We start from the raw sequence: 144,179 nt of genomic DNA, 5'->3' as shown, positions 1-144,179 counted from the left end.
CACACAAACGCTCTGGCTAAGTTCTTCATTTTTACCCCACCCAGGTGACCCTCATGAAGCTCATTGAGCACTCTATCCGTCAACTTAGGTGGAATTACTACTCTGGATCCACACATCAAGGTTCCTCTGCACACTGACAGCTGTTCTCTTCTCGGCGAAAATGCTGGGAGCAGTGGTTCGCCATGTGCTGGCCATCCCTTCACCGTTAAATCATAGACCCGTGATAGTGTCGGTCATTCCGTGTTTCCTTTTCTATGTTTGCATTCGTCACAAGGAGACATTCGACTATGGTCGAGTGGAATAACTCCATTGGATCCACTGCAAGGTCTTCTTCTTCCACCGTCGGCAACGGTAGGCGTGACAATCCATCAGCATTTCCATGCTGTTTAGTTCCTTTGTACTCGATGTCATATTGGTGTGCCCCTAGGAAAAGGGACCACCTCTGCAGCCGTTGTGCTGTCATTATCGGTACGCCCTTCTGAGGGTTGAAAATGGAGACAAGAGGTTGATGATCGGTTAGTAGAGTAAACTTTTGACCGTGCAGGTAGTGATTGAACTTCTTCACCCCCCACACTAGGCTGAGGGCCTCTCTGTTAATCTGGGCGTAGTTACGCTCGGCAGAAGTTAACGAGCGTGACGCAAAAGCTATCGGCCTCTCTAAACCATCAAGGAATTTATGTGACAGTACCGCCCCAATGCCGTAGGGAGATGCATCACACGCCAGTCTGATCGGCAGTGCTGGGTTGTAGTGAGCCAATACTTCCCTTGAAGTGATTAAGTCCTTACTCTTCTGAAAGGCCCGCTTACAATCATCGCTCCATTTCCATGCTACACCCGTTCGTAGCAGGGCGTTCAGTGGGTGCAGAATTGTTGACAAATTCGGTAAAAACTTATGGTAGTAATTCACCAATCCGAGGAATGACCTCAGTTGCGACACATTTTCAGGCGCTGGGGCCTTAACAACCGCTTCAATTTTGTCAGGGGACTTATGTAACCCCTCTTCATCAATCACGTGGCCACAATACGATATCTGTTTCTTAAAAAATTCGCACTTGGGGCGGTTGGCTCGCAGCCCATGTTCCTGTAGTCTAGTGAGCACCTGTTCTAGGTTGTTAAGGTGTTCACTGTCATCTTCACCTGTCACAAGGATGTCGTCCAAGTAACACTGAGTCCCCGGAATCCCTTGCAGGACTTGTTCCATCGCTCTTTGCCATATCGCCGGAGCCGATGCTACTCCGAATACCAATCGATGATACTGGTAAAGACCTTTGTGAGTGTTTATCGTGAGATACTTCCTAGAGGACTCTTCAACCTCCATCTGCAAATATGCTTGTGTTAGGTCAATTTTTGTAAAACGCTTCCCTCCAGACAGTGAGGCGAAGATGTCTTCTATCCTTGGAAGAGGATATTGTACTGTGTGAAGGACTGGGTTCACCGTCACCTTGAAATCCCCACAGATGCGAATCTTCCTTGGCTCCCCGGACTTATTGCTTAACGTTTTCTTCATGACAGGAACGATGGGTGTCGCCCACTCGCTCCAGTCGACCTTAGACAACACGCCTGCCTTCTCCAGATTCTCCAGCTCTGCCTCGACGGCTGGGCGAATTGCATATGGTACCGGTCTTGCTTTGAAAAACTTGGGAACTGCATTCTCTTCTATTTTTATCGAGGCGGTTACGCCTTTAAGCGTGCCCAGTTCTTGTTGAAATACCTCTTTGGCGTTAGCTAAGATTGTTGACAATCGTCCAGGAGTGACGTCTTCATCTTTTTTACCGTCATTGCATGAATGGAGTGCCAATCTAAGTTTATCTTCCTGATCCATTCCCATCCCAATAATGGTGGTCCACCATTTGGCAGTATGTAGAGATACAATTTCCGTATTTTCTTGCCGTTGTATTCGACAGGCACCCTTATTTTCCCTCTGGGGTATACTTTTTGCCCCGTATACGTCGTCAAGATGATGGATGTCTCTCTCAAGGGTATGTGTGAAAATAGCCGCTCGTAGTCTCGTCGATTCATGATGGTTAGCGCTGATCCTGTATCCAATTCCATTTTAACTTGGGACCCTGCTATCGTGAGGGTGACCCAAATGGTTCGGTGATCCTCTTTTGCGATTACATTGTGAAGTTTGAGACAGCTTAGTCTCCTGTTCCCGGATTCACTATCGCTTATCTGGTCTTCGGAACTACTGTCCGTCATCTTTTGTACTTTCTTGTACGGTTCCTTAGTAGCCTTTTTGTTGTCGCTGGCCTTCTTCCCAGACCTGCAAACTCGTGCAATGTGTCCCATCTTCCCGCATTGCCTGCATATTTTGTCTTTGGACCAGCAGTCCTTCTGGTCATGGTTAGTTCTGCCGCAGTGATAACATTTTGCAAATCCCCGTGTCATTTCGTGGGTGCCGTATTCCTGTGGTTTTTGTTGAATTTCTGCAGCTCCCCTGGCTGCTGCTTCATACGATACTGCCACGCTGAAAGCCTTATCTAGCGTCAGCTCTTTCTCTGAGAGTAACTTCTTCTGTGTTCCTTCACTCAGGAGTCCACAGACAAATTTGTCCCGTAGGGTATCTGCCAGTCCTGCTCTGAACTGGCAGTGCTTTGATAGCTTGCGTAGTTCCGTAAGGTACTCAGCATTGCTCTCATCTTCATGCTGAGTTCTCCTGTGGAATTTAAACCTTCCTGCTATCAACAGCGGTGCAGGGTTTAGGTGTTCCTGTAGGACAGCAACAATTTCGTTAAAACTCTTCGCCTTCGGTTTGGCTGGAGTAATCAGGTCCCGCAATAGGCCGTACGTTCTAGTGCCCATTAAGTTTAGCAATATCGATGCCTTTTTCTCCTCCGCTGTTTTGTTTGCCTCGAAATATACCTCGACTCTTTCCACATACGTGGTCCAGTCCTCTATTGTATTATCAAAAGCAGTGATACAGCCAGTCTTCGGCATCTTGCAAATCTAAAATGGCGCCTCCCGCACTTTGCCTTCTTCCCCGCTGATTAAGATGGCGCCTCCCGTGCTTTGCCTTCTTCCCCGCTGTTGTTAGCGCTGCTTTCCGCGGTTCCCATTGCAACCTGCAGCTCCTCGCGGTTTCTTGCGCGTTTAATATTTCTTTTTTTATTATTTTCCCGTCGTGGAACAACCCTGTGGGACTCTTGCCTCCCTCTTCGCGGGTCTATACGCAGCCCGGCTTCGTAGCACCGGCCGCGCCCTGTGTGCTCCACCCTCTCTTCTTCCCAACAACGCTGCTCGGCCCCGTTGCAAACCACCCGCTCGAGTTCGCGACTGCCGCAGCCCAGGAAGGATCAGTGCACTACCTGCCACCAGCCCGATTAGCTGAAGCACCGTCGACAGGAACCAGGCCCCGCTTCCGACAGCTTCTCCAGCAATCTTCAACTCCGCAAACACAGGGGCGGATGCCCACGGTCGACGCCCGTTTCTACTGCCTCTTACTTTTCTTTCTGGCCTCGACCTCTGCTCACTTCGCTGTAGGAATGGATCCCAGGAGGTGGTGCAGACTGTAGGTAGGTTCGTATCTGCTCGTCGCCAGTATTACGTCCGTGAATGATTGAGACATGGACAGCAGGAGTTGAACAAAACAAGTCTTTACTGATGGAAGTCAATAGTGAAACTGAAAACAACAGAGGCTCACTAGCGCCTTTTATACAGGGGTGGTCACTGCCGGTACTGCAGTCTGAGACCAGTTATTCTTAAAGGTACTCTTAAAGGTACATACACAACAGTTGGCACATGATACGATGCTATATAATGCAGGTATCCTGGTGACATGATACGATGTTATATAATGCAAGTATCCTGGGGACATGATACGATGTTATATAATGCAGGTATCCTGGGGACATGATACGATGCTATATAATGTAGGTATGCTGGGGACATGATATGATGTTATATAATGCAGGTATCCTGGGGACATGATACGATGTTATATAATGCATGTGTCCTGGGGACATGATACGATGTTATATAATGCAGGTATCCTGGGGACATGATACGATGCTATATAATGCAAGTATCCTGGGGACATGATACGATGCTATATAATGCAGGTATCCTGGGGACATGATACGATGTTATATAATGCAGGTATCCTGGGGACATGATATGATGCTATATAATGCAGGTATCCTGGGGACATGATAAGATGCTATAAATAATGCAGGTTATCCTATTCTCTCACAACCTATCATTGTGAAGACAGATAATAGGAAATCCTACCCCGCCCAGGGAGCGACAACCAAACCTTTTCTGCATTTATTTAGAGGACCAGGGTGGGTGTGTTTGTATTGTTGCAGAGAGCGACTGTGTTGAAGACGTGCTTGCTGTTGTTGACCCAAAATGTGCCTGCGGATGCCAATTAGTCACCTAATAGTCAAGATATTTCAAACTATTGCACACTAAGAGGTTCACAGGAGCAGCTTATAACATGGTCTGTTCGACCTTCATGAAAAATTAACATCTGAATACAGTGGAATAAATATTAACAAATATTTCTGTTGGAATTGTTGCAATTCTTTCTGTGATTTATGGTAGTAGTTTGTGCTGTTGAAAACAAAGTAGTCGAGGTTCCTGCTCCTTTACAAATGATAAGGAGACTTGTTGAAAAAATTAAGGCACATGATTTTGAAAGGAATGTGGCAGCATGGTTAGGAAGTTGCTTGAAAGACAGAACACAGAGTACTAGTTATTGGTTTTTTTCCAGACTGAAGGAACAATACAAAAATAGGGAGCAAAGTTAACTGTGAAGAGGACGGTAAGTAACTTCATACCCTCCTATTTCTCATCTACATAGAATCATAGAATGATACAACACAGAAGGAGGCCATTTGGACCATCATGCCTGCTCTTTGAAAGAGCTATACATTTAGCCCCACTCCCCTGCTCTCTTCCCATAGTCCTGCAAATTTTTCTCCATCAATTATTTGTCCAATTCCCTTTTGAAAGTTATTATTGAATCTGCTTCCACCACCCTTTCAGGCAGGGCATTCCGCATCATAACAACTTGCTGCATAAAAAATGTTTTCCTCATGTCGTCTCTGGTTCTTTTGCCAATTACCTTAAATCTGTGTCCTCTGGTTACTGGCCCTTCAGCCACTGGAAACAGTTTCTCCTTATTTACATTATCAAAACCCTTCATGATTTTGAACACCTCTAACAAATCTCTCCTTAACCTTCTCTGCTAAGGAGAACAACCCCAGTTTCTCCAGTCTCTCCACGTAACTGAAGTCTTTCATCCCTGGTACCATTCTAGTAAATCTCATCTGCACCCTCTCTAAGGCCTTGACATCCTTCCTAAAATGTGGTGCCCAGAATTGGCCACAATATCCAGCTGGGGCCTAACCAGTGTTTTGTAGAAGTTTAGCATAACTTCCTTGCTTTTGTACTCGATGCCTCTATTTATAATGCTTTTTAACGGCCTTCTCAACTTGTCCTCCCACCTTCAAAGACTTGTATGCGTTCACCCCCAGGAATCTCTGTTCCTGCACTCCCTTTAAAATTGTACCATTTAGTTCATATTGTCTCTCCTCATTCTTCCTACCAAAATGTATCACTTCACGTTTCTCTGCATTAAATTTCATCTGCCATATGTCTGCCCTTTTCACCTATCTGTCTATGTCCTCCTGAAGTCTGTTACTATCCTCCTCACTGTTTTCTACATTTCCTGCAAACTTTGAAATTATGCCCTGTATACCTAAGTCCAGGTCATTAATATATATCAAAAAGAGCAGTGATTCCAACACCGACCCCCTGGGTGACGCCACTTCACACTTCGCTCCAACCTGAAAAACAACCGTTCACCATTACTACGATAGCAAAATACTGCAGATGCTGGAAATCCGAAATAACAACAGAAAATGCTGGAAAAACTCAGCAAGCCAGGCAACATCCGTGGAGAGAAATTAGAGTTGACATTTCGGGTCTAACCCTTTTTCAAAACTGGAAAGGAAATAAAATAGATCGAAGGCAGGGCTGCGATAGAACAATAGAAGTAAAAGAGACATTAAGAAGTATTCAAAACCAGACGAGATGGTAATAGGACAGTGGAGACAAAAGATGCCTCAGATTAGGTGTGAAGTGTACTGGCAGGATGAGAGACAGCTGCCATGTGGGAGAGAGAAAAAAAAGGAAAGGGGGGGGAAGGGAGGACCCAAAACAAAGGGGTGGAAAAAAAATATAAGTAAAAATGTAATAGGGGCCGAGGTTATGATCTGAAATTGTTGAACTCGATATTGAGTCCGGAAGGCTGCAAAGTGCCTAATCGGAAGATGAGGTGCTGTTCCTTGAGTTTACGTTGAGCTTCTGTGGAACAATGCAAGAGGCCAAGGACGGTAAGGTCCGAGTGGGAATGGAGCGGTGAATTAAAATGACAGGCGACCAGAAACTCGGGGTCACCCTTACGGACTGAACGGAGGTGTCCCGCAAAGCGGTCACCCAATCTGCGTTTGGCCTCCCCAATGTAGAGGAGACCGCATCATGAGCAGCGAATACAGTATACTAGTTTGCAAGAAGTACAAGTAAATCGCTGTTTCGTATTGGAACCACGATAGGGTTCCCCTTGTCCTCACCTTTCACCCCACCAGCCTCCACATTCAACGGATCATCCTCCACCATTTCCGCTACCTCCAAAGTGATCCCACCACCAAACGCATCTTCCCCTCCCCTCCCCTTTCAGCATTCCGTAGGGACCGCTCCCTCCAAGACACCCTAGTCCACTCCTCTATCACCCCAACAGCCCTTCCCCTTCACCTGGCACCTTCCTGTGCAAGCGCAGGAGATGTAACACCTGCCCCTATACCTCCCCCCTTCCCACTGTCCAGGGCCCCAAACACCCCTTCCAGGTGAAACAGCGATTTAGTTGTACTTCTTGCAATCTAGTATACTGTATTCGCTGCTCACGATGCGGTCTCCTCTACACTGGGGAGACCAAACGCAGATTGGGTGACCGCTTTGTGGAACACCTCCGTTCAGTCCGTAAGGGTGACCCCGAATTTCCGGTTGCCTGTCATTTTAATTCACCGCTCCATTCCCACTCGGACATGCTGCCCAATCTATCCGTCCCGCGATCTATCCACAGTCCCCCTACCTGACCCACAATCTCTCCCTCCTCTCTGTTCCCTGGATATGGCCTGGTGCCACAGGCCTTCCCGCCTGATGGCCAGCCAGCTGCTCAATCTAGCTGGCTGCTGGCCAAGAAACGGATTCCAAAAATTTAAATCAGTACCTCGTGGTTTCCTGGCTGCTACACCTCCACGCACCCCTACCCACAATGCCACCCCCCCACCCCACCCCACCTTCCCGTAAACATTGGGCCCAATGTAAGGATGTGTTTTGTTTATTGATAAATTTTAAGCTTTGTTGAAGCCTGGCTGGCCTCCCACATTCTACCCTACGTAAACTTGAGGTCATCCAAAACTCAGCTGCCCGTGTCCTAACTCGCACCAAGTCCCGTTCGCCCATCACCCAGTTAAGCAACGCCACTATTTCAAAATTATCATCCTTGTTTTCAAATCCCTCCATGGCTTTGCCCCTTCCTATCTCTGTAATCTCCTTCAGCCCCACAACACCACCCCCCCCCCCAAGATATCTGCGCTCCTCTAATTCTGCCCTCTTGAGCAGCCCTGATTATAATCGTTCAACCATTGGTGGCCGTGCCTTCTGTTGCCTAGGCCCTAAGCTCTGGAATTCCCTGTCTAAACCTCTCCACCTCGCTACCTCTCTTTCCTCCTTTAAGACGCTCCTTAAAACCTACCTCTGACCAAGCTTTTGGTCACCTGCCCTAATTTATCCTTATGTGGCTCGGTGTCAAATTTTTTGTCTTATAATACTCCTGTGAAGCACCTTGGGACATTTTACTACGTTAAAGGCACTATAGAAATACAAGTTGTTGTTGTTGTTACCTTTGTTACTTACCAATAGATGTATCTGTTGAAAATAATGAACTGTGTCTTATTCTTGAGATATAGCCGTGAGTTAGTAGCATATGAATGTTATAATGTGTTCATCTGAAATTCCCTTCTCCGCTATTTTAGTAGAGGCATTAACTCATTTACTTGAACCAGCTTAATGCCTCCATTAAAATTTCAGACTAAAACTTGAAGAAGATGAAATTGGTCTTCGGCGGTAGTACAAATCAGGCGATAGCGAATCGGCAGCCCATTTTACATCCCACTTGATTATCTTTTGTGCTATTGCCAAGACCAATTCCACCTTCTAAGTGTCCGTACACTTGCATTCTGTGGTGACATTTCGAGGCCACAATTTTCTTAAAGAAATTGAAAGAATAGTTTGCTAACTTGCAAAGGATGTAGGAAAATGCGGGTGTTTTACACGCTCCGTATAGAAAACCACAGCAAGCTGCTTAAATATTGTAAAGAAATGTACAATTGAAGTAGGAAAATCATTTAAATAAAGAGGCAGTGTATTAAAAACAGAAAATGCTGGAAATACTCAGCAGGTCAGGCAGCATCTGTGGAGAGAGAAACAGAGTTAACGTTTCAGGCCGATGACTTCCATCCTATCACAGACCTTCCCTTTTGTTCTTTCCTCTTCTCCTCCCCCCTTTCCCTGCCCCTGCACTTGCTTAAAAACTTGTTCGATCTCCAGCTTTTTCCAGTTCTGACGAAGGGTCATCGACCTGAAACATTAACTCTGTTTCTCTCTCCACAGATGCTGCCTGACCTGCTGAGTTTCTCCAGCATTTTCTGTTTTTATTTCAGATTTCCAGCATCTGCAATATTTTGCTTTTGTAAGAGGCAGTGTATGTCCACTACCAGTAGAGGCCCTCAGTTAGTCCCAGTCCCCTGCAAGTACTGCAACTAGAAAATGTGCAGTAGATTATCTAGTTTCAATAATGTCTGATTTTCAGCAGTTACAGATTTTAAAATTAACTTTATATATTGTATTTAACATCACATTGTGTAAAACATAATAGCACCAGAATTCCAATAAGCCATGGAAGCCACTGTTGCGACCCTCAGCCAGATCTTGCACTCGCCCTGCCTTGCCGATGCTGTGTAATACCGACCCCACTCTAATTTGCCTCACAGGTTTTTCAGGATCTGATAGCTGCCATTAGGCCAGTGGGAACACAGATGCAGGGCCCAGTGGAATGGCGATGCAGGGGCCAACCTGCTTGAGGCTGCTGTTTCTCAGGACAGCAGCACATGCTAGAACATAAGAACATAAGAAATAGGAGCAGGAGTAGGCCAATCGGCCCCTCGAGCCTGCTCCACCATTCAATAAGATCATGGCTGATCTGATCCTAACCTCAAATCTTCTATCACTCTGCATCCACCCGAACCCATGTGATCTCCCGGGAGAGGCGAAAAACCAGATAAAGACCCAATGGCCAATTTGGGAGAAAAAAATCTGGGAAATTCCTCTCCAACCCATCTAGGCGATCGAAATTCTTCCAGGAGATCACTCTGTCCCTATATTTTCTACAGTACTTACCTTCTGTAAAGACGATCTCCACCCCAGCCAGGAACAGGAATAAAACCATCTCCTGAAATCTAACACAGAATTAGAACACAGTAGGAGCAGAACAAGGCTACACGGCCCCTGGGCCCACTCCACTACCCACAGGGCCATGACCATTCCGAACCTAGACTCATGTCCAATTTCCTGCCCGCTCCCCGTAACCCTTAATTCCCTTTACTTCTAGGAAACTATCTATTTCTGTTTTAAATTTATTTAATGATGTAGCTTCCACAGCTTTCTGGGGCAGCAAATTCCACAAACCTACCACCCTCTGAGTGAAGAAGTTTCTCCTCATCTCAGTTTTGAATGAGCAGCCCCTTATTTTAAGATTATGCCCCCTAGTTCTAGTTTCACCCATCATTGGGAACATCCTCACCGCATCCACCCGATCAAGCCCCTTCACAATCTTATATGTTTCAATAAGATCGCCTCTCATTCTTCTGAACTCCAATGAGTAGAGTCCCAATCTACTCAACCTCTCCTCATATGACCACCCCCTCATCCCCGGGATTAACCGAGTGAACCTTCTTTGTACTGACTCGAGAGCAAGTATGTCTTTTCTTAAGTATGGACACCAAAACTGTACGCAGTATTCCAGGTGCGGTCTCACCAATACCTTGTACAATTGCAGCAATACCTCCCTGTTTTTATATTCCATCCCCCTAGCAATAAAAGCCAACATTCCATTGGCCTTCTTAATCACTTGCTGCACCTGCATACTAACTTTTTGAGTTTCGTGCACCAGGACCCCCAGATCCCTTTGTACTGCAGTACTTTCCAGTTTCTTGCCATTAAGATAATAACTTGCTCTATGATTTTTCCTGCCAAAGTGCATAACCTCACACTTTCCAGTATTGTATTCCATCTGCCAAATCTCTGCCCACTTACTTAGCCTGTCTATGCCCCTTTGCAGGTTTTTTATGTCCTCCTCACTCACTACTTTCCGTCCCATCTTTGTATCATTTGCAAACTTTGATATGTTACACTCGGTCCCCTCCTCCAAATCATTAATATAGATTGTAAAGAGTTGGGGACCCAGCACTGACCCCTGCGGAACACCACTAGTTACTGGTTGCCAATCTGAGAATGAACCATTTATCCCAACTCTCTGCTTTCTGTTAGAGAGCCAATCCTCCACCCACGCCAGAATATTACCCCCAATCCCATGATTTTTTATCTTGAGCAATAATCTTTTGTGTGGCACCTTGTCAAATGCCTTTTGGAAGTCTAAATACACTACGTCCACTGGTTCCCCTTTATCCACCCTGTATGTTACTTCCTCAAAAAACTCAAGCAAATTTGTCAAACATGACTTCCCCTTCATGAAACCATGCTGAGTTTGTCCTATTAAATTATGTTTATCCAAATGTCCCGTTACTGTCTCCTTAATAATGGACTCTAACATTTTACCAACCACAGATGTTAGGCTAACAGGTCTATAGTTTCCAGCCTTCTGCCTACTACCCTTTTTAAATAAGGGTGTTACATTAGCAGTTTTCCAATCTGCCGGGACCTTTGCTGAGTCCAGTGAGTTTTGGAAAATTATTACCAATGCATCCACAATCCCTACCGCTACTTCCCTCAAGACCCTAGGATGCAAGCCATCAGGTCCAGGGGATTTATCCGCCTTGAGTCCCATTATTTTACCAAGTACCACTTCCTTAGTGATTTTAATCGTATTTAGTTCCTCCCCCCCTAGAGCCCCCTGTTTGTCCAGTGTTGGGATATTCTTAGTGTCCTCTACTGTAAAGACTGATACAAAATAATTGTTCAGTGTTTTTGCCATCTCCATGTTTCCCACCATTAATTTCCCGGTCTCATCCTCTAAGGGACCAACATTTACTTTAGCCACCCTTTTTCTTTTTATATAACTATAGAAACTTTTACTGTCTGTTTTTATATTTTTTGCTAATTTACTTTCATAATCTATCTTCCCTTTCTTAATCAATCTTTTAGTTATTTTTTGCTGTCTTTTAAAGACTTCCCAATCTTCCATCCTCCCACTAGATTTGGCTACCTTATATGCCCTTGTTTTTAGTCGGATACTATCCTTAATTACTTTACTTAGCCATGGATGGCTATCTTTTCTTTTACACCCTTTTTTCCTCAGTGGAATATATATTTTTTGGAAGTTGTAAAATAACTCCTTAAATGTACACCACTGATCATGTACCGTCTTACCCTTTAATCTATTTTCCCAGTCCACTCTAATTAATTCCACTCTCATACCTTCATAGTCTCCTTTATTCAAGCTCAGCACGCTTGTTTGAGATCCAACCTTCTCACCCTCTAATTGAATATGGAACTCAACCATGTTATGGTCACTCATTCCAAGGGGATCCTTTACTAGGACATTTTTAATTAATCCTGTCTCATTACACAGGACCAAATCTAAGGTTGCTTGCCCCCTGGTCGGTTCAGTTACATACTGCTCAAGAAACCCATCCCTAATACACTCAATGAACTCATCCTCAAGGCTGCTCTGCCCAATTTGATTTGTCCAGTTAATATGATAATTAAAATCCCCCATAATTATAGCTGTTCCCTTATTACAAGCCTCAACTATTTCCTGATTAATACTCCGTCCAACAGAGTTGCAACTGTTCGGAGGCCTATAGACTACACCCACTAGTGTTTTTTTCCCCTTATTATTCCTTATCTCCACCCAAACTGTTTCACTATCCTGCTCCTTTGACCCAATATCATTTCTCTGTATTATAGTGATTCCTTCCTTTATTAACATAGCCACCCCACCTCCTCTCCCTTCCTGCCTGTCCTTCCTGATTATTAAATAACCTGGTATGTTTAATTCCCAGTCATGGTCACCCTGCAGCCATGTTTCTGTAATGGGCACAAGATCATACCCATATGTCATTATTTGTGCCGTTAACTCATTCATTTTGTTACGAATGCTACGTGCATTCAGATAAAGAACTTTCAAATATGTTTTGTAACACTTAGTTCCTGTTTTTTCCCTTTTTAGTACTTTACTTTTTACTCCATACCTTCTGTCCCTTCCTGACACATTCTGTTTTTTAATTCCCCCACTGCTACCTAAGTCTATGACCTTCTCTGTTGTCATTTCTATTATTTGCTCTCTAGAAACCTCCGGCCTTCTCCCTCAGAGCAGCCGCCAGTGACACGCAGGAAGCAACACCAGGCTGCCCAGGCAGAAAGAAGCTCAAGAGATCCAACCAGCAGCAGCTCCCTCCCAGGATCAAGCTGCCGCAAGAGAAAGGTCGCCTCAGTCTCCTGGGCCTTTTGTACCACAGGAATAGCCAATCACCTCTCGCAATACTGCCCAGAGGTTGCACCAAGGAGGAGCAATAGAATAAGAGAAAGAAGGACACATTTAGAAGCCATAGGGAGGCATGGTATGAGAAAAGAGTAGGGTGACATCTGTTCACTTATGAGTTAATTGTAATAAAGGAGAATAATTAAGACTTGGTTGTTCATGTAGGGGCAAAGAAATTTGTGGTAATATGTACTGGGTTGAAGGATTTGTCATTTATTTGAAGGTGGGAGAGAAGAGGTTATGTGAGTTCTGGGGAAGTTACTATGTTAAACAAATAGAACACTTCATGGTAAGTTGTGCTTTGATGTCCCTTGCAGCCGTTACAGGAGTAACAGAAACTGCAAGTACTTATAATGAGTCTTCAATAAAAGGTACACCCTCCCTACCAAATCTATATATATAAAGCGGTCGATCTGTCTGTCTTTCCGTCTGTCTGTCTGTCTGTCTGTCCGGCTATACACTCTAAAGTTATAGAGCGTGCCTAAACGTGCATTACATCAAAAGAAAGCTTACGATTCCAGAATAAGCGTATTTACATTTCGGCGAGACAAAAATTGCACCCGCGGTATCCAAAAAACATTCAAAATTCCGCTCATTAGCATAGAGTAACTTTAAGGTCGACCAATCGTACGGTCGAGCGACCCGACAGTCGACCAATCGCTGCATGGCGGGGGCGGGTTCGTCGCGCGTGCGGGCCCTCCTAGAGTTGAGTGACAGGACGATTGACCAATCCTACGCTTCAGTGACATGACGGTCGCCCAATCGGTGCATGTGTGGGCGGGCCTTATCGTTCTGAACCGAGGTGAGTGGCCACCATCTTGATTCCATTCTTTTTCCCGCTTTCTGCGTGTTTCTTTTCAAATCTACATTTCCAACAAAAAAAAATTGCTTTTATTAAATTGTTTTTTTAAAAAGTTCATTAATTTGTAAATATTTTCTCTAACCTGATGATTCTTTTTCCTACCTTTCCCAGTTTTTGTAAGGCCTCAAAGCCTAGGCCTCAAAGCCTGGGCCTCTCCTGCCCTACCACGCCCGAGCTAGGTAATTGTCCCACGGCTTCTGGTAAGCTCCTCGCCCCCCCCCCCAGTCCCCCCCGTCATGTTACCCGGGGCAACAGCGTCGGCCGTGAGGGTCACAGGACATGCACAGGGTGCGCGCGCAGCAGGTGACGCACAGAGCGTGGGAAGCCAGCAGCTCAGATGCGGCGTCTCTCTTCCCCGTTCGGTGGTCTTGGAGCCGGCTCGGGCGGGGGGGCGGGGCTCGGAGAGTGGGGCTCTCGGGAGTGCGGGGCGGGGCGGCCGGGGCTCGGAGAGCGGGGCTCTCGGGAGTGCGGGGCGGGGCGTCTGGGGCTCGGAGAGCGGGGCTCTCGGGAGTGCGGGGCGGGGCGGCCGGGGCTCGGAGAGCGGGGCTCTCGGGAGTGTGGGGCGGGGCGGCCGGGGCTCTCGGGAGTGTGGGGCGGGGCGGCCGGGGCTCGGAGAGCGGGGCTCTCCGGAGTGCGGGGCGGGGCGGCGCGGCCGGTGTTCGGGAGGACGGGGGCTCGGAAGAGGGGAAAGGGTTACCCCGGCAACCGGGCATGGCCATTTCTCACAGCCTCAAGCCGGCTCACGCCTGTTCCCGGGGCTTGGCTCCATTTCTGGCCGCGGGCCACTCGCCCTCTCTCCTTCCCTCTGTCTCTCTCTCTCTCCTTCCTTCCCTCCCTCCCCCTTCTCTCCCCCTCTCTCCCCTCCCTCCTCCCCCTCCCTCCCTCCCTCCTCCCTCCTCCCCCCTCCCCCAGTCGCTCTCTCTCTTCCCCCCAGTCGCTCTCTCTCTTCCCCCCAGTCGCTCTCTCTCTCTCTTCCAACAACAACATGCCCTCGAAAAAGCCTCGGCACCGCCGGGCACTCCAGCTAGTTTAATATATAATAGACTACTAGCAGATCTCCTATGGCTTTTCTCACAGTGAAGGTCATTTTGATTGTGCGATAGTGTAAAACGCAGCCCGTTTTACGTCTCTTCACGTTTTTATTTCCACAAATACAATATTGTGTCACATGCATGTTTAATAATGATAATGTACTTGGCTGATCCTAGCTCTTTATTAATTCATTAACATTTGCTAACAGTGTTGAAATAACATTAATGCATTCCATAGCATTTACCTCTGCCCCTGTGACAAAAATAGAGGTCAATGGGTGAAAGAGATTGATCTTAAACTGCTTGAGTTGTTATTTGAGTCCCCAGATGAGATTACTTTTATTGTAATCACCCTCACTTACCCATTTGCTGCCTATAATTTTCCTCACTTTTTTTTCATTGCCCTCCTCTTTGAGTGTCAGCTTGTTTCAGTTGGTACCACTCTTGCCAGTGAGACAGAAGGATGTCACATAATGTTACAGCACAGAAAGAAGTCATTTGCCCATCAAGTCTGTGCCAGAGGGGAGAAGGGTAACATGTTGATGTGAAGAGGGCTCTGGCTCCCACCCACCCCAAACATGGCCCTCAAAGGAACCCAACGTAATGTTTGTAAAACCATGCATATCAGTCAAGCCAGTGGTGGCTGTGGGGGTCCAAGCTGGGATTGAGTCCTGGGTCCCAAAGAGGAGGCAAGTTATTTTTAAAAATCATTAAGGGACCTCTCCCTGACCCAACAAATGCAATTCAGCATAAGGGCCAGCATCGCTGGCTTGAGGATTTACAGTGTAACGCTTGGTAGCTACCTGTTTGAGAGATAACATACATTTTCCTCCTGCCAACACTTTTAGTTACTATTCCTCATTTAAGTGACTGTGCCATTTTATTATTAGTATAACTAATCTTAAATACATATTAGGAGACTCCTACCACGGCACAGAGGACATCAGTGCCCAGTCACAGTGGAAGACCTTCAAAGACTTAATGAATCCTTACTCACGCACATTGCTTCTTTGTGGGCACTGGTGCATTTTCGCAATCATTTTTAACCATTTTACATTGAAAAAATATCACACTGTTAGAATTTATGTCTACTGTAAAGGTAATACAGTGCAATGTTTTAATATTAGAAAATGTTATCAAAACCTAATATAAAATAAACATTGGAAAAGTTAACCCTACAGTGGAAAAAATATCAGAAGACTTGTGCAGGTTGCGTTATGGTAACTGAATATGATTAATGGATTAAGTGTAAGCAAAGCAGATATGCATTCACTGCAGCATTCATTGCTACAATCCAATGGGAATCTTTTGTGTAAACATGGTAATTATACATAACTTGCTACACTCGGCCCAGAGTGTTCTGTACTGTACACCGTAAACACCTAAAGTACCAACGTAAATGTCCACTGAACTCGAGTCCATTCGGTATTTGCTGCAGTTTGATAGTTATTAATTATTTGATGAAATGAATGTTTTCCGATGCTTCTCAGTTACTTCAGGAAATGTTAATAGTTTCAGTAAATGCAGAGCATAAGGTGAGGTTTCAATTATTCATCTTCTTTTCCATTCATTTTATATTCCACTGATACCCGCCAAACACACATGCTCTTCAGCAAAGGTTTGTCTTTGTGCTATGTCTGTTCTCTTCAGCAATCTTGTAATTTATGGCAAATATGCAATAAAAAAATAACCAAAGATGCGCAACTCAGGATCATTTTAATATTAATATTTGCATCATTGCAATTATATCTGAATAAATAAATGAGCTCCCAGAATTGAAACATCCATTCTAAAATTAAGTTAAATGCCCAAGTGGAAAACGACCCCAGCTGCTCTTGGGTTTAAACTATTTTTGGAAGCTGAAGAATGGCTTTCGTTACTTGCGTACCCTAAATCTTGTTTTGAAAATCATTAGATAAAAAGCTCTTTAAAAATGTTGTAAAAGCAAAAATTACACAAGCAACTTGGATTGTCTTTTAAGTTTCAAGGGATATACAACCAGATTTTGTGAGACGCTTTCGCGAACTATAAAAGTTTGCTTAGAAATTCATTTCTCCTTCTTGTATTTGCTTTCTAAAACTTATTTTCATTCGCCCGCCGTCTTTCTGTTATCTTAAACTAAAAGCAGCCCTGCCTTGAAATTAAACTGAATAAAATATATATTTTTTAATTACCATTCGTCAAATTGATTGATAGACTTTTGTTAGGCAAAGGATATGACGGGTTCCGGAACCAAGGCAGGTAGATGGAGTTGAGATACAGATCAGCCATGATTATATAGGATTACATAGGATATATGGCACAGAAACAGGCCATTCGGCCCAACCAGTCCATGCCAGCATTTATGCTCCATTCGAGCTTCCTCTCGTCTTTCCTCATTGAACCCTATAATCATAACCCTTTATTCCCTTCTCCCTCATGTGCTTAGCTAGCCTCCCCTTAAATGCATCTATACTACTCGAGTTCCACATTCTCACCATTCTCTGGGTAAAGAAGTTTCTTCTGAATTCTCTATTTGATTTCTTGGTGACTATCTTATATTGATGGCCTCTAGTTATGCTCATCCCCACATATGGAAACACTCTCTCTGTATGTACTCTATCAAAACCTTTCATAATTTTAAAGACCTCTATTAGGTCACCCCTCAGCCTTCTCTTTTCAAGAGAAAAGAAACCCAGCCTGTTCATCTTTTCCTGATAGGTATACCCTCGCATTTCTGGTATTATCCTTGTAAATCTTTTTTGCACCCTCTCCAGTGCCTCTATATCCTTTTTATAATATGGCGACCAGAATTGTACGTAGTACTCCAAGTGTGGTCTAACCAAAGTTAGATACAAGTTTAACATCACTTCTCTACTTTTCAATTCTATATCTCTAGAAATATACCCTAGTGCTTGGTTTGCTTTTTTTAATGGCCTTATTAACCTGCATCGCTACTTTTAGTGATTTGGGTATTTGTAATCTGAGATCCCGTTGCTCTTCTATCCCATTTAGATTCTTATTTTCCAAGTAATATGTGACCTCCTTATTTTTCTTACCAAATGTAATACCTCACATTTATCTGTGTTGAAATTCATTTGGCAATCATATGCCCATTCTGCAACTTTATTTAGGTCCTCCTGTAATTTGTTGCAGTCCTCCTCAGTATTGACTATCCCCCCCAATTTGGTGTCATCCACAAATTTAGAAATTGTGTTTTTGATTCCAAAGTCTAAATCGTTAATATAAATTGTGAACAACAGTGGTCCCAGCACTGATCCTTGTGGGACCCCACTTTCCACCTTCTGCCACTCTGAATAGCTACCTTTAACCCCTACTCTCTGCTTTCTGTCCTGAAGCCAGCTAGCTATCCATTCTGCTACTTGTCCCCTGACTCTGCATTCTCTGACCTTATTCATTAGTCTATTAAGTGGTACCTTCTCAAAGGCCTTTTGGAAATCTAGATAAATTACTTCTACTACATTGCCCTTATCTACTCTCTCTGTACCTCTTCAAAGAATTCAATGAGGTTGGTCAAGCAAGACTTTCCTTTTTGAAATCCATGCTGACTATTCATTATTATATTTTTGGTTTCTAGATGTTCTTCTATTTTCTCCTTTAGTAGGGATTCCATCATTTTTTCTTCCGATGTTAAGCTGACTGGTCTATAGTTCCCTGGACATGTTATATCCCCCTTCTTAAATTTAGGTATTACATTAGCTATCTGCCAGTCCTCTGGTACTACACCTTTTTCTAATAAATTATTAAATATGTGTAATAGTGCCTCTGCTGTCTCTTCCCTAGATTATTTTAAATTGCACTGATGTAATCCATCTGGACCAAGGGTTTTATCCTCTTTGAGTTCAATTCATTTATTTAATATTTTCCTCTTTCATTTAAATGCGGTTATATCATTTCTAATCTCAACTTCCGATGTCATGTCCACCTGATCTGTCTCCCTGGTAAATACTGAAGCAAAGTAATTATTTAATATTTCTGCCATTTTGCTATCACTGCCTGTGATTTTATCCCTTAGTGGCCCTATTCCCATCCCGACTTTCCTTTTTTTATTGATGTGCCTGTAGAATATTTTACTATTTTGTTTTATGTTCCTTGATAATTTAATTTCATAGTTCCTCCTTGCCTTCCCAATTTTTTTTGACTTCTCTCCTCATCTCTTCGTATTGTCCCTTGTCATGCTCTCTCCTGCTGTATGTTTCCCATTGCTATTCTACATCACTGTTTGCCAACATGGTTGTCCATTTTACTTTCCCAAGCTCTATTCTCAGCCCCTCAAGATTGGCTTTCCTCCAATCTATTACCCTGATCTTCATCATACTTATGTCCTTCCCAATTATTATCTGAAAGCATATATTATGGTCACTATTGCCTAGATGTTCCCCTACTTTTAGTTCTCTTATCTCATTCCCCATTACTAGATTCAGTAGCGGATCTTCCCTCGTCAGGCTCCTTACATATTGGGTCAGAAAGGAGTCCTGTACACATTGTAGGAACTCCATTCCCTTATCCCCTTTACCTACCTCTTCCAGCCAATTAATTTTGGAGTAGTTGAAATACCCCATAATTATTGTTCTATGTTTTTTACTCATTTGCCTAATTTGTTTGCATATTTCTTCCTCCACCTCCCACTATTAGGTGGTCTGTAGGCTTGTGATGAAATAACTCTGTGTTCTGGATTGTCTGTTGTTGTACTTGTTAATGTCTGTAAATGTTTTACAGGTGTAACCACTAATGTTCCTCCCTAGCTCCGCCTTTATGGATCCTCCTGATTGGTGTGAGTCTTATTTATAAGAGCTGGGTTTTACTCATAAGGGCTGGGTCGGTGATGAATGATGGTTGCCCTGTGTTAACTTGATGCCAAGATTCTTACTTAATAAAAGCCCTGAGTTTGAAGCCTTGACCTGGACAGAGAGTCAAGGCAGGGACTGGACCTGCTCAGCTCATTCTCAGCCTTGCTGTCTAAGGAGAAACAGAGTGGAAAGTGGTGGTCTCCTTCTACCATCAACTTCAACTACTGAGGTGCCTGGAGAGAGAGGACAGAGGAGGAGAGGAGGAAGGGGAAGGCCAACTTCATCATCAACCAGGGGAGAGGCCCTTCCCATCACTGCCTCCCCAAATTGGCCTCCTTTTCAGGAGAGGGAGAGAGGGGAGAAACAACCACCGACCAACCTTTTGGAAGGAGGGAAGAATAGGAACATCTACAGGTGGGTGTTATTAGGTGCACTCTCCTAAAGCCTTTGTTTTGTGGGGGGGGGGGGGGGGGAGGAAAGAAGACAGAAGGCAGAAGGCCGGAACACCAATGTGTGTGTGTGTGATGAAATATATGCCTTCATCAGCCCCTGTGTTTTACCTGCATTGTATTGTGTGTACCACCCCCTTTTTCCTATTGTGTGTATTGGCTCCGCCCCTGTCTTTTGTCATATAAAAGGTCTCAAGAGCTGTATGAGTCATTTCTGCCAGACGAATCCGATGTGGAAAGACATGCAATGTTCTTAGTGATTAAAAGCCTTCAGTTGAATCCTTTAATTCCTTGTCTTTGAGTTATTGATGGTGTTTTAGTGATTAAAATTGATGTGCCAAGATGGATCGACTCCTGAAACCAGAGCGCTTGGATCTGGACCCCCATGCCTCAGACGCAGCCACACAGTTCGGACACTGGTTCCAATGCTTCAAATTTTTCATCGAAAGCTCAGCCACCGCCATCGCAGACGCGACCGCCACCGGAAACGTGAAACTGGGAATCCTGCGAAACTGGGTGAGTCATCGGGTCTCCCCTCTCATCCGAGATGCCACCAGCTACGGGGATGCCTGCACCATTCTGAAGACCCACTACGTTCGGCCAATAAACGAGGTGTATGCCAGGCATCTTCTGACTACTAGCACGCAGCGGCATGGTGAGTCACTAGAGGACTTCATGCTAAGCCTAAAAGTACTGGGCAGAGACTGTAACTGTAAGGCCGTGTCTGCCATTGTGTACACGGAGAAACTGATCCGAGACTCCTTTATTGCGGGCCTCAGTTCAAATTACATTCGGCAGAAACTGTTTGAAAAGGAGGGACTGGACTTAAAACAGGCTATGGGCATAGCGCGATCGCTGGATATGGCCCAGAGGAACTCTGAATCCTGTTCCTCAGGCCACGCGGCCCACTCCGCCTCGTGGGGGCCGCCATCTTCACCTCCCAGGTCTCAGGCCAGCCCAGCACCATCGGAGCCCCAGCCTCCACCCAGGAGCCCCACTACTGCCGCGATGCATCGGGGCCCGAAATGCTACTTCTGCGGCCAGGACAAACACTCCAGGCATCTGTGCCCAGCGAAGGGCACCACCTGTTTTAAATGCGGGAAGAAAGGACATTTCAGCAAAGTCTGCAGAGGGAACCCCGCCTCCAACTCCGCCACCGCCGCGTGCGCGCTGTGGGGGCGGCCATCTTGGACGCCATCTTGTCCACCCTCATGTGGAGTCCACCATCTTGTCCCGACTACATGGACCTCCAGGACCCACTGGTGGCCTCGATCATGGTGGATCAATCCAGGCCGCATCCGTTGTCTAGATCGATGATGGACATAGAGGTAAACGGGAACAAGGTTAAATGCTTGATTGACTGCGGGAGCACCGAAAGCTTTATTCATCCTAGCCTGGTAAAACGACTTTCACTAACGATAGTCCCTACACAGGGCAAAATCGCCACGGCTGATAAGACCCATACCTCAAAAATTACAGGTTTCTGCGCGGTTATGTTGTCGGTAAAAGGCACTGATTACAGAGATTTTAAACTATTGATAAGGCCAGATCTCTGTGTGATCTTGGGTCTGGACTTCCAGTGCCACCACCAAAGTATCACGCTCACCTACGGTGGGTCCCAGCCACTACCCTGAAGGTCAAGCCGCCCTCTCTGTTCGCCAACCTCGCACCCAACTGTCGACCCATAGCGACCAAGAGTAGGCGGTACAGCTGGGAGGACAGACGGTTCATTGCGTCGGAAGTAGAAAGACTCAAGCGGGAGGGTATCATTGAATGCAGTACCAGCCAGTGGCGCGCCCAGGTAGTAGTAGTTAAGGGTAGCGAAAAGAAGCGGATGGTGATAGATTATAGCCAGACAGTTAATCTCTACACCCAGCTAGACGCCTCCCTTCTGCCCCGCATAGCGGATATGGTTAACCAAATCGCGCAATACCGGGTGTTTTCCACCATCGACCTAAAATCGGCATACCACCAGCTCCCCATTAGGCCGGAGGACCGTCCATACACCGCCTTCGAGGCGAACGGACGCCTCTACCACTTCCTCAGAGTCCCCTTTGGGCTAACGAATGGGGTCTCGGTCTTCCAGTGGGAGATGGACCGCATGGTTGATGAGAACCAGTTAACAGCCACCTATCCATACCTAGACAACGTCACCATCTGCGGCCATGACCAGCAAAACCACGACTCGAACCTCGCGAGATTTCTGAAAACCGCCCTCAGACTCAATCTCACCTACAACGAGGATAAGTGTGTCTTTAGCACCACGCGCCTCTGTATCCTGGGCTGCGTGGTGGAAAACAGGGAAATCGGTCTGGACCCCGACCGTTTGCGCCCCCTACGGGAGCTACCCCTACCAAACACTCCCAAGGTGCCTGGGGTTTTTCTCCTATTACGCCCAATGGGTCCCCAATTATTCCGACCAGGCCCGTCCCCTCCCGAAATCAACGTCCTTCCCGCTCACGGCCGAGGCCCACGCCACCTTCAACAGCATTAAACACGACATTGAGAAGGCCGCGCTGCAGGCAGTGGACGAAAACATCCCTTTCCAGGTTGAAAGCGATACGTCCGACTTCGCTTTAGCAGCCACCCTCAACTAGGATGGGCGGCCCGTAGCCTTTTTCTCAAGAACCCTCCAAAGGCCCGAGATCAGGCACTCCTCGGTAGAGGAGGCGGCCCAGGCCATAGTGGAGGCAGTGCGGCACTGGAGGCACTACCTAGCCGGCAAACACTTCACCCTGCTTACCGACCAGCGGTTGGTAGCCTTCATGTTTAACAACAAACAAACAGAGGGGGAAGATCAAGAATGACAAAATTCTCCACGTTGGAGTACGACATAATATATAGGCCGGGGGCCCTCAACGAATCCCCCGATGCCCTATCACGAGGGATGTGTGCCAGCATCCAGGGGGACAGGCTACAGGGCCTCCACAATGGCCTCTGCCACTCGGGGGTCACCCGGCTATTCCACTTTATAAAATCCCGTAACCTGCCCTATTCCATCGGAAGAGGTCCAGTCTATGACCAGGGACTGCCGCACCTGTGCGGAATGCAAGCCCCGTTTTTTCAGGCCCGACCGAGCCCACCTGATCAAAGCTACACGGCCATTCGAGCGCCTGAGCTTAGATTTCAAGGGACCACTCCCCTCCACCGACCACAATGTGTACTTTCTCAACATTGTGGACGAGTACTCCCGCTTCCCATTCGCCTACCCCTGCCCAGACATGACTAGTGCCATGGTCATCAAGTGCCTCGGCAGCCTGTTTTGCAAGTTCGGCATGCCTAACTACATCCACACTGACAGAGGGGCGTCGTTCATGAGCGACAAACTGCGCCAATACCTGCTGTCGAAGGGGATAGCCACGAGTCGGACCACTAGTTATAACCCCCGGGGTAATGGGCAAGTGGAGAGGGAGAACGCGACGGTCACCTTAGCACTAAGGTCTAAAGGCCTCCCTACCTCCCGCTGGCAAGAGGTTCTCCCAGACGTACTCCACTCGATAAGGTCGCTACTGTGTACTGCTACTAACGCCACTCCTCACGAGAAGATGTTTGTTTATCCAAGCGCTCTGGTTTCAGGAGTCTATCCATCTTGGTGTTTTAGTGATTAAAATTGATGTGCCATCAATAACTCAAAGACAAGGAATTAAAGGATTCAACTGAAGGCTTTTAATTCCTTGTCTTTGAGTTATTGATGGCACATCAGTGTGGCTCTTGTAAAACACTAGGCCACACACACCACTATTAAAACACCCCTTCCACTGCCTGACCTGGGACAGCTGGAGCTGCCTAGGCAAAGTCAATCAACCCATTTAAGACCTGGTGTAAAGGACTGAGCCTGGGCATTCTCCAGCTTTCCCGGGTGAAGACATCTTCTCCCCCCACCGGAAGACCAACAACAGACTTTATTTTTCCATCGGAGAGTGCACCCCTGCCGACACCCACCCATCATCCTGAGTGGTGACCCTGCCCTTGCGGCCTCCCTCCTTCCCAACCCCCTCCCCCTCTCTCTCTCTCTCTCTCTCCATCTCTCTCTGAGGCACCTCTATTTTATATACATTAATTGCCACTTGAGCAGAGGGGAGAAGGCCCCTCTCCCAATTTTAGTTCATAAGGGGAGAGGTGTGCCTTCAATTTAACAGCTCCCTCTGCTCAAGAGAAGACACTAATTAACCTGAGGCCATTAACACTTTCAGGCCTGTGACTTGGGGTGAGTGTGGCTCTTTTTAAAAAATAAAAAAAAAACACCCATAATGGCGACTACTTCATCGCCGGTGACGGGGTCAGCAAGGTCATATGCGGCGGTGGCAGCCACAGCCACGGCTGCTCCCGCTGCTTCTGCTGCCCTGTCACCTTTCACTTTAATAACTAAAAAGCTTGGGGAAGAGCTACACTCACCCCCACATGACTATTGAGGCCTACGTAAAAGCCATGGCTGGGGTTGTCGGCCCCTCAGCCATCGTCGCGGCCTCAAAAATGTACGGGAAGGCTGTGTTCTTCCTGGGGTCGGAGCGGGCGGTGTCCCTGGCCATCGCCAAGGGGCTCACCATGGGCGGGACCTTCCTGCGAGTGGATCCTCTCGAGGCCACCGCGCGGAGGATCATTATTTCCAACGTCCCGCCCTATATTCCTGGTGAGCTCCTCCTCCCCCACTTACGCCATCTTGGGGAGGTGAGGTCGGGGATCACGCCTATCCCGCTCAGCTGCCGGGAAGCCAGCCTTCGGCACGTCTTCTTCTGGCACCAGCTCTTTATTCAGCTGGCGCGGGAGGAGGACACTGACGGGGCTTTTGTCGTCCTCCACGAGGGGACCGCCTATCGCGCCTTTTGGACGGCGGACGGTGTGCGGTGCCACACCTGCAAGGAGGTGGGGCACATCAGGAAAAACTGCCCCGCCTCCAAGGCTGCCGGATCGTCTGGTGCGGCCAAGGCGGGCGCCGCTGCTGCTCCTCTCCCTGGGTCTGGCCACGCCCCCCAAACAACCGATGCGCGGTCGTCGTCGGAGGCCGATGCCATCAAGGCCTCGGGGGGGGGGGGGGGAGGTGCGTCCAGGCGGAAGGAAGGTGCAGAGAAAAACCAAACACCTTAGGGTGGGTCCCCCCGGGGAGGGCGAGCTCTTGAACCTGGAGCCCCTGACACCCGCGCTCCTCGCGGAGTTGGTCGGGGCAGACAAGGGTGGGAGGGACCTCGTGCCCGAGCCTGTGGTCGCGACCGCCGCGGCAGAAACGTCAATACCTGCAGCCGGGCTCGGGCCCGAGGAACCCGACAAACATGCTCCACCGGAGGGAGCTGAGGAGGAGGCCTCTGGAGACATGGAGGTCTCCCTCGCTCCCTCCATGCTAAAAAGGCGGCGCGACCCCCTAGAGGAGGAGGAAGGTCCCTCCGACCTGGGGGAGTCGTTCGCCCGCCGCAGGTACTGAGATGGTGTGCGCTGGCGACGTATTTTTTCCGCCAGCTGCACGGCCTCAATTACGACATGCAGCTCCTGTTTGTGAAAGTGGGCGGCACGCGTGCCAGCCTGCGGGAGCTGCCTGTCTTCTACCAGGAACTGCTATGGGTTTGGAACTACGTCGCTTCCAGGCGCAGCTCTCCCCTGTCAGGAATGGCGGCTATCCTTCGGGAGCTGCTGCTCAGGACTCCGCACATCCACGGGTTCGGGTGGCTGGCGGAGCGCAGGGCTGTGCCTGGCAAGGTGACGAGAGTCGGGGACCTGCCGATGGTGGAGGAGCGGGCTGGATGGCGCCGGAGGAGTTGGCGCGGCGCATGTCTTGGGCCAACGTCCAGCTCGCGGTCAATGCCATCGAGTCGATGAAAGCGACACTGCGCCCCGGCGCCACAAGGTGTATCGAGGCGGCTCAAGCGCGTGGGGCGATCCCGCCCGAGCTTTTCCCCCGTTCGGACGGAATTCCTCATTGGCGCCCGGCCCCAAAACTCCCCTCGGAAGCCGGCGCCTCACAACTTGAGCCGTCTCAAGGAAATACCCTCCGTGCCTTTTCATTCCGCATGGAGGTATTTCCTGTACGGGCTGCTCCTGCACACTCTCCACTTTGCCATCTTCGCCTGCCGTCCGGACATGCCTTGGCGTGCCGTCTTGCCTTCCGGCGGAGGCGGCGGTCCCCAATGGCGGGCTCTCTATGCGGGAGTCTTCCCTTGTTCTATTGGGGGCTTGGCCTGGAGGGTGTTGCACGGAGCAGTCCCGTGCAATATATTTTTAAGTAGTTTCACGGACTCCCAGGCCGCCTGTCTTTTCTGCGGCCTGGAGGAGTCCGTGTTTCATAGATACACGGAGTGTGAGAGGTTGCAGCCCCTCTTCCATTATTTGAAGGGGCTGCTCCTCGATATTTGGTTGCACTTCAGTCCTATGCTCTTGATCTACGGTCACCCGGTGCGGAAGGGAGCGGGCAGGTTGGAGGACCTCCTTGTGGGTCTGCTCCTGGGCCTGGCTAAAAAAGCCATCAATTGGTCCAGGCAGCGGGCGGTTGAGGGGGTCGTCCAGCCAGATTGCCTCCCTCTCTTCTGCGGCCATGTTCGCGCACGGGTGGCCCTAGAGATGGAGCACGCGTGTCCGTCGGCTCGCTCGAGTACTTCAGCGACCGGTGGGACTGGAGTGCATAATTGATTTGGACAACCAAATTTTAAATTTGATTTGTTAAGGTTTATTTAAAGTTTAATTAGTTAGTCTATTTGTTTATGTTTGGATCAACCAAAAGAGCGCCTTTATGGATTCTCCTGATTGGTGTGACTCTTATTTATAAGAGCTGGGTTTTACTCATAAGGACTGGGTCGGTGATGAATGATGGTTGCCCTGTGTTAACTTGATGCCAAGATTCTTACTTAATGAAAGCATTTAGTTTTAAGTTGTAACCTCATGGATTCAGGCTGTTATTTGGCACATCAAGGCTACCCCGATAAATGTGATTGATCCTTTATTATCTTATCTCTATCCACATGGATTCTATTTCTGTCTTGCTGATGGCTGTGTCACTTTTTTTTCTACTGCCATTGTTATCTCCAAGTACAGCTACTCCACCTCTCCTTTTTCCCCCCCTCTCTATCTTTTCTAAATATGTTGTACCCTGCAATGTTTAATTCCCAGTCCTGATTTTTCTGTAGCCATGTCTCAGTAATCCCTATTATATCTGGTTCCTCAACCTATTATTGGCTCCAGTTCTCTCTCTCTCACACTCACACACACACACACACACACACACACACACACACACACACACACACACACACACACACACACACACACACACACACACACACACACACACACACACACACACACACACACACACACACACACACACACACACACACACACACCCCCCCCCCCCCCCCCCAATATTTATACCAGTCCAACAGGAAGTGACATATGACAGGAAGGGAGGTATGTACAGTTTATCGTTCACAGGAAGTGATAATAATAACTTCCGGGAAGTTATATCATCACATTCTTCCTTCCTGCAGGATTAGGAGGCTGTGGTCTACCTTTTGGTCCAGCCGCCGAACAAGGAAGAGTCGCACCCGTTTGGATTCCCGTCGTAGAGGGTCGCTGGTCCGCTTACATGCGGTTGGCCATTGGTCAGAGTCTGTGTGGCCTGGATTGCCCTGTGAAGGGTCGGAGATCATGGCTTCAAGTACAAGCCCCAATAGGTTCAAAGTCAGACTGCCTCTGTTCAGAGGGAGGTGCAGAGCTGGTCTGTGGCGGATCAGTACTTTCATGCACGGTACTGGGAGGGTCGCAACCTTGAGCACAGGGTTCTACCAGCACCAAGCTAGTTGGTGTCCGATCAGGATCCTGGAGAGGGGTACCCGATAGGTCCCAAGAGTTTCCTGGTGAAATGCCATCACCCGATGTCCTACTAGGTCCTGGTGGGCAGGGAGCCAGATCCCGTAATGATACGGTAGATTCTCGGCCGTCAGAATAGCGTATGTTTGCATAGGTGGGGTTGGCATCGGTTAGTTCGACCTCGTCTACGAGGGTCATTTTTAGACATCCGAACCTATCTTCGGAGTAATACAGGTCCAGGAGTAGTTAGCCATGACGGGAGTGATGTCCCATGAGATGAGACGCTGGAATCCAAAGAACCGCTCATGAGGTGTAGTATTTGTGGCTGTAGAAAGCAGGGACCGGATAGAGTGCAATGCATCCGGAAGCACTGTTTCCCATTGCTGGTCTGGTAGGCCCCGAGATCTTAAAGCGAGACGTATGGAATTCCAGATGATACCGTTATACCTCTCTACCTGCCCATTTCCGATGGGATGGTATGGTGTTGTTTTGCTTGTAGCAATTCCCCATTCTGAGAGGTAGTCCTTGAGTTCCCTTGACATAAAGGATGGACCCTGATCTGAGTGAATATAAGCCGGCACGCCAGAGAAAATACCTGCTCAAGGCAGCAGATTACTGTGGACGCCAGCATATTGGAGCAGGGGAAGGCAAACGGAAAACGTGAATATTCGTCGATCATGGTGAGCAAATATGTGTTCCGAGTTGAAGAGGGCACTGGGCCCTTAAAATCGATGCTAAGTCGTTGCATCGGTTGGGTTGCATGTATGAGTATACCATCTGAGGGGCGGAAGAACTGAGGTTTTAATTCCGCACAAAGCCGGCATTCTGAGCATATTTTCTTTACATCTCCAGTGGAAAAAGGGAGATTCCGTGATCGTACGAAATGTAGCATGCGCGTAACGCCAGGATGATGACAATCCATTGTGGACATCCATGAGAGTAGAGGATGACATAGTGGAGCAGAATGCCAGTGTGAGGGTGTCCGGGGCCACATTCTCCTTGCCAGGCCGATAGAGAATGGTATAACCAAAAGAGGCCAGTTCCATCCTCCAAAGTTGTTTCTTAATTTTGGTTCGTTTTCGATTATCGAGCATGAAGGCGACTGATCGTTGGTCCGTGATCAATGTAAAGTGCTGGCGAGCTAGAAAATGGTTCCACTTCCGTACTGCCTCCATGATGGCTGTGGCTTCTTTCTCAACCGGAGGATAATGTAGCTCGGCACCTTGTAAGGTCCTGGACATAAATGCTACAGGACGACCTTCCTGATTCAGAGTAGCCGAGATCACCACCTCCGAGGCATCACATTCAACCACGAAAGGGAGATTCTCATCGATGGAGTGAAGAGCCGCTTTCTCCAACTGTTTTTTGAGAAGGTTAAAGGCTGCAACAGCCGCTGTTCCCAGTGGAAATGATCCAGCATGCAGCAAGGGTTGGATTTTGTCCGAAAAATGAGGAATCCATTTAGCGTAGTATGCAAACAGACCGAGAGCCAGACGTAAAGAAGCCGGATTCTTAGGTGACGGGAGCTCTTGGAGCGGGCGAAGTCTTTCTGGGTCTGGCTTAATGATACCATTGCCTACGCAGTAGCCAAGGATGTTGATGGTCGGTTGCGACTCAACAGATTTGGATTCATTCAGGGTCAAATTACGGCGATGGAGGGCATCCCGAAATTTTTGGAGGTTGGCGTCGTGGTCCTGTTGATCGTGACCTGCAATGGTAATGTTATCAAGATAGGGAAAAGTGTCCCTTAGGTTTTCCTGCTGAACCAGGCCATCCATTGCCCGTTGGAAGACAGCCACTCCATTAGTAACCCCGAATGGGAGGCGACGAAATTGGTATAGCCGTCCATTAGCCTCAAAGGCCGTGTACTGCTTATCTGAGACCTTCAAGGGTACCTGATGATAGGCACTTTTTAAATCGTAAGTTGAGAACACTTTGTATTCGGCCAGTTTATTAACCATATCAATGCATGGCAATGGGTAGGCGTCCAAGTCGGTATATTGATTGATGGTTTGCGAATAATCGATGCATAGTCGCTGTTTGTGAGGTTTTAGAGGGTTCTTGACAATGACGACTTGAGCCCGCCAGGGCGACGAACATGGTTCGATGATATCTCTCGACTTCTAGCAGAGGATTTCAGCCGCAATAAAAGATTGGTCTTCCTGATTAAAGCGCCGCGATTTCGTTATTATTGGTTTGCATTGAAGCGGAATACTGGCAAATAATGAGGGTTCATCAAGTGAAGCTGCTGACAATGCACAAAACAGTAATTTAGACGGTATATTAGAAATAGTAAGTCCAGGTTTGGATCCACCAAACTCAATGGCGAGTTTCTTATGCTGTTTTTGGAAGTCCAGCCCTAAGAGGAGATCACTACATAAGTCCTTGAGCACCGAAAGTCGGGTGGAGGGATACATACGACCATGAAGTGTCATATCAACAACACAAAAGCCGGAGATCCTGGTATTAAGTGATGACTGAGCCATCGCAATTGCCTGGTCCGATGGGAAGACATGTAGTTTCAATTTCGCAACAATCTGTTCCTTAATGAAACTATCAGTACTTCCTGAGTCAATTAAGGCATCTAAGGTATGCCCTTTAATTAACATTTTTGTGGCTGCATGAGACAGGTTCTGTGGGCAAGCAGCTGTAATTGGTGTCGTTGCACAGAGAGTGGCTAAAACTCTCGGTGTGCTTCTTCGGGAGAGAGCTCGAGAGGAAGCTTGATAGGTCCTAGCTGGAGCATCTTGATCGGCCCTAATTGGGGCAGTTCGGTAGGCCTTAGCTGGATTGGCCCTCGTAGAGGCCCTTGATAGGCAAACTTTAGCAAAGTGTCCTTTTATTTTTGCAATAACTGCAGATTGCATTGCGAGCAGGGCAGGTTTTCCTAGGGTGAAAAGCATCTCCACAAAAGAAGCACTCCTTCCTAGATTGCCAAGAGGCTGCTAAAGTGGGGTCATCCTCCTCTTCATCAGAATTAGATTCCCCCATGATAGGGTTCACCTGAGACCGCTTGAATTGTCTGGTTGCAGCTACAGCAACAGATCGAGATCTGGGCAGCTGATAGAGGTCTGCATTTCTCTTTGCCAAATCCAGAGAACAAGCTAGGTCAAAAGCGTTCTGTAGCTCAAGTGTTTTACTTTCTAGTAGGCGCTGGCGTATAAATGGAGAGGCAATCCCGCAGATGAAAGCATCACGAATCATTTCTTTGCGGTACAGCTCAGCTGAGACTGCCTGAAAGTTACAATCTATGCTGAGCCTGCGAAGTTCTTGCAGGAATTCGTCAATTGATTCCCCTGGCCCTTGTTGGGCTGTGGCCAGTAGATGTCTAGCATAGACCTCATTTGGGGTCTTGGCATACAGTTTCTTAAGTGCCCGAATCACCTCATCGTAATTATCCCATTCATCAACATATTCGAACACTTTTGGGGTCACATAATTGATAAGTATCCTCAATCTAGCAGGAGCATCCGCTTTACATTCATCCAGAAAATTCTCAAAAGTACGGTACCAATGCTTCCATACCCTGCCAGCTGCTGGTGTATTCGGGTCCAAGTCCAGACGAATAGGTCTAAGGATTCTCTCCATGATGGGTGGTTCCCTGGATCCTTAACTCCGAGTTTGTCCGAAGGTCTAGTATTTGTGAGTGTAAATACTAAGTTACTTAAATTGATGTAAGAAAAAGGAGTCTTACCATCAAGTAACTTTAAAGTAAGCTTTAAGTAACTTATAAACACACTATATACAAGAGAGGTCTTTACCATGGCTCTGGTAGAAGCCTCTTACAATACTGAACAGACCAGTATTTATACCAGTCCAACAGGAAGTGACATATGACAGGAAGTGAGGTATGTACACAGTTCATAGTTCACAGGAAGTGATGACATAACTTCCCGGAAGTTATTATTATTATCACATTCACTGTGTGCATTGCTGTACAGACAGATTAACTAATAGCAGTTCCTCTCACTTTATTTTTAACCATCTTTTTACACTCCTGTTCTATAACTCTGTTCCCTTGCCATCTATGTCCTCCATTAGTTTAGTCTGTCCTAGGCTCGCCTTTCCTGTTTTGTTTATATTTAGGCTGGTTTCATTTCTAGTAGATGCCTTGTTTCGAATGCTTCATGCATTCAGATGAAGAGCCTTTAATTTTAACTTTTTACCGTTATTCCCTGCTTTCATATTATTCGCTGATGCACTATTACCATTAAACTCTCGATCCCTTTCTGTCGCACTCTGCTTATCTTTACCCAAATTGCTACACCACTTCGTTGCCTTGAGTTTTCTCTTTGGATTTCTAAATTTCCTGTCACCTGACCCCTCCTCCCAACCCCCAGTCCCATTTTTTATTTAAAGCCCTATCTGCAGCCCTAATTGAATGCCAGAACAAGATCGAGGAGTTGAATGGGCTCCTCCTGTTTCTATGTCAATGTTTGCTTGGGTTCCAAGTATTACACGACCTCCACCAAGCGGAGGCGGCGCTGTTGTGTCGGTTGAGTGCGAGTCCTCCGACCGGAGGCGGCGCTGTTGTGTCGGTTGAGTGCAAGTCCAACGGTGCTGAAGCGCTAGCGGAGCGGAGCTTGTTGTGAGGCTCCAGCGGAGCGGGCGGCTGAGGTGGAAACAAAGCGACGGGGGAAATCGGACACGTCCCTCGTAGAGGGAGGCTGATGGAGCCCATAGAGCGAGGTAAGGTCCGGGGCCCTCCCCGGGGTATAACCGCGGCTCCCCTCAGTGCGCAGTAAAGTTCCCTGAGCATTCATAACAAACAGTTAAAATGTCCGGGGCTCCGGGCCGGGCTGGGCTGCCCACTGTGGTTCCTGCTCCCAGTGTAGGAGGCGGGTGTGCCGGCGGTACCCGAGCCTCGCTCGCTGAACCCTGATCACTGGCCAGCTCCCAAACCCCTGTAGGTATCGAGTGAGGGGGGAATCCAGGTTACAACAGACATCATTGGGAAATAATCCGTTAATTTCTTTCAACTGTTTTTTTCCCTTCTCAAATTTTGTTGCGCCCTGAATGATTTCACCTTTTCTGGCGAGCTCTCCATCCCCTGCTCCGATGGTGCGCTCTGCTAGTTGGTAATGTCATCCCACCGTCTTGAAAACAAAAGTTGCTCTGTCCCTGAAGGTGGTGTTTAAGCAGTGATGCTGAACATCTTATAATGCCATTTGAACTGGCGCTACTACCCAGTTTTAAAGTCGAAGTGTTTTAATTTGGAATTGTGTTCATTGGAAAGACTGAATATCCTGCAGAACATTAACATAAATTAAAATGAAATTGAGTCGTGCTCTTGCTATTGTACCAGGGCTGTCTGTTGTTCTGGAGATGCAGTTCTCCTGTAGTTCCCTTCCCGCCCCCAGTATTATGTGGTAGGACAGAGGTGACTACTGAATCTGCTGCTTCACCACCAGGGGTAACGGTTGGAAGAATGGAAAAAGTGTACGAACACAAAAGGTTTAAACAGATTAATTTTGGGGGAGATAGATCATTAGACTTCAATTGAAAATAAGCACCTCTTCCTCCACTCCAAAGGCACCTAAAGAGAAAGAGTTAAACTTGATGTTCAAAAGAAAGAACTTACATTTATATAGTGTCTTTCACATCCTCAGAACTCCCCAAAGCATTTCACAGCCGATTAATTACTTTTGAAGTTAATCACTGTTTTGTAAGGAAAAATAATATAAATATGCCAGGTATAAATCATGGCGTTCTTGAGGTTTGATTCTCTCCAATTTCTTAAGACTCACTAGGCAAGATGCCTAGGAATATATACTTTTAATGGAGTGTGCAACTTGGCACTTTGAGAAAAATAAATTCTGTTCTTAAGATGAGGGATGTCAATGCTGGGCAATAGAACACTTTTTCCACTTTATATAACCCAGTGTCAGAACTGAGCATGCCCCAAAGTGGCTGGAAATCAGGGTAGTTCAGATCAGACACGAGGTAAAACTCTTTTGCTCTGCCTCAACTATGTACCTTAACTCCAACCTCAGAAGAAAAAACTCAGAAATTTCACAAGCAGCTGCTGCTGTATGTTATAGTGAGATTGTTTACTTAAATCTAGCAGGAAGATTATGTGGCAAAATAATAACCCAGATGTTTATGGCTCAAACACAAGTTTCTGGCTCCTGGTTGTCTACTAGTATGTTTAAAAACATGTTTTATCACTGGTCTAAATATAGTAATCACAAGAAAAGGACTGGTTCTTGTATTTTTTCTTGAGACTGTCTGGAGTATGCTTCTAAAAATTTTTAAACAGGTTCTTTTTGGATGTTTTAATGTTTACATTAATTTCTATTTCCTTTGCTACTTTTCTGTTCTTTCTGTTTCAGTTCTCTGAGCTTGGCAGGGCCAGTATTTTACAAGGCTCTTGTATGCAGTTAAAACACAACACAGTATACAGTAAATATATGCTTTCCTGTGCCTCTCAAACACATGGAGACGCCTTATAAAAGTGCACAAGAAGCTCCTGGCATGAGTATATTTGCTCAGTGGACCATTTAACCTCCCACTTTTGTTGATGTAGGTGGTTCAGCTGCTCAGTTTTAATTTTGAATCAATATTGATGTTTCTTGCATTTGGTCATAAATAATTTAAAATGTCTGAGCAGGAATGAATGGCTGGCAGATTGTTAACTTCAGTTTGCTTTGACTTCAACAGCTGAGGCGAGGAAATGATTAGAATATTATATTATAGTATTTACAGCATAGAAACAGGCCGTTCGGCCCAACAGGTCTATGCCAGTGTTTATACTCCACGTGAGCCTCCTCTCACCCATCTTCATCTAACCCTATCAACATATCCTTCTATTCCTTTCTCCCTCGTGTTTATCTAGCTTCCCCTTAAATGCATCTATGCTCGTTGCCTCAACCACTCCTTGTGGTAGCGAGTTCCACATTCTAACCACTCTCTGGGTGAAGAGGTTTCTCCTGAATTCCCTATTGGATTTATTAGTGACTATTTTATATTTGTGGCCCCTAGTTCTGGTTGTCCATGCAAGTGGAAACATTTTCTCTACATCTACCCTATCAAACTCTTTCATTATCTTAAAGACCTCTGTCAGGTCACCCCTCCAGCTTCTCTTTTCTAGAGAAAAAGCCCTAGCCTGTTCAATCTTTCCTGATGGGTATAACCTCTCAGATCTGGTATCATTCTAGTAAATATTTTTTGCACCCTCTCCAGTGCCTTTATATCCTTTACATAATATGGCGACCATTCTGGAAGTCTATTAGTGTCTCCGTGTATTTTGTCGCAGCCCTCCTCTATTAACTACACCCCCCAATTTGGTGTCATCCGCAAATTTTGAAATTGTACTTCCGATTCGCGATTTATGTAAATGGTGAACAACAGTGGTCCCAGCAATGATCCTTGTGGAATGTCACTTCCCACCTTTTGCCAGTCTGGGTAACGACCTTTAGCCCCTACTCTCTTTCTGTTTTGTGGTCGCCATATTATATAAAGGATATAGAAGCACTGGAGAGGGTGCAAAAAATATTTACTAGAATTGCTATCCATTCTGCTACTTGTCCCCTGACTCCACATGTTCTGACTTTAGTCATGAGTCTACTCTGCGGTACCTTAACGAAGGCCTTTTGAAAATCCAAATATATTATGTCTACTGAATTACCCTTGTCTACCCTTTCTGTTACTTCAAAGAAATCAATAAGGTTGGTCAAGCTTGACCTTCCCTTTTGAAATCTGTGCTGACTACTCTTATATTTTCCATTTCTAGATTTTTTAAATTACATCTTTGAATAAGTATTCCATTATCTTTCCTACCGCCAAGGTTAAGCTAATTGACCTATCGACCCCTGGACTTGTTCTAACTCCCTTTTTAAAATATAGGAATCAGATTAGCTGCCCGCCAGTCCTCTGGCACTATTCCCTTTTCTAATGAATTTTTATATATACATGTAATAGTGCCTCTGCTAGCTCTTCAATAACTTCTTTTAATATGCATGGAGGTTTTATCTTCACTAAGTTTGATTAGTTTATCAGTTATCTCCCCCGCTTTATTATTCAATATTGAAGTAGCATGAGTTGTAAAGAACCTTGAAATGAGTTGTATTTGTTAAAAAATACATTGAATGTATTTTTTCCATTTTATATATTTGTATTTTCAGTGAATTGACTTCTGAATTCTTCTAGTTCTGTCTCCTCCAGATAGGTGAAGTGGCATGGATGCTGAACTTATTATGCTGAATTTCCTGTGGGAGTCCCTGCTGGAAGTGTAGTGGGGTTGTACATCTACTCACCTGATAGCACTGGGGTCCACTTAATTTGAATATTTTGCATTGCAAGCACTTCTGATTGGAGGTGGGAAATAATGTACTGCTGCAAAACTTTAAGACAAACAGTAGCTTAAAAGGGCTACCACTCAAAACTTTGTTTTCCAGGCAACGAAGAAAGTTCTTCACCTAAAAGTATCAGAAAGGACGACTGCAGGGCACAGCCCCTTCCCACTCCCTCCTCCCCTCCCCGCAATGTTATTACTGATGTTGAAGCTCTACTAGGAGGTCAGTGCAGGAGATACTATGAGCTTTTGAGCTGACAAAAAGAGTGACCTAAGGAGAGCTGCGGTATCATGGAAGGTGTTACTGCCACAAAAAGTTGAATGAACCTACTAGGCCAGGCAGTGTAACAGAAGACAACTACTATTTCAAGATTGCATTGTAGTAAGAATTACAACCACATTTGGGATTTTTGATCATATTTCTTCTTAGTGGAAAGCATTTGAGCTAAATGTTTTGAAGAGTTGGGTTTGTAAAGCCATTGTGTTAGGAGGTCCCTAGTCCCAGCACGCGGCAGGGATTGTCTAGCATAGGCTCTCCCCTCTGTGAAGATAGGGAGAGAAAATAAGGACAGGAGCACACATTGACATGATTTAAAACAAAAAGCTGCTAGGGTAAGCCTTCACCCAGACTGCAACAGTTATGACGCGTGAGGGTAGTTAAGTCATTTTGTTTAAATTAGTCAAGTTGATCTGTTGATGTGGGGAAGCATGGTACATTCATTGTTTTGTATTATGCAATGACAAGTTGTACAGATTGAATTAAATGAGTCTGATCATAACTGTTGTTTTGTTTATTCATTTACTATCTGAGAAATAAAACTGCTTAAAGCTTCATTCTGGCCTTGTCTCACGTGTAAACAGTCTGTCTCCTGAACGAGTGGAGAAGCACACAAGGGTAACTGCAAAAGAAATGATATCCAGTTCATATGTCAAGGAGCGCACATTGTTTTATCTCCTGGGTTATTCGATCATGCAGATATTAGGCAGTGTGAGTCAACTCCAAAACATAAGGGTTGTAGGATTAAATTATGGGAGCGATTGATGCCACTGAAACAGAGAAGGTATATCCAGCAGATCTTAATTTGTTACAGCCACCTCTTCCTCCCTTTGTGCTTGAAAACTTGCACCCTATTAAGCATCCTATTAAAAGCCTCACATGTTTTGTTACTGCTTGTCAAATGCATCTGTCAGTGCATCTGTTACAATTTGCATGCTGATACCTGCATTTTCTGCATATCTTGGGAACAAAAGGTCTCACTTTTTGCTTTCGTTCTTCAGGGAGAAGGCACCACAAAACAGCTGGGAGAGATTGGCGGCAGGCGGGCTCCCAAAGCTGCAACCTCTTGCTATTTAGGGGAAAGAAGCCATACAGGTCCTGGGGAGGGAAGCAATAGAGGGTGTGGAAGATGGTGAAGTAGGATGTGCTAACTGAGTGTTCATCGCAGCATCGTGCCTCATTTCAGATTCCACCCTGCATTAACTTTTGTTTCTAATTGGTTAGTTTCTACTTTGTTATAGTTCTGTCCACCCAGTCATATTCTAGCATTTTACAGTTGCCAGGATGGTTCTCCACCACCAATCATATTCCTAAAGATAAAACATGTGTAACAATAACATTCAAAAATGCAACAATTCAATTAAAATAAATCAAATTTTTACCCAATACATCTTTCAGTTGTTCCAACAACTCTACCCACTCTCCATGCATGGTCCAGTACATCCCATTGAGTCTCAAAGACTCTGAACTTGTATGAATCTTCCTCTGATACTTTATAGCCCAAAATTCTGAGCCAAACAATTGCATGATAAGTCCTATGAGCCTCCATCACAGTTAATGTGCAAAGAGTGTACTTGTACAATTTTCTATAGGATACTGAATTTGGATGATCAGCCATGATCTCATTAAATGGCGGAGCAGGCTCGAGGGGCCGAATGGCTTACTCCTGCTCCTATCTTCTATGTTTCTATATACATTGGAGCTGAGCAATATAATCAAGCATAGACTACAACTCCAAAAAGCTGTTGTGTTTTTGTCCCTCTCTTTCAAGCCCACTCTGCCAATTTTTAGGCCTCACTCAATCTACTCTTGGTCTTTACATAAGCCAATCTAATTTCCAGTGTAAACCCCCTCTCGCCTTCCAGGCCTCCGTACAGTGCCCTGCATTACACTTGGAACCTGCTCCACTCCTGGACTACACCACTTACTCTCTTTCCTCCCTTTGCACACCATATTCACGCAGTACTTTGCTTGATCCCTTTTTTAAAAAAATATAGTGAATACTCACATTTGATCCCAATTTATGCTGCTAATGGGGAAATGAATGCTTGAAAAGCATGCCCACAGGTTGTTAAATGCAATTATCAATTTTAATATATTAAGTTTTACATCTGTGCACACTTCAAGGCAACTTTTTACTTTGTAAATATGTGTCTGTATTTAAACTTGAAAGGCTGTAATTGCACCCTCCCCACAGTAGAGATACTGCTTCAGCACCACAGCTGATGGGGTGTAATTACAATGTGACGAGTTTAGATAAGCAGTTTCCATTGGGAGCTGCTGCAGAAGACACATTGGGGAGTTGTGGCAATGCAACTTGTAGATGGTACACACTGCAGCCACGGTGCGCCGGTGGTGGAGGGAGTGAATGTTTAAGGTGGTGGATGCGGTGCCAATCAAGCGGACTGCTTTGTCCTGGATGGTGACGAGCTTTGAGTGTTGTTGGAGCTGCACTCATCCAGGCAAGTGGAGAGTATTCTATCACACTCCTGACTTGTGCCTTGTATATGGTGGAAAGGCTTTGGGGAGTCAGGAGGTGAGTCACTTGCTGCAGAATACCCAGCCTCTGACCTGCTCTTGCAGCCATAGTATTTATGCGGCTAGTCCAGTTAAGTTTCTGTTCAATGGTAACCCCCCAGAATGTTGATTGTGAGGGATTCGGCGATGGTAATGCCATTGATTGTCAAATGGCGGTGGTTAGACTCTCATTGGAGATGATCATTGCCTGGCAGTTAAGTGGCAAGTAACATTCACGCTACACATCAGCCCAAGCCTGAATGTCTTCCAGGTCTTGTTGCATATGGGCACGGACTGCTTCATTATCTGAGGCCTCGTGAATGGAACTGAACACTGTGCAATCATCAGCGAACATCCCCACTTCAGACCTTATGATGGAGGGAAGGTCATTGATGAAGCAGCTGAAGATGGTTGGGCCCAGGACACTGCCCTGAGGAACTCCTGCAGCGATGTCCTGGGGCTGAGATGATTGGCCTCCAACAACCACAACCATCTTCCTTTGGCTAGGTATGACTCCAGCCAGTGGAGCGTTTTCCCCTTGATTCCCATTGAGTTCAATTTTACTCAGGCTCCTTGATGCCACACTCAGTCAAATGCTGCCTTGATGTCAAGAGCCGTCACCTCACCTCTAGAATTCAGCTCTTTTGTCCATATTCGGACCAAGACTGTAATGAGGTCTGGAGCCGAGTGGTCCTGGCGGGACCCAAACTGAGCATCGGTGAGCAGGTTATTAGTGAGTAAGTGCCGCTTGATAGCACTGTCGACGACACCTTCCATCAATTTGCTGATTGAGTGTAGACTGATGGGGCTGTAATTGGCTGGATTGGATTTGTGCTGACACGACATACCTGGACAATTTTCCACATTGTTGGGTAGATCCCAGTGTCGTAGCTGTACCGGAACAGCTTGGCTAGAGGCACAGGTAGTTCTGGAGCACAAGTCTTCAGTACGATAGCCAGGATGTCGGCGCCCATAGCTTTTGCTGTATCCAGTGCGCTCAGCCATTTTTTTATCACATGGAGTGAATCGAATTGGCTGAAGACTGGCTTCTGTGATGGCTGGGACCTCAGAAGGAGGCCGAGATGGATCATCCACTCAGCACTTCTGGCTGAAGATGGTTGCTTACGCTTCAGCCTTGTCTTTTGCACTTGTATGCTGGGCTCCGCCATCATTGAGGATGGGGATGTTTGTGGAGTTTCTTCCTCCCGTTAGTTGTTTAATTGTCCATCACCATTCACGGCTGGATGTGACAGGACTGCAGAGCTTTGATCTGATCCGTTGGCTGTGTGATCACTTAGCTCTGTCTATAGCTGCTGCTTCTGCTGTTTAACATGTATGTAGTCCTGTGTTGTAGCTTCACCAGGTTGGCATCTCATTTTTAGGTATGCCTGGTGACATGCTGTGCTGCACTCCTCATTGAACCAGGGTTGGTCCCCTGGCTTGATGGTAATGGTAGAGTGAGGGATCTGCCGGGCCATGAAGTTACAGATTGTGGTGGAATACAATTCTGCTACTGTTGATGGCCCACGGTGCCTCATGGATGCCCAGCTTTGAGCTGTTAGATCTGTTCTGAATCTATCCCATTTAGCATGGTGGTAGTGCCACACAACACGATGAAGGGTGTCCTCGGTGTGAAGACAGGTCTTCATCTCCACAAGTACTCAGCAGTGGTCACTCGTACCAATACTGTCATGGACAGATGCATCTGTGACCGGTAGATTGATGAGGACAAGGCCAAGTAGGTTTTTCCCTCATGTTGGTTCTCTCATCATCTGCCGCAGGCCCAGTCCGGCAGCAATGTCCTTCAGGACTTGGCCAGCTCGGTCAGTAGTGCTGCTACCGAGCCACTCTTGGTGATGGACATTTAAATCCTCCACCCAGAGTACATTCTGTGCCCTTGCTTCCCTCAGTGCTTCTTCCAAGTGGTGTTCAACATGATGGAGCACTGATTCACCAACTAAGGGAGGGCGTAGGTGGTAATCAGCAGGTTTCCTTGCCCATGTTTGACCTGATGCCATGAGACTTCATGGGGCCCTGAGTCAATGTTGAGGACTCCCAGGGCCACTCGCTCCCGACTGTATACCACTGTGTCGCCACCTCTGGTGGCTCTGCCCTGCCGGTGGGACTGGACATACCTAGGGATGGTGATGGAGGAGTTTGGGACATTAGCTGAAAGGTATGATTCTGTGAGTATGACTATGTCAGGCTGTTGTTTGACTAGTCTGTGGGACAGCTCTCCAAATTTTGGCACAAGTCTGGATGTTAGTGTGGAGTACTTTGCAGGGTCGACTGGGCTGGGTGCGCCTTTGTCGTGTCCAGTTCCTAGGTCGAATCCAGGTAGTCAGTCTGGTTCTTGTACTTCTTTGTAGCGGTTTGGTATAATTGAGTGGCTTGCTAGGCCATTTCAGAGCGCAGTTGAGAGTCAACCACATTGCTGTGGGTCTGGAGTCACATGTAGGTCAGACCAGGTAAGGACGGCAGATTTCCTTCCCTAAATGCCATTAGTGAACCAGATGGGTTTTTGCAACAATTGGACAAGAGGAACAGAATGACTGACTTTAAAATGGGGACTGAATTATATATGGAAGGCCTGCTGCAGTTATCCTGTACCCTCTAATTCTACTTCTCCTGAAACCCACTTGGTGTTGACTTCCTCTGTATAACATCAGGAGATAGTGACTAATGCATGAAATGTAATGCAGCCATCAATCTGGGTATATTACTGATGATTTTGAGCTGCTAGGGGTTTTTCAAAACTTGAAACTTTATTTAAAAATAAGTAAAACATCTGGTATAAGCAACGGTTAGCAGCAATAAAAGCAGTTAGTGTTTACTCAAATTAGTTAATTTGACATAAGTCTAACAGTAACACACAGGATATTATTAGATATACACAGGATGTTCTTTACTACAAGAGTGGTGAGAATGTGGAACTCGCTACCACATGCAGTGGTTGAGCCGAATAGCATAGATACATTTTAAGGGGAAGCTAGATAAGTAGCTGGTTAACAGAATTGAGGCTCATGGAATAGGTGGGTCAGTGGCAGCTTGGATAAGGAATTGGCTTAAAGACAGAAAACAGCGAGTTGTGGTAAATGGCTGTTTTTCAGAGTGGAGGATGGTAGACAGTGGTGTTCCCCAAGGGTCAGTGCTGGGGCCACTGCTTTTTTTGATGTATATACATGATCTGGATATTGGAATACAGAGTAGAATTTCTAAATTTGCCGATGACACCAAACTTGGGGGTGTGGCAAACAGTGAGGATGATACCAATCGACTGCAACAGGACATAGAAAGACTAGCAGAATGGGCAGACAAGTGGCAGATGGAATTTAATACAGAGAAGTGTGAGGTGATGCATTTTGGCAGAAGGAACAGGGAGAGGCAATATACACTTAATGGCACAGTTTTAAAGAGTGCAGGGACAGAGGAACCTGGGAGTTAATGTGCATAGGTCCCTGAAGGTGGCGGGACATATTGAGAGAGTGGTTAGCAAAGCATATGGGATCTTGGGCTTCATAAATAGAGGTATTGAGTACAAAAGTAGAGAAGTTATGCTGAACCTTTTATAAAGCGCTGGTTAAGCCACAACTGGAGTATTGCGTCCAGTTTTGGTCACCGCACTTTAGGAAGGATGTGAAGGCCCTTGAGAGGGTGCAGAGGAGATTTACCAGAATGGGTCCCGGGATGGGGGATCTTAGCTACAAGGACAGGTTAGAGAAGCTGGATTTGTTTTCATTAGAGCAAAGGAGGTTGAGGAGTAATTTGATAGAGGTGTACAAGATTATGACGGGTTTGAATAGGCTAGACAGGGAAAGGATGTTCCCACAAGGACCAGGGGACACAGATTTAAGGCTTTGGGCAAGAGGTGAGGAGATGTGAGAAACTTTTTTACGCAGTGAGTGGTGAGGACCTGGAACTCGCTGCTGATGGAAGTGGAGACGGTCAATGTTTTCAAGGGGAGACTGGATAGGCACTTGAGGGAAATAAACTTGCTGGCTACGGGGATAGAGCGGGGGAATGGGACTGCCTGGATTGCTCTACAGAGAACCGGCAAGGACTCGATGGGCCGAATGGCCTCCTTCTGTGCTCTATGACTCGAAGTACATGAGGGAGAAAGGAATGGAAGGAAATGTTGCTAGGGTGAGTTGAAGTAAGATGGGAGGAGGCTCGTGTGGAGCATAAACCAGCATGGACCTGTTGGATCAAATTGCCTGTTTCTGTGCTGTAAAATTCTGTGTAACAAACCAGATGATCTAGTTTTAGAATTGCCACCAATCATTAAATATTTAAGATTTTCTCTGGGCAATGAAATCCACCGATGCAGGATCCAGTACAAATGAAACATGTGGAATTGGCTATAATCTTTAATTACATATTTTTTTTAAAGATCAAACTCTACATTTTAAGTTAATGTGCAGTTTACACTGCACCTTCATTTGCTGGAGCTATTCTGAATCCAGTATCAAAGATTACAGAAATGGTGGCTGCTGCATAATGCAAATTAGCTGCCAAATTTTCATTTTTTAATCACTTGACGTAGATATTAAAAATCCTATCTTCAATTTCAAATGGAATTAACCTGTTATGCACTTGTTACAGAGCCTGTTATTTCTCTAAATATTAAATTAATGAAAGTTCTCTTTAACAGAGTTGAGTATTTATTTTAATAATGTACAGTATATACTCTTGGTGGCAACACGGTATCTGGATTTTAATGAAAAATGATATGTTAAGGTGCACAGGTTTCAACAAAACTGCAGTTTCCCCCCTCAGGCTCTAATAATAAACAATGTAAATTTTTTTTAAATCAGTAATTCAAGGAATTGGAGTAATTGGTTTCTGGTAATGGTTTCAGTCTACTGTATTATGTCATTTAACCTAATAGAATACACATTAGATGAGCTGCAGGTGAGTTGGCAGTCTTGTAACTTTACTCTCTACTACCCCCGAGGACCACTCCGTTATTTGCTTTCAAAATGAAATGCTGTTTCAGCTACAAGTGCCACCGCGTTTTTAATTTTATAGTTTAAATCTTTTGAGAGCTGCAGTATCATTCTTGCACTAAAATGAAGAAACTACTTTTTGTTTATTTAAGGTACTTGTGATTGATGGAATGCTCTTGATTCCAAAGAAGTCTGAAGTGTAGAATATTATGTTCAGCACTGGTTGTTTTACAGAACCTAATTTTTCACATACAACACTGCAGAAAAAATGAAAAATAGGTTCTGTTTAAACTGTATTTGGTACTTAAAGGTTAATGTACATATTTTCTGATAAACTTGTTCCACGTAGAAGTGTTGCTTTTTCTTTTGATCTAATTAACACAATAGTGCAGTGATTATTTGGAACTCTGAGATAATGATTTTCCCTTCACACGTCCTTGATTTATAGACTGAACATTGCCACTATTATTTCAAGCATAATTATAGTTTCAAAGTAGGGTTGTCAAGCGAGTAAAAAAGAAAAATAATCATGATTAAGCTTGTCATTAAAAGTTTTAATCTCAGATAATCTGGGTTTTAATCGCATTTAATTGGTACAATTACTGCATCCATCTCTTCCATTTTGTTTTATTACTGATCCAGTTATCCAAAAAACAACCCAGCATAAAACCCTGTTTTCCTATTTCTGGTTTCTTACAAATCTTCTGTACTGCTAACATGACTAACTGTATTGTACCTGTATACTGGGTGCCCCATATATGCTCACAAGTTAGAGCCACCTGGTCACGTGGCTGCGATTGCACAGAAGATCAGCATATGGACAGAATATCTTTGATCTGCAACGTTCCAGGGGACCTCAGAATAGCATAGAAAGTTAAAATCCTGCGCTGATTATTGTCAGTAAACACTGACCCCAGGTGAAAAATGCGAACTGTCAACAAGTAATACTGATGGTTGGTACGTACCAATTGATGCACCTCTTGAAAGCACAGTGAAACCTGGGAATTCACCACTTCTGCTAACAGGCATTTAATCCACATCCTACCATTCGCTAGTGAAGAATATCAGTTCACAGCAGCATAATGAGTTAGAAGTTTGTTTTTTTGCTAATGAGTTAGAAATTAATTTCACTGAGGCCTTGAAGCTACCCTATGCAAATATTAGTGTGCTATTGCTTAATACAACATCATGATCTGATGACACAATGCAACAATCAAGAAATGAAAATATCCACTTTGAAACTGAGGGGAGCTAGGTGTGAAGGATGCAGTCGCTGTTCTGCATCATGTTCTAAAATATGTCTCTATAAAATTTATGCAGTGCTGGAATTCCCAACAGGTGCTCTCATCATGCAAGGTTTCCTGCCAGGAACAAAAACATTGAATATCCCTCCCAGCTTAATTGCACAGAAATTCTCTCCAGTCTGTATAACATTTGATGGTATATGATGGCTTGTTGATGCATTTCACAAGGTGGGAGTGGCATACCGAATATAAGTAATTCCCCAGATAGTGAAGTCAGTTGCTTTTTTTCACCTATTATACACCCAGGCTATTGAAATAATGAATATTGATTACTGGGCTGTTGAGACTTGCCTATTGTGAAAGGTCTGCTTTTGACCTGAGCTGTTAAAAACTGTCTGGATTAGACATATCTACTGCAGTCTTTTGCCATATCTTCAGTTCACTTATTTCAATTTTACCTTTGGGGGTGGGGGGGGTGGTGGTGGAATGCATGCTTCACATAGAATCATCAAGAGAGTCACTTTAAGGACTCTTAAAATTTTTTAATGCTTTTGTTATTTTGGTCTCAGAAAATGGTTTGAAGTACCTGTGAAAGTTGAGTATTGTATTGTTTTTTATCTGCCAGTTTACTTTGCTTCTATATAAATTTGCATAACACATCAGAAACAATCGATCGTTTAGCCTGAAATGCACAGTATGTTTGAATAGTGTTTTTCTATCGGTTCGGTGGGTATTCAGTACATCTTTCCAATGTACAACTTGAGCAAAATAGAATTGTTAATCCTACATCATAGCTTGCATGAGATGTATAAATTACAGTTGATTATCTTTTGGAGCTGTCTTGTTGCTGTGAACATGAATAAAGAGTGTTGGGAGAAGCCCAAATTGTGATATCTGGCGTTGGAGGGGTATTTTACATATTAAATAGGATTAGAGCCTAAAAGTCTCATTTTGCTTGTATTTTTTAAATAATTCATTATTTTGACATTATTTCTCTAGTGTTTACAATCCATTCACATCTATACAAGTACAATAGAGTCATAGAGTTTTACAGCACAGAAAGAGGCCCTTCGGCCCATCGTGTCTGCGCCGCCCATCCATCCCTGTCCAGTGTAATCCCATTTTCCAGCATTTGGTCCATAGCCTTGTATGCAATGGCATTTCAAGTGCTCATCCAAATGCTTCTTGAATGTTGTGAGGGTTCCTGCCTCTACCACCCTTTCAGGCATTGAGTTCCACATTCCAACCACCCTCTGGGTGAAAAAGTTCCTCCTCAAATCCCCTCTAAATCTCCTGCCCCTTACCCTGAATCTATGCCCCCTTATTATTGACCCCCCTACTAAGGGGAAAAGTTCCTCTTTGTCTACCCTATCTATGCCCCTCATCATTTTGTACACCTCAATCAGGTCCCCCCTCAGCCTTCTTTGCTCCAAGGAAAACAACCCCAGCCTGTTTAGTCTTTCTTCATAGCTGAGGCGCTCCATCCCAGGTAACATCCTGGTGAATCTTCTCTGCACCCTCTCCAAGGCAATCACATCCTTCCTATAGTGAGGCGACCAGAACTGCACACAGTACTCCAGCTGTGGCCTCACCAGCGTTTTGTACAGCTCCATCATAACCTCCCTGCTCTTATATTCTATGCCTCGGCTAATGAAGGCAAGTATCCCATATGCCTTTTTAACCACCTTATCTACCTGTTCCGCTGCCTTCAGGGATCTATGTACATGTACACCAAGGTCCCTCTGACCCTCTGTACTTCCTAGGGTCCTAACACTCATTGTGTATTCCCTTGCCTTATTTGTCCGTCCAAAATGCATCACCTCGCACTTTTCAGGGTTAAATTCCATTTGCCACTTTTCCGCCCATCTGACCAACCCGTTTATATCGTCCTGTAGCCTGAGGCTTTCCTCCTCGCAATTTACCACCCCACCAATTTTCGTGTCATCTGCGAACTTACTGATCATACCTTTCACATTCTCATCCAAATCATTTATGTAGATCACAAACAACAAGGGACCCAGCACCGATCCCTGAGGTACCCCACTGGACACAGGCTTCCAGTCACAAAAGCAACCTTCGACCATCACCCTCTGCCTCCTGCCACTCAGCCAGTTTAGGATCCAACGCGCCAAGGCACCCTGGATCCCATGGGCTCTTACCTTCTTGACCAGTCTCCTATGCGGGACTTTGTCAAAAGCTTTACTGAAGTCCATGTAAACCACATCCACAGCATTTCCCTCATCCACCCCCCCTAGTCACCCCCTTGAAAAATTCAATCAGATTTGTCAGACATGATTTACCCTTGACAAAGCCATGCTGACTATCCCCGATTAATCCTTGCCTCTCCAAGTGTAGACTAATTTTGTCCCTCAGAATTTTTTCCAATAATTTCCCTACCACAGATGTTAGGCTCACTGGCCTGTAATTCCCTGGTTTATCCCTGCTACCCTTCTTGTATAATGGTACTACATTAGCTGTTCTCCAGTCCTCTGGTACATCCCCTGTGGCCAGAGAGGTTCTGAAAATTTGTGTCAGAGCCCCTGCAATCTCCTCCTTTGCCTCCCACAGCAGCCTGGGATACATCTCGTCCGGGCCTGGGGATTTATCCACTTTTTGGCCTGCTAAAACCGCTAGCACCTCCTCCCTCTCGATGCTAATATGTTCAAGTATGTCACAGTCCCCTTGCCCGATTTCTATGTCTGCATCGTCTTTCTCCATAGTGATACTCATTTTGATCTCAGAAAATTCCTGGCATTTTTTCTAATCGGCCCTTTTTTCGAAAACCTACTGCACGTGTCCTATCTAAAGAACTCTTCTGCTCCATTCACACTATTGCCCCTCCGTCAGGAAAGTGAGTTGGTTCAGTCTGTGGACATTGTCCTAGAATGCTTCCAGTCAGGAGTATATTTGAATAATGTTGAAAACACTCCCTTACACAGCCCATGTGAGTTAGAAACCCCAAGGGGACTCCACTGGAAAATATTCACAATTTCAACTTGAATCTTAAGGGGCCAAAAATCCTCGGTCCACCAGCAGATCCAGAGCACCAGTTAGATGCAGGAGGCCTGACAGAGATTGGAGTTCCAGCTAGACCCAGAAACAGGTCTTCATTCAGAATCCAGCTGGCAACCAGTTCCTGATGGGAACTAGCAGGGAGGATTTCCATCTGCCCCCAACATAGCCCATGACATCTGAGCTGGTGAGGCAAGGATATGGATTTCCCACACTCTACTGCCCAGCAATCTGAATTCTGGGATGAATCTGTTAACGGTGCCCTGGTAATCATCTGGGTATAAGTGTAACATTTATTAATTTCTTGATTTTTTTATGATTATTCGAAATGTATTGATCAATACTTTTAGTTTGAACGCAAGATGTCTGCTTGATGATTTGATGATCTTCTGTCATATTGTCAGAAGTGATGATTACAGTGTTCAGCTCCAATCACAACTCTTCTGATAATGAAGCAGCCCATGCCAACCTACAGCAGGACCTGTTAAGTGGCAGTTAACATTTGGATAGCTGCTGACCTCGGTACTGAGTGATTCTGCAGCCCAAGTATGACCATGTAACTCAAATCCTGATCTGATTCAGAAGACAAACTGACTGGAAGCAGGGGCTGTAACAATATTCTTATATTCCCACAGCCATTCTCGAAACCAGATGTTTTAGTGATATTGGTGCTGATATTGACCTCTGCACACTCCCTGAAGAAGAAAAAGAAGAACTTGGTGTGGAATTGGCTAAGGTAAGCTGTGATACATATATATTTATCTTTATTACATTAAATATTTGCTTTGAGTAAACTATTCATATAAATCAACCTTTGGTGTATTCCAACAAAACTGCAAGTAACACTTATAAAGTAATCACTTAGTTATGGAGAGTAACCCACCATGAAACAAAGTGAAGAAAATATCCAAAAGCTTTTGTATGACCACACCTTTTCTTCCTGCTTTCTCCAGCTTCACAGGAATCTTTGATTGTTAGGCTACATTGTGAAAAACAACAGAATACTAAAAGTAATCACCTTACATTCAATTGAAAATCATTCACTTGAATAGCTAAAGTATGTATCATGCCAACCCAAGCTCCTTGACACTTTTGACTTATTGTGGCCTCCTGCAACATTTGCCCATAATTTTCTGTCGGGGACATGGAATGATTCTCGCCAGAGATTAGAGGGCATGCCCAAAGAGGTCATTCTGCAGCAGGATCAGCACATTTCATAGTGGCCAAGTCTTTAGACCTTGATCACTCGAGTTATCCCGGTGTCCTGGCCAATATTTATCCCTCAACCAACATAACAAAAACAGACTGGTTATTATCACATTGCTGTTTGTGCTAAATTATTAGCATATACTGGCACTTTTGTGTGTTTCCAATTTCTTCTACCTCACAAATTTATAATCTCAACCAAGCTGCAATGAAGAGGCATTGAGCAGAGGCCCATACCTCCTGTGAAAAATGTTGTGAGCATGACCTAACTTATGAAAATTTGTTGCTAATTAGATGAGGAGGGAAACTAGGAGGACAGTTGTTACTGGATCTCGGTTGCATGTGTGCTGACAGTGGCCGGCTGATGAGAAGCATGGAAGCGGGTTGCCTTCCCAGCCCCAGGAATTGCATAGCCTGGCAAGACTTCCAGGAGAAAAAAGTGATTTTTGAAACAATATTTTTTTATAAAGTAAAAATTGCAAATTAAACTTTCTCTAGGGTCTGCAATTATGTTTGTGCAGTTAGAATTTATGGATTTGCAATCTGAGTGCACTCAGTACTGTTATAATTTTATGTAGTGGTTTACCTGGGAATAAAATGCAACAAAATGTCCATTGGGCTAGAGGACAGCTACTATTTTTGATTGTAATATAAACTACTGAGATGTCTATTTAGAATGTGTACATCAAGAATTAAATGCTTTTTTAATGTCAGCTGGAAGATGAAATCGCTACATTGCGACAAGTTCTGATTGCCAAGGAGAAGCATCTAGTTGAAATAAAGCAGAAGATGGGCATCACCCCTCTGAATGAAATAAAACACAACTTAAGCAAAAGCTGGCACGATATGCAGACTTCTGTGATGTAAGTTTTTGAGTGAAGGAGTTTGCTGCAACTTGATTGAACCTAGTGTACTTTTTTTCTGCTGCTGTATGCAGAAGTGCTTTGCTGTGATTCATCCAAATGTTTATTTGCTTAATACAAAATTTACTGTTGGATGTTGGTTAATTTTTAACTGGTCCAATAGAAGTACCTCTTAAAAATGAAAATAGACAGTTCCCCATTGTCATTAATGGGGTAAAAGCACTGCATTTGGTTTTGAGCGATACAGACTAAAAGTTGGCGACTGCACATGGAGACATCGGGTGAGGATAGAATTGGGCTGAGCCGCAGTTGACTTTTTTGCAGACGCTCATTACCTATTCTCAACCTTGGGCAAAGTACCAGTGAGGGGTTGGCCAGCACCCACTGAGCTTTATACCAGAATCAGAGTTGGGAAACCTATATATTAAATAGTTTATTTAAAAGGCAATAGCTTGTTGAGCGGTATAGCCGCGTTTGGGGCGCTAGGCCTGGCGATGCGCAAAGTTTAGCACCAGGCGCAATTTAGCGCGATGTTGGGTTGCAGCGCCCCTAAAGGTGATTGCGCGCTAAATCAGGCGCTGCACGCTACTCTTAAGGCGCTAACCCGGCAGCGCAACCCAATTTCGCGGCGGCGGGGCGCAGCGAAGGTGCTGTCAATAATCACTTTCCCTGAGACACACTGGCGCCAGCCAGCTCTTAAAGGGGCAGGTCAATTGGCATCACCAGACACACTCACTGCCTTGTAGGCCTTCAAAGCGGTGGGAGCCTACCTGTGGCGCACCAGCCTAGCAAGACATGGAAAGGGTGAGGCAGAGGACGGAACGCCTCACTGATGGGGCATTGGATGCTTTGGTTGGCGCAGTGGAATCAAGGCCAAGGAAGATGGTCGGAATGTGATTTATGTTTTGGACAGTCTCCCGGGTGTGAGAGGCAGTTATGTGCCAGTGTATTAGTTTTGCTTTCTGTTGCCATAGCTTTCTCATGTTTAAGGGAACCACATTTTGTGTAATGAAACACTTTCTTCATTTACAATGGCCATGCCTTCTATTTACATGCATTTTGCCCTTCACAGGCTTGGGGGTATCAGACCGGTTCCATTCCTGTTCTTGGAATGGTAGCAAGCATTCCGTGAGAGGGGCCTAGAAGCTACTTCTGATCAGCCTCTGACGCGCAGCCTGAGAAGAGCCGCTCGCGTAGAAGTTCAGGCCAGCAGGCATCTTCTCAGCCACCGACAGAGATGTCCTGCACCTTATCTGAGGCTGCAGATCTGGCTGAAGCAGCTGGCACAGCTCAGTCACCACCTCCTTTTTTAAATCGCAGCCTTCTGACACACTGCTCCTCCGGCATGTTCATGTCGGAAAACTGCTGTCGGAAAACCCTGTCAGCGTAAGGTCTGCTGTGGCGACGTCTGTTGGCCCTCCTCCGTCTGGCCATGTCCACCCCCCTCTCCCAGCGTCTCAGTGCCGTTTCCAGATGATTCAGCAGCAGGACGTTCCCCTCCAATGCAGCCCCCATAATAAGTGCCCACAGGAAGGTTCCCCGTTGTCAAGGCTCACCAACAGCAAGGTGATGGTCAGAAGGCTGAAGATCGTCTGCCTGCGCTGGCTCAGTGGTGAAATGGCTCTCAGTGTGCAGCTCAGCAACTCTTTGTAGCTCTCGAGGAAGTTGTGCTCCAAAAATGGCTGCCGCTTTTAAACCACACCAGTCCCCTTTAAATAACGCTCCTCCAGCCCGAGAGCGACTTGGTAAGGCCCAGGTAAGCTGTCACTATTAGCGCCAGGCGCTACGGAGGGGAGCGCCACTGAATTTCTGGTCCGGGGTGCCCAAAAGGCGTTGCACACTCAAATGACATCATAATCAGCCTGCGCCCATGAGCGGGCACTAAGATTTAGCGCCGGCTCTAAATGCATGCTCAATATGGGGCTAGGCGCCTTGCGCCCGCCCGGAAATTGGCTAACGCCCCACTTCTCGGCCTCTTTAGGCGTTAATCGGTGGTGCTAACAACCGAATTTCTCCCCCGAAGTGTGAAATATGACCAGTCCATAATACATGCATTACCCAGAATTTCAATTTCAAAACTTTAAAAAATTGAATGGTCACAGTTTTAAGTTGCATGAAATTAAATGATAAGATGACAGCAATGTTTAAAACTAGAGCGTTTTGTGTTTTTGAATGTAATCACAACTTGATTAGTTACCTTGATTGCAAGTTATGTTGAGGTACTGTGATGAAATGCTAGTCTTTGGGTACAAGTTGAGAGCTCACTATACTGTTATCAAGCCACCGCTCCATAGCAATAGGTCCAGTGTGAACAGTCAATCTTCATCCTTGTTTAATACTCAAGTTTTGTTTGCATCCCAATATTAAATTACATTTTCAAGTATTATACTATTAAAAAAAATGAATAATTTGGAGAATACTTCCAAATTGATTTTAACAAATGGTGACTGGTGGTGCAGTAGGTCAGTGGACAAAGTTTGTTGTACTGTGAAGGAGTAGGACAGGGATCTACATGGATGATTTTTCTCTTCCCTTTCTCTCATCCTGGCACTGTGATCTTAACCAGGAGGAGTGGTGCAGAGGTGAGACACTTTGGTACAGGAATGAAGGCTTGACCACCTCCTAATGACCTGTCACAGAGCACCACTGACATTGCCTGGAAGCAGGCTGACTGTCCCCCCAATAAATGTGTCTGGCCTGGTAGACCCTAAATAAGGTTCTGATAGGAGCTTTTGTCTTGAAAGGGGAAATACTGTTTTGCAATTTTGTTGGAAGCCTGGTAATAGAATTGGCTGCAAACATTCCAGTGTTGAAATGTTCATCCGAAAATACTACTTCTGTTGATTTATTGAATTATTAAACATTAAGATGAAAAACAGATCAGTTTTGGATACAACGGCCAGGTAAAACTAACTAAAATGCAGCATGTGACCAGTTATTTTATTACAGTAGAATGCACTCTGCAAAATGGTTATGTAGCTTTCTTGCAACAACAAAAAGTTTAAGTAGAAGTGCACCAGGCGCAATGCCTGATGTGGACTGTTACCCATAAGATAATGGCTCAGAATTTACGGTCCTGATGAAGGCAAACTGGCAGCATTCGCCATCATTTTGCCTTTGAAACTGACCATAATTTCAGATTTTAGTGCATACGCAGCCTAACGCGATATCCTGAATTTGCAGTCTGTCATTCTCTGCTCCTCCCCAGGCTGCGCTGTGGACCACCCCCCCAACCCAGGCTGCGCTGTGGGCCGCCCCCCCCAACCCAACCCAGGCTGCGCTGTGGGCCGCCCCCCCAACCCAGGCTGCGCTGTGGACCGCCCCCCCAACCCAGGCTCCGCTGTGGACCACCCCCCCAACCCAGGCTGCGCTGTGGACCACCCCCCCCCAACCCAGGCTGCGCTGTGGACCACCCCCCCCACCCCAGGCTGCGCTGTGGACCACCCCCCCCCAACCCAGGCTGCGCTGTGGACCACCCCCCCCCCCCCACCCCAGGCTGCGCTGTGGACCACCCCCCCACCCCAGGCTGCGCTGTGGACCCCCCCCCCCCCCCCCCAGGCTGCGCTGTGGACCACCCCCCCCAACCCCAGGCTGCGCTGTGGACCACCCCCCCCCCCACCCCAGGCTGCACTTTGGACCACCCCCCCCCCCCACCCCAGGCTGGGCTGTGGACCACCCCCCCCCCCCCCCCCCACCCCAGGCTGGGCTGTGGACCACCCCCCCCCCCCCAACCCCAGGCTGGGCTGTGGACCACCCCCCCCCCCCCCCCCCCACCCCAGGCTGCGCTGTGGGCCACCCCCCCACCCCCACCCCAGGCTGCGCTGTGGGCCACCCCCCCACCCCACCCCAGGCTGCGCTGTGGGCCACCCCCCCACCCCACCCCACCCCAGGCTGCGCTGTGGGCCACCCCCCCACCCCAACACCAGAGCCGGCAGCCAGTGTAATCTGTCAAATCACAGAAACTGACATAAACTTCAGCTATTCCACGGAAATACCCCATTATAAGTTAGACGCTTTTGGATTAGGTGTAACTGGGGTTTTAAACAAAGGCTATGACTCTGATTTAATTTTGTGCAGTGTCAAATTTATTAAAGAATTTTTACATTTTTAAAGAATTTTTTTTTAAGCTTGTTCATCTTTATCAAATAGCCCCAAGCTTTGTTTTTCTCTCTCTAACATTTAAAAAAGTTAGAATCAAAGGAGTTTACTCACTTCCTGGTTCGCTGTCTGTGAGGATTCAGCATTTTGATTGGCTGCTTAGACAGCTTGTTGACGTCACAGCGGCTCTTCACTGGGAATCCCCATTAACTTGCGTTGATTTCAATTACATGCGGAAAAGCTGAACTTCTTGCCACAGTGATCGCAAGATCTTTGTGGGAAGCTTACTTCAGGGCCAGCGGCAAATACCTTTGCTTCGCCGCTGACCACAAATTACGGGCCAATGAGATTGCTGCATATCCTTAGAAGAAAATTTGCTGATCCTGTTATTGCACTGTGTAACTCTATTGTTAGATACCTGGTATCTGCTTTTGAATCATTAATGATTGTTACATATTTCGGGATATTCTCCCAGGTTCAGCGGTGCTGGTTGTTCCCATAAGCAGACCCTGTATTCCTTGTATTCAGGTGTTTGCCCATAATGCCCAATATCTAGTCATATAATAGTGTAACCTGGGGGTATTTCAATAACCCTTGTTCTATGAACTGGATAATGTGAACTTTGCATGTGCTTCTCCAATCTTCTGGAAAGCAGAGAGCGTAACATTTTAGTGAGATGAGGTCAGATTCAAATTGTTAAACTGCTTTATTTTAGTCAGTAAGTGAACATACAGAGCAACAGTTCTAGCAGTGCCCACCTTGCTTCAAATTAACCTCAGTCCCCGCCCCCCCCCGTAAATGATAAAAATGCACCATTCTGTCCCATTAGTGGGCTAAGTAGCATTTGCTTTTGGGCAACCTTATTGCTGATTCAGACCAAGGCTTGCTGTTAAGGTAGACTGCCCTGGGCCTTGCCTGCCTTTCTCTGCAGACTTGGAAGGATGAGACATTCCAATTCCTAGAATGCAATTTTTTCTGGATGTTTTGTAACCTCCATTGTCTGAGGCCATCTGGATAGATGCTTCATCTGACTTCTGACCTGTATCTTCAGCTGTCAGAGTTATACAGCACAGAAAGAGGCCCTTCGGCCCATCGTGTCCGCGCCGGCCATCAAGCCCTGTCTATTCTAATCCCATTTTCCAGCACTTGGTCTGTAGCCTTGTATGCTATGGCGTTTCAAGTGCTCATCTAAATGCTTCTCGAATGTGGTGAGGATTCCTGCCTCTACCACCCCTTCAGGCAGTGAGTTCCAGATTCCAACCACCCTCTGGGTGAAAAAGTTTTTCCTCAAAACCCCTCTAAACCTCCTGCCCCTTACCTTGAAACTATACCCCCTGGTTATTGACCCCGCTACTAAGGAGAAAAGTTCCTTTCTATCTACCCTATCTATGCCCCTCATAATTTTGTACACCTCAACCAGGTGTCCCCTCAGCCTTCTCTGCTCTAAGGAAAACAACCCCAGCCTGTCCAGTCTCTCTTCATAGCTGAAGCGCTCCAGCCCAGGTAACATCCTGGTGAATCTCCTCTGCACCCTCTCCAATGCAATCACATCCTTCCTATAGTGTGGTGACCAGAACTGCACACAGCATTCCAGCTGTGGCCTAATTAGCGTTTTGTACAGCTCCATCATAATCTCACTGCTCTTGCCTTCATTTGCCGAGGCATAGAATATAAGTATCCCATATGCCTACCTGTCCTGCTGCCTTCAGAGATCTATGTACATGCACACCAAGGTCCCTCTAATCCTCTGTCCTTCCTAGGGTCCTACCATTCATTGTGTATTCCCTTGCCTTGTTAGTCCTCCCAAATGCATCACCTCACTTTTCAGGGTTAAATTCCATTTGCCACTGTTCTGTCCATCTAACCAACTCGTCCTGTAGTCTGAGGCTTCCCTCCTTGCTATTTACCACTCCACCAATTTTCGTGTCATCTGCGAACTTACTGATCATACCTCCTACATTCATATCTAAATCATTAATGTACACTACAAACAGCAAAGGACCTAGCACCGATCCCTGCGGTACACCACGGGACACAGGCTTCCAGTCACAAAAACAACCTTCGACCATCACCCTCTGCCTCCTGCCACTAAGCCAGTTTTGGATCCAATGTGCCAAATTGCCCTGGATCCCATGGGCTCTTACCTTCTTGACCAGTCTCCCATGCGGGACTTTGTCAAAAGCCTTACTGAAGTCCATGTAGGCTACATCAACTGCACTACCCTCATCCACGCACCTAGTCACCCTCTCAAAAAATTCAATCAAATTGGTTAGGCATGATCTCCCCCTGACAAAGCCATGCTGACTATCCTTGATTAATCCTTGCCTCTCCAAGTGGAGACTAATTCTGTCCCTCAGAATTTTTTCCAATAATTTCCCTACCACTGATGTTAGGCTCACTGGTCTGTAATTCCCTGGTTTATCCCTACTACCCTTCTTGAATAATGGTACTACGCTAGCTGTCCTCCAGTCCTCTGGCACCTCCTCTGTGGCCAGAGAGGTTCTGAAAATTTGTCAGAGCCCCTGCAATCTCCTCCCTTGCTTCACACAACAGCCTGGGATACATCTCGTCTGGGCCTGGAGATTTATCCACTTCTAAGCCCGCTAAAACCGCTAGTGCCTCCTCCCTCTCAATGCTAATTTGTTCAAGTACAGGTAGACTATCCTTTATCCGCACTTCTGAAAACTGAAAACCGAAAGTTTTTTTGTGGAGCGTAAGTCATGCGCACGACATAACCCGAGTGGCACCAAACATGACCCGACGCGGCCGATGCTTTTCTGACGTGATTTGCAGGCCAGCTTAGCGTAGGAGTCAGCCGATATCCGGCTTTCCCACAACTGGTGGTGGCAGTCGAGCCCCAGACCCCCGCTAAGTCAAGGAATTCAGATACGGAGCAGGGGGAGCTGTAAACAGACTGAGCGGCAGCACAGAGAAGCAGGAAGGGGAATGAAACATGGAGCCAGGGGGAGCTGTAAACAGACTGGGAGCGGCAGCACAGAGAAGCAGGAAGGGGAATGAAACACAGAGCAGGGGGAGCTGTAAACAGACTGGGAGCGGCAGCACAGAGAAGCAGGAAGGGGAATGAGACACGGAACAGTCGCAAGAGGTAGCCTGAACTTTTAAAATTTATATTAAATACAAATACTAATTACCAAATTAATTTAATGTTCAGAGTTTCCCAGTCTGAAATAATACCTTCTGAAATCCGAAAATTTCCGAAAATCGAAACACAGCTGGTCCCAAGGTTTTCGGATAAGGGATAGTCAATCTGTATATCACAATCCCCCTGCCTGATTTCTATGCCTACATCGTCCTTCCCCCATAGTGAACAGAGATGCAAAATATTCATTTAAAACCTCACCTACATCTTCCGGCTCGACACGCAGATTGCCACTTTGGTCCCTAATGGGTCCTACTCTTTCCCTGGTTATCCTCTTGCCCTTATAATCTATATATATAAAAGGATACTTCTGTCTGTCATTCGTCTGTCTGTCTGTCTGTCTTGAATAAACTCGAAAGTTATAGAGCGTACCTACACGTGCGTTACGTCGAAAGAAAGCTGACGATTCCAGAACAGTCATAAGCGTATTTACTTTTCGGTCGGACTAAAATTGTTCGCGCGTTATGCAAAAAACCTTCAAAATTAAACTCATTATCTGCTAATAGCATTGATTGACTGACGTCAAGGTCGACCAATCCTGTGCCGTCATGATTGACCAATCCTACAGTTCAGTCGCCTGATGGTTGGCCAATCACTGCGTCTGTGGGTGGGACTAATGCTTTTCAACTCGGGCATCGGGCAGCCATTGCTTCACTACTTCCAGCTCAAAATCTGCTAATGCAGCTTCTAAAAAGTTAGTATCTCTTTTAAAAATAACATCACATTTACCAAAAATGTTTTATAAGTACTTTCACTTTCATCTTTGAAGCTATTCAAAGGTAGAAATGTTGCCCGGCAGCAGATTCACAAAGGGACAGACAGACAGGCCCCAAAGCCTGGGACTCGATTTAAACCGCCCGGCCCAAAATAGCCCTGGCAAAGCCGGGCTCCACCAGCTAGTATACTTATAAAACACTTTGGGATTTTCCTTTATTTTGCCCACCAGTGTTTTTTCATGCCCCCTCTTCACTCTCCTAATTTCTTTTTTAAGTACCCCCCTGCACTTTCTATACTCCTCTAGGGCTTCCACTGTTTTTAGTCCTTTGTATCTACCAAAAGCCTCCCTTTTTTTCCTAATCCATTCTTGTATATCCCTTGACATCCAGGGTTCCCTGGGCTTGTTGTTCCCACCCTTGACCTTTACGGGAACATGTTGGCGTTGTACTCTCTCTCCTTTCTGAAAGACTCCCACTGCTCTGATGTGGATTTTCCTACAAGTAGCTGATCCCAGTCCACTTTGGCCAGATCCTGCCTTATATTAAAATCGGCCTTCCCCCAATTTAGAACTTTTATTTCCGGTCCATCTTTTGTCCTTTTCCATGACTACCTTAAATCTCACCGAATTATGGTCGCTGTCACCAAAATGTTCTTCTACTGACACTTCTACCACTTGCCCGGCTACATTCCCTAGAATTAGGTCCAGTACCGCCCCATCTCTTGTAGGACTTTCTACATGCTGGCTCAAAAAGTTCTCCTGGATGCACTTTAAGAATTCTGCACCCTCTTAAGCCTTTCACGCTCTGACTATCCCACTTAATATTGGGGAAGTTGAAATCCCCTACTATTATTACCCTATTATTTCTACACTTCTGAGATTTGCCTACATATCTGTTCTTCTATCTCCCCCTGACTGTTTGGGGGCCTATAGTACACTTCCAGCAAAGTGCTTGCCCCCTTTTTGGTTTTTAGTTCTACCCATATGGCCTCATTAGAGGAACCTGCTAAGATATCATCCCTCCTTACTGCAGTAATTCACTCCTTGATTAATATTGCAACACCCCCTTCTCTTTTACACCCCCCTTCTATCTTGCCTGAAGATTCTATATCCCGGAATATTGAGCTGCCAGTCCTGCCCCTCCCTCAACCATGTCTCTGTGATAGCAACAATATCATACTCCCATGTGTTCGTCAACACCTTCAATTCATCTGCCTTACTCGCAAGACTCCTTGCATTAAAATAAATGCCATCCAGCCTTGCCATACTCCCTTGTGCCGTTACATATTTGCTCTGCCTTCCAGGCTGACTTGTTTTTTCCTCTATATTTGGCTGTGCATCACCCCCTACTATAGCTCCACTCCATATCCCACCCCCCTGCCAAGTTAGTTTAAACCCCTGCCCAACAGTACTAGCAAACCTCCCCGCAAGGATGTTGGTCCCATTCCGGTGCAACCCGTCCGACTTGTACAGGCCCCACCTTCCCCAGAAGCAGATCCAGGAAACTAAAGCCCTCCTTCCTGCACCAACTCTTTAGCCACGCATTCATCTGCTCCATCCTCCTATTCCTATTCCTATTGCTGCAAATTCCGGTCCAATGTCAGATACAGAAAGGAAAACGGTGCGGTCATTGCACAACTTGCTTTTCATTAGCGTACAGCAACAAAAACAACACGCAAATGAATGTTTAAGACAAAATGCTCATGGCCAGCCCCAGTCAGACAAAAATCTGATAACCGCATGAAATCGTGGGATCTGTTGGCCGAGCCTAGTCCTGTGAATCAAACCCCTTGAAAGAAAGCTTTAACTTAAAAGCACATTTTAATATCAATTATGCCAAGCCCCTCTTCAATGGTAAAATGTTGAATATCCCAAAACATGACAATGATAAAATGGAATACCAAATATCGGTTTACATTTGTTTCAATTCTGAAACTCTGAACCTTTTGGCTTATCAATCCTATTTATAAATTGAACGTAACATTTTTGTGGGTGCTCACACAATGGATGGGTAACTGTCATTCTTTTTTTTAACTAGTAAGTTAGCTGATCCAGACTTCATGTGATGCAATATTCAGTCAGACCTTGTGTTCACCCACAACACAGTATGACCGGCTTCTCCCTGTGCAGATCATTGTTGCCATGGAGAGAAATCTACATGTGACTGTGAGCGAGCTTATTGAAGTCAGTAAACTTGAGCTGTAAGTGCACTGACCCAGAGAAGGCCAGGTAGATCAAGTTTAATAACTGTCAGACTGCTGATCCATAAATAAGTTTGTGATTAGCTTACTGCTGAGCTCTGGGTGCTTGTTTGATCTCATTAAAAGGTTTACATTGGTGAGGGTTTTTTTTCCTCTACATATTTACTGCGCAGTTGTTTGTTTTTTTAAATACGTTTTTGTAAGACATAATTACCCACAAAATAGGCTTATAAATAATGAAACTCGGTGTGAACTATAACGGTGCATGACTGTAACCTAATCGTTGGACGTGGAATAAGTTTCTGACTTATGCAGAGAGTGCAGTTTCACTGCAAACATTCAGAAGGGAGCTGGACGAGTTCCTGGAGGGGTCTGGTGCTGTTGCGTACAAAAGCTAGGTTGGGATGTTGGGTGACACATTTCGTGGTCACGGTTATCACAGAATCACAGAAACCCCACAGTGCAGATAGAGGCCATTTCGGCCCATCGAGCCTGCACCGACACATATCCCACCCGATCCCCGTAACCCCACGTATTTAATCCCCCTAACACTAAGGGTCAATTTATCATAGCCAATCAACCTAACCCGCACATCTTTGGACTGTGGGAGGAAACCGGAGCACCCGGAGGAAACCCACGCAAACACGGGGAGAATGTGCAAACTCCACAGGTTATGTCCTGGAACTTGTTTTGGATAGCCTTTGGGGGACGGAGAGGAATTTCCCAGAACTCTTTTTGCCCCCTGAATTGGCCATGGCTTTTTAAAACTTTTTTTGCCTCTCTCAGGAGAGCTGCTGGTGGGTGGGGAACATTGAGGGCCATGTTAGGTGCAACATGACTGAATGGGATAGACCAGCTGGCTGCCTTCTGGCCTTTTTCATATGTTCTTATGTAACATTCAAAGCTATACCCTTCATTAAAATATAATTCTACAGAAGACTAAGCTCTCCTCTCCTTTAGTAGCTACTCTTTCATGTCTAAATTGTTTGTTTCTTTCCACAGCTACAAAAAAACACAGGAGTCCCTTAATAACACTGGACAGAAGGCATCAGCAGCTTTAAATAATGTAAGCTCTACGCTTAGCAAGAAACTAGGAGAGATGAAGTAAGTAAAAGTAATTGCAATTCTGACTCAATTCCTGAATACAGTACTTTTATGTAGCACATACACTAGACCCTTCATTCTATATTCCACAACCTTCAATATTAAGTGATTAGTGCAGAACCCATGTAAAGAAAATCTCCTTTACAATATGCTTTTTGTGTATAACTTCCAAAAATAGCTCTATAATGAAGTCTGTGGTATCTACAAATATATCGACCTCTTCATGTTTACAAATGTATTATTCCAATGATTGCATTCTTTTACTGTACTATCTGTGCTGTTTGAGATCTACAACTGATTAACTATTTTGCTGTAGCGCTTATTACTTCAGTCTTCTGCTCCCAAACAGGTGAGATTAAAATAGTTTTTATATTTTGATTTGATTTGTCTTTAAGATATCAATGTGGAAAGGCATGTTTGACACAAAATTCCACATTCTCATTCTGGTTAATGAGCTGGTGCATATACAAAGGGTTGACTACAAGAAGTGGACGTGATATATGGGGAATGTTGACCAGGATAACAATGTTTTCTAATACAAAAAGAAAATACTGCAGATGCTGGAAATCTAAAATAAAAAGAGAAAATGCTGGAGAAACTCGGCAGATCAGGCAGCATCTGTGAAGAGAGAAACCGAGTTAACGTTTCAGGTTGATGACCTTTCGTCAGAACTGCAAAAAAGCAGGAAATGGAACAGATTTTTAAGAAAGTGAAGAAGCTGGGAAAGGGGGGAGGGGATGAAAGAACAAAAGGGAAGGTCTGTGATAGGATGGAACGTGGAAGAGGTTAAGAGACATTGAGATATTCAAGGCAAAAGGAGATGGTAATGGGCCTTGAATATCCTTTTGCCTTGAATATGAGTTTCTCCAGCATTTTCACTTTTTATAACAATGTTTTCTTTTTGCCAGTTTACTCCACCAGTTTTCTTCCCTCCCTCCTCCTGAGGTACAATTGCACAGATGCCAGACGCCTTTGAGTAACTCATCCTTGTCTCCATGATTCACATGTGAGCTTTGATAGTGAAGGTGGGGGAAGGGGCAGCATCACAACTGAACCTAATTTTGGACTTCCCCTAGAACTCCCACAAGGGCAAGGATATTTCCAGCAGGGCTACTGGTTATTGATCAGGTGTAGGAATTTGCACTGATTTTCCTCTGCTTAACCTTGGGTACAGAGGCCAATAGTAGCATCACAACTGCTGCACCTGGCTGAGATCAGCCAACTCATCATAAACCGGAGATCAAACCTGGAACCTCACTAGTCTGTGTGGCTCAGTTACTCACTGGATACGTTTACAAAGCCTTCAGGGGAGTTATGTTACCTGACATAAGCTCCTTTTTCCTTCCCCGATGAATTTTTCATCTATCAGGACTGGCAAACTAGACTGTTTAAAATAGAAATAACTCGTTTAAAAATAGAGTCCCATTGCACACTTAGGTGGCAGGGTGTGCATTTAATTATTGGAATATTCCAAAAACATTAATATGTGGACCCCTTCCACATTATTGTACCTGTGGAGATTCCTGGAGTCACAAAGTGAAAACAGTTTTTGGGTGAAGCAGCTCAAATCATAATAGTTGGAGGAACGGATTTGTTTTTAGGAAGTATTGACCTTTGGCATACAGTGTACAAAGTGTAATTAGATCACCAGTGAAAGTATAACATTGCTGTGATTGGCTCTCGTGGCATTGTAAAACCCCTGGTATATGCACTTTCACTACATAGCAATAGTGACTGCACTTGAAAAAATAATTTGTGATGTGCTGTGATATTTCTCAGACATATGTTAATGCAAGTCTTTTAAAGTGTCTATTTTGAACATCCAACTATTTCATGTGCTTTTCCTTGCAGCTGTTTACTACTTTCAGCTCTTAACTTTTTTTAACATAAGACCATATAATATATCTTCAAGTACAAAACAAAACATGGAGCTAATGGTAAAAATACAAGGTTTAGAAATAACTTTTTTTTAAACTATGACAACAATTATCTTAACAATTGGTTTCATCTCATGGAGAACAGTTCCTGGCATGGTAAAAATTCCTCATTCACGCATGTCTTTTCAAGCATTATTGTGCATTCAAAAAAGATGCAGTGCAGCGATGCTCTGTATTTGAACCATGATGAATGGTTCCTTCCATCATAATAGTATCAATAAAATAGAAAAAAGAAACAGTGCAGTAAAGTAAGAGAGATTGAAGCTAGAGGTAAGGATCAGATGATAAACTTTTCCTTGTATCCTGTTCAGGAGTGCGAGAGAAATACCAGCAGAGCCTTTCCAGATATGGGAGGAATAGTCAAGTCTTAGATGGGCTTGGACTTGATGGAGAGTTGACCGTTGTTGAGTGGAAAAGTGTTTAGCATGAACTTCTTGGAGGCAGCTTTAGCAATGGAGAAGATGTGAAAGTGCCAATCAAGGTCAGAGAAGATAGTGAGGCCAAGAATGTCAACTAATGAAGGACTAAGGCTGAACCATCAAAGTTAAGAGATGATAATTGTTGGTTAAATGTGTGAGAAATATGAAGAAACTGTGTCTTTGAAGCATCACAGTTGTTGCTCAGGATGCTTGCACATTTAGATGACTGCCTTGTCTTTGTCCTCGTCAAAAGATCACTTGGGTAGCAGCCCAGCAGGTACTCACTGCATTCCAGAAACTTGGCTTCATTGTCAAGTTTGAGAAATCTCAACTAGCTCCCAAATAGGACAAGTTACTGATAAATTTACTGATCCCACGCTCCCCATGAGGGCAACAACACTGTAGCCCCAACCCTCTAAAACACATTTATGAACATAGCTCATCACTGGGAGCGTGGAATTAATGAATTAACTCTTGATAGCTGCCTTGTTTCGACCATCTCGGCAAAAGTTTTCTTTCTCCCAGACTAGTTTGTAGTCCTCCAGAGACTGCTGTCTACTTTTGAAAAGAGGTTTAGGATCACAGCAGATTGCTACAAAGGTTAATGCACTGCTGGCAGAGAGCTTCACCTGTCTTGCGTGCACATCGGAAATTCGGGCAAGTGCTTTGCACAATTTTCTGACCATTAAGTTCTGGAAATCCAGAGCCAAATCAGTCTGTCGCCACTGGCTGGATCAGTAGTGCCCTGCAGTGAGACCACTGGTTGAGTGGTTGAGCATTTGGGATGGCAAAGATAGCCAAAATTTCTGATCTGTGCTCCTGGTGGGTGAGGCTCCCTACCAGCAGTGCAGAGTCAGATTGATCTGAAATTAGATAGCTATGAATGTAGCTTTGCTAAGAGGCCATATAATGGTGATATTTAGAAGGGCATAGTGTCAGATCCCATCAAAGGCTTTAGAGATGTTTAAAGCAATGATATGTGTCAAAAACTATACTTACAATAGTGGATTAGGCCAGAATTTTTAAAGTGTTAACCACAGCTTTCATACCTTAAGCAGGCATTGATGTATGAGCAGTGGGGCACTGGATTTTTTTTCCATCTTTCCAGTTTTCTCAACATCTTTCCTGAAGATGTTGACTCCCATTCCACATGTGGCTGATGTCCCCTGATATCTCACCCAACTGCTTGTTATTCATGTGTGAGCCTTGACAGGAAATACAATGTTTGATTGTGGAATACAAAACCCCTGAGCCCAATTCTGCCCTCACTCAAAGGCACTTCCGTCAAGGATCACTTAATAACAATCGGGCATGGGGACCCAGGCCCATTTCTCCCTTAGATTTCCTAGGAGTGCAGCCAATTGTAGTCCCCTCCCTCTGCCCCAACTGAGATCAGCTAACTCAACACAGTACAGGGATCAAACTTGGGGCCGCCTTGGTTTGTATGGCAGTGTCTTTACCACTAATTCATCTGTGGAGCTGAAGTGTTTCTTAAACAATATTGAAGCAGTTAATTATCTGAAGATAATTTTCCCCTCAGAATTGAGAGTTGTATTTTACATTAATAGCAAGGTTCTTTGTTATCAGTTGAGAAACTCATATTATTTGTATAATCCTGATTTTAAAAGGTCTTATTCTGTCATATATTGTTTAAGAGAATAAACATTTTATGAATGATTTCAGTGCTCTTAATGCATGTGATTGTTATAAATTTACTGATTAATTTGACCAATCGATTGCCAGTTCTGATGACATTCATATAGGATGAGATGATACCAGTGAAGGAGCAAGCAGTATGTTGGCAGCACTAATCACTACAAAAATTCTTGCATTGTGTTTGTGCAGCCCGTCTGTCTGTTGAGCTCAGGTAATTGTCTGAAAAAGACTGGAGGTAAATTTGATTCCTTTCATTAAAAGGACTGAAAAATAAACTCTGCAACAAAAGTGTACCATTAATGGAGAACTTAGTCTTTACAAAGTTAAGCTATCATAAAGTAGTTTTGCAAGTTTGTTAGAACCTGATAAGTATTGTTTACTGTGTTACTGTAAGTGCTAAATAGGCCATCTGAAGCCTGATATAGGAGTTGCTACAACAGGGGAGAAGCCACATGGTAGGCAAGAATAAAGATCTAAAAAATCATTAATATGTACCTTGAATTTGGAACTGTTTTCAATGCAAAAGAATGCACATTTTGTACAAGAAGTTACAACAGTAACTATGGGGCCCTTAATGCTATGTTTGATATCAGTAGTGCTGATGAGCATCGGTTCCGACAACCCATATTATTGGGCACTGTGGACCTATGTGTGCTATTGTATGCAATGTGATCAGGAGCAATGTTTGGCGTTGAGGACCTGCCGGACAGGTATGTGCTGCTATTTAAGGTCTCAAAAATAACGTTCAAGATCTTCACCCCATAATGTGGTCTTTGCATCTAAACAGCAGTGCTGGAGCTTAGTGTCAATATTAAATGGCTGCTGGATGGTTGGTCTATTCAACCATGTTAGTTACATTTCCTTAAAAGGGAGTTTTCTTGCTTCAAATATCTGCATGTTGATCCAGCAATTTACTTCATGGTGCCCTTGGTTGCACGCCTTCTAAAATTTGCATCTCAGCTGCCATCTATGGGTGTGAGCTGAAGGAAGTAATCGAGCTCCAAGTATGATTTATGGATCTCTCAAACGTCTTCCCTCTTGGCTGGTTCTGAAGGAGGAAATGGCAGGATCCACAAAAGCATGGAGTACACCCTAGCCAAGATGTCCAAAATGATTCTTGCTTGCTGCATTTTGCACAGCTTTACCCTGAAAAGGGGCATTTCCATGGAGTAGGCAGGAGAAGGAAGGCGACAACCACTAGTAGAGGCAAGTTCAACCAGGAGATACAATAGTTGAAAGCACAAGGACTCAGTCACTCCACAATAGACAATACATTTAATTGAGACTCTGAAACCTCCATGGCATACCAATTCCACGAGAAACTGGATTGACGCTATATCATCTACATGGTTGCCCATTACCAATATTCCCCCTATTTTTTTGGGGGGGGTGCGGCCCCTTCACAGTATTGCGCATGCGCAAAACTTAACATTGAAAAAGCCGGTCCCGGGCTGCACAGGACCGGCAGAGAGCGGTGCAGCTTAGAGGGAACATTGCCCAATACTCTTGTCAAATAAAGGAGCACCTCCATTGGACCCAACCATACATCGAAACCCATAAATACTATAGCATTTCACCCCAATTTTCTTAATGCTCCAAATACTTCCTGTCAGCCGAGGATACACCTGACCCTGATTACTTACTTTATGAACGTGATCTTAGTGTACAGCCTTTTCCCTGTGAGAAAACCAGGGGATCATGCTGTGCTCATTTCCATATCATTAACATTAATATTCATCATAATATAAGCCTCTTGCATGTGTTGTGTAAGAGCACTATAGGTCAGCCTAGCTTCTGTTCAGTAGGAGGTGGAGGAGGGAAAGGAAGAGCGAGAGGAAACTGGATATTGTTGCCAGGTTTCTGTCGGGCATTTCCAAATTGCCAGCTGAGGAGCAACACAAGTGCAACCTTGGAAGAGGGTTGTCCCCTGCTCTATTGGCTTCAGGAAGTGCATAGCCCGGCAAGAACTGTATGAAAGAGAAAGGGGAGAAGTGGTACTACTAATGCATTCCTGGTCATGACAGCTGACATAACTGTTGCTGGTCATGTGGAGTTTTACAGGGTACTGATTAAATTAAGTGTGCTAACCACTTTCACATTATCACCTTTTGTAATAGGGAGATTAATATTATTCCAATGGTATGTGCTTGTTTGTCTAATAACCATTTCCTTGTTCTGCCATCCTCACTTCGGCATCAATATCACACTCTTTTAGGTAGGAAAATTGATGGTATTTTTACTTGTACAGTATACAGTATGAGAAGGGAAAAATCCTGGCATTAACCATACATTGTTGGTGTATTAATGTGTTCTGTCAGGAAGAAGCTCGTATTAATCATCATTCATATGGGTACGGTAGTGTAGTTATTATGTTACTGGACTAGTAATCCAGAGAACTTGACTTCAAATCCTACTGTGGGGTAGTTTAAAAATTTGAATGCAATTTTTAAAAAGCTGGAAATAAAAAGCTGGTATCAGTGAAGGTAGGTTATCGTAAAAAACCCATCTCGTTCACTAATGTCCATTTAAGGAACAAAACCTGCCATTGTTATTCGGTCTGGTCTATATGTGACTCCAGTCCCACACCAACGTGATTGACTCTTAACTGCCTAGGAAATTAAATCGTTATGCAGTTCAAGAAGGTGGCCCAGCACTGCCTTTACAGGGCAACAAATGCTTGCTTTACTAGTGACGTCCACATCCTGAGAGTGAATTAAAAAAAGAATTAATTTCACGTCGGACCCTTACAGCCAGAACACAAGAAACTTTCTCCCCAATAGCCGAGCCTGGATTTCAACCCGGGTCCCTGAGGTATACATGCCAACAATTAGCATTCTTGGGGGATCTGCTCAGCGCATTGCTGATAACAATAGTGCAGCGCTCTTTCTCCCCCACCTTGTCCTTCTCCTTCTGGGTCCAATGACCAATGTGCCAGAGCTGGTCTTGATTTGGGGGATTTTATCCCATCGCCCGACCTTTTCCTGCCCATCGAGGGTGGGGGGTTAAAATCGGGGCCTGAGTGTCTGAAGTAGAAAGTGTTCCATTCACCAGCATTTTCCCCTTGCCTTGAGCACAAACAAATCACATGTACTGTTTGAGTTTTGTTTTCAACTTTCTATCAGGAAAAAACTTGTATTTACGTCTTTATTTTATCCCTTTACAAAACATTAAAGGATTCTGTAAAATTATCGTTTTCAGATTTTTGCAAACTTTGGTTACGATTTAATAATCTGGAGATTTCATGAAGTTCATTATCATGTGTCATGGGGCTGCTAGATTGCGGTCGTACCTTACTCCATATTGCCACTGAGTAGAATAAAAATATAAACAACAACAACTTCCCTTTAACGTAGTAAAACGTCCCCTGGGCATTTCACAGGAGTGTTATCAAGCAACATTTGAGACCGAGCCACTTGAGATATTAGGGCAGATGACAAAAAGATTGGTCAAAGAGATAGGTTTTAAGCAGCATCTTAAAGGTGGATAGAGGGGCGGAGAGGTTTAGGGAGGGAATTCCAGAGCTTAGGGCCTCGGTAGCTGAAGACACAGTCGCCAATGCTGGAGCAATTAAAATCGGGGATGCACAAGAGGCCAGAATTGGAGGAATGCAAATATCTGAGTTGTAGGGCTGGAGGAGGTGACTGAGATAGGGAGGGGTGAGGCTGTGGAGGGATTTGAAAACAAGGATGAGAATTTTAAAATCAAGGTGTTGCTCAACCGGGAGCCAGTGTAGGTCAGCGAGCACAGGGGTGATGGGTGGACGGGACTTAGTGCGAGTTAGGATACGGGCAGCAGAGTTTTGGATGACCTTAAGTTTATGGAGGGTGGAAGATGGGAGGTCGGCCAGCAGTGCGTTGAAATAGTCAAGTCTAGAGGTGACAAAGCGTCGATGAGGGTTTCAGCATCAGACGAGCTGAGGCAGGAGCGGAGTCGGGCAATGTTACGGAGGTGGAAGCAGGTGGTCTTAGTGATGGCACAGATATGTGGTCAGAAGCTCATCTTGGGGTCAAATACCATTATTATTGGGTGCACCATTATTAAAAGGACATTAAAGCCATAGATTCATCAGGATAATACCAGGAATGGGAAACAATAGTTATGAGGAGACTATTTCCACGGGAGCAGAGTAGGCTAAAAAGAGATTTAATAGAGCTTTAAAATTGTGAAGTGTTTTAATAGTGAATAGGGAAAGACTATTACCTTTGTCTGGAAATTTGGTGACAAGTGGTCATCTTACTACAGGGCTATAGGGAGAGAGTGGGGCAGTGGGATTAGTTTTGGATTGCTCCAGCAAAGAGCCGGCACAGACACAATGGCCTCCTCCTGAGATCTATGGTACCAGCTTAAAATGTTTTCTTGTATATTAACGTGGTCACTGCCTGTATTCTAAATGTTAAGTAGCTTTGATTAATGAATGTTTTAATGGTGGCCTATTTTCTTCGCTTACTGCTTGACTTAAGCACATTCAATGTTTTTTCTTAATGCTTCCATGTGCCAGTTACCCTGTCCAGCATTCAATTAGCATGCCAGCTATGAGGTAATGTGACGTGTGTTGACAGAACTGAGACATAGTTACGTGTTAGCTTTAAGATTTGTTTGAACTGCATTAACTAATTGTTAAATACATAAGCATTTTATGATTTGGGGGATAAACTAAATGTTTTCGAAACCTTCTCCAAGGCGTGGCAACATTTTTTGTTTTAAATTTGAGAAAGCAGTGAATTGGTAAAGATGGTATTGATTTCTGGTAAATCCTGTGCAGGTTCTGTGGAGATGTGTGCTTATCAATCAAGGTAGATAAAACCAGATCAGCACTAGAGTTGCAAGTTAATTTGCTTACATTGGACTTTGTAAAGTTTTAAGGTTTATTCCCCCTAAACTTAAATGTTGACATCAGTACCTCTTAAAAAATCAAAACAGAGTTGTGATTGCCTCCAACATCTTTTTCACAATCATTGTGTAATTTTATCAAAATAAAATTATTCCAATCGGGCACCTGGCTTGGAGGAATTACATGGTCCAATGATGTCAGAGAGCTGAATTAATATTTGTAGACAGTAAACATATATTTTAACTTATACCTCATTGATACTAACAAACAGGAGCATAATAAATACATAGTTCCCAGTGCTTCCCATTTGCCATTATGAGCATCACAAATCCAAGAAGCCAACTTAAACCAAACCCAGCTTTTTAGTTGGTTTGAAAAGGCACTTTTCCAATTAGGATGGATGCAAAAACAGTCAACAGCAACCAGAAAATATGGCTTTGATTAGTCCGACTGCCTTTCTCCTGGTCCTCCACTGAAGTAGTTTTGAAACCACCTACTACTACCATGGATTCTGCAATTAAGTGCTTAAGCTGGGAGAGGGAATAAGGAGTATTTTTTTAAGAAGTATTAGCTTAGAAATTCTGTTGGCGATACTAGCAGACAACTCTAACACATTCATAGGACATTCCTCTGCTATTTTAATGTAGACATTAATTAGTTTATTTTAAATGAGTTAACAGTTCCACTAAAATAGTGGACAGAGGAACTTCATACAAACATGTTAAGCATTCGTCTACTAATATTGGCAACAGTAATTTTTGAACTATATCATCTCCTGGATTTATCAGTTCAGTACAGCAGCCAATGTACTTTGCAAATGATCCTAAAACTGCTTAATTTACAGTATGAAGAGTGATCAGCATTTGGGTTGACAACAGCCTTGATTTTTGGCTGCTGTTACTTCCTTCCTGTTGGTGAAAGCACACTACAAACAGGGCAACTTATGGTTGCTATCCTGTATGTTAACATAGTCAGGGTTCCTATTGCATGTGTGTTGCGAAATTTGTGTTCTGTTCTTATTAACTATGTCTGTAAATTCTATTGTTTGTGCCTATAATTTGAGAACGTAATGTGCACCCCTTCAATAAGCAGTAAATTATTTTGAGCCATTGGAATGTCATAGTCAGAGTCATAACGGCACAGAAGGAGGCCATTCGGCCCATCGCTTCCATGCCAGCTCTCTGTAGAGCAATCCAGTAAGTCCCATTCCCCCGCTCTATCCCCGTAGCCCTGTAAGTTTATTTCCCTCAAGTGCCTATCCCCTTGAAAACATTGAGTGTCTCCGCTTCCACCACTTCCGTCTGCAGCGAGTTCCAGGTCCTCACCGCTCGCTGCATAAAAAAAGTTTTTCCTCACATCCCCCCTGTATCTCTTGCCCAAAACCTTAAAGCTGTGCCCATTAGTCCTTGTACCATCAATTAGTGGGAACAATCTTTCCCCGTCTAGCCCATCCAGACCCATCATAATCTTGTACACCTCTATCAAATCACTCCTCAACCTCCTTTGCTCTAATGAAAACAAATCCAGCTTCTCCAACCTGTCCTTGTAGCTAAGATCCCCCATCCCCGGAACCATTCTGGTAAATCTCTGCACCTTCTCAAGTGCCTTCACATCCTTCCTAAAGTGTGGTGACCAGAACTGGACGCAATACTCCAGTTGTGGTCTAACCAGCGCTTTATAAAGGTTCAGCATAACTACTCTACTTTTGTACTCAATACCTCTATTTATGAAGCCCAAGATCCCATATGCTTTGCTAACCACTCTCTCAATATGTCCTGCCACCTTCAGGGACCTATGCACATTAACTCCCACGTCCCACGCCCCTCTGTCCCTGCGCACTCTTTAAAACTGTGCCATTAAGTATATATTGCCTCTCCCTGCTCCTTCTACCAAAATGCATCACCTCACACTTCTCTGTATTAAATTCAATCTGCCCATTCTGCTAGCCCTTTCTATGTCCTGTTGCAGTCGATTGGTAGCATCGTAACTATTTACCACACCCCCAAGTTTAGTGTCATCGGCAAATTTAGAAATTCTACTCTGTATTCCAATATCCAGGTCATTTATATACATCAAAAAAAAAAGTGGCCCCAGCACTGACCCTTGGGGAACAGCACTGTCTTATCATCCTCCAGTCTGAAAACCAGCCATTTACCACAACTCACTGTTTTCTGTTCTTAAGCTAATTCCTTATCCAAGCTGCCACTGACCCACCTATTCCATGAGCCTTCTATGTGGTACTTTGTCAAACGCCTTCCTAAAATCCATGTAGACAACATCCATTGCATTCCTTTGTCAATTCTCCGTTACTTCATCAAAAAATTCAATTAAATTAGTCAAACTCAATCTGCCTTTTACAAATCCGTGTTGGCTCTCCTGAATTAGCTTAAACCTCTCCAAGTGCCTGTTAATTTTTTCTTTGATTATTGTTTCTACTGATGTTAAACTGACCGGCCTGTAGTTACTAGGATTGTCCTTGCACCCTTTCTTGAATAATGGTGTCACATTTGCCATTTTCCAATCCTCAGGCACCTCCCCTGCATCTAGGGAAGATTGGAAAATTATGGCAAGCCCTTCTGCTAGCTCCTCCCCCAATTCCCTTAGCAACATGGGATGCAAGCCATCTGGACCAAGCGACTTATCCACTCTGTGGTTTGACTTACTATTACATCAATAGTTTGGAAATTCAATATCAGTGAATTCAACTTTTTTATTAATGAATACATAATCAGTGCTGCTTTTTCTGTCAATATAAATTGGAAGTGCTTGCATCAGGCTAGTTTGCATAAGAGATTCTTAGTAAACCTATTAACTTTTTCAAAGTCTGTACTGAAATGTGTGAGCCATTTACTCTAACTGTATATACATATGAAATTAATAAAACTGTAAGAACACAAATTATTCAATGTTTCCTGTTACCACAGAAATTCTCCTACATTCAAATCCTTTGAAGAGCGGATGGAAACTACAGTCAGTACTCTGAAGGTAAAGATTTTGCTGTCATAGTTGATGGTGGAATGTGTTGGCACTGTCATACCTCACAAACCTATCCAATTACTTTGGTTTGACCTGGTTATATTGCATTTAGAATTACTGTAGCTGTGATAATTTCAATTTCACCTTTTATCTTCCTTAGTACATTTGAAATTTCATAATGTCAGATCTGTGCGGTAGCATTTAAAGCAATGAAGCCCCACATTACAGGATGTATTATACATGTAGTTTATCTTGGATCTCTGAATTTATTTTACACACTAGTCACTTGTCTCAAGGGAAATGAAAATTGGGAGAGATATATAACTGGCAGCTGATCCAATATTCCCGTTTTACATTATCATCCAAAGTCAAAATTACCCCCCCCCCCCCCCCAAAGGAGTCGAGACCAAGTGCAATATTGAGGTCAGGCCGGACTAGAGAGCAGGGGACGAATGGGACCCAGGCAGGGGGAAGGAGAAGGCAAAGGGGAGGCATGTCACGTATCCGGATTTCAGACTTTGCTGTGCTGCCATGGAGGGTCTTTGGTGTATTAATGTTTAAAATATTACTATTGAACTAAATGTAGTTTAGTAGGGGGTAAATTCACAGGACACCAGGGCTAGTGGGTATAGTTTAGATTTCTGATGGGGCATTTAAACTAGCATCCTGCAGATAAGGAAAATTAATTTGATAGTCCAGTGATCAGGAATCGAAAGTACAATTTCAAAATTTGAGGATGATACCAAATTGGGGGTACAGTTAATACTGTGGAAGACTGTGACAAAATACAAGATATTAATACACTTTCAGAGAATGTGTAAAATACTAGTAGATAACATAATAGGAAAGAGTAAGTGCTTTTATAAGCATATAAAAAGCAGGAGAATAGTTTGTGGGTTGAAAAGCTGAGGGTTGAAGGAGGCAGTCTAATTGTGCAGGATGAAGCTATGGCAGCGATATTAATATTTTACATTGGTTTTTACAAATGATGGTTTGTAAGTGTACTCGAGAAGGATAGGGAACAATTGTTAGAGATAACTGTTATGGCACCATTTACAGCCTGGACGCTCTAACTTCATCCTATATGTCTGGGCTACTTTTGAACTCTGGTCCCAGAGTTGAAGGCCTCTTTGGGAACGTTTCATCGCCGTTAGATATAGTGAATCTACTTTTTCTGGCTCTTATGTTTGGATTATGCCTCCTTGAGGAAAAAAACATTTCCCAGGTTATTCCTTCAGAGGTGGAGGAGGATGTGGTCTGTAAGAGGAGATAGAAAACCAAAGGAGAAAACACTCAGCAGGTGGCAAAAATGTGACATAGAAATATGTAGAAGTTACAACACAGAAAAGGGACATTCACCCCAACCAGTCCATGTTGGTGTTTATATTTCATTTGAGCAAATAGTCCTAATCAGTTTATCTTCCCTATCCACATATCATTCTATCCCCTTTTCCGTCATCCACTTGTCCAATCTAATCTTGAATGTTGACTTAGTTTCTGCCTCAACCACTAACCCTGGAAGTGAACTCCACAGCCTCACAACTCACTGTGTAAAGTGGTTTACATCAGTATTGTTTATTGCCCTTGAAGCATGTAATCTTTACATACAGAGAATATAAACTCATTCATTGTGGAGAGCATTTGCATGTAGCCAGCCTGTAATTATTAAAATAATGTTGAGAAGGTCAGGACATGGAAATATTGAGGGTAGCTTAAAATGTTTATAAAATAATCTTACAAAATAATTTTTGGCAATTTTCTACTCTTCGATTCTTGCTGGTTGTCCTTCCACAGCCACTACATGCTCTCTCAATATATTGCCTAAGTGGCCATTCTTAATTTGTAAGCATATCCACTGTGTTGATAGGCAATTTACCTTGATGACATAAAAGTCCAGTCTGATGCTATCCTTACTGAAAGTGCACTTGTGAACATTTGTTAAGAATCATTGAATAATAATTGAGAATGGGAATTCTGACTGATTTTGTTTTTGCCCTCCTGATGGTATATATAGTGGCCCTATACTCAGCTTGCTGAGCAAGGATCGCGAATCGAACCTGGAATCTTTTGGTTTTTATTAAGTGCAGAATTGTGCTTCCAAGACTAGATTGATTTCAGAGACTAGCTACAGCTCCAGCCTTCTCATTCATAGTTTTTTCTGTATATCCTGTTTAAATTCCTTGCCTTTGACAATAGATAATCCACTGACAGGTGGTGCATTTACAGAAAACAAAGGTCCATCTCTCGCAATGTGACCTGCAGCAAGTCGTTTTGGTCTAATAAATACCAAAAGATATTGATCTGCCTATTTAAAAAATTTGGTTAATCAGCAAAATCTGCCCACAGGAGATGGAATGGCTGAGTGATGATATTAATTCCATATTAGTTTCTTTGCATGAACAGGGTCAGAGTCATTGTTAAAGGACTGTTAAATACTTACAGTATCTACACATTGCCAAAGTATAAACAATTTCAGGAGAGGTGCTTTTTAAAAAAAAAAAAAAAAAAAAAAAAAAAAAATTGTGTAAGACTTGTCATTTACACAAGCTTTTTATTTCAAACTCATTGTGGAATAGAGACAAACAATAATGCTAGAGGGAAACTTTATACTCAAGATAATCGGCAGTTTAAATAATAAATTGCTACATCAGAATTCTTGAGGCTGTTCTGAATTCTCGGTGTTCCCCTCATGTCTAAAGTTTCATAGTCAGTCATGTGAAAGATCCTGCACCAGTGTTGTGCATCAGGTGCTGCTGTTACTGCCAGTATGATTAGCATTCCTGTCTGCTTCAAATTGTCAAACATCTTTTCATTAGTCTTTGGCCTTTCATTACTCCCAGTATAATTATCACCCCAAGGTGGTCTTTCTTTTTAGCTACTTATCCAAACTATTGGAGTTACCTTCTCTTTATCTGAATGATATAGTTATTTATTCTTGAATTGTTTCTCTAGAATTGGTAAAAATGTTCCTGATCCAGTAAGTTGAGTGATGAAATGCAATGATAATATTCAGACTGATGAAAATTGTGTTGCTGCTTATATGGTGGTTATTGAGCAGACTAATGAGTTTTGAAGTAACCCGTATGATACAGTGGATGTTTCTTAATGCTTTCAATAAATGTTGTATCTGTTTAGTGTAAAGTTGGTGTGCCTGCCCACAGCAGTGGAAGTTTTGAAGATGTGCTGAATTCTACTGCCAATGCCAGTGTTCAGGAATCAACTTCAGGAAATCGGCCAGCTGAAGACTTTGGAGCTTTTTAAATCTTTCCTATAATTTGGAGAAGTTTAAAAGTATAAACCTTGGTGTTACTAGATTTTGTTTAAAATTCACTAGATCTGTCTATCCTGCACAGATTGGAGAAGACAACCTGGAATTATTCAAAACAAAATAGTGGGAAGAAACTTTCTACATTTTAACAATAGAAAGTTGTTTTATGTACTTTATTCTATGGTGACTATTTCTCTACTGTATTTATAAATGCTTATTCTAAACTTTTATTCTAAGCTCCATCTGTACTTGCATTACAACAGTTTGTTCACGTGCTTCTTCGACCAAAACCTGTTTTAAGAAATGTTTTATAAACCACTGTTCGGGAGACTTAATATATTGTACTGCTGTTTGAGGTCTTGCAGAAAAAGAAGAAATAGATTATTTCTTGGTACTAGCTCTATTTACAACTTATTGACTGTGGTTATGAAGTCAAATGCTATAAAACTAAGTATTTAGAAGTAGAATTTGCTAATTTCAATATTTGTTAAATGGAACCTACAAAAATGATCAACCAGTAACCTGTTCTGTTAAAATAATTTGGCATTACATTACTGCTATAAATTGGATGCACTTTTAAGATATACATAACATCCAGAATATACAATATTTCTAATAGAATATTAGCTTTACCTATTAATGTTAAAGCTTTACGTGGAGTTGTTTTTATGGGGCGACCCAAGGTGGGCACTAGTTTATGCAGAAGTACAGATTAATTATTCAGCACTTGGTCACACTATTTACTCTGTGGTCCAGCTTCCTAGTTGGAATCTCGCCAAGTAAAATTAAAAGGAAGGGAAGTGATCAAGAGATGATTGATGCCTTAAAAAAATCAAGACCAAAATGGAAGTCATTCCAAAGATGCTATGAATTGAGAAATACTCTTTTTATTTATTCAACTATTGTACTGTATAATAAACATTGAAAACATCTTGATCTAAAATCTCTATTTCTGCAGCTAGTGTCACTATTCCAAAATGAATGTCACTAGCATTGTCAAAGTAGATTCCTCTCCCCACCCCCTAAAAGAAGTAAAGAACTTTAATTTATAAATTTAGGTCAGTGTGTTAACTAACTGATAGTTAACCCTTTCAGTACTGTGGGGCGGGGGAAGGGAAGAAGTTAACTCTTTCAGTACTTTGGGAGGAGGAGGAAGGGAAGATGACTTGAAGCTTTCAAACATACTTTTGTCCAATAACCTTTCAAAAAAAATTGTGATTTTCCCCCCCCCCCCCCTCCCCCTCTCTTATTTGCTGTCATAAAAGTCAGTGCTAGGTTAAGATTCCATGAGCACCAGTTACTATCCAGTACTTCACCCAAGTGACCATAATTTACATGTGAGTGTTGGCAATCCTGTCTTTACCTGACATTCATTCATGGACACTTCCAACTGCATAGCAATCCAGAACACTAGCCACAGTTCCTCTCCAAAAGTATTGAGGCTAATTGTAGTGCCTCTGCTATTATCCTAGCAAATGTTAGCTAGCTCTGTGCAAACCTGGGACCTTCTTGGTCTGTATGCCTCACCAGTTACTGGATAAACTCAGAGCTATCAGCGGAGACTTGTGCAAAGTTCTAACACAGATTTGTTAATGGTGGAGGAGAAACCAACCATGCTTATTAATAGTGTAATTTGAATAAACATTTTGAAAATATTATTCCCTTTTGGTACAGGTGCAGAAATGCTACTGTAGTTCTCAGGTTTTTTCACCTGGCTATTGACAAAATCTTATTCCCACTGATATACCGCAACGATTGTATTCCTGGTCCACTACCTCAGAGCAGTAGTTACTCATCTTGCTATTGGAATTCAGCTTGATAATCATACAATTACCTGTAGGTGTTCATCTTTCAATTTACTTGTGATTGACTAAATGAGTTTGCAATGTTTACAAAATGTCCTCTTGAAAGTGATCTATTTTAATAGCTGCATACAGGATTCAGATTATCCTTTTGAAATGTTTTTGATTTTTTTGTGGAAATTGTAACTGTGCACATATAAATGTGAACTATCTGTTGTATTGTATTAAAATATTTTAAGGTCTGTCTAGCATTATTTTATTAATTTCCAAATTATTATAAAGCTGTCTAATTTTAACCAAATTTCCTCTGCTCTGACTTTTGGGCTTACCTTGCACAAAGTAATTGAATGTATTTAGCAATGATTGTTATTAACCACTCTCTAATCAAGCTGTATAAGTACATTTTAAGTTAAATAATCACATTGGCACCACAAGAAATTATGAAGATTGCAGCTAACGTCATAAAAACAGGTTGGGGAAGTAGTATTTTCTTTCAGCATTGGGTTTGGAAACTAGATATCTTCTGCTTTACCGTTTTCTTTAACACCTATTATTTGCACTGGGAATTAGTTTATTGCTGTTTTCTCTTCCCTTCTGAAAGTGGGGCAACAGTATATAATGCTAGTCTCATTTTTAAAATCTGAAATCTACCATCTTGTTCTATTTACTGCTTTAAATACAGAAATTTCCAAATGTTCAGTTGCTTTTGTGGGTAGAAATTTATGCCTCATGCTCCTGCTGAAAACTTGTGTTTTTTTTAACAGGTATATTTTGATTGCAGTGCTTACAAAAGCAGCACATTGTTACTGTGGCTCAGTGGTAACTCTCAGCTCCAAGTCAAAAAGTTCAAGCTCCTCTAGGACTTGGGCGTACAAAGTTGCTGGACACTTCAGTGCACTACTGAGGGAGTGCTGCACTGTTGAGCTGCTGTCTTTGCAGTGAGACATTAAGCTGAGGCCCTATCCTGTTCAAGTGGAAATAAAAGATGCCACAGCATGTTTTCAAAGAAGAGAGTTCTCGCAGTGTCCTTGCCAACATTCAGCTGGCACTGCCAAAAAAAGTAACTGGTCATTCAGCTCGGTGCTGTGCCATGTATTAATTGGCTGCCATGCTTGCCTATAAAATGAATGACTACACTTCAAAAAGCAATTCACTGGCTATGAGGTGCTTTGGGCTATCTGAGGACATGAAAGATGCAGTTTAAATGTTATTCATACTGCAAGCTGAGACTGCAGCATTAACTAAGCAAAAACAGAAGTAAAGCTGACAAGATGATTGAGGCTGAAATAGTTTTATTGTAGCAATTTATAATGTCATCTGAGCTCATTTAGTTTGCAGCCTTATAAACACTCAAAAAAATCTGTATACATAGAATACTTAAGTTACACACTGGCATTTTCTGATGTAGATGAGAACACCCAAATTTTTTGTTCTACCACCAAGCTGTTTGATTAAAATATCTGATTTAATGAACTATTGGAACTTCCCCATTGAAAATGCCAAGGAAACAATGGCTGCCACTTGGACGGCTGGTGTGGTTTACAACAGGCTTGTAAATGGGTGCCAAGCACTTCTATCCAAACCATGAGAGGCTGCTTACATATGCAAATTTGGGTGATCTGCTGGTTGTCAGACCCCATTTCACAATTTAACTACAACTGGGCAAAAGCTGCTCCAAAAATGACGTGGAACATTTTTGTGGGGAAAATACTGCAGCCCAATGGGTAGGTCCCCCCCTTTTACTGAAGATTTCCAGCTCAGCTCACTCATGGAGCCACCAGATTTTTGTCCCATTGAGTGCTACTGGGCAGCTCACCGCCATATCCCAAGGAGGCCCAAACCTGAATCGGGCCTCCTGTTCAAGGGTTTGGACACAGCAGTTGAATCAGCGACTTCACGCTCATTTTGCTTGTATATTTAAAACTGCCCCCTGCTGAGAATAAAGAAATTGAATGTTTTGTTAGTTGGAAAAAGTAGCCTTCAGATTTTAAATTTTCACTTATCGAAACACATTCTCCACATGCTGGAAAGTCACAGTGTATAAAACTACTAATATTTGGTTACTCAAAACAAAGAATGATTCAATTTTAAAAAACACATTTACTTGACTGCTTTAACCCCCAATGCTGCCCTAGATTTTATGTTGTGAGGCAATATGTTAGACACGGTCTTCTTGGGAGAGTGAGCCTGAGGTACTGGCTTTTGTTTGTCTGGAATTTCTTTCTGCGTTTAAAGTTGCCACCAGCTGAAGAATTTCAGGGTGCTGAAATTTTCCTGTAAAATACAAATTCATATAAATGCAGGAAGGCAGCAATGAGAAAGTACCACTTATCATCAAACTAGTTATATATGATTTACTTTTAATCATAGGTTGGAATTTGGTACACTAATCCCATTTATTTAGCAGAATATCACCTAATATTCACTTAAGAATAGTACAGTGGGATTTTCTGCCTCTTCAGATTAAGATTACAAAGTGTAGACACCAGCCTTCAAGACTGTATGGAGCCCTAGCAGATAAGTAATGGGAATTAAAAAAAATTCTTCCAGTTGAGTTTTGAAGAACAATGTACCACAGTAGCTACAAGTTAAAATGTACAATTCAAAATACATTTTAGAATGAGCCGAGGAGAGTTCTAATGAAAGGTCATCGATCTGAAGTGTTTGTTTCTCTCGCCACAGATTCTACCTGACCACCTGAGTATTTCCGGCACTTTGTTTTTATTTCAGATTTCCAGCATCCGCAGTATTTTGCTTTTGTATTAGGGGGAACATTGTCCACCAACACCTTGATTTTAAAATGCTCATCCTCATGTTAAAATTCCTCCATGGCTTCACCCCTTCCTATCTGAACTTGGCAGTGTGAGTGCTCCTAACCGCACTGTTGAGTTCTGGAGCTGGCTGTCACAATGAATGGATCATATTACACATTGCAAAGTACTTGATTACTCAGGCAGGCAGGTTCTAATTACACATTCCAGACAAACTGCTGGATGTGTCTTGTCCTTCAAGGGGACCAATCAAATCTGGTTTTGTCCTCCAAGGGGACCAGTCAGAACTTTGGTGTTACAAATAGTTACAGCCTTAAGCAATCCCTTATTACCTTACTTAATACAGGACAAGAATAACATTAACCTTTTGTTGAATCGTAAAACTCCTGTAATCGGCCAGTCTTTTGTTCCATCTCTTCATATTCAAAAGCTTGTACAATCATTTCAAACTGATCCAGTTCTTTCACATATTTGGCTTCAACACTTGACTGGTTCTCATATTCCTGTAGAAAGGTATATTCAAATAAAAATACATTCCACTGCTTGCATTTACTGAATATACCGCATAGCAAAGATAAGAGGGCATATATCCATGAATGAAATTTTGCATAATGCATCACAGGTGTTAGCTGTCCTTTTACATCAAGTGTGAGCACAGTATTAATGATACGGGTGCTGTGTACAAGTACAAATGTGCTCTACAATTCATCACGATCACTAACTGGTGTAGGAGTAGGCCATTCAGCCCCTCGAGCCTGTTCCGCCATTCAATGAGATTATGGCTGATCTGCAACCTAACTCCATATACCCTTTGACTCATATCCCATAATAGCTTTGGTTAACAAAAAGCTATCATTCAGATTTGAAATTAATAATTGATTTAGCATCAATTGCTGTTTGCGGAAGAGAGTTCCAAACTTCTACCAGCTTTTGTGTGGAAGTGTTTCCTAATTTCACTCCTGAAAGGTCTGGCTCTAATTTTTAGACTATGCCCCCTAGTCCGAGAATCCCCAACCACCGGAAAAAGTTTCTCTCTACCCTATCTGTTCCCCTTAATATCTTGAAAACTTCAATCGGATCACCCCTTAGCCTTCTAAATTCTAGGGAATACAACTCTAATTTGTGTAATCTCTCCTCGTAACTTAACCCTTGAAGTCTGGGTATCATTTGGTAAACCTATGTTGCACTCCCTCCAAGGCCACTATATCCTTCCTAAGGTGTGGTGCCCAGAACTGCTCACAGTACTCCAGGTGTGGTCTAACCAGGGTTTTGTACAGCTGCAGCATAACTTCTACCCCCTTGTATTCTGGTCCTCTAGATATAAAGGCCAACATTCCATTAGCCTTTTTGATTATTTTGTGTACCTATTCATGACATTTTAATGATCTATGTCTCTTTGTACATCCACTGTTTTTAGCTTTTCACCATTTAGAAAGTATCCTTTTTAGGTCCAAAGTGGATGACCTCACATTTGCTTACAATGAATGTGCCCCTTCAATTCTCTATGAAACTGTTGCTAAATGGCTAAGCAATCTTGCTATCACTATTAATATGTTTTTGTATTTTGACCAAAATGTATTTTCCCTTCCTCCATAAGTACTAGTGCTGGTGTAAGATGTCAGCCTTGGCTCAAGCCCCAGTCCAGAGACTTAAACACGTCAGTGCAGAACTGAGGGAGTGCTGCACTGTCAGATATGCAGTCTTTCGGAAGAGACATTAAACTGAGACCCTGTCTGGCCTCTCAAGTGGATGTAAAAGGTCCCAATGGCATTGAGTTTTTCTGATGTATTGGCCAACCTTTATCCTTCAAATAACATCACTAAAACAGATTTGGTCATCTATCTCTCTACAGTTTGTGGGACCTTGCAGTGTGAAAATTGGCTATTGTGGTTTTCTACGTCACAACAAGGACTGCACTTCAAAAATACTTTGAGATGTCTTGAGGACATGAAAGGTGCTATATAAATCCAAGTTCTTTTTATTCATACACTGGCAGCATTCCAATTTCTTTCTTAAGTTCATAAGATACCATCATATGGTATCAGTGAGTAACAGCAGGCTATTTGACTCTGGAGGACATCACAGTTGAGTCCAATCCTGTCCTCATCTCACATCCACATGTTTATTTTCGAGCGGTTATGTTGAGTATAAGTTACAAAATGGTATTTCCTTCTCTAGTCCATGGACTCCCAGGTGACTGCAGTACCCCACCCCGCTCAGCTCTGCCCTCCAACCCTGCTGGCAGTTCTCTAATCTCCACCTCACTCCGTCTCGCACTTCAGAATGTTTGTTCCTTCATGAATAAAGCCTTCGCCATCCATGATCTCATCAAGGAGAATCAGCTGCTGACAGCAAACCGGCTGATGGCTGGCGATTGCTTCTCACTGAAGCTTCCTTGCCTGGCCACACATTCCACCCAAACTACTGTGGTGATGGCATAGCATAGCTCTCATTGCTAAAATCCCCCTCAGCCTGTCCCCTTACTCCTCTGGCGATCTCACCCTCCTCAATCTCTCCCACCTTATTCAAAATACTCATCATCTACTGTCCTCCCAAGCCCCATGCTGACTTATTCAATGAGACCTCCTTCCTCTCACTTAACCTTTGCATCTAGTGACTACTTATCTTCAATGACTTCAATCCACTAGTCGCCACTCTTCTCTGACTTCATTACCCTCCTGTTCTCACTCAATCTAACCTTTTATTTCAACTACCACTACTTTCAGCCAGCCTGTCAATCCCACCATCTCTCACAATCTCTCTACACCCAAGGTCTCAATCATTGATGAGGCTATCTGTGACCATTTCCTTGTTTCCCTAATCACCCATATGTCCTACCCTATCCTGATCCCACCACCCTTATCATTCATCTTTGGAAATCTCTCCTCCAGCTCCCACCAACTCACTCTCCCCTCCTCTGGCCCTCCACCTGTCACAATACCATTGTAGGTAACCTACTGAACCGTGCCCTCACCTCCGCATGCAACCTTGTTCCTAGCAAATTAATCAGTGTCTCTGAATCCTGTCGCTCTTCCTGGTAAATTCCTCATCTTTGCATCTTCAAGTCATTGGGTCGCAAACATGATGCGCAACAAGCCTACATAACAATCGTAAGATTTGGCACGATCATGTCCTGCTCTACAATACCCCACCTCAGCCAAAACCAACTACTACTCCAAAATCATCTTGGAGGGTAAGGCCAGCTCTAGGCTCCTTTTCTCTAGAGCTAAACACCCTCTGAAACCCCATTCTCTTGCCTCCTCCATCTTCACCTTGAAGTCCAAGGGGCTGAGTCTCTAAAATCAAGAGGATCTGCGCAGTTGCCTCTGCCAGTTTCTCGCTGTCCTCCGTTCCAAGCACCCCACTAATCCATCCCTGAACTCTCAACACTTTGAAGTTTCTCTCACATTTCCCACCTCACCTTTTCCAAATTCATCTCTTCCCCAAGACCCACATCCTACTCCATTTATCCCTTCCCCACTCCACTCTTGATCACTCAACTACCCCTCCTGGCCCCCATGACAGGAAACATTGTTAACCGTTCCATTTCCTCTAACACCATCCCTCTCTTCTTCAAAACCACTGTCATTACCCCCTGCCCCCCACATTTAAAAAAACTTGATCAATCAGTCCTCTCTATTGGTCTGACGTCCCCTTCAACTCTAAGGTCCTCAAGCATGTCACTGCCTCTCAGCAACATGCCCACATTGCCTGTAACTCCCTATTGGTATCCTTGTTAACTACATAGTCAAAACTGTAGAATACAAGTCAGAGGAGGTAATGATACAACTTTATAGTGCTGTAGTCAGACCACACCTTGAATACTATGTCCAGTTCTGGTCACCAAGAAATGAGAGAGATATTCAAGAGCTGGAGGCAATGCAAAGAAGAAGCGTAAAGTGTGAAATATTCCAGTAAGGCGGAGTTCCAGTTCAAGGGTTCTCTGTTTGACTCCTAGATCTCTTACATTTACATTGATACGGGACAAGTTAAAGGCACACTCTGTTTTGTAGGAGATGCAAGATCTACTTATATTAGCGACCAGTGACATTGAACCAAAGAATATACATCAGGCAAAATTCAAAAATATTAACACCTTGGGAGAATCTTAAAATAGGAACAATGCGAGGAGTCTTAATTGTAACACAGTAAAAATACAGGGAAGCAGAAAAATGCATAGGATGGTGTATTTACAGCTTAGGAGGGTTGAGAAAGGAAAGTTCAGGGAACATAGTAGTAAAAAAGAGAGACTGGGACATTACAGGTGGTGAAGATGATTCACTTTGCCTTCACACCCACTGCAGTGTGTCTACAACTTGTGCAAAGCAAAAATTAACAGACCATCTAAATCCTTTTCAAACTTCATTTTTGAAAAAAAAAATTGTTAGAAGAACTGACAGGTCAGGTGGCTCTTTGTTAACATTAAAAATGTAACCACTGTTTGGAGACTGGTAAGTGGAGTTCTGCACAGTAAGGATACATACTATGAAAGTGATGCAGACCAAGCAGTATAAGTTAGCTCTGCTGACTGCGTGTCGCTCTAACCAGATACCAATCTCAAACTAGTAAACCCCTCCCTTTTAAATCTCGAGGTTGCAAGGATGAGCAAGTGTCCTGTTTGCCTCTACTTGATGCTACTTTCTCCCATTTATCCCTCCCTTGTTGTAAAGCTCCTAATTTTCACTTGCTACCTACCCTACCAGCCTGGCCTGAGATCAGGAACTCATTACACTCCTCTCTAAGGCTACCATTAAATTACTGTACCCAGAATGTTCTATCATTCAGTAAGGGATTCTAGTATTGTTTTCAAATGCTCCTTTTAACCAGCTTTCAACAAGTCTGTATTTTAGAAACATAGAAAAATAGGAGCAGGAGTAGGTCATTCGGCCCTTCGAGCCTGCTCCGCCATTCAATATGATCATGGCTGATCCTCCATCACAATACCATATTCCCGCTCTCCCCATACCCCTTGACGCCTTTTGCGTCTAGAAATCTATCTATCTCCTCCTTAAATATATTCAGTGACTTGGCCTGCACAGCCTTCTGTGGTAGAGAATTCCACAGGTTCACCACCCTGAGTGAAGAAATGTCTCCTCTTCTTAGTCCTAAATGTCCTACCCTGTATCCTGAGACTGTGACCCTTCGTTCTAGACACCCCAGCCAAGGGAAACATCCTCGCTGCATCCAGTCTGTCTAGCCTTGTCAGAATTTTATACGTTTCAATGAGATCCCCTCTCATTCTTCTAAACTCTAGTGAATACAGGCCTAGTCGACCCAATCTCTCCTCATACGACAGTCCTGCCATCACAGGTGAACATTTGCTGCACTCCCTCTATGGCAATTATATACTTTCTTAGGTAAGGAGGCCAAAACTGCACACACTACTCCAGGTGTGGTCTCACCAAGGCCCTGTATAACTGTAGTAAGACATCCTTGCTCCTGTACTCAAATCCTCTTGCAATGAAGGCCAACATACCATTTGCCTTCCTAGCTGCTTGCTGCACCTGCATGTTTGCTTTCAGTGACTGGTGTACAAGGACACCCAGGTCCCTTTGTACATCAATATTTCCCAATCTATCACCATTTAAATAATACTCTGCCTTTCTGTATTTCCTAACGAAGTGGATAACTTCACATTTATCCACGTTACACTGCATCTGCCACTCACTCAACTCCTCTAAATTGCCTTGAAGCCTCTTTCCATCCTCCTCACAACTCACAATCCCACCTAGTTTTGTGTCGTCAGCAAACTTGGAAATATTACATTTGGTTCCCTCATCCAAATCATTGATATATATTGTGAATAGCTGGGGCCCAAGCACTGATCCCTGCGGTACTCCACTAGTCACCGCCTGCCACCCCGAAAAAGACCCATTTATTCCTACTCTCTGTTAACCAATTTTCAATCCATGCCAGTATATTACCCCCAATCCCATGTGCTTTAATTTTGCACACTAACCTCTTATGTGGGACTTTTTCAGAAGCCTTCTGAAAATCCAAATACACCACATCCACTGGTTCTCCCTTATCCTACCAGTTACATCCTCAAAAAACTCCAGTAGGTTTGTCAAACACGATTTCCCTTTCATAAATCCATGTTGACTTTGTCTAATCCCGTTGATATTTTCTAAGTGTCCTGTTATCACATCCTTTATAATAGACTCTAGCATTTTCCCTACTACTGATGTTAGGTTAACCGGTCTGTAGTTCCGTTTTCTCTCTCCCTCTTTTAAATAGTGGGGTTACATTTGCCATCCTCCAATCTGCAGGAACTGTTCCATAATCTATAGAATTTTGGAAGATGACAACCAATGTGTCCACTATTTCCATGGCTACCTCTTTTAGTACTCTGGGATGCAGATTATCAGGCCCTGGGGATTTATCAGCTTTCAGTCCCATTAATTTCTTCAGCACTATTTTTTTACTAATACTAATTTCCTTTAATTCCTCCTTCTCACTAGACCCTTGGTTCCTTAGCATTTCTGGGAAGTTATTTGTGTCCTCTACCGTGAAGACAGAACCAAAGTATTTGTTTAATTGCTCAGCCATTTCCTTGTTCCCCATTATAAATTCTCCTGTTTCTGACTGTAAGGGACCTACATTTGTCTTCACTAATCTTTTTCTTCTTACATACTTGTAGAAGTTTTTAGTCTGCTTTTATGTTCCTTGCAAGTTTACTCTCATACTCTATTTTTCCCCTCTTAATCAATCTCTTGGTCCTTTTTTGCTGAATTCTAAACTGCTCCCAATCCTCAGGCTTGCTACTTTTTCTGGCAACTTTATATGACTCCTCTTTGAATCTAATACTATCCTTAATTTCTTTTGTTAGTCATGGTTGGGCCGCTTTTCCTTTTGTGTTTTTGCGGCAGAAAGGAATGTATAACTGTTGCAATTCATGCATTCGTTCCTTAAATGTTAGCCATTGCCTATCCACCGTCATACCTTTTAAAGTAGCTCCCCAATCTATCATAGCCCACTCCCTCCTCATACCATCGTAGTTTCCTTTGTTTAGATTTAGGACCCTAGTTTCAGATTGGACTACTTCACTTTCCATCTTAATGAAGAATTCTATCATGTTATGGTCACTCTTCCCTAAAGGACCTCGCACAACAAGATTATTAATTAACCCCTTCTCATTGCACAATACCCAATCTGGGATAGCCTGTTCCCTAGTTGGCTCCTCAACGTACTGGTCTAAAAAACCATCTCGTACACACTCCAGGAATTCATCCTCCACAGTATTATTGCTAATTTGGTTTGGCCAGTCTATATGTAGATTAAACTCACCCATGATTACTGTAGTACCCTTGTTACATGCATCTCTAATTTCCTGTTTGATGCCGTCCCCTACATTACCACTACTGTTTGGAGGCCTATAGACAACTCCCACCAATGTTTTCTGCCCCTTGGTGCTTCTTAGCTCCACCCAGACTGATTTTCTGAGCCAATATCCTTTCTCACTATTGCTCTGATTTCATCCTTTACTAACAACGCCATCCCACCTCCTTTTCCTTTTTGCCTGTCCTTCCTAAATATCGAATATCCTTGGATATTCAGCTCCCAGCCTTGGTCACCCTGCAGCCATGTCTCCGTGATCGCAATTGTATCGTATCCGTTTTCATCTATCTGCACTGTTAATTTGTTTACCTTATTACGAATGCTTCGTGCATTCATGTACAGTGCCTTTAGATGTCTTTTTAACATTTTTAGACATCTTAACATTTTTTTGTACTATGGTCCTATTTATCTTCCATTTTTTTCGGACCCTATTTGTTAGTGCACTCCTTTGTTTGTACGCTCTGTCCCTTCCTGACACAATCTGGTTATCCTTACCCCAATTACTTTCCTGCACTGCTTCCTTGTCTTTTCTCTTTCGCATTCTAGATTTCTCTCCACCGGGACCCTCCCCCCACCCTTATTTAGTTTAAAGCCCGATCTACCTCCCTAGTTATTCAATTCGCTAGAACTCTGGTCCCAGCATGGTTCAGGTGTAGTTCGTCCCAACGGAACAGCTCTCTCTTTCTCCAGTACTGGTGCCAGTGCCCAACGAATCGAAACCCACTTCTCCCACACCAATTTTCCAGGATAGAAGATTCATTTTAAAGAAAACAATATATGTCAGTAATAACTAGTACAATATTTAGTAAAAGCAACCTATTGAGAAAATCTATGTTATCAAAGGAGGCCATTAGGCCCATTGTGCCTGTTGGTAGCCAGTGGCTCAGTTGGTAGCACTCTCGCCTCTGAGTCAGAAGGTTGTGGGTTCATAGTCCCACTCCAGAGACTTGAGCACATAAAGCTAGGCTGACACTCCAGTGCAGTACTGAGGGAGTGCAGTACTGAGGGAGTGCTGTCTTCTGGATGCGACGTTAAACTGAGGCCCCACCTGCCCTCTCGGGTGGGCATAAAAGATCCCATGGCACTATTTTGAAGAAGAGCAGAGGAGTTATCCCCGGTGTCTTGGCCAGTATTTATCCTTCAATCAACATCACCTGGGCATTATCACATTGCTGTTTGCGGGAGCTTGCTGTGCGCAAATTGGCTGCCGTGTTTCCTACATTACAACAGTGATTACACTTCAAAAATTGGCTGTAAAGCGCTTTGGGGCATCCAGTGGTCGTGAAAGGTGCTATATAAATGCAAGTCCTTCTTTGTTTCTGTTATAAAATCAAAAATATGAAAAAAGTGTTTTATCTTACTCAATCCATAGCTCACCTCCCAAAGCTCCAGCATCTCTTTACCCACATCATCACTTAAGAGTCCAGTTAAATGTTTCATAGCTTCCTGCAGGAAAACAGAACTTTTTGCAGCAAGGTACATTTGCCAAAGGAAGCAAGAACGTACATTTATACACAATGTTCTTCAGCACACACTGGGGAGTTAGAATGCTGACCTTTTTCCCTTTGGGAATGGTGGACGCTTTGGGTATTGCCAGCATTTTTTGTTTTAATATCAGATGCGCTACATTTGTAGATTGCTATTTTTTCTCTTTTTCTTGCCTGGTGTGTTTGTGTGGGTGTCTCTTGTGTCTTTTCACCCTCCAATATTTGCACATTCTTTTGTCCTTTTTATATCTCTCCATCTCCTTACTGATGACCTTTATATCGTTTAACAGTTTCCTCTTCGCAGTCTGCAGGTCAGTCAGCCAATTTACTCCCTCTTAGTGATTGGTTTATTTGTTTCTCTACCCTTTCCCTTTCTATTTTCATACTTTACTAAAACACCTACTTATTTTTTAGTGTTGGTTGGGAGCACAGGGATAGGACAACCAGAGTCCGGTAGGACTGGGAAGAGTGTCAGAGTATGGGAGTACTGGTGGAGGAAAATCTTGGGTTGCGGGATGTGAGGGGAAGAATTACCAAGTGTGGCAGTGGTGAGAGGGCAGTCTTGAGGTGTGTAAGCAGTGCGATGCAGAATGTGGGAGCATGGGACAGACTGGCTGGGTGTGGGAGTACTGACAGGGGGACCCTAGGTTTGGGAACAGTGGGAGGAAGATTGTGGGGTGTTGCTGAGAAAAACACATCAAGAGAGGTTTTCTCTGGGGAGTGGAGTGTGAGGGGAAAGGTATGGTCAGGATGGGGGGGGGGCAGAAGCAACAAGGGGCAACAGGAGCGAACAGGAAAGTTACAGGTGCTCAGGGCAAGAGGGAGCAGGAGAGGTGGGTGAAGAAGAATTAATTCCCTTAACTCCCCGGAAGTGAAGTGGTGCCAGCACTAAGCGAGAAAGCCTCCAATATTTAAAATACATACAAGTATATACTTTAAACAACAGGGCTCCCCCAGCTCAGTGCTGTGGAAAGCTTACTGTGATTCCAGCCCCTGCCTCAAAACCCAGCGTACACCGAGAAAAGCCACATTCCAAGCTGTTACGAGAAACCACCTTAAAGTTCTTTTAAAAGCAAGATAAGGACTTGGTCAGAGTTCATCTGGAGTATTGCATGCAGTTTTGGGCAACAATCCACAGGAAAGATATATTGGCCTTGAAAGGGGTAGAGCACAGATTCACCAGCAAGATACCAGGGCTTAAAGGGTTAGAATTATGAGGACAGGTTACATAAACTTGGCTTGTATTCCTTTGAGTTTGAACGGTTGAGGGGTGATTAATAAAGGTATTTAAAATGATTAAAGTATTTAATAGAGTAGATACAGAGAAACTATTTTCTCTGGTGGGGAATCGAGAACAAGAGGGCATAATCAGAATGGGCATATAATTGGCAAATGAAGTTCAACACAGATAAATGTGAGAAACATAGAAACACAGAAGATAGGAGCAGGAGCAGGCCATTCGGCCCCTCGAGCCTGCTCCGCCATTCAATGCGATCAGGGCTGATCATCCAATTTCAGTACCCAGTCCCTGCTTTCTCCCCATACCCCTTGATCCCTTTAGCCTTAAGAAATATATCCAACTCCTTCTTGAATATATTTAATGAATTGGCCTCTACTGTCTTCTGTGGTAGAGAATTCCACAGGTTCACCACTCTCTGGGTGAAGAAATTCCTCCTCATTTCTGTCCTAAATGGCCTACCCCTTATCCTTAGACTGTGACCCCTGGTTCTGGACTCCCCGACCATCGGGAACATCTAGTCTGTCTAGTCCTGTCAGAATTTTATAAGTTTCAATGAGATCACCTGTCATTCTTCTAAGCTCCAGCGAGTACAAGCCCAATCGACCCAATCTCTCCTCATACGTCATTCCTGCCATCCCAGGTATCAGCCTGGTGAATCTTCGCTGAACTCCTTCCATGGCAAGAACATCCTTCCTCAGATAAGGCGACCAAAACTGCACACAATACTCAAGATGTGGTCTCACCAAGGCCCTGTACAACTGCAGCAAGACATCCTTGTTCCTGTACTCAAACCCTCTCACTACGAAGGCCAACATACCATTTGCCTTCTTAACCGCCTGCTGCGCCTGCATGCTTACCTTCAGCGACTGGTGCACAAGGACACCCAGGTCTCGTTGCACTTCCCCCTTTTCCCAATCTATTGCCATTCAGATAATAATCTGCCTTCCTGCTTTTGCCACCAAAGTGGATAACCTCACATTTATCCACATTATTATATTGCATCTGCCATGCTTTTGCCCAATCACCCAACCTGTCCAAATCATCCTGGAGTTTCTCGGCATCCTCCATTACATTTTGGTAGGAAGAATAGGGAGGACACTTATTACTTGGAGGGTGCAAGTCCAGATGGGGTAGAGAAACAAAGGGATATCGGAGTACAAATACACAAATCACTAAAAGTTGCAACAAGGCCATAAAAAAAAGCAAACCAAGCACTAGGGTTTATTTCGAGAGGGATAGAATTGAAAAGTAAGGAAGTTATGCTAAACCTGTATCGAACCTTGGTTAGACCACAGAGTACTGCGTACAGTTCTGGTCACCATATTATATAAAAAGGATACAGAGGCACTGGAGAGGGTGCAGAGAAGATTTACAAGGATAATACCAGAAATGCGAGGGTATACATATCAGGAAAGGATGAACAGGCTGGGTCTCTTTTCTCTTTAAAAAAGGCTGAGGGGCGACCTGATAGAGGTCTTTAAAATTATGAAAGGTTTTGATAGAGTAGATACAGAGAGAATGTTTCCACTTGTGGGGAAGAGCATAACTAGAGGCCATCAAAATAAGATAGTCACCAAGAAATCAAATAGGGAATTCAGAAGAAACTTTTTTACCCAGAGAGTGGTGAGAATGTGGAACTCGCTACCACAGGGAGTGGTTGAAGTGAATAGTATAGATGCATTTAAGGGGAGGCTAGTTAAGCATATGTGGGAGAAAGGAATAGAGGGTTATGCTGATAGATTTAGATGAGGAAAGACTGGAGGAGGCTCGAGTGGAGCATAAACACTGGCATGGACTGGTTGGGCCGAATGGCCTGTTTCTGTGCTGTATATCCTATGTATGTAATCCTATGTATATAATCTTAAAATTAGATCTAGGCCATTCAGGAGCGAAATCAGGGAGCAGTTTTTAAGAATTTTTAAAAATTCATTCACAGGATGCGGGCATCGCTGGCAAGGCCAGCATTTATTGCCCATCCCTAATTGCCCTTGAGCCACCTTCTTGAAACACTGCAGTCCATGTGGTGAAGGTACTCCCACAGTGCGGTTAGGGAGGGAGTTCCAGGTATTTGACTCAGCGATGATAAAGGAATGGCGATATATTTCCAAGTCAGGATGATGTGTGACTTGGAGGGGAACTTGGAGGTGGTGGTGTTCCTACGCACCTGCTGCCCTTGTCCTTCTAGGTGGAGAGGTCACGGTTTTGGGAGGTGCTGCCGAAGAAGCCTTGGCGAGTTGCTGCAGTGGATCTCGTAGATGGTACACACTGCAGCCACGGTACGCCGGTGGTGGAGGGAGTGAATGTTTAAGGTGGTGGATGGGGTGCCAATCAAGCGGACTGCTTTGTCCTGGATGGTGTTGATCTTCTTGAGTGTTGTTGGAGCTGCACTCATCCAGGCAAGTGGAGAGTATTACATCACACCCCTGACTTATGCCTTGTAGATGGTGGAAAGGCCTTGGGGAATCAGGAGGTGAGACACTTGCCGCAGAATACTCAACCTCTGACCTGTCCAGGCAAAGAGTAGTGAAATCTGGAAATCTTTCCCCCAAAAGACTCTGGATGCTGGGCCACCTAACATTGGCAAACTCACTCCTTTCAGAGGGAGTAAAGAGAGCTAAAATTTTAAATCAGTTCAGGTTGAATTTTGAAAATCATCCAACAATTGTAGCTGCTATCTGATAATATGATTTTTCAAAATGTGGAAGCACTCTGTACTCAAACCATGAACCCCAGAATAAGAAAAACCATCGGGTCCCTGAAATATCCACTGAGGTAATTCAACAGAGGAAGTTTCTATCGGAACTTACTTCTTCTCTCCTGTGCTTTTCCTCTTTACTGATGTTGTCTGCTGGCGCTATATCACCTACGATGCATTCCGCCATATCATGAACCAGGGCTAATTTTATGCATCTGTAAATGAAAAGTACATTATTCTAATTAGAATGGAAAGGAGAAAAAAAAGCTATGTTGTTAAGTTTTGCCATCAAATGTCAAGCCAGCCTCTTTGTTCTCTTGAGCAGGCTGCCAAAACTCACAAGTTCCTCTTTATAGTCCTCAATGCAAATTAGATTCAACAAAACTAGCAGTATATAAATTACAGAATTATAAAATAATTTATTAAAAGAACATTAATCATGTGTAGTTTCACTGTAAAGTCTCACAGCTTCAGTTATAAAATACATCCATCTAGTTCTCTTGCAAAGGACTCCTCTGTAGAACCAGGGCTGTCTGAGACTTCACTGAGATAAACAAGAAGGAAATTCACTGACGTCAGGAGAGACAAAATCCTCCCTGAGCACATCTATGAGTGGTCATTGAGTAACACAGCATTTTGTATACAAACTAACACAGAGCCATATTTATCTTAGTACACCAATCACTGCTATATCTTACTGCATTCTAGCTATTCAGTGCAGACTGCTTGGCAAAGGAAAAGATATTCCCAATTTATATGTATTCAGAATAATTATTGCTCAGTAGTGGCTAGAAGAACTCTATAATGGGTGTCATGAATCTTATCATGACTCATGAAGTAACACTGGGCGGCCAGCTGGTGGCGCCGTCCAAGGAGTATCAATACTCGGGCGTGGGCCCAGCTTGCTCAGGATGTTTCTGTAACCAGGAACTAGTGATTGTAACTAGAAATCTCATGGTTTTGAAACAGTTGATTAAAGCCTTGTTTTATACTCAAACCAAGCGCTCGGTAGTCTTTTTACATCAATGGGGACTTTCATCTTGTTTAATAAATATTAGTTACCAATGCCTGGGCCTGCAATTTAACAACACGCAAAATTGTCAAAATTATCAGATTGGACTGTTCGTGAAACAGCAAAAAAAGCAACTGTTCTAAACTCAATTCACAAAACTTTTAATTTTAATCTCTTAAAAACTAAACTAATTTGGCTGTGATTTATGCTAGAGTAATTTGATAAGCACTGTTGATTTTAACAAAAACAGAAAACTGTAGGGTATTATGACTTAATTTCAATAAACAAAAAACTTTATAGCTATTTCACTCTGTTTAAATAAGTGATGTATTGAGGACAAGTTTCTGAGGGACTGCACCTGTCTTTGTTGAGTTTTTGATCTTCAGTTAAGAATGCCATAACAGCCATCCTGTACATGTGATCTGACACGCTCTCTGGCTTTTTCACATTTCTATATACCCAACCTGTTCGAGGTACTCTCTGCAGAAACAAAAACCAGAGCATTATACACTTTAAAGACTCCTAATGCATTTCATTATATTATATTCACTCCTGTTCCCCTTACCTCTATAAATTACTCAAACTGTTCATAATACTGTAGATTCCTTGCACTAAACACCTTACAGCCTTAGTAAGTTAAAGTTAACGTGAGGAGTATAGGTGGAGCAAAACTAATCTGATCTATTTCCAACAACAAACTTATTTTTAAAGATATAGGGGAAGAAATTCAGTATTGCCCCGTTTGGGGCGCGATTATCGGCTGGGCACAAAGTTTAGCACCTGGCGCTAATTATCATCTCCGACTGCAAACTTGGCTTTTATCGCCAGTGGAGATGATTGGAGCGCTAATTCAGGCACTGCACACCTGTCTTAAGGTGCAAAGGCCGAGGAGCGAGGCGCTACCTCAGAGCGCTGGCGAAGCTCGTGATGTCAGTCAGCAATGGAACACAGACACACTGGCGCCAGCCAGTTCTTAAAGGGGAGGGTCGATCTTGCTCTCCATCCACACCCTGCTCATTGCAGCTTTGAATCTCGGCCTGGAGAGACCTGTACATCAAATCTGTTGGAAAGAACAATGGAGAGGCCCAGGGAAAGAGCTCAGAGTGCAGCCCCCATCATCTCTTCTAAATCGATGCAAGGAAGATCAAATCAGAAAGAATCTGCAAAGTGCTGCTCAGTACCCAAAACTCTTCAACGCAGCTTTGAATATCTCCTGTAGTCTCTCTCTCTCTCACTCAGAATGCGTGGTACAAAAATCTCACCGACAAAAAAAGGTAGGAAGCGGTCGCCTTTAAATAGCGCTCCCCCAGTCCCTTCCTGACTGCATAATGCTCCCCTCAACCTGTCGTTGCTAGCGGCAGGCGGTAAGACAGGGGGCGCCACTCAATATCCGGTCCGGGGCGCTACCGGGGCGTTGCACCCTCGACTGACGTCACGATCTGCGGGCACAGGAGATCGTGGCAGTAGTGTTTAGCGCCGCCGCAAAATGTCTGGTCAATTTCGTGAGCGGCGCAAACATCGCCGCGCACAGGCGCCAATTGCTTTGTGCCCCTTAAGCGCCCTCTTAAGGCGCTAACGGGAGGTGCAAGCCAACCAAATTTTTCCCCCATAAAACTTTAAATTAGATTATACAATAATATTTTCATATCATTTTAAATATTATGGGGTGAATTTCCACAGACGATTTCCCGTTCATCCACTGTAACTTCAGCGGATGAGCTGTAGAAACCCCGGCATATATTTCACTCTGTTTAAATAAATGATGTACTGAATACAAATTTCTGAGGGACTACACCTGCCTTTGTTGATCTTCAGTTAAGAATGACATAGCAGCCATCCTGTACATGTGAAAATTCACTGCCCAATATGATTGAGTTACCCACAAATAAAAATTGGAATTGTACACATGCATTTAAACCTACTCGTCTCAATAACAACCCAGTTACGCAAACTATCTAGTATAAACAAACAGCAAAATCTTAGTACTACCTGCATCTCAACTGTTGTACAGTGAACTTTAAAACCATCTGCTCCAATACAGGAATAACACTGGCATCTATCTGACAATGTTGTAAACTGCCCAGGTATGTCCTGTCACAAAAGGCAGGTCAAATCCAATCCGGCCAATTACTGCCCCATCAGTCTACTCTCAATCATCAGCAAAGTGATGGAAGGTGTCGTCGACAGTGCTATCAAGCGGCACTTACTCACCAATAACCTGCTCACTGATGTCCAGTTTGGGTTCTGCCAGGACTACTCAGCTCCAGACCTCATTGTAGCCTTGGTCCAAACATGGACAAAAGAGCTAAATTCCAGAGGTGAGGTGAGAGTGACTGCCCTTGATATCAAGGCAGCAAGGAGCCCTAATAAAACTGAAGTCAATGGGAATCGGGGGGAAAACTCTCCACTGGCTGGAGTCATACCTAGCACAAAGGAAAATGGTTGTGGTGATTGGAGGTCAATCATCACAGCCCCAGGACATTGCTGCAGGAGTTCCTCAGGGCAGTGTCCTAGGCCCAACCATCTTCAGCTGCTTCCATCAATGATCTTCTCTCCATCATAAGGTCAGAAGTGGGGATGTTCGCTGATGGCTGCAGTGTTCAGTGCCATTCGCAACTCCTTAGATAATGAAGCAGTCCATGCCCACATGCAGCAAGACCTGGACGACATTCAGGCTTGGGCTGATAAGTGGCAGGTAACATTCGCGCCACACAAGTGCCAAGCAATGACTATCTCCAACATGCGAACATCTAACCAGCACCCCATGACATTCAACGGCATCACCATCGCTGAATCCCTCACCATCAACATCCTGGGGCTCACCATTGACCAGAAACTTAACTGGACCAACCACATAAATACTGTGGCAACAAGAGCAGGTCAGACGCTGGGTATTCTGTGGCGAGTGTCTCACCTCCTGACTCCCCAAAGCCTTTCCACCATCTACAAAGCACAAGTCAGGAGTGTGATGGAATACTCTCCACTTGCCTGGATGAGTGCAGCTCGAATGGCACCCCATCCACCACCTTAAACATTCACTCCCTCCACCACCGGCATACCGTGGCTGCAGTGTGTACCAAGATACACTGCAGCAACTCACCAAGGCTTCTTCGGCAGCACCTCCCAAACCCGCGACCTCTAACACCTAGAAGGACAAGGGCAGCAGGCGCATGGGAACACCACCACCTCCAAGTTCCCCTCCAAGTCACACATCATCCTGACTTGGAAATATATCGTCGCTAGGTCAAAATCCTGGAACTCCCTCCCTAACAGCACTGTGAGAGTACCTTTGCCACACGGACTGCAGCGGTTCAAGAAGGTGGCTCACCACCACCTTCTCAACGGTAACTAGGGATGGGCAATAAATGCTGGTTTTGCCAGTGATACCCACATCCCATGAATTTTTTTTTAAAACCTGGAAACTTAAAAAAAAAGCCTTTTTAAACGTTAGAAAGCTGACTGTCCCATTGATTTTTTAACATTCAAATCTAACCAGTATTTGGATGCTGCCAAATAGAACTTGGCATATGTGTCCCAGCATGCACATGCAAAGCTTTACTTGGCCAGAGAGCGATGCTGAATCAGTAGTATAACTTGGACCTACCAGCTCTGCGTTACCGTAAGCAGATACAGATCTCAAACCAGTATTTGTTGTATAATAATGGCACCATTAGTGAGGTTATTCATTGGCCCAAGGACTATTTCTAAATGGTAACATGTATTATATATCAATATATTAATGAGTGCTCAGCCAATGGGTCATCATTGTTATAAATCAAAAGCATTGCATACTATCAGAGTCTGCTATTCCAACAACATATCAAGTACAAATAATTTTGATAATATTCATCAAATGTCAGGAGGCAAAACTCTTAGGGGGAAAAATTCAGTTGCTTTGCGCCTCCAGTTAGCGCCCTCTTATGGGTCGCAAAGCAACTAGCGCCCGGGCGCAGCGATGTTTGCGCCACTCATGAAATTGACCATTTTGTGGCGGCATTAAACACTACCACCATGATCTCCTGCGCCCGCAGATTGTGACGGCAGTTGAGCATGCAATGCCCCGGTAGCGCCCCGGACCGGATATTGAATGGCGCCCCCTGCCTTACCGCCTGCCGCTAGCAACGGCAGGTTGAGGGGAACGTTTTGCAGTCAGGAAGGGACTGGGGGAGTGCTATTTAAAGGCGACTGCTTCCTGACTTTTTCTGTCGGCGACATTTTTGCACCACGCATTCTGAGAGAGAGCCACTTCTGGAGAGATTCAACGCTGTGTGAAGGTGTTTTGGGTACTGAGCAGTACTTTGCAGGTTCGTTTTGATTTGTCCTTCCTTGCATTGATTTAGAAGAGACTATGGGGGCTGCACTCTGAGCTCTTTCCCTGGGCCTCTCCATTGTTCTTTCCAGAATTGATGTACAGGTCTCTCCAGGCCGAGATTCAAGGCTGCAATGAGCAGGGTGTGGATGGGGAGCAAGATCGACCCTCCCCTTTAAGAACTGGCCAGCGCCATTGTGTCTGTGTTCCATTGCTGACTGACATCACGAGCTTCGTCAGCGCTCTGAGGTAGCGCGTCGCTCCTCAGCTTTAGCACCTTAAGAGAGGTGCATAGTGCCTGATTTAGCGCTCCAATCACCTCCAGGGGCGTCGGCGGGTGTTTCAGCGGCAGCAGCGGGGCTATAAAAGTCCCAGAGACCCAGGTAAGGCCTCAGTGCATCGGCGGGTGTTTCAGCGGCAGCAGCGGGGCTATAAAAGTCCCAGAGACCCAGGTAAGGCCTCAGTGCGTCGGCGGGTGTTTCAGCGGGGCTATAAAAGTCCCAGAGACCCAGGTAAGGCCTCAGTGCATCGGCGGGTGTTTCAGCGGCAGCAGCGGGGCTATAAAAGTCCCAGAGACCAGGTAAGGCCTCAGTGCATCGGCGGGTGTTTCAGCGGCAGCAGCGGGGCTATAAAAGTCCCAGAGACCCAGGTAAGGCCTCAGTGCATCGGCGGGTGTTTCAGCGGCAGCAGCGGGGCTATAAAAGTCCCAGAGACCAGGTAAGGCCGACCAGTCTCTAGTCTGGGAACTCGGAGGGAAGGAGAGAGATAAAAAGTAATCCAAGTGTGACGTCACCAGAAAGCGGGTAAGTGATTGGTTGGTAAGTATTTCTCCCTTTTTAAGCTTAAATCTCTTTGGTTTATAGTTTCTAAGGTGCAATATTCATCATCTAGAATCGGGACAGAGGGTATTTAAAAATAATATCAAATTTAATTAATTCCATAGAATGGGAGATCAGGTGATGTGTTGCTGCTGCAATATGTGGGAGCTGGTGGACACCATTGATGCTCACGGTGATCACATTTGCAGTAAGTGTTGGCTGCTCGAGGAATTCCGGCTCTGTGTTGAAGAGCTGGAGTCCGAGCTTCAAACACTGAGACACATCAGGGAGGGGGAGAGTTACCTGGACTCTGTGTATCACGAGGTATTCACACCAATTAGATTAATTAATTCAGATGTAGTCCGTGGCCAGGGTCAGGATGGTGTGACTAGAAGTGAGGCAGGTACGGGGATCCAGGAGGTAGTGTTGGAGGAGCCGCAGCCCTTGCACTTGTCCAGCAGGTTCGAGGCTCTTACTCCCTGTGAGGCTGGGAACAGGGACTGCGGGGAGGATGAGCAACTTGGCCACAGCACCGTGGAGCGGGGGGCCATTCAAGTGGGGGGAGTTAAAAGAAATGTTGTAGTGGTAGGGGATAGTATCGTTAGGGGGATAGATAGAGTTCTTTGCAGCCGAGAGCGAGAGTCCCGAAGGCTGTGTTGCCTGCCCGGTGCCAGGGTTAAGGACATCTCCTCTGGACTGGAGAGAAACTTGGAGTGGGAGGGGGAGGATCCAGTTGTCGTGGTCCATGTTGGTACCAGCGACATAGATAGGACAAGGAAGGAGGTTCTGCTGAGGGATTTTGAGCAGCTAGGGGCCAAATTAAAAAGCAGAACCACAAGGGTAATAATTACCTGAGCCACGAGCGAATTTGGCTAGGACAAATAAAATTCGAGAGTTAAATGCGTGGCTCAAAGACTGGTGTGGGAGAAATGGGTTTTGCTTCCTGGGACACTGGCACCAGTACTGGGGCAGGAGGGAGCTGTTCCGTTGGGACGGGCTTCACTTGGCCAGTGCTGGGACTAGAGTCCTGGCGGATCATATAACTAGGGCTGTAGAGAGGGCTTTAAACTAACTAGTGGGGGGGAGGTTCCTAGAGAGCAAATAATAAAAATGACAACAGAGAAGGTCATAGACTTAAGTAGCAGTGGGGAAATTAAAAACCAGAGCGTGTCAGGAAGGGGCAGAAGGTATGGAGTAAAAGGTAAAGTAATAAAAAGGGCAAAAGCAGGAACTAATTGTCACAAAACATATTTGAAAGTTCTCTATCTGAATGCACGTAGCATTCGTAACAAAATAGACGAGTTAATGGCACAAATAACTACATATGGGTATGATCTTGTGGCCATTACAGAAACATGGCTGCAGGGTGACAATGCCTGGGAATTAAACATACCAGGTTATTTAACAATCAGGAAGGACAGGCAGGAAGGAAGGGGAGGTGGGGTGGCTATGTTAATAAAGGAAGGAATCACTGTAATACAGAGAAATGATATTGGGTCAAAAGATCAGGATAATGAAACAGTTTGGGTGGAGATAAGGAATAATAAGGGGAAAAAAACACTAGTGGGCGTAGTCTATAGGCCTCCGAACAGTTGCAACTCTGTTGGACGGAGTATCAATCAGGAAATAGTTGAGGCTTGTAATAAGGGAACATCTATAATTATGGGGGATTTTAACTATCATATTAATTGGACAAATCAAATTGGGCAGGGCTGCCTTGAGGATGAGTTCATTGAGTGTATTAGGGATGGGTTTCTTGAGCAGTATATAACTGAACCGACCAGGGGGCAAGCAACCTTAGATCTGGTCCTGTGTAACGAGACAGGATTAATTAAAAATGTCCTAGTAAAGGATCCCCTTGGAATGAGTGACCATAACATGGTTGAATTCCATATTCAATTAGAGGGTAAGAAGGTTGGATCTCAAACAAGCGTGCTAAGCTTGAATAAAGGAGACTATGAAGGTATGAGAGCGGAATTGAGTAGAGTGGATTGGGAAAATAGATTAAAGGGTAAGACGATGCATGATCAGTGGTGTACATTTAAGGAGTTATTTTACAACTTCCAAAAAATATATATTCCACTTAGAAGAAAAGGGTGTAAAAGAAAAGACAGCCATCCGTGTCTAAGTAAAGAAACTAAGGATAGTATTCGAATAAAAACAAGGGCATATAAGGTAGCCAAATCTACTGGGAGGATAGAGGATTGGGAAAACTTTAAAAGACAGCAAAAAATAACAAAATGATTGATTAAGAAAGGGAAGATAGATTATGAAAGTAAATTAGCAAAAAATATAAAAACAGAGAGTAAGAGTTTTTATAGTTATATCAAAAGAAAAAGGGTGGCTAAAGTAAATGTTGGTCCCTTAGAGGATGAGACCGGAAAATTAATGGTGGGAAATATGGAGATGGCAAAAACACTGAATGAATATTTTATATCAGTCTTTCCAGTAGAAGACACTAAGAATATCCCAACACTGGACAAACAGGGGGCTATAGGGGGGGGGGGAGGAGCTAAACATGATCAAAATCACTAAGGAAGTGGTACTCAGTAAAATAATGGGACTCAAGGCGGATAAATCACCTGGACCTGATGGCTTACATCCTAGGGTCTTGAGGGAAGTGGCGGTAGGGATTGTGGATGCATTGGTAATAATTTTCCAAAACTCCCTGGACTCAGCAAAGGTCCCGGCAGACTGGAAAACTGCTAATGTAACACCCTTATTTAAAAAGGGCAGTAGACAGAAGGCTGGAAACTATAGACCGGTTAGCCTAACATCTGTGGTAGGTAAAATTTTGGAGTCCATTATTAAGGAGACAGTAACAGGACATTTGGATAATCATAATTTAATAGGACAAAGTCAGCATGGTTTTATGAAGGGGAAGTCATCTTTGACAAATTTGCTGGAGTTCTTTGAGGAAGTAACATATAGGGTGGATAAAGGGGAACCAGTGGACGTAGTGTATTTAGACTTCCAAAAGGCATTTGACAAGGTGCCACACAAAAGATTATTGCTTAAGATAAAAAATCACGGGATTGGGGGTAATATTCTGGCATGGATAGAGGATTGGCTCTAACAGAAGGCAGAGAGTTGGGATAAATGGTTCATTCTCAGACTGGCAATCAGTAACAAGTAGTGTTCCGCAGGGGTCAGTGCTGGGTCCCCAACTCTTTACAATCTATATTAACGATTTGGAGGAGGGGATCGAGTGTAACATATCAAAGTTTGCAGATGATACTAAGATGGGAGGGAAAGTAGTGAGTGAGGACATAAAAAACCTGCAAGGGGACATAGACAGGCTAAGTAAGTGGGCAGAGATTTGGCAGATGGAATACAATACTGGAAAGTGTGAGGTTATGCACTTTGGCAGGAAAAATCGTAGAGCAAGTTATTATCTTAATGGCAAGAAACTGGAAAGTACTGAAGTACAAAGGGATCTGGGGGTCCTGGTGCACGAAACTCAAAAGGTTAGTATGCAGGAGCAGCAAGTGATTAAGAAGGCCAATGGAATGTTGGCTTTCATTGCTAGGGGGATAGAATATAAAAATAGGGAGGTATTGCTTCAGTTGTACAAGGTATTGGTGAGACCGCACCTGGAATACTGCGTACAGTTTTGGTGTCCATACTTAAGAAAGGACATACTTGCTCTCGAGTCAGTACAAAGAAGGTTCACTTGGTTAATCCCGGGGATGAGGGGATGGACATATGAGGAGAGGTTGAGTAGATTGGGACTCTACTCATTGGAATTCAGAAGAATGAGAGGCGATCTTATTGAAACATATAAGATTGTGAAGGGGTTGGATCGGGTGGATGCGGGGAGGATGTTCCCGATGATGGGTGAAACTAGAACTAGGGGGCATAGTCTTAGAATAAGGGGCTGCTCTTTCAAAACTGAGATGAGGAGGAACTACTTCACTCAGAGGGTGGTAGGTCCATGGAATATGCTGCCCCAAAAAGCTGTAGAAGCTACGTCATTACATAAATTTAAAACAGAAATAGACAGCTTCCTAGAAGTAAAGGGAATTAAGGGTTACGGGAGCAGGCAGGAATTTGGACATGAGTCTAGGTTCGGATCGGTCATGGCCCTGTGGGTAGCGGAGCGGGCCCAGGGGCCGTGTAGCCTGATCCTGCTCCTATTTCGTGTGTCTAATTCTGTTAGATTCAGGAGATGGTTCTGTGATAGTAGATTGGCGGTTAGGATCAGATCAGCCATGATCTTATTGAATGGCGGAGCAGACTCGAGGGGCCGATTGGCCTACTCCTGCTCCTATTTCTTATGTTCTTATTAGAAGCGAAGTTTGCAGTCGGAGGTGATAATTAGCTAAACTTTGCACCCAGCCGATAATTGCGCCCCAAATGGGGCGATACCGAATTTCTCCCCCTTAAAGTTTTTTATGCTGGCTTGGCATTAAAATATAATTAATAAAAATATCACCACTACATTTGTTCAAGCATTTGAATGTGTAACAGTCTTATTGGTTGTACATCACAGCAGCATGAATGAAACTACAGTCTTTCCCAAGTAATAACTTATTTTTATTGAAGACTGTTGTAGGATTTCCTCTCATTTGAAGTGTTTGCTCCAGGGCAAATCATGGAAAATGGATATTTATTGATTCATGCATGAATTTGTTACAACTGAGAAGATTATGGGTAGCGGTATTAAAAATTATGAAGGGATGGAACAGAATAGATAAACAAAGTGCTTCCAGTGCTAGAGGGACCTAGAATAAGGGAACATAGATTAAATGTAAGAGATTTATGACAAAGAACGGTAGAATTTTTTTACATTGATTGTTGAGGCTGTGGAATACACGTCCTGAGTTTTCAAAACGAAGACCTTGTCAACATTTAACAATAGGTTGTTGAAAGAAAGAGGGATAAAGGGATATGGTAACAAGGTGGCACACGAGATTAGGGCTACTCCTTATAAAAGAAATAAAGAACTTCCATTTAAATAGTCTTTCATGGCCTCAGGATGTCCAAAAGCGTTTTACAGCCAATGAGGCACATTTCAAGTGTAGTCACTATTATTGTAATGTAGGGGAAAGCAGCAGCCGATTTGCATACAGCAAGATCCCACAAACAGCAATGAAATACATGACCAGGTCATGTTTTTATAGGTATTGGTTGAGGGATAAATGTTGGGCAGGACGCCGGGAAACTCTCCTGCTCTTCTTCAAATAGTGCCGTGGGATCTTTTACATCCACCCGAGAGGGCAGATGGGGCCCTCGGTTTAACGTCATAGAATGGTTACAGCACAGCAGTAGGCCATTCAGCCCGTCGAGCCCGTGTCGGCTCTCTGCGAGAGCACTTCAGCTAGACCCACTCCCCGCCCTTTCCCCATAGCCCTGCAAATTTCTTTCCTTCAGGTACTTATCCAACTCCCTTTTGAAAGCAGTGATTGAATCTACCTCCACCACCCTTTCAGGCAAAGCATTCCAGATCTTAACCACTCGCTGTGTAAAAAAGTTTTTTCTTATGTCGCCTTTGGTTCTTTTGCCAATCATCTTAAGTCTGTGTCCTCTGGTTCTCGACCCCTCTGCCAATGGGAACAGTTTCCCTCTATCTACTCTGTCCAGACCCCTCATGATTTTGAACATCTCTATCAAATCTCCACTCAACCTTCTCTGCTCCAAGGAGAACAACTCCAGCTTCTCCAGTCTCTTAACGTAACTGAAGTCCCTCATCCCTGGAATCATTCTCGTAAATCTTTTCTGCACCCTCTCCAAGGTCTTCACATCCTTCCTAAAGTGTGGTGCCCAGAATTGGACACGGTACTTCAGTTGGGGCCAAACCAGTGTTTTATACAGGTTCATCATAATATCCACACTTTTGTACTCTATACCTCTAATCATGAAGCCCAGGATCCCGTAAGCCTTTTCAACTGCTTTCTCAACCTGCCCTATCACCTTCAATGATTTGTGCACACATACCCCCAGGTCTCTCTGTTCGTGCACCCCCTTCAGGATTGTACCCTTTAGTTTATATGTCCTCACCTCATTCTTTCTACCAAAATGTATCACTTCACACTTTTCTGTGATAAATTTCATCTGCCACATGTCCGCCCATTTCACCAGCCTGTTTGTCTTCCTGAAGTCTATCACTCTCCTCCTTACTGTTCACAATACTTCCAAGTATTGTGTCATCTGCAAATTTTGAAATTGTGCCTTGTACACCCATGTCCAAGTCATTAATATATATCAAGAAAAGCAGTGGTCCTAGAACCGACCCCTGGGTAACACCACTGTATACCTTCCTCCAGTCCGAAAAACAACCGTTCACCACTACTCTCTGTTACCTATCACTTAGCCAATTCCGTATCCATGCTGCCACTGTCCCTTTTATTCCATGGGCTTCAACTTTGCTGGCAAGCCTATTATGTGGCACTTTGTCGAACGCCTTTTGGAAATCCATGTACACTACGTCAACTGCATTACCCTCATCATCCCTCTCTGTTACCTCATCAAAGAACTCAATCAAGTTAGTTAAACGCGATTTGCCTTTAACAAATCCATGCTGGCTTTCCTTAATAAAGCCACACTTGTCCAAGTAGCCATTAATTTTGTCCCTGATTACTGTTTCTAAAAGCTTCCCCACTACTGAGGTCAAACTGGCTGGCCTATAGTTGCTGGGTTTATCTTTATACCCTTTTTGAACAATGGTGTAACATTTACAATTCTCCAGTCCTCTGGCACCACAGGTGCCTATCTAAGGAGGATTGGAATATTATGGCCAGCACCTCTGCGAATTCCTCCCTCAATTCCCTCAGCATCCTAGGATGCATCCCATCCGCTCCTGGTGACTTATCTACTTTAAGTACAGCCAGCCTTTCTAATACCTCCTCTTTATCAATTTTTATCCTATCAAGTATCTCCACTACTTCCTCCTTTACTATGACTATGGCAGCATCCTCTTCCTTGGTGAAGACAGATGCAAAGTACTCGTTTTGTACCTCAGCCATATCCTCTGCCTCCAAGTGTAGGTCTCTTTTTTGGTCCCACCCCTTCTCTTACTACCCTTTTACTGTTTATATGCCTGTAGAAGACTTTTGGATTACTGTTTATGTTGGCTGTCATTCTATTCTCATACCCTCTCTTTGCCCCTCTTATTTTCTTTTTCACTTCTCCTCTGACCTTTCTATATATAGCCTGATTCTCAGATGAATTTGCAACCTGACATGTCACACGCTCTCTTTTTCTGCTTCATCATATTCTCTATCTCTTTCGTCATCCACTAGGGGGAAAGGCAGGGCAACTAAAGCCCTGACTTTAGTTGCCCTGCCTTTCCCCCTAGTGGGAATGTACCTGAACTATTTCCTCTTTAAAGGCAGCCCATTGTTCCATTACAGTTTTGCTTGTCAATCTTTGATTCCAGTTTACCCAGGCCAGATCCGTTCTCATCCCACTGAAATTGGCCTTCCCCCAGTTAAACATTTTGACTCTGGATTGCTCCCTGTCCTTTTCCATAGCTAATCTAAACCTTATGGTACTATGATCACTGTTCCCTAAATGCTCACCTACTGACACTTGCTCCACTTGACCTACCTCATTCCCCAGAACCAGATACAGCAATGCCTCCTCCCTCGTTGGGCCAGAAACATACTGATCAAGAAAGTTCTCCTGAACACACTTCAGAAATTCTTCCCCTTCTCTGCCCTTTACACTATTATGATCCCAGTTTATATTAGGATAGTTGAATTCCCCCATTATTACTACTCTATAGTTCTTGCACCTCTCTTTAATTTCTCTGCAAATGTGCTCCTCCATATCTTTCCCACTATTTGGTGGCCTATAGAATACACAGAGTAGTGTAATGATTTTTATTATTTCTTAACTCTAGCCATATAGATTTAGTCCTTGGCCCCTCCAGGACATCCTCCCTCTCCAGCACTGTAACATTCTCCTTGACCAATACTGCCACAGCACCTCCTATCTTCCCTGAACACTTTAGAACCAGGAATATTTAATACCCAATCCTTCCCTTTTTTGAGCCAGGTCTCAGTTATTGCCACACGTCTCACCCCAATGATGGCACCTCCGACAGTACAGCACTCTCTCAGCACTGCACTGGAGTGTCAGTCTAGAGTTTTGTGCTCAAGTCTCTGGAGTAGGGCTTGGACCCACAAAGAGGTGAACGAGCTATCAATGAGCCGAGGCAGACACCTTGCAGAGGGTAAGCACCAAAACTCATTAGATGGGCCGAACGATTGGAATCGCAGTGTAATTCTGTGCAGGATGACCACTCAAAACATAGGAATCCCTTGAATGAATGGAACCCAAGTCTCACTGGAGAATTGACAGGTCTATGGGCCATGTCATGACTCTCTGAGCCGGCAGGTGGCGCTCGGTGCCAATGAAGCAAAATTCTTCCTTGGAACGTTGTGTGAACGGGAAAACAATGGAGAGCGTTCGATGCGTCAAAGAACACAGCGCGCGCGCCCCCCCTGTGGGCGGACTGTTGCCACTGCAGTCGCTGTGATCCTGGCCGTTAGGACGCGGCGGTAAGTGTGCGCAATGAAAAGAATCCAATGAAATGCAGGTTTGCAACTCGCGGTTTTTGCTGCACTGAGCGGCTCCGCGCGCCCCCGCCCCGCTGTCTCTCACCTTCAGCTGCCCCATGAAATTGATGAACTGCAGCAAGTTCTTGGCATTCCCGGGACCTGCGCACGCGGCCATCGCCTCTGACCCGGAACTGTGACGTCACAATCGCCCCGGGCCAGCGCGCGCAGACTGCCTCTTCTCCAGGGGCACGAGCGTTTCATGAGCTCACTGGGTCAGGACATGTGATGAAATAATGCACACAGGAATATAAAGCGAATGAGTTCAAATAGAGCATAGAGAAAGTCAAAGGGCTTGACTGAAGATTAATGTGTTCAGTTATGTTGGCACCAAAACCCAACAGGGGCAGCAAAGAGTATTGGTATATTACAAAAGCAAAATCTGAAATATAAACAGAAAATGCTGGAAATACTCAGCAGGTCAGGCAGCATCTGTGGAGAGAGAAACAGTCAACGTTTCAGGCCGATGACCTTTCGTCAGAAATAGTACTGGTATATTATTCACTAATAAAATGCTAAAAGGGCTCCAGGTCGTAAAACACAGGAGAGTTGCCAATTCAGCCAGGATGTCTCGATCACGTGATATCTGCAAGTTTACGTGATATTTACTTTATAACGGTTGGGTCCTCTGTAGTTGAGCACCTTTGCTGGTGGTATTATGCCAGCAGCTGTCATGCGAGAAGTTCCGAGAACCAGGAGACCACCCGTGAGCAGGGAAAGAGGGGAACCGAATGTGAAGGAAGAACTCGGATTCCACCAGTAGTAATACTGGTAACACTCAAAATCCTTTCATAACCAATTGTAATACAATAACGCACTGATAATCGATATGTAACTGGTATAGCTGACCCTATTCCCCAGTGCTCTCTTCCCTGACTGTTCTCCAGTCACCCTTTCTTGCCGAGTCTTCCCCCCCCAAGCCACAATCCTCTTCCCCCTAGTTGGCCTTTCTGCGAAGGTGGGAATTGATATGGCTGATGCACTCTGGGATGCTGACTATCTCTTGATCTTAACTCAGTTCCGTCATATTGTCAGGCTCAGGAACTCAGTCAAGCCAGTTCCTCTGATGAATTTCATCATAGAATGATACAGCACAGAGGGAGGCCATTAGGCCCATCGTGCTTGTGCCAGCTCTTTGAAATTAATCCCACTCCCCTGATCTTTCCCCATAGCCCTGTAAATTCTTTCACTTCAAGTATTTATTCCCTTTTGAAAGTTACTGTTGAATCTGCTTCCACCACTGTTTCAGGCAGTGCATGCCAGATCATAACAACTCGCTGTGTTAAAAAAAAAATGTTTCCTTATGTCGCCTCTGGTTCTTTTGCCAATCACCTTAAATCTGTGTCCTCTGGTTACCGACCCTTTTGCTACTGGAAAGAGTTTCTCCTTATTTACTCTATCAAAGCCGTTCATGATTCTGAACACCTCTATCAAATCTCCTCTTAACCTTCTCTGCTCTAAGGAGAACAATCCCAGCTTCTCCAGTCTCTCCAGATAACTGAAGTCCTTCATTCCTGGTACCATTCTAGTAAATCTCGTCTGCACCCTCTCCAAGGTTTTGACATCCTTCCTAAAGCATGGTGCCCAGAATTGAATACAATACTCCAGCTGAGGCCTAACAAGTATTTTATAAAGGTTTAGCACAACTTCCTTGCTTTTGTGCTCTATGCCTTTATTAATAAAGCCAAGGATCCCATATGTTTTTAGCAGCCTTCTCAACTTCTCCTGCCACCTTCAATGATTTGTGTAGATACACCCCCGGGTCTCTCTGTTCCTGCACCCCCTTTAAAATGATACAATTTAGTTTATATTGCCTCTCCTCATTCTTCCTACCAAAATGTATCACTTAATTTTTCTCTGTATTAATTTCCTCTGTGATGTGCCTGCCCATTTCGCCAGTCTGTCTATGCCCTCTTGAAGTCTGTTACTATCCTCCTCACTGTTTACTACACTTCAGAGTTTTGTATCATCTGCAAACTTTGAAATTATGCCCTGTATACCCAAGTCCAGTCATTAATATATATCAAAAAGAGTAGTGGTGCTAATACCGACCTCTGGGGAACACCACTGTATACTTCCCTCCAGTCTGAAAAACAACCGTTCACCACTACACTGCTTTCTGTCCCTTAGCCAATTCCGTAGCCACTCTGCCACTGTCCCTTTCATCCCATGGGCTTTAATTTTGCTAACTTTATCAAAAGCCTTTTGAAAGTCCATATATGCAACATCAACCACACTACCCTCATCAACCCGCTCCGTTGCTTCATCAAATAACTCAATCAAGTTAGCCAAATATGATTTGCCTTTAACAAATCCATGCTGACTTTCATTTATTAGACCATACTTTTCCAAATGCCAATTAATTTTGTTCCAGATTATTGTCAGCACTCACTATTTAAGGATCATAACTATAGCTTACTTCCATCCGTTATAGAAATAAGGATTGCAAAGGAAGAGAATACTCCCTGCAGTAACATTAAGGTTTTGGCAGATGTATACAAAACAATTTCTGGGACAATGCATCTATCTGAAATTCATCAGTAGATTCTGAATCATTTGGTGAAGCAGTCAGAGCAAGAATATTTAACTTAATTAGGCAGATAAAAATTGAAGCTATTAGTTTCTTAGTGACTACTAGTAGTATGTATATTAATCTACCAGGGAGAAATGATTTGGCCAAATCTCCTAAATTCAGTAAAATAAATTAGCTAAATTGGTTCACCACTTCTGAGATATTGGCCCAGAAATTCGGGTACTCGCGCGTAGGCCCAACGAAAGTGCCGGTTTCATGCATGCACTGCGCATGTGCAGGAAACCGGCACTTCCGTACCCTTGAAAGAAGGGGTTGACAGGTGGAACGTGTGCGCCGGAGAGGCAGCGCGTGCGCATCGAGCTTACATTTTTTTTCCAGGTTTTTCCGGGAGGGTAAGTCTCCAGCAGTTACACTTTTAAAAAGCAGGCGCAAGGCCTGCTTTTAACAAGGTAAGTGGTGAATTAATTAAAATTAAAACATTTTTTCCACAGGTTTATTATTTTTAAATACTTTAAAGAAAAGTAAGTTTATTTTTAGCCCCGTTAGAAAATGTAATTAATTTTTTCAAAAATTTAAATTATTGTTTAAAATAGTTATTTCATGTAATTTATAGTTATTTTAAAAATGTGATGCTTTTTAAAAATGTATTTGAAGTTTTAGTGATGTTTTGGGGCTTATAGTATTTATAGGTTTGACAGGTCTTCCTGTCAAACTTATGAATGAAGCATTCCCTGCTACCATTGGCTCTCCATGGCCCACGTGATCCCAGGGGATGTACCAAACTAACTGCGCCCCTGGGATACGCAAGCACTGCGTGCCGGCAGTTGGAGGAAGCCCAGGATCGTAACCCCACGCGGGCCCACAGCTCAACGGCGGGAAGCCCCCGACCCAAATTTCTGGGCCATTACTTAATTTATCAGTAGTTTGGAATACAAAATTGAATTGGCCTGAATTTGTTTGACCTGGGATTGGTTTAATGATATGCCACAACTTGGCTGACTTATGACCATAATTTTCAGCAACATAGATTTTGCCAGTGTGGGCGGGCTGGGGTGTGTCAGGTCGTTTTAGAGTCCTGAACCCGACTCCCGTGTGATGTGGGGAAAAAGAGCGAGTTTCCCCTAATTGGACACTTGATTTCCAGCGTGTGGGAACCCCTGGCCCAATTAGCCTTTCCATCCTGAAAGTCGCCTCCGATGATGTCATCAGTGCTGCTGGATTTAAGGCCTGCAAGCAGCCTTGCTTCTTCTGGAGACTGGAAACGCTTTGGACATTGTATGAAAGACTTCATTTACCGACCATGTCCACCAGCAAGCAAAAGTGTGCACCTCGATTTGATGAGCCCTCCCTCCAAGCTCTGGTGGAGGGAGCAAGATCTAATAAGGAGGTGCTCTTCCCTTCCTCAGGGAGAAAAAAGCCACCACTAAAGCTGTGTGGCTGCAAGTGGCCAGGGAGATCAATGCCATCTCTATGTTCCGCAGAACCTGGCTGCAGTGCAGGAAGAGGTTTCATGACCACCTCCGCACGGGAAAAGGTGAATATGACTTTCCCTTCACCCTCAATCTGATCCCCATCGCCTCTCCTCACCAGCACTCTGCTTTGCCAACCTCTTCCTCCGCATCCCACTTGACACTTACATCCCTGCACCCTTACCCAATGCCTCTCTCTCTATGGTCACATTCACTCAACTATTCGACCATGCAGCCCTCACACTCTCTATCACTGTGACGCAATGACAACTTACAACACACAGGGATGACCCTTTGTCTCCTTCTAAGCATCTATGCTATGGAATCTCTACACTCATTCCTTCATTCTCACTCAAACTCCACTTGTGTCCCTCATTGCAGGAAAAGAGAGCCCACAATAAGAGGGAAAGAGCGAGGACAGGAGGAGGGCCACTCTCAGTAGCCCAGCTCACCACCTCGGAGGAGGCGGCCCTGGAAATTGCCGGGATCGAGTACAATTCCCAAGTGGGGGATGGACAGGCAGGCGCACCACAGCAAGCTGGTGACAGAATAGTTTGGCATCTCTCTCATTGACATTGCATGAGTCACTGATAATGAATCTGATGCTCTAACAGATTGACTTATGATCATCTGCAATATTCAATGTGCATGTAACCTTGACCTCACATCTCTAACGCTTTCTTTTACTCCCCCACAGGACCATCGACAGCCCCCGTCCCCACTGTCCAGAAGGAAGAGCCTGAGCTTCCAGACTCCTCAGAGGAAGCTGCAACCTCTGAGGGCGCTGCGTCAGCAGAATTAAGCGCACACATCACCAGCGCAGACACTCACACCTCGGTGGGACCTTCGGGACATAGAGTAGAGTTGTCACCTGGTATATCACAGCTCACAAGTGAGCATCAGCAGATGGTGGAGACAGGGACAGCAGTGGAGAGTCCTCGTCGGAGGGTGCAGGACGCTCCCAGCTCGGCTCTGCTGCATGTCGACCCTGTGCCTCCGGGTCCATCCAGAAGGAAAGCGGTGCTGGAACTCCAGGAACAGGTGCAGGAGTCTCTGGCAGGTTTTGTCTCCAGGGTCGCTGTGAGTGTGGAGCGAATGGAGGAGTCATTGCTAACATGAGCAGAGCCTTTGTGGAGGCGTTGGCGCATGAACACATCACCACGGAAAGGATGGCAACCTCCGTGGAAAGGATGGCTACCATAGAGGAGAGGATGGCTACGGCAATGGAGGAGCTTAGTCACCAGGGTTGTGAAAACATGGTAATTGTTCACAATAAACTGACATCTCTTGAGGAGCGACGGTCAGCTATTGAGCATACAAACCAGACATTCATGCAAGTCCTCGGGAGTAGGACTTCCAGTACAGAAACAGGTTCTCATGGCCCCCCTGAATTGCAGCAAGGTGCTGTCAAGCCACTTGCTAGCTCTGAAGTGGGGCTGACCCATGAGAGGGATGTTGGTGGCAGACAGCAAGGAAGTGGGGGCTCCTCTCCAAGCGCTCACACGACCATGCCACTGCAAACCCCTCGGTCAGAACCCCACCAGAGTCCCCACCCAACTGAGATCGGCGTCTCAGCCCCTGCACAGCTGCAGGAGCAGCAGACTGTTGCTGAGCCCTCATAGGTTCGCAACCCCAGAGGACGCCCGCCAAAGGTGTCGAGACAGGAACAGGAGGAAAGTGAGCAAGGGGCCTCCACATCTGCTGAAGCCACAGGGGAAGCACCACATAGGAGCACGCGTAAGAGGAAGATAATGCACAAGTAGTCACAAGGGTAGTCACTTGGGTGTAGTGTTATGATTAATTTTGAAAAGCCATCAGACGCTTATTGCCATTCAAAATTCTGATGGCAAACTGTTGCAGTTGTGGCGTGTGTCATGTCGCTAATGGGATTTGCACATTGAGGGCTTGGATTACTTGCAATTGTCAGTATGGTGGTCAGAGTGATCGGAATCCGCAGGTTCCTGGCCATTGTTGAGGGTCTGATAAGAAGGTGCGAGGCAAAAGTGTTTGATTGTGCAGGCTAAGCAAATCTGGCCAAGATGAGTGCGTGCCTTGCATCCCGGGCAGCAATGTGCTCGCATGCTGCTGCCGCTGGTTGATGCGCCTCTGCAAGCTGTTCGTTGTCGCTCTCCTCCTCATCTGAGGAGGCTAGGTGATGAGCCACTTGTTCCTCAGGCATCTGCAAGCCACGATGCTGTGCCATGTTGTGAAGTGCACAGCAAACCACGATGATTCTGGAGACCCTGGCTGCTGAGTACTGCAGGGCTCCACCTGATCTATCAAGGCATCTGAAGCGCATCTTCAGCAAGCTGATGGTTTGCTCTATTATGGATCTGGTGGACATGTGGCTGGAGCTGTAGCGCTCCTCTGCTTCATTGGAAGGGCTCCTCAACGGCGTCATTAGCCACGTCTTCAGGGGATAGCCCTTGTCTCCAAGTAGCCATCCGCAAAGTTGGTCTGGCGGACTGAAGAGCGGAGGCACACTAGACTGGTGCAGGATGAAGGAGTCATGGCAACTGCCAGGGTACTTGGCACAAACATGCAAAATTTCCTTCTTGTGGTCACACACCAGCTGTACGTTGAGGGAGTGGAATCCCTTGAGGTTGACAACAATTCCTGGATTGTGATGGGGTGCCTTTAGGGCCACATGTGTGCAGTCAATGACACCCTGCACCCTTGGAAAGCCTGCCAGATTGTCAAACCCAACCCGCACGCGCAGTTACACTGGCTTGATCCTTGGAGAAATTGATGTGATTGTGCGCGATGGCAAAAAGGGCATTGGTTACTTGCATGATGCAAGTGTGTGCAGCCGCCTGGGAGACGCCGCTGATGTCTGCTGCTGATCCCTGGAATGAGCCTGAAGCGAAAAAGTTGAGTGTGGTGGTGACTTTGACAGCCACTGGTAAGGGGTGTCCACCTGCTCCTCTGGGCTCCAGGTCTTGCTGCAGCATTGCGCAGATGTCACCCACTACCTCTCGCAAAAGTTGGAGCCGCCTTTGGCACTGCTGCTCAGTCATGTTGAGGTAGCTGATCCTCTGTCTGTAGACCCTATTTTGGGGGTATCGCCTGCGCCGACGTGCTTCCATGCGCTGACGCCTTCTGGCCTGTGCAGCTTCAGGTGGGTGAGCAGCAGCTTGGTGCTCCTGCTGTTGCTCCTGCAGTTGGTGCTGCTGTTGGTCAGGGTTCTGCTGCTTCATCCGAATCTGATGTCCAGGAGGAAAGGAAATAAATAGTTCCCATTTTTCTCATATATACCTCAGTTGAGGAAGCGCTCAGTCAAGGTGGGGTGAGGGGTTTCCCAGCAGGTCACACTGGAGATGGGTGTCAGGCCCCAAACTCCCAGAACAATGAGTATGCCTGCTAAAAGTTCCCCAGACCTGAGACAACAAAGTTCTGCCACCTGCAAATGATGATTGGTGAAAACTCCTTTATAATGGTGGAGCTGCAGCTGTTAGTAAGCAATCCACTTGTGACATCGCCAGGATTCACTGGCGTGTTCCAGAGGAGGCGTGCAGCACGTGGGAAAAGGGTTAAAATCGGAAAGGCCTCTCAAAATGGGATTATAGAGGCAATTAAGTGGTTCTTAAGGGCCTTAAGGGCCTATTCCGCCTCTTGGCGGCGGGATGGAAAAAGGGTCAGAAAACTCGCATGTGAGAAAATTGCTCGGAGGCGGGATGGAGGCGGGATCGGGTCCGCCTGCCTTTTTTTGCGGTTTTAACAACTCACACGCCTCCAATCTCGCCTCCTTGGGCCTGGCAAAATCGAGTCCAAAGTATCTGGATTTAACCAAGCAAATCATATGAACTACTTTGTTTCCAGCCTGATTGCATCTGGTTCTGTCTTTGAGGAAGTGAATTTTGAGATACTGCTTCAGGATTTTGTTCAGCGCATACCTTTGCTCCACAACAAGTGATTGATGCTGAGTGGGGAACCTTAAACTTTGATTTTTAAACCACAATAAACTTAATGAAATTCTTATGAATAATATTTATAATTAAGTTCAGGGTTTTCCTTTATGTCAGATTAACTTGTGATGTCATCCCAATCTAGAGCGCCATTAATTTTTAAGATAAAGATTAAACCTTCTGTATTATCCAGTGATAAATCCTGTAAACTATAGTATTTATATGAGATATTAAAGCACAAGCAGTTAGTGCACAAGGACACTAACATTGCATATTTTCTTGTTTTATTCCTAATTACTGAGCAGGAGATGCAACACATGCCCTTTTACCTCCTCCCTTCCCACTGTCCAGGGCCCCAAACGCCCCTTCCAGGTGAAACAGCAATTTACTTGTACTTCTTGCAATCTAGTATACTGTATTCGCTGCTCACGATGTGGTCTCCTCTACATTGGGGAGACCAAACGCAGATTGGGTGACCGCTTTGCGGAACACCTCCGTTCAGTCCGTAAAGGTGACCCTGAGCTTCCGGTCGCCTGTCACTTTAATTCACCGCTTCACTCCCACTCTGATCTCTCTGTCCTCGGGCTATTGCATTGTTCCAATGAAGCTCAAAGTAAGCTCGAGGAACAGCACCTCATCTTTCGATTAGGCACTTTACAGCCTTCTGGACTCAACATTGAGTTTAACAATTTCAAACTATAACCCCTGCCCCCATTTTTCATGCTGTATGATTTTGCCATTCTCATTTGCAACATTTTATCTTTCCTGCCTCTTACATAAGCACAGTATGTTCTTTCAATTCCTTCCCCCAACCCCCACCCCCCATCTCTGCACCTGCTTAATATCTGTTACATCTCCAGCTTTTTCCAGTTCTGATGAAGGGTCCCAGACCTGAAACGTTGACTTTGTTTCTCTCTCCACGGATGCTGCCTGGCCTGCTGAGTTTTTCCAGCATTTTCTTTGTTATTTCAGATTTCCAGCATCCGCAGTATTTTGCTGTTGTACTTAACAGTCTACTCTGTTTAATCTGGTGTTTTAAAATCCTGAGCCTTAGTTTATCTGATTGCTGGTTAGGGAACAGTTTAGTGTAGTATATTTTGCACTTATCCGAAAACCACATACTGTATTCTGACTCTGATGTTCTGATGTTGGTGCACAGGTGGGTTTTGATTTTTTTTAAATTTCATATGATAAACTGACAGCACTTGCCAAAATCCAAGATGTCCTCTGCAAAAAGAAGGCATGTTGTGATCCCTGCAGCTATGATATTGTAGAGGGAATCTGCCAAGGGAAAAAAAATCCCCTAGTGACACTGGCAGACCTGAATGCATCTGAAGAATCAAAATTTGGAGTCAAAATTAGCAGATTTCTGAAATTCTCAGAGAAAGTTCAAGTGACTGAATACTGCTGACAACACCCAAAGAACACAGCGCCTTTCACCTAGGAAACCCAAAGAACAGTGTTTCTCAAACTGGGGTCTGCGGATAGTGTTGAACTATTTATTATTTTCTATTACATGAGAAGCTAGCAAAGTTTAACAACTACTGTAAAAATATCTTTTATGTTGCATCTCCTGTTTGATTGTTCTATTATTGTTTAATAAACTAGTTTGGCAGTTAAGGCCCAAGACAGAGTCTAGTGTAGTGTTATTCTACCCCCTTCTGAAGACAAGGAGATTCCTGTGAAGACATAGGCAAGAACCTGTCGCTGAATTAATTCTCTGTTTGTTACCCAGGCATATTGTTAACTTTACTTGGCTATCAGGGCATGAAAACTCTCCCTGGGAAACAGGAAGGAGGGCTTCCCTGTGAGATTAGTCTGAAACATGGAAACCAAAAAAAATCTAGAGTTAAATAAAAGCTAAAGGAAACCTAAAAACGTAACACGCAGCTTAATCAAAAGAGTGGTATGGCATCAGCAACCTGAAAATGGATAGTTTCTATCATTTTCAACAATCTGTATAGACAGCAGCTTGTGGTGTTAGGAATAGCACAGCAACTACTTGGCTGAGAGATATCAGTGACCAGGCTCGGGCACTTTCAAACCAGCTCATCACATTCACCAGGTCTTCAATCACAGGCCAATCACAGGCCACTCATTTCTGAAGGACATGATATATAGGGCTTTTTTTTGTTCTATAATTCTATCCAGCTGTGTCACATCTGGTTGCCGTGTCCTAAATCGGATAGTGTTCAGACTTGCCTCAGTGTTTCTGGAACTAAGCAAAATGTTTGGTGGCTTTGGTAGAAAGAGAAAAATGTGAGCATATGTTTTTAGCAAGCAACATGGTGTCAGGTGATTGTTATCATTGCTGAGAAAGTTATGTATGACTACTTTGAGGGAGTATGCAAAATAGTTCTTTGCTAATAATCCCCTTCCCTCAAAGGCCACCTTGATGATATTGGTCCTGTTATCAATAATTGCTTTGTCCCTAGTGCGACAACAGAATGGCTACATGTATCCCATATCCTAACACAAAAATGTAATAACTGTTGAAAGCCTGTGTCTGCAGCCATTCAACAAGGTTGTAGGCTTCGGACAATCATTTCCTCATTAAATATGTATTTCCATAGCAGGATGCTGTCTCTAACAGGAAGTTCAAGCATGCCAGGCTTTTCATGTAATAATTTGTTTTGTTTTCAGAGCTGAAATAAGTCAAGAATGTTACTGATGGATCTAATAAATCTGACCTTAGAGACGACCAGCAAGAAGCTGGCTCAAATCACTGCTTGTTATTGAATAAAATGGTACCTTAGTCACCACCATTGCCCATCACTGACAGTGACCCACTTACAGAAAGTCCACCAACATTCATAGAATTATTCTCTTCCCCTGCTGCTCCAGTTCAATAGTGGGGTGTAGTTTTTTTCACTTAAGACATTTGAACTTCTGTTCCTGAGTGAGTAAAAACTGCCTGCTCCTAATTCCAACTCACTGACTTTTTTTTTAACATTCATTTATGGGATGTGGGCGTCGCTGGCAAGGCCAGCATTTATTGCCCATCCCTAATTGCCCTTGAGAAGTTAGTGGTGAGCCGCCTTCTTCAACCGCGGCAGTCTGTGTGGTGAAGGTACTCCCACAGTGCTGTTATGGAGCGAGTTCCAGGATTTTGATCCAGCGACGATGAAGGATCGGCGATATATTTCCAAGTCAGGATGGTGTGTGACTTGGAGGGGAACTTGGAGGCGGTGGTGTTCCCATGCACCTGCTGCCCTTGTCCTTCTGGGTGGAAGAGGTCGCGGGTTTGGGAGGTGCTGCCGAAGAAGCCTTGGCGAGTTGCTGCGATGCATCTTGTAGATGGTACACACTGCAGCTACAGTATGCCGGTGGTGGAGGGAGTGAATGTTTAAGGTGGTGGATGGGGTGCCAATCAAGCGGGCTGCTTTGTCTTGGATGGTGTCGAGCTTCTTGAGTGTTGCTGGAGCTGCATTCATCCAGGCAAGTGGAGAGTATTCCATCACACTCCTTACTTGTGCCTTGTAGATGGTAGAAAGGCTTTGGGAGTCAGGAGGTGAGACACTCGCCGCAGAATACCTGGCCTCTGACCTGCTCTTGTTGCCACAGTATTTATGTGGCTGTTCCAGTTAAGTTTCTAGTCAATGGTGACCCCAGGATGTTGATGGTGAGGGATTTGGCGATGGTAATGCCGTTGAATGTCATGGGGAGATGGTTAGACTCTCGCTTGTTGGAGATAGTCACTGCCTGGCACTTGTGTGGCGTGAATGTTACCTGCCACTTATCAGCCCAAGCCTCAATGTCGTTCAGGTTTTGTTGCATGCAGGCATGGACTGATTCATTATATGAGGAGTTGTGAATGGCACTGAACACTGTACATCCCCATTTCTGACCTTATGTTGGAGGGAAGGTCATTGATGAAGCAGCTGAAGATGGATGGACCTAGGACACTGCCCTGAGGAACCTGCCAGGAAGGAGGCCTCTGGTGGACCGGAGGCAGGAGCCCACAGATTTCAGCGGTAAATTTTTCAGGCGTTTGAAAGCCCTGGCTTGAATTTTTTTGTTGTTTTTTTGAACTGCTGGTACTTAGGCTTTCATGAGCTGTTGTGAGTTGTCCTTATTTATTTTGTCCTGAGCTTCCTTTATTGGGACCAGTGGATTGACCAATAGGGATCCTCTGAACACAATGAAAGGAGCTGTGAAGGGATAACAGGCAGGCCAGGCTGCCTGAGAGCTGCTCCGGGCCCTCCCAGTGGCACCTGCACCCCCGCCTCCACAGAGAGAGTTGGCATTACCTCGCTTCGGTAGACAGTGTGTTGTTGGAGGATTGTTGTGTGTTGAATGGTGCTGTGTGGAAGAAGGCACACTTGGGTGATCAGGAATCAGTGTTGCCTGTGTGGCCGCATTCAGCTTTTAATAGAATATACCGCCTGCCTTTTAAGAGCTGCAACCTTCCTGGTTCTGCACCCCCCACAGATCTACAATGCTCTCTATGCACAATAAAAACATACATAAAACATAATTCAATTACTTAGGTGAGCAAACTCTGTGGAATCCAGTGAGGTCAGCCTTCTGCTCAGCCAGCGCAGGTGTGCCCGGGAGCGCTGAGAGCATATGGCCTGACCGCAGAATCAGCTCTTAAGTTCAAACAAAGTGCTACCATTTAATTTTCTTACAAGTGAGTTGCATATGTGACACTACTGTTTGGCACCTTGGTGCTTCCCCTTTGTTACAATATATGATGTGTGTCTTCCCAAACTTCACTTACTGTTCCTTCAAGCTTCTGCTCCAGTGAGCTCTGGTGGAGGGCTGCTGCTTCTCGGGGGATTGATGTGGCCCATTACCACTTCTCGTTCTGTGCACGCTGTCTGGTTTTGTCCACTAATCATCACTCCTTCAGTACTGTGCAGGGGTCACCTAGGTCAGCGAGGTCTTTTGTCACCTTGAGAGGCTGTTGCCTCATTTGTGCTTTCTCCTGCTGGCCAAGGCGTATCGCCATCTTATGGTCTTATGTTCTTACTCCTAAATGGCAGAAAGATTTTGGCCATGTGGGGTTTCACCTTACCAACCAAATGTTCTCCACTCACCAGCTGTCGTAGGTCTGTGTAGGGACACACATGCAACATTCTGCTTTACACTTTATCTCAATGCACACGTTGACCAAAAATAATGAAAATGTAACCCAAAGAAAATACTGAAGTTTAGGCAAGACTAGAGTATTTATAAATGAAGCTGAAAAAGGCACTTCTTTGTTGGGTTTTCAGTTTAGTTTGACTCTCATCCCCAGCAACAGTCAAACTGTTGAACTGAAATTTCCATTTAGAATATTTCTAGTATAGCAGCCAGAGCCACCCTCCAAAGGGTCACTCACTATCTTTTATAACTCATATAATCTAGCCATAGTGTTTTAATGTATAATGATAATCCAATGATTTAATTGCTGGGCACACTGAATACTGTCATTCCAGCACATCAATCGCCTGTCACAGATTACATTTCTGCTAATACTGTACATTCAATAGCTACCATGAGTTATTTTGTGGGTTCAGATACCAACATTACAAGTTAGTAACCAGTTTCTGTATTATTAGTAATCTACAGAAATCTTAATCCAAATATAACATTTATTAACAAACTAATTTATCCAAATTCTCTTGGATCAGACATACATTCTGGAGACATTCTTCAGTTACAGAAAGTAACAAACTATAATTAAGAAACAAATTTATGATAAATGCTATTGCTAACTTTTATAAATGTCTAACTTAAAGTGTTCAGGAAAGATAGGGAAGGGAAGATAGGAGGTGGTGAGGCAGTATTGGTCAAGGAGAATGTTACAGTGCTGGAGAGCGAGGATGTCCTGGAGGGGTCAAGAACAGAATCTATATGGCTAGAGTTAAGAAATAATAGAGGTGCCATTACACTACTAGGTGTATTCTATAGGCCACCAAATAGTGGGAAAGATATGGAGGAGCAAATTTGCAGAGAAATTACAAAGAGGTGCAAGAACTATAGAGTAGTGATAATGGGGGACTTCAACTATCCTAATATAAACTGGGATCATAATAATGTTAAGGGCAGAGAAGGGGAAGAATTTCTGAAGTGTGTTCAGGAGAACTTTCTTGATCAGTATGTTTCCGGCCCGACGAGGGAGGAGGCATTGCTGGATCTGGTTCTGGGGAATGAGGTAGGTCAAGTGGAGCAAGTGTTAGTAGGTGAACATTTAGGGAACAGCGATCATAGTATCATAAGGTTTAGATTAGCTATGGAAAAGGACAGGGAGCAATCTAGAGTAAAAATGTTTAACTGGGGGAAGGCCAATTTCAGTGGGATGAGAACGGATCTGGCCCGGGTAAACTGGAATCAAAGATTGGCAGGCAGATCTGTAATGGAACAATGGTCTGCCTTTAAAGAGGAAATAGTTCAGGTACAGTCCACTAGCGGGAAAGGTAGGGCAACTAAAGTCGGAGCTCCCTGGATGACGAAAGAGATAGAGAATATGATGAAGCAGAAAAAAAGCGCGTATGACAGATGTCAGGTTGCAAATACATCAGGGAATCAGGCCTGATAGAAAGGTCAGAGGAGAAGTGAAAAAGAAAAGGGACAAAGAAAGGGTATGAGAATAGAATGACAGCCAACATAAAAGGTAATCCAAAAGTCTTCTGTAGGCATATAAATAGTAAAAGGGTAGTAAGAGGAGGGGTGGGGCCGATTAGGGACCAAAAAGGAGACCTATTCATGGAGGCAGAGGGCATGGCTGAGGTACTAAACGAGTACTTTGCATCTGTCTTCACCAAGGAAGAGGAAGCTGCCATAGACATAGTTCAGCCCCAACTGGAGTACTGTGTCCAATTCTGGGCACCACACTTTAGGAAGTATGTGAAGGCCTTAGAGAGGGTGCAGAAATGATTTACGAGAATGATTCCAGGAATGAGGGACTTCAGTTACGTTAATAGACTGGAGAAGCTGGAGTTGTTCTCCTTGGAGCAGAGAAGATTGAGAGGAGATTTGATAGAGGTGTTCAAAATCATGAGGGGTCTGGACAGAGTAGATAGAGGGAAACTGTTCCCATTGGCAGAAGGGTCGAGAACCAGAGGACACAGATTTAAGGTGATTGGCAAAAGAACTAAAGACGACGTAAGAAAAAACTTTTTTACGCAGCGACTGATTAGGATCTGGAATACACTGCCTGAAAGGGTCGTAGAGGCAGATTCAATCACGGCTTTCAAAAGGGAGTTTGATAAGTATCTGAAGGAAAGAAATTTGCAGGGCTACGGGGAAAGTGCGGGGGAGTGGGACTAGCTGAAGTGCTCTTGCAGAGAGCTGGCACGGGCTCGACGGGCCAAATGGCCTCCTTCTGTGCTGTAACCGTTCTATGATACTGTAGAATTAGAAGGATTTAGCATGCTTGCACTAACACTTTATTTGATACGCAGATCACAAGAGTATTGATGCAGGCAAAGCAAGTTGCAAGATCTATATATGAACAATAGGTGGTGGTAAACACCAACTGGGATAAGAGTTTGAAGCAATGCGCGTAGCCTCACTTGAGCACTGTTTGCAAACTAGGTTTTCTGTGCTGTGTTTAACGACAGTATATAATATGCATGGCAATACAGAGAAAATAATTATTTATATACTGTGTAGTGTAGTGGTTATGTTACAGGACTAATAATCCAGAGTTCAAATCCCACCAAGGCAGTTTGAGAATTTGAATTCAGTTATTTTTTTTAAAACCTAGAAATGAAAACCTGCTTTCAGTAAAAGTGACCAAGAAGCTGTCTGATTGTCATGAAAGCCAAATTGGTTCACTAATGTCTTTTAGTGAAGGAAACCTGCTATTCTTACCCAGTCTGTCCTATATGTGACTCCAGTCCCACACCAATATGATTAACTCTTAACTGCCCGCTGAAGTCATCTAGCAAGCAACTCAGTTGTATCAAACTGCTATCAGGGCAACTATAGATGTGACAGAGGCTGGTGTCGGGAGCAGTGAGACCGGGGACCCAGTGAGTATTTAAACTCACTTTCGCGGGCTTTCTTTACAGAGGCTGGTGTCGGGAGCGGTGAGACCGGAGACCCAGTGAGTATTTAAACTCACTTTCGCGGGCTTTCTTTACAGAGGCTGGTGTCGGGAGCAGTGAGACCGGAGACCCAGTGAGTATTTAAACTCACTTTCGCGGGCTTTCTTTACAGAGGCTGGTGTCGGGAGCGGTGAGACCGGAGACCCAGTGAGTATTTAAACTCACTTTCGCGGGCTTTCTTTGCAGAGGCTGGTGTCAGGAGCAGTGAGACCGGAGACCCAGTGAGTATTTAAACTCACTTTTGTTGGCTTTCTTTGCAGAGGCTGGTGTCGGGAGCAGTGAGACCGGAGACCCAGTGAGTATTTAAACTCACTTTCGCGGGCTTTCTTTGCAGAGGCTGGTGTCGGGAGCAGTGAGACCAGAGACCCAGTGAGTATTTAAACTCACTTTCGCGGGCTTTCTTTGCAGAGGCTGGTGTCGGGAGCGGTGAGACCGGAGACCCAGTGAGTATTTAAACTCACTTTCGCGGGCTTTTTTTGCAGAGGCTGGTGTCGGGAGCAGTGAGACCGGAGACCCAGTGAGTATTTAAACTCACTTTCATGGGCTTTCTTACCAATCTCAGGCAGGCGGCAGCGTTCCAGAGCCACGTCACGATTCAAAACGTGACGCGGGCAGGAGGGAGCAGCTGATTGGGTGAGTACGGCCAGGGAGTATTTATTACTACTCTATAGTTTGACAGTTAAGGTTCATAGTTTATAAAGTTTAGACGGTCTTAATTTTTTTGTGGTTATAGTTTCTAGTGCTAGTAACCAAGGGCCCTTGAGTATATCATTTAATTGTAGTGTAATTGGTGGTATTGATTTGATTTAAGTTAATTTAAATTAATTGAAGGGTAAGTCATGGCAGGACAGCTCGGTGCCATGGTATGCTCCTCCTGCACTATGTGGGAAATCCGGGACACTTCCTGTGCCTCTGACGACCATGTGTGCGGGAAGTGTATCCAGCTGCAACTACTGACAGACCGCATTGTGGCGCTGGAGCTGCGAATGGATACATACTGGAGCATTCACGATGCTGAGGATGTCGTTGATAGCACGTTTAGGGAGTTGGTCACACCGCAGTTAAAGGCTGCACAGGCAGGAAGGGAATGGGTGACCGCCAGGCCGAGTAGTAGGCGCAGGCAGGTAGTGCAGGGGACCCCTGGGGCCATCCCCCTCCCAAACAGATATACCGCTTTGGATATTGTTGGGGAGGATGGCTTATCGGGGGAAGACAGCAGCAGCCAACTTCCTGGCACCGTGAGTGGTTCTGCTGCACAGGACAGGAGGAAAAGAATGGGAGAGCTATAGTAATAGGGGATTCTATTGTAAGGGGAATAGATAGGCGTTTCTGTGGCCGCAAACAAGACTCCAGGATGGTATGTTGCCTCATTGGTGCAAGGGTCAAGGATGTCTCGGAGCGGCTGCAGAGCATTCTGGAGGGGGAGGTTGAGCAGCCAGTTGTCATGGTGCATATAGGTACCAATGATATAGGTAAAAACTGGGATGAGGTCCTAAAAGCTGAATATAGGAAGTTAGGAGGTAAATTAAAAAATAGGACCTCAAAGGTAGTAATCTCAGGATTGCTACCAGTGCCAAGTGATAGTCAGAGTAGAAATAGAAGGATATTTCAGATGAATACGTGGCTAGAGGAATGGTGCAAGGGGGAGGGATTCAAATTCCTGGGACATTGGAACCGGTTCTGGGGGAGGTGAGACCAGTGCAAACTGGATGGTTTGCACCTGGGCAGGACCAGGATCGATGTCCTAGGTGGAGTGTTTGCTAGTGCTGTTGGGGAGGGTTTAAACTAAAATGGCAGTGGGTTGGGAACCTGTGCAGGGAGACAGAGGAATGGGAAACAAGGATAGAAGCAAAAGACAGGAAGGAGAAAAGCAAAAGTGGCAGGCAGAGAAGTCAAGGGTTTAAATCAAACATGGCCACAGTAAATAATAGTTCTAAAATGTCTAAGAGTGTTAAAAAAACAAGCCTGAAGGCTTTGTGTCTTAATGCGAGGAGCATTCGTAATAAGGTGGATGAATTAGCTGCACAAATAGATGTAAATGGATATGATATGATTGGGTTACGGAAACATGGCTCCAGGGTGACCAAGGCTGGGAACTCAACATCCAGGGGTATTCAATATTCAGGAAAGACAGGCAAAAAGGAAAAGGAATTGGGGTAGCATTGCTGGTTAAAGAGGAGATTAACACAATAGTAAGGAAGGATATTAGCTCTGATGATGTGGAATCTGTATGGGTAGAGCTGAGAAATACCAAGGGGCAGAAAACATTAGTGGGAGTTGTATACAGACCCCCAAATAGTAATGCTGAGGTTGGGGATGGCATTAAATGGGAAATTAGAGATGCGTGCAATAAGGGCACAGCAGTTATCATGGGTGACTTTAATCTACATATAGATTGGTCTAACCAAATTGGTAACAATATTGTGGAGGAGGAATTCCTGGAGTGTATACGGGATGGTTTCCTGGACCAATATGTCGATGAACCAACTAGAGATCAGGCCATCTTAGACTGGGTATTATGTAATGAGAAAGGATTAATTAGCAATCTTGTTGTGCGAGGCCCCTTGGGGCGGAGTGATCATAATATGATAGAATTCTTCATTAAGATGGAGAGTGAAGTATTTGACTCAGAGACTAGGGTCCTGAATTTAAATAAAGGAAACTACAATGGTATGAGGTGCGAGTTGGGTAGGATGAATCGGGAAATGTTACTTAAAGGGTTGACGGTGGATAGGCAATGGCAAACATTTAAAGATCGCATGGATGAACTACAGAATTTGTTCATCCCTGTTCGGCATAAAAATAAAACAAAAAAGGTGACTCAACTGTGGCTAACAAGGGAAATTAGGGATAGCATAAGATCTAAGGAGAGGATATATAAATTGGCCAGAAAAAGCAGCAAACCTAAGGATTGGGAACAGTTTAGGATTCAGCAAAGGAGGACAAAGGGATTAATTAAGAGGGGGAAAATAGAGTATGAGAGTAAGCTTTCAGGGAACATAAAAACTGACTGTAAAAGCTTCTATAGATATGTGAAGAGAAAAAGATTGGTGAAGTCAAGTGTAGGTCCCTTGCAGTCAGAATCAAGGGAATTTATAATGGGGAACAAAGAAATGGCAGACCAATTAAATACATACTTTGGTACTGTCTTCATAAAGGAGGACACAAATAACCTCCCAGAGATGTCGGGGAACATAGGGTCTAATGAGAGGGAGGAACTGAATGAAATTAGTATTTGTAGGGAAATGGTGTTAAGGAAATTGACGGGATTGAAGGCCGATAAGTCCCCAGGGCCTGATAATCTACATCCTAGGGTATTAAGGAAGTGGCCCTAGAAATAGTAGATGCATTGCTGGTCATCTTCCAAAATTCTATAGTTTCTGGAACAGTTCCCATGGATTGGAGGGTAGCTGATGTTACCCCACTATTCCAAAAAGGTGGTGGAGAGAAAACGGGGAATTATAGACCAGTAAGCCTGACATCGGTCGTGGGGAAAATGTTAGAGTCCATTATAAAAGATGTAATAGCAGAGCACTTGGAAAAAAGTGACAGGATCGGACAAAGTCAACATGGATTTACAAAAGGTAAATCGTGCTTGACTACTGGAATTTTTTGAGGATGTAACTGGTAGAATAGATAAGGGAGAGCCAGTGGATGTGGTGTATTTGGACTTTCAGAAGGCTTTTGATAAGGTCTCGCATAAGAGATTAGCGTGTAAATTTAAAGCACATGGGATTGGGGGAAAGGTACTGACTTGGATAGAAAACTGGTTGGCAGACAGGAAGCAAAGAGTTGGAATAAACAGCTCTTTTTCCGAGTGGCAGGCAGTGACTAGTGGGGTAGCGCAGGGATCGGTGCTAGGACCCCAGCTATTCACAATATATATTAATGATCTAGACGAGGGAACTAGATGTAATATCTCCAAGTTTGCAAACGACACAAAGCTGGGTGGGCGTGTGTGCTGTGAGGAGGATGCCGAGAAACTCCAGTATGATTTGGACAGGTTGGGTGGTTGGGCAGATTTATGGCAGATGCAGTATAATGTGGATAAATGCGAGGTTATCCACTTTGGTGGCAAAAACAGGAAGGCAGATTATTATCTGAACGGCAATAGATTGGGAGAAGGGGAAGTGCAATGAGACCTGGGTGTCCTTGTGCATCAGTCGCTGAAGGTAAGCATGCAGGTGCAGCAGGCGGTTAAGAAGGCAAATGGTATGTTGGCCTTTGTAGCGAGAGGAGTCAAGTACAGGAACAAGGATGTCTTGCTGCAGTTGTACAGGGCCTTGGTGAGACCACACCTTGAGTATTGTGTGCAGTTTTGGTCGCCTTATCTGAGGAAGGATGTTCTTGCCATGGAGGGAGTGCAGCGAAGATTCACCAGACTGATACCTGGGATGGCAGGAATAACGTATGAGGAGAGATTGGGTCGATTGGGCTTATACTCGCTGGAGTTTAGAAGAATGAGAGGGGATCTCATTGAAACTTATAAAATTCTAACAGGACTAGACAGACTAGATGCAGGAAGGATGTTCCCGATGGCGGGGGAGTCCAGACCCAGGGGTAACAGTCTAAAGATAAGGGGTAAGCCATTTAGGACAGAGATGAGGAGGAATTTCTTCACCCAGAGAGTGGTGAACCTGTGGAATTCTCTACCACAGAAGGCAGTTGAGGCCAATTCATTAAATATATTCAAGAAGGAGTTAGATATATTTCTTAAGGCTAAAGGGATCAAGGGCTATGGGGAGAAGGCAGGGACAGGGTACTGAATTTGGATGATCAGCCATGATCTCATTGAATGGCGGAGCAGGCTCGAGGGGCTGAATGGCCTACTCCTGCTCCTATCTTCTATGTTTCTATGCAATACATGCCTGCCTTACCAATGACACCCACATCCCATAAATCAATTAAAAAATATATCTATTTCAAGTTTACAATCTAGTGTGTGTGTCTGCATGTGTGATTTTGTTAATGGATTTGTGAAGGGGTGTTAATGTGTAATCTTCCAAACAGGTTTCTCAATGTGTAGAGTTTTGTTACTACAGGTGTATGGGTTTGTTTGATCATATGCTTTTGTATGTGGGCTTGTCAATGTGTTTATGTTTGCATGTGTGAGTACTCATATATGTTTCTTAATGTGTGAGGTGATTTTTTTTTACTGTGTGTATTAGATATTAATGTGGGTGGTATATTTGTTTAGCTTGCTGCTGGCGATATTGGGAGGTGCATGCTTAAGACCTGGGGGTGTACATACACAAGTCTTTGAAGGTGGCAGGACAAGTTGAGAAGGCTGTTAATAAGGTATACAGGATCCTTGGCTTTATAAATAGAGGCAGAGATTACAAAAGCAAGGAAGTTAGCTAAACCTTTTTAAAACATGGGTTAGGAGTATTGTGTTCAATTTTTGGCACCCCTCTTTAGGAAGGATGTCAAGGCCTTAGAGAGGGTGCAGATGAGATTTACCAGAATGGTACCAGGGATATGTGGAGAGACTAGAGAAACTGGGGTTGTTCTCCTTAGAGCAGAGAAGGTTAAGGGAGATTTGATAGAGTTGTTCAAAATCATGAAGGGTTTTGGTAGAGTAAATAAGGAGGAACTGTTTTCAGTGCTAGAAGGGTCAGTAAACAGAGGACACAAATTTAAAGTAATTGGCAAAAGAACCAGAGGCGACATGACGAAAAACATTTTTACGCAGCGAGTTTTTATGATCTGGAATGCACTGCCTGTAACGGTGGTGGAAGCAGACTCAATAATAACTTTCGAAATGGAATTGGATAAAGACTTCAAAAGGAAACATTTGCAGGGCTTTGGGGAAAGGCCATGGGAGTGGGACTAATTTGACAGCTCTTTCAAAGTGCCGGCACAGGCATGATGAGCCAAATGGCCTCCTCCTGTGCAGTATCATTCTATGATTCTATGATAATACATTTGTATGACGTTCTTCTGTTTGCTGTTTCAGTGCTGGCACTAATTTGATTACTTTAAACACTTCCACTAAAATTGTGGACAGAAAAATGTCACACTGTATCGTTAAACGTTCGTCCACTAACATTACCAACAATAAATTCTAGGCTATTGTGTGTGGGTTTATTGTGGCTCTGAAATTATGCTGTGGGATACTAATATACAAGTGCTTAATGTATTCATCTGAAACTCCTCTCTCCATCTATCTATACTATTTTGAAAATATTTTATCTGCATGCACTTCATCCATTATAAATTCCTATATCCACATGTGTAATGGAAATTGCCCATGTAAACTTGTCACACTGTAATTACACCCTTCTACCAGTGGAGGTGCTGCAGTGGCAGAATGGTGTAATTACAAGCTTACATCAGCAGTTTCTATTATAAATATGGACATAATTTATAAACAAAATGCTAAAATAACTACAATGTATGACTTTCAAATGGAGACTGAATTACATCTGTGTGCCCTGATCCAATTATCTTCTGCCCTGATTTCCCACTTCACCTGAAGACTATACTTGGGCCGCGATTTTCCGGGTGGAGGCAGGTTGGAGGCGGCTTTGATTTTCGGCAGGTTCCGGTCCCGCTGCCAGTTTCAGCCACCCTGGAATTAAGATTTTAGCTTAAGTGGGCTGATTAAGCTCGTCATGCGCGCTACCCACTCCAATCAGTGGTTCGGGTCTGCTGCTCACCTGACATCTCTCAGCCAGCTGCATTTACGGGACCCATGCAGCCTTGTTTTTGATCCATCCTTTCCTGCTGCTTCTCGTTGTGGTACTTCTGAAAATGTCTGCTGCAAGAACCAAGGTATCTCCCAGATTTGATGATGACTCCCTCCATACCCTTGTGGAGGGAGTGAGAGGCCACCAGGAGGTTCTGTTCTCCTGAAATGGACGGAGGAAACCTCAGCAAACCAAAGCAGCCTGGCTGCAAATTGCTGAGGAGGTTAGTGCCAGGTCTTTGTGTGGTCGCACCTGGGTTCAGTGCAGGAAAAGGATCAATGACCTGCTAGGCACAGCAAAAGTGAGTATAACATCACACTTACCTTCAATCTGCTCCCCATCTCCTCTCATCACCAGCACTTTGCATTGTCAACCTACTCCTGCACATCCCACTTTACCCTTACATCCCTTGCACCCTTAACCATCCCTCTCTCTATGTACAGAATCACTTCACTATTCTACTATGCACCCCTCACACTCGCTGTTATGTCCCCTATGAGACTTTTAGTATTGTGTTTTGTCTCCCCCTAGTGGTTTTACTACTTACCTCCTTATTGTTGATTTATGTCATGTGACATGATGAAAAAGTGAAAGTAAAACACAACCACGAGGGAGCCCAGAATTCATGGCTGTGATGTATATAGTATCTAACACCATCCTTCCCAGTTTCCCCCTTTGATTGGCATTGTCTGTAAATAGCCTTTTATCAGATGTCTTTATGTTTGATCTATGTCACCATTTCTTGATATTTGTGGCCAGATGAGTTAAAATAGTGCACTTGTGGAGTTTCCATGTGGCTGGCTATTAGTCTTTCTCCTGGCATTCATGTGTTAGACCTTTGATTGTTGTATCAGATTTACCTCAAATTGTAATAGAACCGTTGAGTTATAGTGGTAACGTTTCATTCTACTATCCTAGGTTTATTTTGTGTATTCAGATTGTGATTGTAATACCAATCGGCCTTATTTGATGTTGTAATTTCTTGCTCTCTTTGTAGTTTCACCCTGTGTCATTAAACTGGATTAAAAGTAACAACGCCTCCTGTTTGGTAATGAGGGTTTAGCTGTCTGTCGAATCATAGTCGTGAGGAGGACAGAACACTCGCTATCACTGTTATGCAATGACAACAACTAACAATGCACTGGGAAGGCCATTGGTATTGACACCTCACTCCATCTTTGTCTCCCTCTAAGCATCTATGCTATGGATTCTCTAAACTCACTCCAACATTCTCACTCAAACTCCACTTGTGTCCCTCATTGCAGGAAAAGAGAGTCCACAATAAGAGGGAGAGGGGCAGGTCAAGAGGAGGGCCACCTTTGATTGCCCACTTGACCACCGCTGAGGAGGCTGCTCGTGACATCGTCGGAGGTGCTGAGGAGCTGGAAGTGGGGGACGGTCAGACGGGCGCAGTAGAGCAAGCTGGTGACAGATTTGCAACCCTCTCATTTAGATTGCATGAGTGACTGATATGGTATATGATGTTCATACAGTTTGAGTTCTGATCATCTGCACAATTCGCTGTGCCTGCTACATTCATATCACATGTCTAACTCATGCCTTTACTCCCCCACAGGACCATCGAGAGCCCCTCTCCCCACTGTCCAGGAGGAAGAGCCGGAAGACTCCTCCGAGGAAGCTGCAACCTCTGAGGGTGCAGTGTCAGTAGAATTGAGCGCTCCCAGCACCAGCGCAGACACTCACACCTCGGTGGGACCTTCACGAGATAGAGTAGTGTTGTCACCTGGTGTATCACAGCTCACAAGTGAGCATCAGCAGATGGTGGAGACAGGGACAGCAGTGGAGAGTCCTCGTCGGAGGCCGCAGGGCGCTCCTAGCTCTGCTCAGCTGCATGTGGACCCTGTGCCTCTGGGGCCATCCAGAAAGAGAGCGGTGCTGGAACTTCAGCAACAAGTGCAGGACTCTGACAGGTTTTGCATCCACGGTAACTGCGAGTGTGCAGAGAATGGAGGAGTCCATCTCAAACGTAAGCAATGCCATGGTGGAGGCAATGGCGCATGAACGTGTCAGAATGGAAAGGGTGGCAACCTCCTTGGAGTACATAAGTCGCAAGACTCAACAGATCATGGTGACTCTTCTAAATAGATGGTCTGCTATGGAGGATAGATGGGCAGCTATTGAGGAGAGATACCAGAGGTACATGGACGTTGTAGATTTCAAAAAAAAACCTGTACAATAGCAAAATGCTGGAAGCCTGTTTGGCCCAGTGGTAAGGGCATGATACAGTTAAACTTAAAAGAACAGACACATCTGTGAGTTTTAATTTAACTTTGGAAAAGACATTTACTTTGGACAATGAGCATCTCGATAGGTGATTTAACGGTGAATAGGTGATTTAACTGTAGACAATGAGACTTCGTGTTTTAATGGGTTTCGATGGATCTTCAATGGATAAGACAACGATACCAGTTTCGCTGGAACAATGGACTTCCTGGCCTCAATGGAAAACAAATGTAAGAAATCACACAACACCAGGTTATAGTCCAACAGCTTTATTTGAAATCACAAGCTTTCGGAGCGCTGCTCCTTCTTCAGGTGAAGTGGAGAAATGCATAAAGACACAGCTTATATAGTCAGAGAATCATGTCAGATGTTTACAGGTAACCTTTCCAACTGCCATTTATCGCACCTCGGCAGAGAGAATCACAGCGTCAAAGGTGTGAATGGTGTCCAAACAGGTCAGTCAGGGAAACATTACATCAAAGAACAATGAGGTGGGGTCACAAGGGGTCAAATATTGCAGATGCTGGGGTCTGTATGAAAAACAAAAAAACAGACAAAAAACATTTTTTTTGGCTGGAAATCACAGCAGGTCCAGCCGCATCTGTGTAGAGAGAACAAGCCAATGTCGACTCGAGTCTGGATGACCCTGCATCAGGTGGGGTTACATGTAGCGTGACATGAACCCAAGATCTCGGTTAAGGCCGTCCTCATGGGTGCGGAACTTGGCTATCAGTTTCTGCTCGACGATTTTGCGTTGTGTGTCTCGAAGGCCACCTTGGAGAATGCTTACCCGAAGATCGGAGGCTGAATGTCCTTGACTGCTGAAGTGTTCCCCGACTGGGAGGGAACACTCCTGCCTGGTGATTGTTGCGCGGTGTCCGTTCATCCGTTGTCGCAGTGTCTGCATGGTCTCGCCGATGTACCATGCTCCGGGGCATGGTACATCGGCGAGACCATGCAGACACTGCGACAACGGATGAACGGACACCGCGCAACAATCACCAGGCAGGAGTGTTCCCTCCCAGTCGGGGAACACTTCAGCAGTCAAGGACATTCAGCCTCCGATCTTCGGGTAAGCATTCTCCAAGGTGGCCTTCGAGACACACGACAACGCAAAATCGTCGAGCAGAAACTGATAGCCAAGTTCCGCACCCATGAGGACGGCCTTAACCGAGATCTTGGGTTCATGTCACGCTACATGTAACCCCACCTGATGCAGGGTCATCCAGACTCGAGTCGACATTGGCTTGTTCTCTCTACACAGATGCGGCTGGACCTGCTGTGATTTCCAGCCAAAAAAAATGTTTTTTGTCTGTTTTTTTGTTTTTCATACAGACCCCAGCATCTGCAATATTTGACCCCTTGTGACCCCACCTCATTGTTCTTTGATGTAATGTTTCCCTGACTGACCTGTTTGGACACCATTCACACCTTTGACGCTGTGATTATCTCTCTGCCGAGGTGCGATAAATGGCAGTTGGAAAGGTTACCTGTAAACATCTGACATGATTCTCTGACTATATAAGCTGTGTCTTTATGCATTTCTCCACTTCACCTGAAGAAGGAGCAGCGCTCCGAAAGCTTGTGATTTCAAATAAAGCTGTTGGACTATAACCTGGTGTTGTGTGATTTCTTACATTTGTCCACCCCAGTCCAACTCCGGCATCTCCACTCAATGGAAAACACTTTAACCTTGGGCAAAACACATCAGCAGTAAGACTAAATCACAGTAAATATGTACCACAGGTGGGGGGGGGGCGGCAAAGACAAGATAAGGAATTATCTTCCATCCCTCAGCCCTGTACATATCCTGTGGTTTGGATTACTAGGTGTGTATTGGAAAACAAGAGTTGGGGGAAGGCCCAGACTCGAAAAGGCATGATGGAAGAGCTGTAAAAAGGAACCACACCACAGCTCTCTCTCTCTCTCTCTTGGAAGCTAGCTCTGACTACAGCAACTGCCAGGTGTAAGAAGGAAGGAAAGGTGGTCATCTCCAGCTCCCAGCTGGCAACTGACGTCGGCCACGACCAGCCGGATGGGTGATTGTAGGTATCAGTTGGCTCTACAAGGGGTTTGCGCTGTGTAGGCAGCTGCAGTCAGATAAAGGAGGATGGGGACAGGTCATCTCCGATCCAGGCCTACAATCCACAACATTAACGACCAGTTGTATGGGTGATTGTAAGTTTCAGCCAAATCTCAACAGGTTTTTGTCTGTGTTTTGTTGGTTTTAATAATGTTGGGTTGAACCTAAACCTTTGTGTCGTCTACCATTTTGTTCCTGTAAAACCCAGAGTCAAAGAACCCTTGTAAGGACGAGGAAACTAAACACCTTACCATGTCCCCATTATGAGGACTGTCAGTACAGAGATGAGTCCTCATGGCCTCACTGATGTGCAGCAAGGTGCTCTCCAGCTACTTGCTAGTAATGAAGTGCGGGTGACCCATGAGAGGGATGTTGGTGGTCGACAGCAAGGAAGTGTGGGCTCCTCTCCAAGTGCTCACACTCCCATGCCACTGCGGAGCCCTCGGTCAGAGCCCCAGATTCCTCACCCAATTGAGATGGCCATCTCAGCCCCTGCACAGCCGCAGGAGGAGCAGACTGTTGCCAACCCTCCCAGGCTCCCAAACCCAGAGGATGCCCGCCAAAGGTGTCGAAGCAGGAGCAGCATGAAAGTGAGCAAGGTGCCTCCACATCTGCTGAAGCCACAGGGGAAGCACCACGTAGAAGCATGCGTAAAAGAAAGTTAACACACAAATAGTCACAAGGGTAGTCACTTGGGTGTTCTGATGTAATACATATTTAAGATTATGATCGGCATTTCAATTGTAATAAAGAAATGCAACGGGAAACATTCAAAGAGTTGGCCTATTTGTGCCCAGAAATGGAAGTGTCACAGTGAGGTGTTAGGGCGTCTTTCATCTGTAATGATGGTGGTGAGAGTGATAGGAACTGATAGATCTCTTAGTTCTTAATGAGATTCGAAGTCCGGTGGTAGATTCAAGTGGTCTTTAATGCAGTACGTATTCTTTACATCTTCAGATCTCCATTACAATAATCACACTTACAGTTTCGATACAGTTTGATTTTTTTTGAGCACACCCAGTTCTTACGTTGTAATTGGCCTTTGGCATCAGCTGATTTGAGTTGTCATGCTGTGATTGGCCTTGCATTGAGTTGTCATGCTGTGATTGGCCTTGCATTGAGTTGTCATTGCTGTGATTGGCCTTGAGTTGTCATGCTGTGATTGGCCTCCCGGTGCAGCATTGAGTTGTCATGCTGTGACAGCGAGTTACTCGCTGTTGCATCCTGATTGGACGAAGGGCGGAACTCCTTTTATGGCTTTACAGCTTGCTTATTCCCTATTAGGAACCCACAGTTTATTGTACAGATTGTGTATGGTGTGTTAACAAGGTGGCAGCCACATGTGTTTGCTTCATAAACTTAAGCGAATCTGGCATGGATTAGTGCATCCCTTGCATCATGGCCAGCAATGTGTTCACGTGCTGGTGGAACTGACACATCTGCCGCCGCAAGGTCTTCCTCCTCCTCCTCCTCTGAGAATGAGGAGACTGCGCTAAGCCGCTTGTTCCTCAGGCAGCAGTAAGCCACGCTGCTGTGCGATGTTGTGCAGGGCACAGCAGACCATGATGATTCTGCAGACCCTGGCTGGTGCATACTGTAGGGCTCCACCTGATCTGTCAAGGCATCTGAATCACATTTTGAGCAAGCCGATGGTTTGCTCGATGATGGCTCTGGTGTAAATGTGGCTGGCAATGTAGCGCTCCTCAGCTTCGTTTGATAGCCTCCTCAACGGCGTCAATAGCCATGTCTTCAGGGGATAGCCCTTGTCTCCAAGGAGCCATCCGGAAAGTTGGGTTGGCGGATTGAAGAGCTGAGGCACAGTAGACTGCCGCAGGATGAACGAGTCATGGCAACTGCCAGGGAACTTGGCGCAAACATGCATAATGTTCTTCCTGTGGTTACAAACCAGCTGGACGTTAAGAGAGTGGAAGCCCTTGCGGTTGACAAATACAGCTGGGTTGTGATGGATGCCCTAATGGCCATTTGTGTGCAGTCTACGATGCCCTGCATCCTTGGCAAGCCTGCCATATTTGCAAAGTCAACCGCACGCGTGGTTACACTTGCTTCATCTGTGGAGAAGTGGATGTAATTGTGCGCCTGTGCAAAGAGGACATCGGTAACCTGCGTGATGCAACTGTGGGCGGCTGACTGGGAGATGCCGCTGATGTCTGCTGATGATCCCTGGAAGGACCCTGAAGCAAAACATTGAGGGTGGTGGTGACTTTGACAGCCACTGGTAAGGAGTGCCCACCCGCTCCTCTGGGCTACAGGTGTTGGTGCAGCATTGTGCAGATGTCAGCGACTACCTCTCGCGAAAATCTCAGCCTCCTTTGGCACTGCTGCTCAGTCATGTTGAGGAAACCCATCCTCGGCCTGTAAACGCTGTGTTGGGGGTATCTCCTGTGGCGCGGAGCAGCCCTGCGCTGATGCCCTCTGCCCTGTGCAGCATCAGGTGGGTGAGGAGAAGGTTTGGCGCTCCTGTTGTTGCTGCTGCTGTTGTGCCCAATTCTGCTGCTGCCGCGGCTGCTCTTCCTCCGATTCTGAGGACCAGGATGAGAGGGTATAAATGGTTCCCATCCCGCTGGTATATATGTCAGTTGAGGAATAGATGTTCTAAGCATTCAGACAATGTGGGGAGAGGGTTTTCCAAGGAGGTCACAGTGCATATGGATCTCAACTTAACCACTTACAAGCTCAATAGACCTGCAAAAAGTGTTCCAACACCTCAAATAACAAAGTTCTGTCATCTGAAACTTAGCTATGTTACAGATCCACTTTTATGCTGCAGGTGCAGCTGTCAAGAATTCACGTAGTTCCTGAACCCGGCACAATTAGCTGGTGTGTTTTGCGAATGGCATGGAACACTTTGAAAATGTCCTAAAATGGGAAGAGCCTGCTAAAATCAGATTATGTAGGCAGTTAACAAGCTGTTAACTACCTTAAGTGCCTCTTCCGCCGCTTGGTGGCGGGTCTGAGCGGGACTCCCAGACCCAACACTTGGCAAAGTTGCGTGGAGGCGGGTTGACGGCGGGTTCCAAACCCGCTGTCAATCAAATCGAATTTAACCTCTGACCCACTTCCAAACCCGCCCTCTGAGCACTGGCAAAATCGCGGCCTTGGTCTTAACTCCCCTCGTGCAATGCTATGGGAGAATGACTTGTATTTAAGTGACTCCTTCACTTAAATAGTGGAAAAGGAATTTCAGACAAATGTATGCATTAAATATCCAATGGTGCAACTTTAGAGTCCATGTTAGTACGGATTTGTTGGTTGCACACGGCTTCAGAATCACATTATTTTACAAATACGGTGGAGGGTAAAATTGAAATAATATACTGTAATGATTCACATATTTTGCTGTTCATTAGTTCTACCCTTATCTCTTGACTCTTGCCAAGATATAGCGCCACTGGCAGCTCTCCAGTACTTTACCCAATGGGCCATTTTTATGGGTGAGCTTAGGCAGTGAGTATTAGCTGGTTATTTGTTCATGAGGACATCACAGCCAAGCCTGATCCTAATCTCACCTGATGACTGCATATGAATCATTTTCAGTAGTGGTTTTAAAATGCTTCTTAAAACCTACCTCTTTGACCACATTTTTGGTCACCAGTCTTAATATCTCCTTATGTGGCTCAGTGTCAAATTTTGTCTGATAACGCTCCTGTGAAGCGCCTTGGGATGTTTTACTACTTTAAAGGCGCTATATAAATGCAAGTTGTTGTTGTCACTGGATGGCAGTCGGGGCTAGGGCTACCATCTTTTGCCAAGTCCAAAACCCGGGCAGCGCAGGGCTTAGGATGATTAGCAGAAAACAGGAGCGATCCATTTAAATTACAAACATTCTTTGATCCAGATGCTTCTGTTTTATTGTGAGTGGCTAATCTCTGAGCAAAACGTCCCTTTCTAAAGTGAACCAGTCATACTACAAAGTGAAAATGGTGCTTCCCACAGCCATTGGATGTACCAAAAGGCAGCCAGTTCAATTGATTGAACAGGTTGTCAATCAGTATGAGAGGGGAAATGTGGTTACGTTTGTTTTGAGCATTGAATATTTCTGTAGGTTGCTAATATTACAATTGTGGTTTAACTGTGCATGCATAGAGCAGTTTTTAAAAAAATCAGCTATTCAAAAACTTGACTTTTATTTAGTTTTCAAAACTAGGATCAATTGTGATGTCTTGCCTGCTGAGCATATAGCGCAGACTGGGAATTGAATCTGAGACCTTCTTGTTTGTATAGCAGTGCCTTCACCCACGAGGCTAGTATTTCCCCCGGGTATGTACTTGGTACCACGCCTAAAATATGTTGGGACTTTGTGTTTGTTCTCATCAATTTTCTCCAGTCCAAAGCTCTCCTGATTCTGTTGACTCCTTGGGGTTGATTTTAACTGTTCCCACCAGACAGAAAATGGATGGCAGCAGGTCGGTCATCCTGGGTAAGGTGTAAAACGGGCAGCCAACTCGCTGCCACTTGCCAGGAACAGTTAAAATGTCAGAGTGTGGATTCTTAGGGCTCGATTTTGTTACTGGGGCGGGCTGGGGTCGTGTAATCAGCTTTTCGTGTTAGCCACCCGATTCTAAATCGATGTGGGAGAATGAAGCGATTTTAACTTAAGTGGGCAATTGAGTTCCAGCGAGTGGGAACCCATGGCACAATTAGTTTTTTCAGACTGAAACTCGCCTCCGATGACATCATCATTGCTGCTGCATTTAAGGTCTGCAACAAGCCTTGCTTCTTCTGCAGACTGCCAACCTTTTGGCCTTTCATGTTAGAGGGACCTGGAGGCAGAATGACCAGTGAGACACCTAGATCTGCTCCCAGGTTTGATGACGTTGCCCTGCAAGCTTTAGTGGAGGGAGCAAGAGCAAATAAAGAGGTGCTCTTCCCTTCTTCAGGGAGGAAGAAGCCTCCCCAGCAGACCAAGGCTGTATAGATCCAGGTGGCCCAGGAGGTCGATAACCCACAGAACCTGGCTTCAGTGCAGGAAGAGGTTTCATGACCTTCTGCGCACTGGAAAAGTGAGTATGAATTTCCCATCACCCTCAATCTGATCCCCATTGCCTCTCCTCACCAGCTCTCAGCTTTAGCAATCTCTTCCTCCACATCCCACTTGACACTGACATCCATGCACCCTTACCCATTCCCTCTGTCTCTATGGTCACATTCACCTAACTATTCGATTATGCAGCCCTCACACTCCCTATCACTGTGATGCTATGAAAACAACTTACAATGCACAGGGAGGGCCCTTGGTCTTGCCACCTCACTCCATCTTTGTCTCCTTCTAAGCATCTATGCTATGGATTCTCTACACTCACTCCTTCATTCTCACTCAAACTCCAGTTGTCTCCCTCATTGCAGGAAAAGAGAGCTCACAATAAGAGGGGAAGAGCGAGGACAGGAGCAGGACCACCCCCAGGAGCCCAGCTCACCTCCTGGGAGGAGGCGGTCCTGGAGATCGTGGGAGTGGAGGACGATGCACAAGTGGGGGACGGACAGACGGGTGCATCACAGCAAGCTGGTGACAGAATAGTTTTCCATCTCTCTCAATGACATTGCATGAGTCGCTGATAATGATTCTGAAGCTCTAACAGATGGACTTATGATCATCTGCAATATGAAATGTGCATGTAACCTTGGCATCACATCTCTGACTCTTTCCTTTACTCCCCCACAGGACCATCGACAGCACCCGTCCCCACTAGCCAGGAGGAAGAGCCTGAGCATCCAGACTCCTCAGAGGAAGCTGCAACCTCTGAGGGCGCAGCGTCAGCAGAATTCAGCGCTCCCAGCACCAGCGCAGACACTCACACCTCGGTGGGACCTTCGGGACATAGAGTAATAGAGTAGTGTTGTCACCTGGTGTATCACAGCTCACAAGTGAGCATCAGCAGATGGTGGAGACGGGCAGCAGTGGAGAGTCCTCGTTGGAGGGTGCAAGCCTCTGCCAGCTTGGCTCAGCTGCATGTCAACCCTCTGCCTCTGAGTCCATCCACAAGATCAGCGGTGCTGGAACTCCAGGAACAGATACAGGAGTCACTGGCAGGTTTTGTCTCCAGGGTCGCTGCGAGTGTGGAGTGAATGGAGGAGTCCATAGCGAACATGAGCAGAGCCTTTGTGGAGTCATTGGTGCATGAACGCATCACCATGGAAAGGATGACAACCTCCATGGAGGTGATAAGTCGCCAGAGTGCAGAAAACATGGTGAGTGTTCTGAATAGAATGACATCTCTGGAGGAGCGATGGTCATCTATTGAACAGAGAAACCAGACCTTCATGGAAGTCCTTCTGAGTAGGACTGCCAGTGCAGATACGGGTCCCCATGGCCCCCGTAATGTGCAGCAAGGTGCTCTCAAGCCACTTGCAAGCGCTGAGGGGGATCTGACCCATGAGAGGGAAGTTGGTGGCAGACATCAAGGAAGTGGGGGCTCCTCTCCAAGCACTCACACTTCCATGCCACTGCAGAGCCCTTGGTCAGAGCCCCACCAGAGTCCACGCCCAACTGAGATCGGCGTCTGAACCCCTGCACAGCCGCAGGAGCAGCAGACTGTTGGTGAGCCCTCACATATTCGCAATCCCAGAGGACGCCCGCCAAAGGTATCGAGACAGGAGCAGCAAGAAAGTGAGCAAGGGGCCTCCACATCTGCTGAAGCCACAGGGGAAGCACCACGTAGGAGCATGCGTAAGAGAAAGATACTGCACAAATTGTCACAAGGGTAGTCACTTGGGTGAAATTTGATGTTTAATGTTAAAAAGCCATCAGATGGTTACTGTAAATAAAAAATCTGATGGCTACTGCTGCAGTTGTGGCGTGTGTCATTTCGCTAATGGGACTTCTACATTGAGGGCTTAGGATTACTTGGTATATGCCTCAATTGAGGAAGCGCTCAGTGAAGGTATTGAAACATAGAAACATAGAAGATAGGAGCAGGAGTAGGCCATCCGGCCCTTCGAGCCTGCTCCGCCATTCAATGAGATCATGGCTGATCATCCAAATTCAGTACCCTGTCCCTGCCTTCTCCCCATATCCCTTGATCCCTTTAGCCTTAAGAAATACATCCAACTCTTTTTTGAATATATTTAATGAACTGGCCTCCACCGCCCTCTGTGGCAGAGAATTCCACAGGTTCACCACTCTCTGGGTGAAGAAATTCCTCCTCATTTCAGTCCTAAATGGCTTACCCCTTATCCTTAGACTATGACCCCTGGTTCTGGACTCCCCGGCCATCATAAACATCCTTCCTGCATCTCGTCTGTCCAGGCCTGACAGAATTTCATAAGTTTCGATGAGATCCCCTCTCAATCTTCTAAACTCCAGTGAGTATAAGCCCAATCGACACAATCTCTCCTCATACGTCATTCCTACCATCTCAGGTATCAGCCTGGTGAATCTTCGCTGCACTCCTTCCATGGCAAGAACGTCCTTCCTCAGGTAAGGCGACCAAAACTGCACACAATACTCAAGGTGCGGTCTCACCAAGGCCCTGTACAACTGTAGCAAGACATCCTTGTTCCTGTACTCGAACCCTCTTGCTACGAAAGCCAACATACCATTTGCCTTCTTAACCGCCTGCTGCACCTGCATGCTTACCTTCAGCGACTGGTGCACAAGAACACCCAGGTCTCTTTGCACTTCCCCTTCTCCCAATCTATTGCCATTCAAATAATAATCTGCCTTCCTGTTTTTGCCACCAAAGTGGATAATTGAGAAGGATTTCCCAGGAGGTCACACTGGAGATGGGTGTCAGGCTCCAAACTTCCACAGCTGTGGCTATGCCTTCTAAAAGTTCCCCCAGACCTGAGCCAACAAAGTCCTGCCACCTGCAAATGATGGCTGATCAAATATCCTATTTAATGGTGGAGCTGCAGCTAATGGTCAGCAATCCAATTGTGCTCCCAGCAGGTTTCACCGTCGTGTTTCAGAGCAGGCGTGCTTCACGTCAGAAAAGGGTTAAAATCACCAAGGCCTTTCCAAATGGGATAATAGAGGCAATTTAGTGCTTCTTAAGGGCCTTAAGGGCCTATCCCGCCTCTTGGAGGTGGGACAGAGATGGGAGCAGTAAACACGATTTCTTGAAAATTGCTTGGCGGCGGGATGGAGGCAGGGTTGGGCCCGCCCGCCACTTTTTGCAATTTTAACACCCCACACACCTCCATTCCTGCCTCCACGGCCCTGTGAAATTCGAGCCCTTGGACTCCATTATTCATGTGTGCGCCTTAGCAAGCTATTCAATCACAGTGGGCTTCACAGTTGAAGCTGATCCTGTCCTCCACCAAATTCCATACTCATGTGCCTTCAATGGGGTCACTGCTTAATAATCAGAGGTAGGATTGTAGGCTGCTTTTCCCCTGTCTAACCCAACAGCACTAAGATCAACCACAATATAACTTCCTCCATCATCCCACCTCCCCGTGACATTCAAAGGCATTACCATTGCCAAATCCCCCACCATCAACATCCTGGGGTAACCATTGACCAGAAACTTAACTGGACCAGCCACGTAAATACTGTGGCAAAAAGAGCAGGTCAGAGGCTGGGTATTCTGCGACTGTGGGTCAGAGGCTGTGTGGAGTTTGCACATTCTCCCCGTGTTTGCGTGGGTTTCCTCCGGGTGCTCCGGTTTCCTCCCACAGTCCAAAGATGTGCGGGTTAGGTTGATTGGCTATGATAAATTGACCCTTAGTGTTAGGGGGATTAAATACGTGGGGTTACGGGGATAGGGTGGGATATGTGTTGGTGTAGGGGTTACA

At 44.7% G+C, this 144,179-nt stretch overlaps 3 protein-coding genes across 7 annotated transcripts in view; 2 read left to right on the top strand and 1 right to left on the bottom strand.

Moving 5' to 3' along the window:
* Window positions 1-13,113, top strand: part of LOC147112699 (uncharacterized) — a 139,614-nt gene extending 126,501 nt beyond the window's left edge. For both annotated transcript variants that reach the window (XM_085997213.1, XM_085997212.1), the window contains one exon: window positions 12,592-13,113. In XM_085997213.1, coding sequence (XP_085853339.1) covers window positions 12,592-12,819 — 228 coding nt within the window. In that variant the 3' untranslated portion in view covers window positions 12,820-13,113. The remainder of the gene's footprint in view (window positions 1-12,591) is intronic.
* Window positions 13,114-31,700: 18,587 nt separating this feature from the next.
* Window positions 31,701-78,474, top strand: tpd52l1 (tpd52 like 1). 3 transcript variants are annotated; one of them, XM_085997209.1, is made up of 7 exons: window positions 31,701-32,396; window positions 48,632-48,732; window positions 49,917-50,065; window positions 61,242-61,343; window positions 69,854-69,892; window positions 73,111-73,171; window positions 76,298-78,474. In XM_085997209.1, the coding sequence occupies exons 1-7, from the start codon at window positions 32,378-32,380 to the stop codon at window positions 76,421-76,423; spliced, it is 597 nt and encodes a 198-aa protein (XP_085853335.1). In that variant the 5' UTR covers window positions 31,701-32,377; the 3' UTR covers window positions 76,424-78,474. The 3 variants fall into 3 exon arrangements, with proteins under 3 accessions (XP_085853335.1, XP_085853336.1, XP_085853337.1); XM_085997210.1 differs by lacking the exon at window positions 69,854-69,892 and adding an exon at window positions 61,660-61,692 and having other exon boundaries at window positions 31,702-32,396; XM_085997211.1 differs by lacking the exon at window positions 69,854-69,892 and having other exon boundaries at window positions 31,780-32,396.
* A 1,033-nt stretch (window positions 78,475-79,507) lies between these two features.
* Window positions 79,508-108,619, bottom strand: hddc2 (HD domain containing 2). 2 transcript variants are annotated; one of them, XM_085997207.1, is made up of 6 exons: window positions 108,510-108,619; window positions 95,134-95,255; window positions 93,876-93,978; window positions 89,719-89,787; window positions 81,368-81,506; window positions 79,508-80,506 (listed from the first exon to the last, which is right to left on the bottom strand). In XM_085997207.1, the coding sequence occupies exons 1-6, from the start codon at window positions 108,579-108,581 to the stop codon at window positions 80,391-80,393; spliced, it is 621 nt and encodes a 206-aa protein (XP_085853333.1). In that variant the 5' UTR covers window positions 108,582-108,619; the 3' UTR covers window positions 79,508-80,390. The 2 variants fall into 2 exon arrangements, with proteins under 2 accessions (XP_085853333.1, XP_085853334.1); XM_085997208.1 differs by lacking the exon at window positions 89,719-89,787.
* Window positions 108,620-144,179: the final 35,560 nt, after the last annotated feature.

Source organism: Somniosus microcephalus, chromosome 9, assembly GCF_052327205.1.
Source record: "Somniosus microcephalus isolate GS21.2 chromosome 9, FLI_Smic_1.0, whole genome shotgun sequence".
NCBI lineage: Eukaryota > Metazoa > Chordata > Chondrichthyes > Squaliformes > Somniosidae > Somniosus > Somniosus microcephalus.
This window is presented reverse-complemented; position numbering and strand designations above follow the sequence as displayed.

Coding starts and splice junctions, on each gene's coding strand:
- tpd52l1 (XM_085997209.1), top strand. Junction 69,893..73,110: donor ATTAGCATGCCAGCTATGAG/GTAATGTGACGT, acceptor CTGTTACCACAG/AAATTCTCCTACATTCAAAT. Junction 73,172..76,297: donor CTACAGTCAGTACTCTGAAG/GTAAAGATTTTG, acceptor GTATCTGTTTAG/TGTAAAGTTGGTGTGCCTGC.
- hddc2 (XM_085997207.1), bottom strand. CDS start 108,581: ATGGCCGCGTGCGCAGGTCCCGGGAATGCCAAGAACTTGCTGCAGTTC. Junction 93,979..95,133: donor CAAAAACTCAACAAAGACAG/GTGCAGTCCCTC, acceptor TTTCATTTACAG/ATGCATAAAATTAGCCCTGG. Junction 80,507..81,367: donor GTTTTACGATTCAACAAAAG/GTTAATGTTATT, acceptor TGTATTTTACAG/GAAAATTTCAGCACCCTGAA.